The 141,745-nt window shown below is 54.0% G+C and overlaps 1 protein-coding gene across 1 annotated transcript; it reads right to left on the bottom strand.

Moving 5' to 3' along the window:
* Positions 1 to 43,789: 43,789 nt before the first annotated feature.
* On the bottom strand, positions 43,790 to 96,096 carry HS3ST4 (heparan sulfate-glucosamine 3-sulfotransferase 4). Its single transcript, XM_038151701.1, has 2 exons — positions 95,190 to 96,096; positions 43,790 to 44,961 (listed from the first exon to the last, which is right to left on the bottom strand). The coding sequence occupies exons 1-2, from the start codon at positions 95,828 to 95,830 to the stop codon at positions 44,325 to 44,327; spliced, it is 1,278 nt and encodes a 425-aa protein (XP_038007629.1). The 5' UTR covers positions 95,831 to 96,096; the 3' UTR covers positions 43,790 to 44,324.
* Positions 96,097 to 141,745: the final 45,649 nt, after the last annotated feature.

Raw genomic sequence — 141,745 nt, 5'->3', positions numbered from 1 at the left:
CGCAGGGGTCGGTCCCCACCAGCCTGGTGGGTGCTGGAGTCCAGGGCTGTGCCCTGCAGCTGCTCTCACCCCTGCCCCTGGGAACCTTCTGGAACCTGCCTTGTCTGGAGTGCCAAGTCCCACACTTTACATCCAGGCCATTGCTCTCTGTGCCTGCGCCTCCTGAGGTGAAGGGATATTGCTTCCCATAAATTCCAGGGATTCTTTACAGAGTGTCTGGCTGGCCACAGAGGTTCAGACAGAGCTGATCAAATACTTATTTGTCAGATGAATTGTCCGATTAATTTTGCAATTTCAAATTATTTATTTATACGTCATCTGCAATAACTAATATTTATATTGCTTCATGACCAGCAATGGTTTGCCCTTTCTGGTGATAAATCCCCATACACCTGCAGCAGCTGATGCTGATGGCCTAAACTTGGGAACAATAATCCGAGCAAGTAAGGAGTGCTCTGTAATCCCCTTGCAGGCTGCAGAACATGTGTATTATCTTCAGCTCTTTCAAACAATTCTTCCACATACACTTTTTGACAAAAGGAGACTGTACAGACCCCACAAAGGTCAAAGCTATTAAAAATCTTTTCAGTGAGCAGTGCTGCATATCTCCAAACACTCACAGCTCTCCAGGGAAAGTCAGAACTTGCATTTTTCACCTCTAGCTCTTCTAGTCCTGTCCAGCACCCACTGAAAGAAACCTGTGTGGAAAATCACCTCCTGAAGCCCCTGGATTTGTCAAACTAGGCAGATGAAGCAGTCGTTGGCTTGTCCCTGTTGAACCCAGGGAAAAAAACACATCTCTTCAAGTAATTCATGCAACTGGAAAAATACAAGACGTGAGATTGAAGACATTTTAAAATACAAAGGAACATTTGTTCGATAGTTTTTCAGGTATCTGTTGAATCTGTATTGCTCAAGAAAAACATGTGGCTTAAATAGACCTTGCAGTCTCTGCTCCAAGACCACATCTTGGCAGGATTTTGTTGCTCACTGTCTTTACCTGCTTTCACCTCACTGTGAGATGCCTCAGAAGGAACTTGTGGGTTTGAACGATGTACATAGTTGTGTCATCTGTGTTCAAGGCTGAGTTGTCTGCCTGCCATCCCACTTGTATGTTAAATGAAAGCAGTTCCTATTCAGCCCAGGACAGCTCCCTGCTAACCACCTTTGTCCTGCAGACATCCATGATTTAAATCTGCTCCCTGTTCCTGCTCCTCCCGCAGCTGGGAGAGGCTGTAGGCTCTGCACGATTTGCTGTGTGTGGCCAATGATGTCACCCTCACGCTGGTGAGGCTTCTGAGAGATGATGTGAAGATGACATTGCCTGCAGCCTCTCAGTCTGCACCAATTAAACAGAGAAATTAAAAAATGTCTGAGTCAATTAAAAAGAGGAATTAAACAATGTGATAAACAGGAGACAATGGAGACAAAGCTGGCACATCTAAGGAAGGACACCCAGTACAGCAGCCACATGAACAGCTGTCTGTGTCAGTGCAGTGGTGCCTTCCCCAGACCTCTGCAGTCCCCTCACTGCGGCGTGGGACCTGTCTCGTGGGGGCTGGCACCTGAGACTGCTCAGAACCCACTTCTTAAGGGATTTCTCGTCCTTGCTCTGGCCTCTCCTCCTCACACCTCTCCTGTGCCAGCAGCAGAGTCAAACAAGTCTCTTTCCTCTAGGCACCTGGGCAGAAGTTTTCTGGCCTCAGGAGCTGGGTGCTTGGTGAGAAGTGTGGGGACTTTGAAGGATTCACAGAGCCAGCTCTGGAAGGGCAGCATGCCTTGAACTCAGCCTAATGCATCATCTCAGGCTGGAGCTCAGAGATGAGACAGACCAGCCCAGTAGCCAGAGCTGCTCTCTGTGGTCACAAACATGGCATCCAGGTTAACATGTGCCAGAAATGAATTCTTAATTCCTCCAGGGAGCTCGTCTGTTTGGGTGAGCTGAAAGAGAACAATCTGCAGGATTCCTCACTGCTGCCCTCAGTGTGCTGGCAGAGGGGAGAGGCTGTCTACAAGCACGGCAAGTCCCTCCTGGAGGCTAGGAAAGTGCAGCTGGAATGTGCTTTCCAAATAACTTTACAGAAAATTAATTATTTAATAAATCAACACCATAACTACAGCCATGTTTGGCTCAGTCAGTGTGGAGCAGCTGGAGATTGCAGGAGGGAATGGTGCTGTGGGTCAGCCTTTGGGAAATGTCACTGAGACCTTGGGCATTGTCACCAGAGTCACTTCCACAACCTGCCTGCACGGCTCCGCCTCGCAGTGCTGCGGTCCCGCTGGGCAGGTGACGGGCAGCCTCCCCCAGGTCCTCAGCAGAGGATGTGCCAGCAGCTGGGCTCCTGTTCCTGGCTCTCCCGGGCCTGCTGGAAGGGCCTTTGGGTGCCAGCCCCGCAGAGTCAGTGGGACTCCCCAGCTCAGTGCAGCACAGCCCAGGGTGTGGATGGTGTCGAGTGTGACAGGCACGGAGGTGTCTTATACCCTTGGAGAGGAGAACTCAGTGGACAGTCCATCACAGCTCCCCTCTGCCCAGGCTGGAAGCAATCCAGCTTTCATGGGGGTTTTCCTACAGTCAATTGAGTGACTTTTCTTTCCCAGAGCCACTAAGCAGCTAAGCCAGACTCTGTCTTTTCTGTATCTAATTGGCACTTTCAGCTGTAAGTAAGGTGATCTACAAATCATTTTGATCTCTGTTCAGTTCTTTGATCTTACTGTTGTTCTCAGGTGCATATAGTGACAGCACAATTAATTAATTGCAGGCGGATAATTGTGCAGTTGCAGCATGCTCTAGTTCATGCCTAGAGTTTTGCTAGTTGAGTTGCCAGGGTTTGTCATCAATTCTGGCAAACAAGAGTGATCTGAAATAGCGTTCGTTGACCTTTTCAACATCAGTAAGTCCACAGGCAGAGTGCACACGCTTCGGAGGAGCCCCAGCCTCCTGCATGGGAGGCACTTAGCACCCGGAGCTGACAGGCATGAGGTGCCCAGCTGCAGATTGGCAGCTCCTCAGGATGTTGGATTATTTATTAGTGAATGCTCTATGATGCTCACTACATCCAGCCTGCAGAGAGAGGAGAGAGCTGGACGGCACTTCGGGGAATAATCCAGAGACCTTTGCTAGTATTAACTCTTCTGTATCCTTCAGTCTGAAAGGGAATTAATTAAACCTTATGCTGCAGGGTTTTGATCCATCCCTGCTGCAGGACAAGATGAGTCCCAGCAACAGAGTAGGATGTTCTGTACTGGATGTTCTGCTCTGAAATGTCTGGCAGGAAAGTAAAGCAGATGCATCAAATCAAATGTGATTTGTTTGTGCTGGTCCCTTGGTTTGTGCTTTCCACACCAAGGAGGTGACATCACTATCCTAATTGAGTGCCACAGGCTGGTGAGCTGGCACTGTGGGCAGGGATCAGTGCAGTACCTGTGGCTGAGGTGGGCTCCCTTGCGGGAAAAGGCAGGAGAAGCCATTTGCTAATGCTGGTGGCCGAAGGACCCGTGAGGGGAAGCCCCAGTCCTCTGGGCTGGGCACACACCTTTTGGAGCCAGCTTTGCTGCCATCCGTGCTCTGGCAGAACTCATTCAGCTTTGGCAGGCTTGTGCTCCACAGGCTGTCAAACCTCTGCCAGAGGAGCCAGTGGACAAAAGAGCCTCATCTGTGTATTCTGCTCCCTTAAAACAAGGCAAATATTTCAGTATCTGTTGAAGAATATTTGCATTTTTATGGATAAATTCAAGAAAAAAGGCACCACACAATCCCAATTTGCAACCCTTATTTCCATAGAAACTACAGGAGCCTTAATTGCTTTCATGTGCTTTTGATGAAAATTGAGTGGGGTATCTTTATCCTGCCATAAGGTGGGAAGAAAAATTGGCATTCAAAATAATATCTAATGGTTCAAAGGATACTTTTTCAAAACAACTTTCTGTGATTTATTAAACAGCTTGGTGTTTTTCAAATAACTGGAAAAAAAACTTTCTGGAAAACTTGTTGCAAGCCTTCACTAAACTGCTGCAGATTGACATCTGCAGTGTGGAATGAGGGCTGTGTACCAGGCTGTGGCTGGTGAAATCGAGGGCATTCAGCTCCTAATCAAAGTTCAGACCCTAGCAGGGAGCAATAAAGAATTTGGATATTGTAATCTATGCAAGCCTTTTTCACTGTAGGGGGGAGGAAATGTTAGTCAACAGCATGCCAGCAGGAGAGACTGGGGATCAGGACTGGCCCCCAGCTCCTGGCACAGGGCTCTGTGGGCAGGACAGAGCCCTGGCACCTGCCCAGGTGGGAGCAGGGCTGGCAGGAGCAGGGCAGGAGCAGGGTGACGGGAGCAGGGTGACAGGAGCAGGGTGGCAGGAGCAGGCGTGGCAGGGTGGCAGGAGCAGGGGTGGCAGGAGCAGGGTGGCAGGAGCAGGGTGGCAGACAGGAGCAGGCTGGCAGACAGGAGCAGGGTGGCCGGAGCAGGGCTGGCAGGAGCAGGAGTGGCAGGAGCAGGGGTGGCAGGAGCAGGCTGACAGACAGGAGCAGGGTGGCAGACAGGAGCAGGGTGGCAGGAGCAGGCTGACAGACAGGAGCAGGGTGGCAGACAGGAGCAGGGTGGCAGGAGCAGGGGTGGCAGGAGCAGGGTGGCAGACAGGAGCAGGGTGGCAGACAGGAGCAGGCTGGCAGACAGGAGCAGGGTGGCCGGAGCAGGGCCGGTGCGGTGTCCCATCCCGCGGGAGCCCCGGGCGCTGCGGGCGCGGTGCCAGCCCATCACGGGGACCGCTGGCTCCTGCAGCAGCGGGGGTGCTGAGCCTGCACCGCTCAGCCTGACACGAGGCCATTTATATTTGATGGTGTTTGGATGAATTATGCACATAGCCACTAAGAGAAATTTAATGATGGGTTTCGTCTTATTTTTTATAGATTTCAGCCTTTGAATTAAGCACCAGTTCACTCTCAGTGCTACAGGCGATAAAAGGGAATATTCCAGTCCCTGTGTCCATCACAGCTGCTCTGCCAAGCAGAGTTAACAAGTAAACAGTAATCGCCCGCAATTATTGCCCATTACGTGCTCTCTTCACCTGGGATCACACCACAAAGGCCGAGGGTGCTGTCGCGGGAGGAGTCGGGTGGCAAGGAGCTGTCAGGATGAAATAACAGCAGAGACCTGTCAAACGCTGGCTCCGTGAAAGACCTAAATCCTCCCTCGATGGCCCCTCCGTGCAGCGTAGAAGAGCTATGGCTGTGTAATTATAAATTGTCTGTAGGGCTTATCTCAGGTTCAGGGTTGACATTACAATAATAGGGTGGGTGAGCTTTATTTAAGGGATAATGTGTGGTGTACACACGGCAGAAAAGAAGTGTGGTGGGTGATTAACACCGGCACGGAGCCTGTGTGGTCCCTGCTGCGTGGTCAGAGGAAAAGGAGCTTGTGCAGCCACGGGCTCTGCTGGGAGGTGAGCGGGGTCCCACCAGGACAGGTGAGAGGAAGGACTCCTGTTGCCCAGCTCTGGATGTAGCAGTGCCACATCTCCTGGAGTATTCTGTCTGAACACTTCATCACCAGCAGAGAGGGAAGGGCAGGTTTTTGCTGTTTTACCGACCTACTTGAGATGCTTACTTCAGGGATGAATTGAATTATTCTCAGAATTGCCTCGTCTTTCCTTTTGCTATAAAAATAGCAGAAGGTGATAATCTCAGACAAGTCAGGAGGGATAGATCCTGTTGGAAATACCTGTTGGAAATGCCCAATATTTTCCTGTTGGAAATAGCTGTTGGAAATGCCCAATATTTTCCTAGTGTGCTTCTCTGGTTGTAGTTTAAGGATGCATTTTCTAAGGATGGATCTCCTGCAGTGTTTCCATGCAAGTAGATGTTAGAAAGGGAAGATGTAGAGAACAAGCCTTGCACCTTGTTCAAGGCAATGTTTTCTTGAGCCAGGTTTGCCCTGCAGGCAGGTGCTCCTGAGCAGTAATCGCCCCTGCCAGCCTTGCCTGGGTGCCTTCTCCTGTCTCTCTGCTCTCTCCTGCAGTGAAGGGGCAGCACTGCTGGGGATGGAGGGGTTGCTGAGAGCCCGGCCAGATGTGGGGGATCCGTGCAGCAGCTCATGGTGGAGGGCAACAGCAGCACAGTGGGGCTGCCTGGCTGCAGCCCTGCGTGCAGAGCAACCCCCAGACTGGGCTGGCTTTGGAGTCAATGCCCAAGCCTGGCTTTTTGTATTGGAGTAAAAAAAAACAAAAACCCCTATGTGGATCCACAGTCTCTCTTAAGTTCAAATGTGCCTAAAGTTTCCGTGGGAGCTCAGCACCCGAGGCAGCCCTGACCGTGTTTACAGCTGACCCTGCTGGGAGGGCTGCTCATCCCTGGGGCTGCTTTGGGCAGCAGCCCCTTCCATCTGCGTGTGAGCTGTTGGGCTGCAGAAAAATTACAGGGATCCATTGCTATTTAGAGGGGAAAGAAAGCGTCTCTGCTCTCGAGTGCCTTGGCCCTGAGGGTGCAGGCAGGTACTGCAGGGTGAGATGCCTGGGAACTGCCCCAGCAGCTGGGCCAGGGGATGAAGGCACTGTGCCCGTTTCTGCAAGCTCTGACCCCCTCTCAGTCAGTGAGACCAGTGGAGCTGGTGCCACTCAGGGGAGTTAGTAGTGGTATTAACTGGAGGAAATACTATAGAGTAAGTATTAGCCTTGTATTATGTAGAATTTTAAAGCGCTTCATTAATTTACAATTCCACTTTTTATTAAATTAATTTGCATTTTAATGAAAAAAAATAAGTGGAGCCAGCTCTCTTCTTGAAGTGGCAATAACATGCCACCTGTATGTGAATGAGCGCGCCCGGGCGAGCTGAGGTGGCTTGGCAGCCCAGTGGGGGACTGTCCCCAGGCCATGTCCCCTCCCTTCCCCGTGTCCTTGAACAGCCTGCGTGCTCAGGCTGGCTCTGTGTGGGGGGCTGCAAATCAGGCTGGGGCTTCCACTGAGCATGGGGGAAAAGGCTCCAGGAGCAGGCAGGAGCAGGGTGCAGAGATCCCCTGACAGCAAGAATTGCCTCTTGGAATGTTTAAATGTCTGGCAGCAGGAATTGCCTCTTGGAATGTTTAAATGTCTGACAGCAGGAATTGCCTCTTGGAATGTTTAAATGTCTGACAGCAGGAATTGCCTCTTGCTGCTGCCAGCTGCCCCCGTGTCCCTCTCGGCAGGGCCATCGTGTGTCCCTGCTGCCAGGCTCTTTCTTCCCCAGGAAACAAGGGCTGTGGCAGCAAAACACACTGGGACAGAAGAGCCCCAGCACCCTCTCAGCCTGCAGGGCAAATGGAAGAGTTCAGCTAAAGGTTACAAAAAGTAAAAATTCCCATTGCTGGGCACACTTTGGGATGTGCAGCTTGTGCTCCCTGCAATGCCAATGGCCCGGACAGACGCCCGTGATGCTCGGTGTCTGTTCCTGATCTGGGATTGCTGCTCTTCAGGGAGATCAACCTCGTGGCCCTGCTGTGGCGGGCAGGCATCAATTCTGGAGTGAAGCAAGGCACACTTGTGGAAATGGCAGAGATCATCCTGATATCACTGGCGTCAAACAGCTGTATTTAAAGTGGGACGAAGGTGGTATATTTCTCTGCAAGTTTGTTTTGTTAGGGTTTGGAGGGGTTTTTTTGGGGGGGGTTGTTTGTTTGTTTGTGTTTTCGTAGTTGTTATTTGGTTTGTTGAGGGTTTTTTTGGTAGTTTGGGATATTTGTTACTGTTCTTTGCTTAGAAGTTTTTTATGTTTTGAAGGGTTGTATATTTCTTTGGGGGTTTTTGTTTGTTTGTTTCAGTTTGTTTTGTTTCTTTTTTTTTTTTTTTATAGGATTTCAGGTGTGATTACAGCTAGGCAAAGTGAAAAAAAAATTAAAAATCCACCATTCTCTTTGCCTTCTGGCTCTGGGATCAATAAGTAACATCTCTGGTGCATCAACAGCCTCCTAAACTTTCTACTAGGAAACAAGCATTTCTCTTCAGAGTTTCATAATATTATTACTTAATAATTTTCATTGAAATTATTATTACTGTTGTTGTTATTAATAATATTACCATTTCAGTTGACTGCAAATGAGATTCTCTCCACCAAACCATCTTTACTTCCAACCTCTTATCATCAGCTCTGCTGTTGACTTTGTGGCAGCAATCCCACACAGTCCTTTGGCTTTTGAGACAGGTTAATTTAATACGTATTTTAATATTTAATTATTTATTCCCAGTAGCAGCACCTGTCTGCTAAGGGAACTCTGGCTGTGTTCCCTCCCAGCTTAGTGTCACAGTGGTGCCAGCAGCTGTGAACCTCCCGAGTGGCTCTCCCAGCCTGCACAGCCAGAGGTGATGGGATGGGGGTTTCTGGGCTTCAGGAGCACAGCCCTGTAGTTCCTTGCCCCTTAGCAGAGGAGCACCAGGGCATTGTGTGCGTGTAGGCTTTTCTTAGAAAGGAAAATTAAGCAATAAACATCCACAGAAATGAGACATTTAAACATTCCAAGTAATTGATACCAGGAAAAAATATGATAGGATGAAATCTATTCCCGCAATAAACTGTCCATTAGTTGGGCCATCAGCATAAGCCTAATCTAAAGTTATGAGGATCCATTACAGATATAATCAAATACAATTTTCTATATTCCATGAATCAAAAGCACCATATGTATTAAGAGCCTAGTTTGTCTTTTTGTTCCTGCCTTCTCCTAGAACAGTGTATATCTGATTTCTTGTGTTATATTGCTCTGATGTCTGCTAAGGGCACCATGCCCTAGAAATTCACATTAAATAACTGAGAGCGAGTACTAGAAATGAAAAAAGTGAAATACTATCTAGACAGCTGGAAGTAAAAATATGAAAAGTGTTGCACTTACAGAAGGAAAAAAAGCCTATTTTTATGACTTGAATAGACAGCCTGGTATAAAGAGAAATTTCTCACCCAAGATCAGACATGCAGCTGGGTTGCAGCAGGCAGCCTGGGATGCTGGGTGTGGTGCAGATGTTGGCTCCAGAGAGCGTGGGGATGTGGCTACAGGTGCCAGGTGTGTCACGCTTGCTGGGTGGAGGGTCATTTCAGCCCGGGACATGTTCTGGCTTCATAAGGACATTTGCATTGAGCATTTAAAAGAGAACCTGTGGCCAGATAGGTCTGCAGCTGTGCACTCTCCCACTATGAGGGCTGTTCCTTCCATCCTCAGCGGCCTGACTTCCAACTTGTCCTTCTTTCCCTTTGTTTTGTTAATTTTTCCATTTCTCACCGCTGACCAGCATACCCCACTCCAACAGCCCCTACCCAGGTCCCTGCCTGCCTGTGCTTGCTCTGCTCAGCTGGGGATGCCTCAGCAGGTCTGCTTCTGTCCAGCTCATGGACATACCCTAGGTCTGACAGATGTCTCGGGAACCAGTGTCCAGGAGACACTTCATCAGGAGAGCCTGAAGGGAGCTGCCATCGCTATAAGGGTCGCTGCTTCCTGCCAAGAGGTGCCCCCATCTCTGAACACAGTTTTCCAGAAGGGGGCTCTAATGTGGTGGCAGGAGCCTGGAGCCATCTCCTGTCCTTGCTACCTCATCAATTATCCAGCTGTTCTCTAGTCCCATCTGACAAAAACAAACCTCTTCTGTCTCCCCAGACCAGCCCCCTGGTTTATCTGTGTGTTTTTCCATGGCTGACCTGCCCTGTTCGGCTTTGCAGCATCCTGCTGGGAAGACCTTCTCCAGAAGAGCACTTGGACACTGTGGCACTTCTGGTGTTCTGGATCTGCCATGTACCTTGGCTCCATCAGCTGGACAGGCTTCAGGGATACTGGTAGGGGGTCTCTTGGTTCTTGCCCTCTGTAATGTTTCACCTTGTGCCGTGGGGAGCTGTGAACTCCCAAGGGCAAATGTCCCTGCATGGGCTTGCCCTGCTCAGGGAACCTGTCTGAGGCTAGGGAGAGGGTTTGTTCAGCAAAGCTGAAGCCACGGTGGGTCTTCTGTGCCAGCACGGGGGTCAGCTGTCAGGGCATGTTGCAGGCTTGCTGCTAAATTCTAGGACAAGGAGCAAAGAATTATTGTAAAAGAATAATACTCAGTTGGTAATTTGGACAAAATTAGTGGCTGTGTAATCATCCTAAGTTAAGCAGTGGATGTGAGATGAGAGTCCTGCCACAGGGGCTAGGAAGCACCGGCCTGCTGAGAGCACCAAGTGGGAGAGGGGTGACAGCTGAGTGGGATGCTGCCACAGCCAAGACAAGAGGAGTGAAACCTGGTATTGGATTTCTTTGCTAAGAGCTGCGGATCAGCCAGCTAACGAGGCAGTGAGTTCTGGGGGCAGAGGAAGAGCTTGGGACATGGTTAGTGCTCATTAGCAGCCGAGATGTGAGAGCTCTCAGCACCCTGGTTCTTCGGGCTGGCCAAGCCTTTGAGTGTCCCTGGAAGGAGGGCCAGCACGCTGCCTCTGGTGGCACAGCTCCAGCAGCTGCCGACTGCTCCTCAGCCAGAACAGCTGCTCTTGGAGCTGCGAATGCAAAAGGCTTGAGAAATTAATTTTGCCTGTCAAAAATTCAAATGTACACATGTGAACTGTGGTTCAGCAAGGTATGAACCCACCTGGCTGCGCTCCAGCTCCAGGAGCGCCGCTCACCGCAGGGGAGAGGAGGCCAGCCAGTACCTGCCAGTGTAAGCTGCTATTGTCTTCCACATAAAACATGCCCTTAATTAATAGCTAGCATGAACCTAAGCCACTATCTCTGTTATCAATTTGTGGATGTGGTTGGATTGTCTGTCTCCCAGGACAGTAATATCCCTTCATCTTACTGCAAATTGCTCACAGCATCCTTCTATTACACAGGCTTAATGCTTGAAAAATAGAGATTTAATACTCTACCATATCAGACTAAGTGAGGTCAAAGCAATTCATATTCACGATCCCACAAAGCTCCCTGATGGTGTTCCTGTGAGGAATGAGATGTGGAGGATGCAAACCAGGGCGGTCCTGCCCTGGCTCACAGCTGTCCCGCACAACAGGGCCCAGGACAGCCGCCCATGGTGGAAGTGTTGGCTCATCCCTGGGAGGAGAGAGGGTGCACTGCGTGCCCAGGCACGGTGAGTGGGGCTGGAGGGGTCCCCTCTGGGCTGTGCCAGCCTCTGGCCCCGTGCTGTTGCCACCCATTCTTGCGTTTGCAGTTCTGAAGGGTTTTGCTAGAGCAGAATGGCTCTAGCAGCCCGTGTGTTCTGTGTGATAGGATCAGAAACTGCTTCTGGGGTTCCCAGGGCACTGGAGGTTCCCAGACGTGTTTTTAATGAGCTGGCTGAGTGTAACTTGCATGCAAGTTTCCTCTGAACTCCTGGTTGTCACCTTGGCTCTGGGCAGAAAGCCTGGGAGTAGCATGTCCTGTGTTCACATGTTTATTTTTGTCCTGAAAGGTGTATATATATTGATGTTTGTTCATTTCCTCCCCAGCAACAAAATATATATCTCCAGGGATGATGCGTATATTGCCAGGACAGATCCCTCCTGCATTTGCTTTTATGTGTGTGCCAGGACATGGATTTCACCTGCAGCTTGTGAGAAAATATCTAAGCACATAAAAAGAAGGGGCAGTTTAGTTTCAGAGGGATTTTTGCTGAGAAATTAAACATGGGTCAGGAGACATATCCCTTTGCCTTGCACAAAATTGTCATAATGAACATAATTCTCCTGGTGAGCTGAATGTCCAGCTGAATTTGCCACTGAGTGGGGAGCACAGCTATCCCAGCCCCACAGCAACACGTGCAGTTGGGAAGCATCAGTGCTGCCATGCTGGAGCAGGCTGCCTCCTGCACGGAGAGCACCGGGCAGCAGCACTGCCCCCGAAAACACTGCTTCTCACAAGAAAGGATTGTTCCTGAGTCTGAGGAATTTAGAGAATGAAACTGCTGGGCTCAAATTAGGTGGTGCAGCTCCCAGTGATGGCTATACAAATGCACTAATTGCAGAGGAGAGGTGGCTATGGAGCCGCTGTGGTTGCTTGCCAGGACCAGCTCCCGGTGACTGGTGGGTGATGCAGGGCCACTGGAACCTGGAGGAGGATTTGGGGAAGAGAACTACCAGGCCTGCTGTCCTCTGAGGCACGGTGACACGCTGACGAGTGCTGATGGGTGGCTAATTGCTCAGGGCAGGCTGACATAATGGAGCAGTTCTGAGAGCACCTCAGCTGCGGAGGTCAGCAGTGACGCAGAAGGCTTAATTTTTCATAGCGTGCTCCTTGTATCCTACAACTCCTCCTGTAATGGACTAGCAAATTACCACACTATTTAAAAGGCAGCAATTTATAACATTTTGATAACTGCATGCTCCTGAGGGTATGTTATCCGTGCCTGCAGAGAGAATGAGTGGGAATGCTGCTGTCCCTGCAGCGTGGGCACAGGCACGTGGGAGCATGCACACACACACCTCTGCCATCCCAACACCTCCCCTCCAGCTCAGGTCAGAGACTCATCAGGCCTCCTAGAAAAGACCTCTGCCTCTCAGATCTGGACTGTCTCTGTCCCATCCCTGCTTATTTCAACATGTCTCTGGTTTGGGGACCCTGGTGATGTTCCAGTGCCCACCCAGTTTCACTGTTCCCCAGTGTCACTACCTGGGGTCCATGTGTGCCCTGCTCTGGGTGCACCTGGCTGTTTCCATGCTTGCACTGCCTCCTATCACAGGAGAATTACTTCAATCCCCAAGGGATGTCCAAGTGGTTGCTCCCACAGAGGAACTGCAATGAGAAGGGGGTAGGGCTCATGGAACCATACTGACCTGATGTACAAAGCCCCAAGTTCAGCAGACAATTCTTTTAAAGATCTCTTCTTACCTCTTTGTGGGAAGGCATCTTGGGGCTCCATGCCAGGTGCAACTACCCTCGTGTCTGTAAGTTCTCTGCAGACACACTCAGGCCACCACACATTCTGGGTGCCCCATTCACAGTATTTCAGATACAGCCTGCCCTGCTGCTGCTGCTGTGTTGCACAAACATCACTTTTGCTGCATGCGAGGAATCTGCCTTCATTTCTCACTCAGGAGTCTGAAGAATTGGGTGCCCAAAGAATTTGCATGGAAACATACATCCCTCTCAAGTAACTAAACTCTCATCCCTGGGTCCTGGCTAGCTCTCCTGCACAAATTGGGCCCTCTGCAATTTCCTCACAGAGGCTGCTACTTTCCACAGAACCGCCAGGTGCCATGTCCTGGGAGGAAGGGAACACGAGATCCAAGTGCTGGCGTGAAGCCCAGGGACTGGTGCATCCCCTTGTCACGCTGTAGGAGTGAACAGAGCGCAGGACAGCACAGGAGCAGGGAGCCACAGAGCTGTATTTGGGTAGACAGTTTGCAGTGAATGTGCCTGTGGGTTTGGCAGCAGAGTGTTCCCACATTAGCACCACAGCAGCAGGTGTTATTAACTGTCTGCTTTCCCTCTAGAGCAGTGTAACTGCTCCATGCAGCAGAGATGCATCCAATTAATCGGATGGATAAAAGTGGTTAATGCACCTTGGAGAAGCATAATTTAATTGGGAATTATTATTATGTTCTGCTTCTATGTAAAGAGTGTGAGAATCAGGGCTAATGGCTCTGTAGGAACATGACTTTTAATTGCTCTGAGGTTCTGTGATTTAAGCTTCTTTCTGGTTGCAGTTTTGTTTCTCAGAGGTCTTTGGTGGGATGCAATAACACACTGGGGTCCAGTGAGGTACATTGCCATGAGTCAAGGCTGTCACTCCTCTTTGTCCTGATTCTAAGGTGAAGCTTGAGTCCCTGTTTTGCCTTTGAAACCCACAGGGAGGGCTCCTGAGAGCAACATTCCTGGCTGAATGCTGAACTCCTGGCTGAACTCCATCCCACAGCTGCCCTGTGCGGGGAGGCAAAGGCTGTTCCCTGCTGCACTGTGCTGTCCCACTCAGCACTGCCTTCTGCACCTTCTGCCCTCTCCCAGCCCAGCAGGGCCTGCAGGACCCGCTGCCCTGGCAGCAGCTCTGGTGGTTCCTGGCTGCTCCCACACGGACGCGGGTGCTGCAGGGTTCCAGCTGCAAGTTGGCAGCAGGAGTGGGGCTCCAGCAAGTCACCCTGCCCAGGAGGCTCACCCGTGGAGCTGATCAGCAGCGACTGTAGGAGAGATGGAGAATGGAGCCTGTATAGCCTGCAAAGAAGACAGCAAACCCAGGAAGGGAAACTTTCTCCCCCACAAAGCTGTGAACCCCCCCTGGCTCACAGACCACTTGTGGTGTTTTTTACAGCCCCTCCAGAGGTGGGGAAAATGTGGTTTTGCAATGGCATGGCAAATGTCTGTGAGGAAACAAGACATCAAGCTGCCATCAGCACAAATGTATCTGTGCCTTGTTTTCCTGCTTTCCTGGCTTTGGACAAGTGCCACCACAACCAACAATTTTCCTGTTCCTTTTTAGCTTTGCTTTCACAAGTATCTTAAGCCAACTCCCTCCATCCCAGCAGAAGCAGAATACACTGATGGGTATAGAATTAAAAAAAATCATGATTTTTAATCTGTCAAAGAGAAACAGGGAGAGCCGTGGGCTCCTCGACTAGGCTTGTGGCCGCAGACTTGGACACCACTGGCCTGGCTGTGCACGACAGGCCTTGCCCCTGGCCATTCTCCTGGCCCCTCCAGAGGGAGCAGCTGTGGAGACTGCTCTGGCATTGCACTTCCAGCTGTTTCCCACAGCAAATCCAGGTGAGCGAGAGTCTCCTGGCTACAGGTGCATCGAGCCACCGCCCTGGGGAGCGCCTGTGAGCACGGACGGGAGGGCAGGAGGTGGCTGCGAGCTCGTGTCCTGCTGTCCCTGTGGCTGCTGGGGGACACACAGCCTGCCAGGCAGGCAGGCTGGCCAGGTGCAGCCCTGGGCACTCACGGAGGGCATGGCAGGGGATGCCTGCGGGTCTGCCTCTGCCAACACATGCCTGGAGCTTGCCCATCACAATCTCATCAACAGAGTCCTTCTAAAACCCATGACAAGAGCCCAGGCAGTAAAGGGGTAACCCTGGGCACTGCCAGCCCGAGGAATCTGTGTCGCAGCTGGGGTGGCTCAGATGTGGGGTTGGATGGGGGACAGTGGTCCAGGGGGTGCCAGCACACAGGCAGGGCAGCAGTGCTGTGCCTTGGAGTGCACTCATAAGTGGAGCTGATTTTATAAACAGCAGGAGTGTTTTCCCAGGCCACATGCTGAGCTGTATTCAAAATACATTTGTACGAACATCAATTTTTAATGCAATTTATGCCAAATGTTGTTGCAAAAAGCAGCCGTTAACATGACATTAATTCAATCACTGGAAATACAGTACGTGCTGCTAAATGAAAACATGTTATTAGTCAATTAGATTAACTGGATGTAACACTTCCAAACACAACGTAATATGGTTTCTACATGGTTAATTACGTTGTACAAATTACATGGCAATAAGGCTTAGCACTGGACACACACATGCAATTAATACATAAGCAGAAAAACCAGCTTGTGATTCACATTTGAACTATGTAAAAATTATTTAAAAAATAAATATCTTGCAAGCTTGAAATAAAGAGGCAGTATTATGCTGATACTATAATGGGCACAGGGTAATTTCTAAAATAGCCAGGAAGGCCTTTGTGAGGAGATCACAGATGTTCGTGGTTGCTCTCACGAGTTTTAATTTGCTTTGAAAAGACCATTTTAATTTTAAACAGGAACACTCCTGGCCCTGTTGGAGTCCCTCTACGCGCAGGAATCTGCCAGTGCCCACGCAAGCCTCCTTCTTTGTTTGTGTTTTAGGGAGAACTTGCACCCACTGACAGGGAATGGTGCCAGCCCCTGGCAGCAGGAGCAGGCACTGTGCCTGGCGTGCCACAGGTGCCACCAGCCTCCCCACAGCGTGCATCCCATCCCATGCACACCGGGGTGGCCACTGGGGAACCCCGCAGCCCAGAGAGGTCTGGAAAGAGGAGGCTGTTTCTGGGAAGGACCCGGCTCTGTGGGCAGAGGGCAGCTGCAGCCCAAGAGGGACATGCAAGGCAGCAGCCCCACACTGCTCCCGCTCTGCAGCGAAGGAGCTGCACACCCAGCCGTGGCTGTCTACAGGCCCCAGCCCCGAGGGCAGCTCCCTGCTGCTGGTGTAAGGTGGCTGGCTCCTCTGGGAGAGCAGAGCTCCAGGCCCTTGTTCCCGGGGCTCTGGGAACGGGGCAGTGGCTCCTCCTTCCCGGGGACCCTCGGAACTCTGTGCTGCAGAAGCACCAGACAGCTCATCACTCTGCACACGAGGCAGAAACAGGCAGGTCGTAGAGCTCTGGAAATGCAGTTTTATACCTATTGCTGCAATAATTATCACAGTTCATGGAAATGTGACTTTTCCCCTCCGTTACTCCATCAGTAATCCTAACAGCATTCCAGCAGGGCTTGGAGGGTGGGGAGCACGTGGACGCCCCACACTGGTGCCTCCGTGGCACCAAAACAGTTTGGAGGGGGCAGCCAGGGGCGTGAGTGAGGGGGGAAAGGAGATGTGCCAGTGGTTGACACCCTGGGGTGCTGTGGCTCCACTGCTGGGGTTGGGTGCAGCTCAGGCAGCTGCAGCCCCAGCTCCCGGGGCCCACCCCTGCCCAGGGACAGGTGCTGACATTGGCAGTCTGCCCGTGCCGGGTGAGGTTTAATTTGACATACCCAGGGGCATGGTCCAGCAGCCACTGTGCAGTGGAGTATGGCTTATTGGTTTCACAGGGAGAGGGGAGCAGTCTGGGCAGCCTCTGCACGGCTGGCACAGGCACACACCAGCGCACTGCTGCAGCCACTGACAAAGCAGTGAAAAAGCTCCTGGAGATATTCCTGTCTCATCTGCCTTGAGTAAATCACAGCAAAACTGGAAACATCAGAGGAAGCAAAATGCAAAAGCAATATAAAACTCCTGGCTCCCGTTGAAGGCAGAATGTGGTCTGACATGACCACTGGCAGCAGAAGGATTTCACATGATCAGGGGCTGCTTACATGAGGAATTGTTCATTATTTAGTGTCTGCTTAAGGGGCCGGGGAAACAAAAATCAAAGCTCCTGCTGTTCTCTGGTGATGAAAGTGCTGCAGCTGCCCCACTGCAGTCGTGTTTAGCTCCAGCCTCACCTGCACCAGGAGCTGGAGAGGTGTCTGGCTGCTTGCTCAGAAATGAAAGCGCTGAGAATCAATCATTTGTTTACATTGTAGGTCTTGTTGAAAATCAATTGGCTCCACATGCTGTAGATCTGATTGCATTTTGTTAGCGGTCACAGGGAATGGTTTTCCCTTGACAAGTCTGTGTTCGTGGTTTCTCCAATGCATCAGTAGTACCAAGCTTTTAGGATAATTGAGACTGAGCAACAATCCCCTTTATAAATATTAACTCTGATATGCTTGGGAAACTCTGCCTCTCCTGGATGAATTTTTAACTAGCTTTTTAATCTATTGTTCCTTGTTAGAACAGCAGGAGCATTCCTTGATGCCTGTTCCTGCCTCCCCAGCTGCAAGAGAGAGGCATCCCTGCCAAACCTCTCTCCCAGGGCAGGGACCCAAAGCCCCTGGTGCCAGGGCAGGGCCTGCTGCTGCCCTGCCCGTGGCTACAACCCCACAGAGCAGGGACACAGGGCGAGAGCAGCCATGCAGGGGCTGAGGAGAAGTTTTGTTTCTCCCAACAGGACTGGCACACAGGGGTGAGTTTCCATGTGGATCTTTGGAAGTTTCCTTGTCCCGGGTGATGCCTGGGACAAGCAGAGCCTAGCAACAGGGCAATCTCTTGGAGCAGATGCCTGTCCCTGTGCCCACCCATGGCAAACAGCCCAAGGGATGCAGCCTCAGCACCCAGGGACAGGCACCCTCAGAACAGCTGGGGAGACAGCACTGCCAGAGCCATGGGAACTGCAGAGCTGGGGGACCCCCAGCCAGACCCAGACCCTGTACCTGGGGGACCCAGGACACACTGATGGAGGGATGTCCCCTGGGAGGACATGCAGGGCTCCAGGAGCTGGGAAGGCTGCGGAATGGGCTCCTCTCTCTAGCAGGGGCTGCCAGGCCCCTCTGAGCCCTCCTTCCTACGGGTGTCTGGTTCTGCAGAAGAGCCAGTCACAGTCCAACAGCTCTGGCCTGGCTCATCTGAACTGTTTCTTTTCCCCCACAATCAGATGTTGCCCTCTTTAATATTATCTGAACATCTGTCAAACTGTGGCTCTTATTGTGAAACCTCTGTACAGGAAGAGACAAAAGGCAGCAGGGATGCTGTTGAAATGAAAGCCCTACTTTACATTTCAAATGCTTTAACAGATTTTTCTTCTTCTTTTTTTTTTTTTTTTTTTTTTTTGTTGGATTTTTAATAAAAGCTTTAAGCAGACCTTTTTTTTTAAGGTGGTTGCTTGCCAAAGGACATGTCAGTGAGGATGTGAGGAAGGTGTTGCACTCAGAGGTTGCACAAGTCACTGCCCCAACTAGGCTTGGCGTTCCAGGCTGGTGCGTGCCTGTTCCAGTGGAGTGGCTGCTGATCTTCCACAGGGGCAGGATGGATGGATTGCCTGGAGAACCCAGGCATGTGCTGCCAGCATTTGCCTAATAGGCACCTCAGAACTGTGTCCTGGGAGCTGAGCTTGCCTCCTGAACAGCTGCTGTTTCTCTCCAGTAAGTATGTAAAGCTTAGCACATTCCCAAGTGCAGGAGGTTTCTGCTGGGGTCCAGAGGCTGCATGCTGCCACTGTGGCTGGAAGACCCAGGGGGAATTCCAGAGCTTCGTGATACAAACAGCATCAGATGAAATAACAGTTCTTGGGCACTCAGGCAGTACCTTCAGGTTTCTAAGCAGTCTGTCTCATGCTGTGGCTATTATTAAAATGCTCCTGTGGTCAGAAGCACTGCAGCTTGCTCTGAAGAGTGCACAGAGATTTAAGGCCAAGAAATCCATTTAGTGTTCTTGCAGGCCAGGCTGAGGACAGTAGCATTTATCCCACGGGGAGCCAGACCCTGACACAGCTGTGCCCCAGTCTGTGCTGTCTGCCCCCGAGAGGCCACAGGAGATGGCCAGAGCGGCCAGGTGCCAAAGGGCACTGGCACCGTGTCCCATTGCCTGCCTCTGCCCCCAGTGTTGGGGCGCCGTGCCCCGGGGCTGCTGCACAGCCACCCTGGGCCACTGCAGGCTGCAAACAGTCCTGGCTACCTGGGATGCTCCTGGCCCTCACTCTGGCTGGTGGCAATGCAAGGCACCTCCTTTGCGAGGAGGAAAATTAAATTCTGCTAGCAGGATGAGTGCTAGTGGCCCGGCAGCGGGCAGCCCCCGGCTGGCTGTCCTGCTGTACCCATACTGCAGTGCTTGGGGAGGGCGGGTTATTTCCTCACTGCTTGGCACGGTTGCAAATTTTAGTGGAAAAGCTAAACCAAACAGACTGTGGAGTGTCACACTGTGTTAGTTCTGTGCAGAGAAGAGTTGTCAAACCCGCAAACAAGACACGGGAGAAGCCTGGAATTGACACTGGGCTGGTGTGTGTGCGAGCGGCCGCTGAGGCAGGGGCTGGGACACCTTCCTCGCTGCCAAACTCACTGTCAGAGTCTGGGGCTTGAACCAGGGCTGATGGAAGTGGATTTATTTAAATTGCCAGGATAAATTAACTTTTAAAGTCACAGTGAAAAAGTCTGTGCTGCGAATAAGGGCCATGAATATTCAGGCACATGCACTCATTGAATTAGTTTGTTGCAAACATATTTGGAGGCAGCTGTTCATTTAATAATCAGGGATAATCACAAAAATAGGCGACCGGTTACTCCATCTAAATTGCATGGTTAAAATTATAATTTTATAACTCTATCTCAGCAATTAGATTTAATAGCTATGGAAATCCAGCAAAACCCAGTTGAGGGAAAGCTGTTACTCCTTTAGTGCAGAAAAGCCAAGGTCAGGCTAGGGTTCCCCTCTGCCCACACTGCAGAGATGCTGGTGCAGAGGGGAACCCTCTGTTTCCAATGCTGCCCAAAGCACAGGGCCAGGACTTCTGGGCTGAACACTCTAATACCAGCACTGAACCGGGTGGGAGTAGTTTTCTTGGCATTTCCTGTCTTCATTACAATATTTGTCCCAAGAACAGATTAATTCCTCTCATTCTTTCTGCCTTTCCAGCCTTTTGTCACGGGAATGCATTTCACAGGACTGTAATGTGTGATACTTGCTCTGAGTTATGGCTCTGCCATACGCTGTAAAAGTTTGACTCTCTCAGTATTGTACATTTTGATTCTACCCCTGCAGGCTATAAACAACCCAAATTACCTCTTTCTTTAGCTTCCAAGAGGACTAATCCCCTGTCTAGTGCTTTATCAGTCAGTTGAGAAAGAGTGAGACCAACTGCCAATCCAAACAGAATATATTGGAAAAACCATATCTCCACAACACGGCTCCTTGCCATAGCTCACCAACCAGCTCAGCCAGTGGAACCTGGCGCTGCAGGCACCTCTGGCTCTGTAACAGACCAGCAGCAGATGCACCACCCACCCAGCCATCCTCCTTCCTGCCCCATCAGCCCCTCCTGCAGCCCTGCAGGAGCAGGAAGGGCTGGAATGGTGGGGGGAGGTACACTGCTGGCTGGGACCCCCTTACCAGCCTAAACCCAGCGCTGGTGATGAGCTCAGTGGTGCCAGCAGCTCTCGCTGTCCCTCCACCACTGGCAGAGGTCTGGGCTGCTGTGGGCTGGAGGGGCAGGGGGCTGCACTGGGGACATGCCGTTTGTGGGGGGGATCTCCTGAGCTGCTCCCTTTTGCCACTGTCCTGGTGGGCTCTCCTGCCACCCTCCCTTGATGCTTCAGCCACTCTGCTGGGTGCGGCTGCTAGGGAGAGGCAGGACACAGCCTCTGCTTGGGCAGGGGGCTCTCCCAGGGAAAGGAAGCCAGAATTCAGGACAGCCACTGTGGGAAGAGGCATCCTGGCCCCCAAGGGTGCCCTCCTGCCCACAACAGGCAGTTCCTTGGCTTAGCTGGAACTCCTCTCCAGCACCAGGCCAGTGTGGCTGCTCCAAGGTTTAACACTTTATTAGAAAATGAGAGGTTAGAGCATGTTCCAGAGGAGAGGGAAATTTATTGTTGCCCTGGCCCTGCAGCAAAGCAAAACTCAAATAACCCAGGTATGGGGAGAACAATAAATCCCTGCTGGCAATCACACTGCTAAAAGGATGGTGACAGCCACAGCAAAGTTTGGCCAGTTAATATTTCTCATATCTGAGTGAGAAAAATAGCTATATTTAAAATTATATCTCTGCTGAATTACACAAGGAGAAAGTCCACATAACTGTTAGGCCTTCTAAACCCCTTTCTGCAGGAGGTGAGGGTTTGCAGAGGGCTCCTGGGAGCAGCAGAGGGTCCCAGGGGTGTGTTCCCCACTGTCTTTCTCTGCTGAAGGGTCCCTCTGGGTAGGGAGCTCTGCCCAGCCAGCCCCGGTGCCACATCCTGCCCTGAGCCCGGCAAGGGTGCCTCATTTTGTGAAGGGGAGAGCAAGACGAGGAAAGGGACAGGGTAAGGAGCGAGGGCTCCAACAGGCATCAGGTGGTTAGAGCACTCGAGGGGTGTGAGCAGTGTGTCCCAGCAGTGTGACCGGGACAGTGGCTGCTCACTGAGCAGCCGAGCAGGGACAGGCACGGGGCGAGCTGCGCGTCCCTGCCCCTGCTGCTGCAGCACGATGGGCAGGGCACTCACACCCGAACAGCCCCAATGCCTTCTCCCTTTAAAGACTTGATTATGAGAAACTTTCTCTTCTTAATTTTTATTCCCAGGAGTCACTATTGTGAAGCCAGACTTGTCCACTGAGTAAAGGTGCTTGCCTGGGGATCCTGGGAGCAGCAGGGAACACAAAGCAAAGGAAGCGTTTCAGCTCAATGCGTGCTATAAATTTTCAATGTGGTTCTTTTTATGCTCCAGGCAAAGGCTACAGAGGCCATCAATCCTCTTCCTGGCTGATCCTGAGCTGCTGGTGTGCAGGCAGCATGTGTCGGGGACACCCCTGATGGGGTGAAGGCACGAGGTGTCCTGCACCATTTTGGTTTGCCTTTAAAAATTTTCCATTAACAGAAAATACAAGCCACCGAGGGATATTTGGATCTTCTTGATCTGATGCCTGAAATACCTGGCTGTCAGCCTGCAGAGAGCTCTGGCACAGGAGCCAGTGTGATGCCAGCACAGCTGCCCTCTCCTCCTGCTGCCACGTGATTCATGAGCTTTCACGTCTCTGCCATTAGCCTGTTAATCCAACACCTTGCTCCAGCCACACCACGGGGGAGGATTTATGGTTCTTACAGATCAATTTCATTGTCCCAGGAGGAAAATCAGCATCTTGTTATGGGTAAAATGACAATAAATGAAATGACCATTAATTTACGATCTTGCCACACAGTGGCACTCAAACAGATTCCCATTAATGGCTTGTTATTATCACCTCCCACACTGAGCTAATAACAGTTCCTGGGAAAAGCCATACTGAGCACTGGGAAGGGGCTGCTGCTGCTGCTGGATGTGAGGGATCCCAGCCCTGTCCCACAGTGGTGGGGCAGCCCCCAGCCCCGCTGCCCTGTCCTGCCAGGCCAGGGAGGGAGGCAGCAGCCAGCCCTGGCATTCTGGAGGGAGATGCTGCTGCTGCCCCTCCATGGGATCTGGGATTAAGACCTTTTGCAAAGGCACAGAGAAAAGCAAGTCTGGGCTGGTTGCATCCTCAGGGGACACAGGACCAGGGGTACATCTCTACAGGGACATGCTGGGCATTGAGGACCCTCACCCCTGCTCCTCTCCATCCCCTCACACCGAGGATGGTCCCAGGAGCATCACCCACCGACAGTGGAGCTCTGCTAGGCAGCAGTTTAATTTTTGCTGCAGGCTGGTCCCACTGATGGCAAGTGAATTTGTGGACTGTTGCAGACCAAGGCCGGTGTGATCCTTGCCTGGCTGAAGGGCACAGGGTCCCCTCTGTCCCCCAGGGCCAGGGCCCTGTGTCAGGTAGTGGGAGCAAGCTGCAGAGCAACTGAGCTGGGGGATTGCCACATGGGGTAGAGGGAGGGTGCCAGGCAGAGAGGGGAGGAGGAGCTGCCAGGTGGGAAAGAGCTTCCTGGGCAAGTAAAAGCCTGATTGACTTCCTCGGAAGTAAAAACCGTATTTTTCTATTTGCTTGCAGCTCAAAAAGCCCAGAAACATTACCTTGACATTAAATGACTTTTCAAAAACTTCTACAAAGCAGAGAGTACCATAAAACACAGAACAAAGGGCAGCCTTTTTGTATGGGGAAGTGCTTAATTTGGTCCAAAATGAAGAACTTAACATCCTTACTGAATTTGTTCTTTTTAAGAACATTAAAGACATCAGGGGGACAAGCACCAAAACTCCTTAAAAAGCTGTCCTTTTGAAAGACAATTAAATTGACATGCCAAACTCACTGTCAGCAAATTTGCTTCTTTGCCCCAAAATGTTTCATTTTAGTAGCTGCTCCTGGCAGCTCTCCCGTGCCTGCGTGGTGCCTGTCCTGGATGCAGTGCTGTGCTGGCCTGGGCAGGGTGAGCAGCCCCGAGCTGCCCCAGCTCCCAGGGCACAGCAGCTCAGAGCCCAGCCAGGGCAGCACGGAACAGCCACCCCTGCTGGGCAGCACCTGTGTCAGGTGCATTTTGCTAAACACATTTTTCGCACGACAATAAACATGTGAGGAGCTGATCTCCATGAACACAGTTTTACAGTAATGCAACAGCACAAATAAGTACTCCAGCATATCTCCCAGTGTCACTTTTATTTACAGTTAAGTGACCTGTTATTACTGACCCCTGTGCTGCAAAGGCCTCATTGAGAGGAGGCCACGGGGCAAGCAGGGCTGGTGTGAGAGTGCATCATGCTAAATAATTCATAACCAGCACTGTGGTTCTTGCAGTGATATATGTAAATAGGAGCTCCGCAGTTTGTAGCTTACAGTCTGGGTTGTTTTATGAATTTTAAAAGGAGAAAGTCTTCATTCTCTGGTGCGGAACTGAGAGGAGTTTCTGTTCCCTGAAGTCCGTCCCCAGGAGCCAGCTTCACAGGCTGGCTGAGGCAGGAGGAGTCTGCTCATGGTCTCTTCCTGCCTGAGCACTTCTTCAATCTGTTGGCTCCCGTGTTTTACCTGTGGCTTCGGGACAGTCCCTGCAGGACCAGCTGCAGGTCCAGAGGATGGAAGCTGGCACCCCGGGCGGGAGCGCAGCATTGGCAGAGTATCCTTCCCACACATCATCCAGCTGCAGGGACCTCAGCCTGAAAACCCCATCCCTGAGTTTCTCATCAGCTCAGGGAGATGCCTCTGCTGCAGGAGGGAGCCACCCGGACCAAAGCCACCAGCAGATCCCAGGCTCTTTCTCTGCACCCCAGAGCCGAAGCTTGTGAGGCAGAGCTGAGCTCCCTGGCGAGTGCTGGGACCATGCACTTGTTACAGCTGAGCCCCTTACAGTGCTGAGCCCCGTGCACTTGTTACAGCTGAGCCCCTTACAGTGCTGAGCCCCGTGCACTTGTTACAGCTCACAGAGGAAAGTGTTTACCTTTTATTCCACCTTTTAATTCAACATCATATTTCGTCTGTTTTATGAGAGTGGGATAAGAGGAGCTCCCAGACTGTCTCTTGAAGACCATTTATTATTTATTCATTCTGTTTCTACCTTGTTTTTCTGTCTCTCCTTACTTGAGAATTGTTCTAGTCCTTGATATTACTCCTGTCCCTCTCTAGTTCTTACCTATTCCTACAATACTCTCCAGAGATAGGGTAATCACTCCAAGAAAATTGACTTACATTCAATGGCAAAAAGCTTCATTAAAACCCAGGTAAGGCTCCCAAAGGTACCTTCTCTTCCTCAGAAATATTCAGCAAAGCTCATCCTTCCAACAACACATGCTGAGGGCTTTCAGTGCTGCCCAGGCAGGGCTGTGTGTGGGCTCCTCTGTGCTCTCGTGCAGGTGAGGGCAAGCTCAGCCCTCCAGCACTGCTTGGGGAACTCTCCCTCCCTCACACATGTTTTGCTTCCCAGAGTTCAGGGTGCTGCCTGCAAGCCTGGCACCTTTCCTCTGGGTACCCCTGGGAACCCTTGGACCCCCCAGCCGCCTTCCAGACTGTCCAGAGGGGCAATCCCACCTTCTCCAGAATAGCCTTGCTGACTTGGGCACCTCTGAGACACACCTTGAGCGTGGGGCTCACCCTGTCCTGTCCTGTCACCTGTCCCTGTCCAGCAGGACACCCTGCCCTGAGCCAGCCCACCCCCAGGAGCCCAGGCAGCTGCTCCCGAAGATGTGAGGGGTGGTCAGGCCACCCTGCCCTCCATGTGGCTTTGCCTTTGTGGTGCCCACGTGTGTCCTGTTCAGTGGCTGCTGCCCCGTGCTGTTTCCTGAGGTGCTGCTCTGCTCCTGCCCGCCCAAGCTGCTGTCAGCAGCATGTTCTGTAAATCCCTGCTTACCCTCGCTGCCCTTGTGAGAGAGACAGATGGATGCTGGCCCTGCCACAAGAGTGTGCTGCCTTCCCTGGCAGCTTCTGCATGCACAGGGTCTGTCCCAGCCCCAGCCCGGGGGCAATTGCTGCTGGGGCAGGGAGGGAGAACGAAGGGAAAACAGGGGCCAGCAACTTCCCTTCTGCTTTAGCTTTTCTTAATGGCACAGGGAGGTTTTTCTGAACTTCAGGTAATACTCAACCAGGTCTCTGTGCTCTGCAAGCACAGCATGCAGCTGTGGTGATGGTCAGGGCACACATCACCCACAGCAAAAGCCTTAGAACTGTCATTACCAGGAGGCTGAGGCGCAGGGGCTGCCCCAGCCAGGGGACAGCTTGGGCCCTCTGATGGGAGCAGCTGGGGGCTGCGAGGGGCTGCTGGCTCGGCTGAGAAAGGGGGACACCAAGGGGGGCCCCTTTGACGTGCTGCTGGGCTGCTCCTGCCGTGCTGGGCACACTCACCTGGGAGAACAGAGTGCTGCTGCAAGGGTGCTCACAGGAGCAGCATCCTGCCACGGCTGCTGGCTGCTTCTGGGGGCACAAAACCAAACCAGAGCTGGTGGTGTGGGCTTTGCATCTAACACATGCCACATCTTGGCACTCCTCGAAGGGAATCCTTCAGGAGGAGTAAATGATGCTTGTGTAGTATTGTCTGGAACAGTGAGACTGGTAAACTTGCCTAAAAATAACCTAGAAAGTCAATCTCTCCTCCTCCTGCAGCAAAGGAGTAATTACTGCTTTGTAAAGCTTTTAATTTATTTTAACATTGCATATAAATACTGCTGCTTCAGAGTTCAGAGGCATGGATTTTAAATCTAATCCACATTTAACAAGGCTATTAAAGAAAATGTTTAAGCTGCCAGAATTTAACTGATTAAAATATTTAATAAATCTTACCCCCAAAAAAGGGGGGTAGAAAAGGGAAAAAAGGCAGTAAGGAGCCAAGATCACATGGCTTTTATATGTGCACTACTGAGAGTGCTTTAATGGGAAATGGAAACCCAAAAGATTGCAATAATCCTGCCAAAAAGACCCAAATGTATTATAAAAATGTTTAAAGCTCCATTTGAGTTTTTCTAATTAACTTGGCAATGACACTGGCATTCTCACTCGATCAGACTCCTGGAAGATCAGATGCCTCTCAATTGCTGGAGCAGCCTGAGAGTGCTGAGAAAAGCAAGGGGCTTCTCCCCTCCCCAGAGAACCAGGGCATTGCTTTTAAGGCTCCCCTGCCTGGGTGGGGGACTGGGGGTCTGTCTTGTCCCTTCTCCCCCCAGCTGGTGAAAAGGTGTCAGTTTTCTGGCACAGAGGAGCATCCTGTGGGGTGCAGTTTGCTTCCCAGCTGACGGTGCCCTGGGAGCTTTGTGCAGCCCTCCTGAGCCCAGTCCCTGCCCAGGACTCTGGGTTCTCTCTGCCTCCTGCTCTGCAGCACACCACGTTAGGGATTTTTTCAGTTTTGAGATGAATATCTCTTAAATCCTCTGGAAGAAGTTGGGCAAATAGAAGTCCCTGGATCCTTGTAGGTGGTGCCTGTTTCTACAGGCACAGTGGGAGGAAGAGACACATATTTAGCTGGAGGGATACTGGTGTGAACTGGGAGCAAGTGCAGTTGGGATCAGCCTTCACTGGAGCCATCCGGGGCCACGTGCATGGTCAGCATGATGCTGCAGCATTCCCTGAGGTGCTGAGGCAGGAGAGGGCCCTTTCTGGAGCCCTTGCTGCAGCAAGCCAGCTCCTGGCCTTGTGCTGAGGCTGCTCTGGAAACTGGGGAGGCATCCTAGTGAATTAGCAGAGATCCAAATTTTGAGGCTGTAATTTTTGTTGGCTGATGCAGAGAAATGCCCCCAAGCTGCAGAGTGTATTCTGCAGGAGATGGTCACTGTGGAAAATCTAAGGTCAAGGTAGAGCCATATAATTTCATGGTTGAAGGCTCTGGCAGACACCTGGTCTGAGGTGTTCAGCATTGTAGGGGAAACGACGCAGGAGTGTGGAATGCATTTGAGCAGAGGCTCAGCCCCAAACACCAAGGTGTGTCCTGAGCTCTGGCAATGGTGGAGCTGGACCTGCTGCCCCTCCAGCATCCCATCTGGAGAATTCTCAGGTGGCTCGCAGCTCTCTGGGGCCTGGCTGGCACATGTGGGGTGCCCTCCTCTCCTGACACTGACACCCCTGGGTTCTGCTCTTGCTCCCAGCCCGGGTGCAAAGGAACAGACCTGGAGCAGCACTGAGTCTCCCAATGTCCACCAGAACTGACCCGAGATCATGATTTTGTGTGCTGCGGGGAGCTCCTGGCTCAGCACAGCAGCTATTGTGTTCCTCTCATCTGCACAGGCACCTGCATTTCCAGTTGCTTGCTCTGCTTTGCCTGGAGACAGCAGAAGTCTTGCATCCAAAGTTGTGGTTTTCTTCCTTGCCAGCAGTCAGAGCACAGCTGGGGCAGGGCTGTGGAGGGGCAGGAAAGCACACAGGGCACGGAGACCTGGTGTCCTCGCTGTGGAGGTGGCAGCAGCACGTCCCTTGGGTACACAGTGATTTCCTTACGGTGCCTGTGGAAGGTGATGGATGCACCTGGAGCAGATGCAGGGCATGCCCAGTGTGTGGCCACAGCTCCCTGTACAAGTCTGCAGTGACAAGTGTTGAGACACATTCTTGTGCTGTACAAATTGTCTAACACTTGAAGCTGTCAGACATGAATCCTTTAGCCAGGTATATTTTGAAGATATAATCTCCACAACCCAGCAGTGCTGCCTGCAGTCTGACAGTGGTGACAGCAGCTCCTTGTGCCATCACCCTGTACCTGCTGCCCCTCCTCGGGGCTCCCTGCAGCCACAGCCCCCAGCCCGGTGCTGTGCCTAGCCATGGCGTTTGATTTCTCTATGTTCTCCTCCAGCCCAGGGAAATTTCATTTTTTAGCCACATCCCTTGGCAGTGTTAATCAGCATCATTAAAAATGAGATTTACTACTACTTAAAGTTTTCATTCAGAATCTTTTTCTCAGGCTGTAGATGTCCATGGCATGCCCCGCCTCGGCATCACCTCCCGAGAGTTTCACACCTCCCTTGCACGTGTTAAAGAGGTGTCACTATCACACAGGCAAAGATACTCCGAAAAACAAGATACTCGAGCCACTTTATTGGCTTGTTCACGTATTAGCAGCTGTGGTTCCCTTCCTGCTGCTTGTACTCTGAATAGATTTTTATTGCTTAATTCTCTGTAAGTGAAGTGCTAGCAAATTGTAAAATCCTATTGCTTAACATGTAGCATTAAGTATTGAACTAGCAAAAGAATCAATTACAGGTTTGGTCACTGATTAGCTTGACTTTTTATGGAATTTAACGTCAAGTCTCATTATAATTCTGCTCTTTAATTCAGGAAATAAAGCACATGTGGGGAGCTAATAGCTGAGAGCAGCTCCGCTCCGGCTCTCCTGCTGGGGGGATGCTCAGTGCTGTGCTGCAGGGAGGTTTCATCTGCTCCCCACCTCCCCATCAGGGCACAGCCAGTCCTGAGGTTCCATCAGGGCCCCCAAGTCCTGCAGGAGATACAAGTGAACCTGAGTCTGTTTCTCTGCCCTCCTTTCCTCACCCGTGGAGGTTCCAGGGGCTCGCTGGAGGGCAGGGGACAGGTGGCCCTGATGCATCCTCATGTGTCTCTTTCCACTGGCTCCCCTTGTGATTCCTGGCAGGCTGGTGGGCTGCTGAGCCAGCACCGTCCTTGCTGAGGGGCCTCATCACCCACTCCCCCCGTGGCCAGCACCCCAGCACAGCCGGGCTCTGCAATCAGGCTTGGACTCTGTCCTTACTGCCAAGCCCTGCGTGCCAAGTCAAGGACGTTTGGCATCCGAAATCCTGACCAGTTCTCTGAGCCTCCTGCCGGGGCAGGGGCAGGATGGGAGGCTAGGGGCTGCAGGTGGCTTGCAGGAGCCTTTAGCCAAGGGCCACGTGGCCTCATTTGGGTCAGTGGGTCCATCCATGAGCTTTAAAAACTGTCTGGCTTCTGGTAAAATATCAGTGTAATGACCCTGGGCAAGCGAAATGTGAGGAGGAATCTGAGCCCAAGTAAAACTCTAGCAGAAAATGTCAAATCAATTGTAATCCGTGTCTGGTCTCTCCTGAAACACCTCCAAGGCAGGGAGGTGCAGGGGAAGCCGTGCTGTGCCTGGGGACGGGGATGGGATGAGCCATGCTGGGTGTGCTGGGGGGCAGCCGGTGTTTCCCCTGCTCCATCTCCCAGGACAGAGAGGGAAGGTGGGAGAGCTCGGAGCCGCCTCCCTCCTGCCTTTTCCCGCTGCCAGCAGTGTGTGCTGCAGGGCTCCAGAGCCCCTGGGAACGCCCTGGGAAGGGCTCTGGGCTGTGGCAGGCGATGGGGGTCCCCAGGGGCTCCCGGGGGTCCCCAGGGGCTCCTGGGGTCCTGTGGGGCTGAGCCCTCCCTGCTCTGCTGCCGGGGGCTCTGGTCCTCCACAGCCTCCTGCCTCCCCTCACCAGCAGCTGCCTTTGCTGATGGACAACTGCAATTGGATTTCCAAATTACACCGTCTCAGATTAGATTCAATATCCCTTTTCTCAGACCAGACAACCCCTTAATTCCTTTTCTTTCGATTGTGTGGGGACCCTCTGTGCAGCTCAGACCCTTCAGCAGAAAATCCTTGCTGCACCGAGGCTGTCGTGTGCTATTGCAATAAACTGGAGACACAGAGCTCCAGCACAAACAGCAGGGGAGCAGCAAGTTTTCCCTTCCAGCACTGAGATTTCTGGAGGCTCCTTCTTGTCTGGCTGAGCTTATCCTCCTTCCAGCAGCAGCTCTGCTGGCATACTAATTTATGGCGTGCTTGAGCAGTCCCCCTGCATCCTGAGCGAGGAGGGTTTGGGAAATTAAAGTTTGTAGAAAATGCATCAAAAATCTGATGTCCTCAAGCAAGACAGCTTTTTTTCCAGACACCAAAAGGGAGGCTGTGCCTTCCTGCAGCATCTGGAGGCCAGTGTGGGGGAGAGGAGGACAGGCTGGGGCAAGGGACATGGCACTGGTGCCCTGGCGAGGAGCAGGAGGCTGGGTGGGTGCCCGGGGTCTGTGGGCACTGGGAGCACAGTGCTGCCCAGCAGCCCTGTTCCATCTGGCCTGTGCTGGGCTGGGCACGTTCCTGGTGCTGGCAAATAATAAATAACAATAATGATTATGGAAGCGCTATGCATGTGCCCCATGGGCTCTGCAAAAAAACCTTCTACATCAAAATCCAACTGCAACGTTTTCCCCCTTGTCTAATTCACAATATATGCCCATAAAAACAATAATTTATTTGTACATGGGCAATTCCCGAGGTATTTAGTGAAGATTGGTAGCTGCTGACTGTATCCTATCCTAGCAGAGCAGACCCAGTGGGATTTCTGGGACTTTGTGCAAGTGCAGAAGTGTCTTGGGGGTGTATATTAAAATGTTATTAAATGACATTATATTGTCTGCTTGGAATTAAGCTCTGAGCGAGGTCTGGTCCTACCCCCAGTCATGTCTCCTAACTTGCTCTCAATGTCCCCGGGCTCTGAGCCTGGCTCATCTCCTGTTGTTCAGGACAGACGCTGAAAGCAAATGCTGCTCCCCATTTCCAGTTTTGACTTTCATATCATGGCTCTTCAATGTACTGAAATCTGTGTGGTGTTTAAAATTCAGCTATGTTTGTCAGAATTCAATTACCCCTGAAGATTACACAAAGATTATCAAAGTTGTAAACAGCAGAATATGCTCAGAGATCAATGAAGCGCAACAAAGACCATATTTAACAGGAGAAATAAAAGTAGGAGCATGCTGGCAAACCCTGGCAGTAGAGCATAATGTCGCATCATCACACTGAAGGTTGGGAAGTAATTGAAATCTATGTTAAAGCACAATATATCCCTGTGCAGATTTGCAGGCACAGAACCCAGTTCCACTCCTAATATCTGAGCAATTCATTTGGTTTAAGCAGACCCAGGCTCGGGGTGCTCAGTAGCTGCCAGCAGAGAGCACTCAGCAGGTCTGCGCTGCTGCCCCTGCTCTGCCCCCCTCCTGGCAGCCTGCAGGCAGCAGAAGCCGCGCAGGGAGGGAATGGGAGGATTGGGGCTCAGGACGATTGTCCTTAACACAAATGAGCCGCCTTGTTCGTCCTTGTTGGGGTGGGTGCGGTGCGAAGCTGTTCTCAGCTCAGTAGCTGTGCCCCCGGGCAGCGCTGGGGCAGGTGCTGCGGTCAGTGGCCAGTGGTCAGTGGCCAGTGGTCAGTGACGGCCTCTGCTTGTGGGCATGGCTGATCCTGGTGCCAGGGGAGTGCCCTGCTCTGGGCAGTGCCCTGCCCGGGGAGGGTGCTCTGCCCTGGCAGAGGAGCTGCTGCCTGGAGAGCCTGAGATGGCTGAGAAGCAGCAGGAGAGGGGTGCGGGGTGCCTGCCTGCCCTGTCCTGGCCATGCCTGCTGCGCAGGAGGTGTCTGTGCCATGGGACGCTGTGCCCATGGGGCTGGGAGGGACTTCTTGCCCACAAGCACCCTTCCTGGTGCCCCAGTGCCCGCAGAGCCCCGGCAGATCCCCTCCGGGCAGCTGCAGCTCCAGCGTGTTTGTGGTTTCCATTGTCATTCTGGAGGCAGCAGCCAGCTGATTTTTCTTCTCTGTAATATATTGCCACTATAATACCAAGTCTAGCAGAACAATGAACTCTAGAGGATGGAGGTACCTTCCTCCTGTTTTGCAAACTAAACATAATTTTTATTTGTGCTCAGGTTTCTGGAAGGTGCAGGGAGAGTGAGGAGGGGGGGACAGTGCTGGGTGGGAGGAACTCCACCCCCAGTCCTGCCCTGGCACTCAGTGCTCCCACGCTCCCTGTGGCCCCCGCAGCATAGGGATGCAAGGAAGGAAATCTCCTTTTGTCAAGTACTGTGAGGTTTCAGGAGAAACCCTAAAACCCAGATTAATTACTGCTATCTGGTCCCACTGGGGCTGGTCTACCTGCTGCAGTCAAAATGGGCTGAAATTCTCAATCCTTTCTGCCTTCCTTTCTCTCTCTCTCTTTTTTTTTTTTTTTTTTTTCCTATTTACTTCTGGTTTAATCTGCATATTATCATCAGTGCAAAGACCTCTGAAATAACATCTGACAAATGACGCCTATTAAAAAAACCCTCTGCACTGTCCTCTTTCACCGCCTTCCAATTTGGACTAGCACTATAACTATGCATCAATAGACAAGCAATATTATGTTAAGAACATGATAAAATACCAGCAGCTTCATAATGGCAGCAGCCAAATGGTAATTTCTGCTTCAGAAATTGGTCATTTATTTTGCTGGTCTGTTCTTACGTTCAAATTAGATGAAGTTTAATATACTGTAAAATTGAATGTATTCTATCCTTTTCAACAAATATGGCATGTATGAAATGATTTATGAGTCTTACAAACCTTAAAATGTTAAATAATCTCCTTTTTCCTGTGCCTTAACTCAGTGATGCCAAATAGTTTTAAGTACAGAGAAGCAAAACTTTATTAGCTCCTATCCTGATCATCACTTTATTTCACTGCATTTACAGAGGTAGGAACAGTATTTAACATATTAGACCAAGTTTAGAAGCAGCCATATTAATTGGTACATTAATTTCACCCTATTAACTGTAATTGGTAGGAAAGCGATTCTTCCCAATAAATGTTGTACTTTGTGTTTTAAATGTTTAATAAAGTCATGGTGCCTAAATGAGGCAGCTCCTCCCGGCCTGAGCCTCCGGCCCTGCTGGGCTCCCCCTGCCCGGTGCCTTGTGGGGCCACCCCACGGCACCCAGCCCACGGCAGCCCCTTCGCCAGCCCCCTCCCTGCCCCTGGCTCTGCCCGGTGCCCCTGGCTCTGCCCGGTGCCCCTGGCGTGCCCTTGCTGTCACTCAGCCTGCCCGAACCCAGGCGTGCCCCTCGGGCTGGGTGGGAGCAACGATCTCTCAGGTGTGCATCCCTTGGCATCCGAGGTGCACACCTGGGACGTTGAGGGTCCAGGCAAAGCCAGCTGGAAGGGCTGGTGTCTGTTCGGTGTCTGCTCCGTGTCAGAGCTGGCAGCACAGTGTCCCCCCATCCCCATGGGGCCAAAACACCCCGGGCTGTGACCCTTACACCAGCGCGTGAGCTGCTCTTCTTGGGAGGTGTAGAGTCAGGATCAGCATGCTGAATGGTTGTGCTGAAGACTACTGGCAACGTGCAAGCCCCACCTCGATTTGAAAATGGGTATTTGAATCTGTACATTCAAGGGGGTTTTGTGTCTGGTAGCAGTAGCTTGGGGTGTATTCAGGTCCCCACAAGGCTGGTGGTAGCAGCTCCTCTAAGCAGGGGGAGGCGGGTTCACTGGGGGCTGCCCTCCCTTCCCCGGGCTGATCACACATCATCCCCTCTCCTCTGGCCCCACATCCCTGGGGGGACTGCCTTGGCTGTGGGGCGAGCTGATGGGTGACAGAGAATCAGCCAAGAAGCAGAACGGGGGTGACTTCCTCCTGGCTTGCAGTTTTTTAAAACAAATTGACTCCTTGCCCTTGGCCTTTCCTCTGTCTCCCGATCAGCAGCTTGTCCCTGAGGATGAGCCTCAGAGCAGCACAATCTCCTGCAGTCCCCTGGAGCTGCAGCCCTCTGCACCAGGATAAGTGAGAAGCCTTTTATTCTGTTTATTTGCTCTATATAATTTTTCCTGCTCTTGCTGACCCTTCTGGGAAGCGTTCCGCCCTTCAGGCTCTCTGCTGGGTGCCAGAATTACTGAGCTTAGGCTATATTTGCATTTCATATCCTAGTTAAACCAACATCATCAAGGTCAGGACACTCTGCTGAGTTGGAGGAGGCTACCAGACAGCAGCCCCTACTCAGCAGAGGGGCAGTGGGGACCCAGCCCCTGCTCTGGGAGAGCCCGGGCTCCCCCAGCTCCCTCCTGGCCAAGGGAAGGGGCTTCTGCCACGGCTCTGCCTGCACAGGAGGGGCCGAGCAGGGGCTGCTTCCCTGGGGAGATTATTCTGTCTCTGTGTCCTCATGGTGAAACATTTTCTTCTTGCATCGAGATTGACTCACCCTGGGAGGAACTGGAACCTTTTCCCCTCGGCTTTTCCATGTGACTCCGTGTAGAAAGGTGTTCTTTTGGTTATGCCCCCTTTGAGGGGCACAGCCTTGCTACCCCCAGTGCAGGGATACTGATGTGCATCTCCATGCGTGCCTGTGTTCTGCAAACAGGCTGTAACAGGCAGCAGCTGCAGAGAGCACATAGCTGTGCTATAATGATTTTTACATCCGTGAACACTGTCTGTTTTTCCTTTCATTAAGGAACATTTCTTATGAAAAAGTAGCTGGATTTCTGATGTGAAAAAACAATTCTGCTCAAGACTGAGAGCTGTTTAGAATAAACGCCAGACAGTGTGTGATGGAGACGTTGCATGGAGACTTAATGCTGGTCACATCCCTTCTCTGCCAGTAAGTCAAGGATGTGTCTTTGCTATTGTATTTGGTGACTCATCTTTCAAATAATCATCTCTGGAAGAATTCTGTGCCAAGATGAAAAAATGCCTGGGTCCCAGAAGCATGTGTGTGTCTTTCTGTGAGCACAGCCCAGGAGGGAGCTGTGGGGCAGCTCTGCTCACCCTCCTCTCAGGGGCCAGGGTGGTGAGACCAGGCTGGCACGGTCCCCTTGATGGGCAGCATGTGCCCTGGGCAGAGGACAGGCGGTGAAGGCGAGAGTTCTGGCAGGAGGCAGCAGTGCCTCATGCAGGTCCCATTACTGTGGTTTGGCTGGGGAACACGGTCAGTCAGGGACCCACAGCATGGGGCAGCCATAGCACTCTGCCCCACACCTGCCCTTGCCCACCTGCCCCGGGCACCTGAGCTTCTTACCAGCACCTGGAGGTTTCCTCACCCTTGGAGAAAAATATGTAGATTAGGTGAGTAAGTGAAGTGCTGTATGCTAATGAATTCAACAGAGCCACTGTTCCATAACATCCAACCTACACACAGAGGATGTGCTGGAAGTGGCTTCCCTGGAAAACATTTCCTCGCTGCTTAACAAAAAGTTACATGAACTCATTAAACATAAAACAAGATGGTGAATAGCAGAGAAACTGCAGGTGCTGTGTGGACTGAGTCCCAGCAGCTGTGGCCATGGAGAGACCCTGATTCCTTGGTGGCATGGGGAAGGCTCCAGCAGCTGGTGCGTGCCTGGGGATGGTGAAAGGTGGCAACAGCACTTTCTTTGCAGCCCGTGGTGTAAATGGCCCCCCAACCAGGCTATCAGGCTGTAGCACCATCTCCAATCAGGCAGCCACACGGCCAGCGCCACGACCTGTCTCCACAGGTGACCTCCCACAGGCAGGTGCAGCTCAGCTGGCTCACTCCCCGGGGCAGGAGGCAGAGCGTCCTGTGCCGCAGGGCTCGGGGCACCGTGGTTGCCTGTCTGCTGCAGAGTGCAGCCCCTCAGGAGTGCCTCACTGTGCATGGTCAGGGCTGCAGCTCACACTGCTGTGAGCTCTTCTTTTCTGTGTTTAAAATAATAACTGGATGCTGCAGTTTTGACAGGACCAAGAGCTGACTGGCTGGTCTGAGAGTTCTGCTGCTGCAAAGAGAGCAAAATAGACAGACAAGCCAGTGGCACAAGCCATTCCCTCTGAGTTACATGGAAAGACATTTTCCATATTAGAATGGGGTTAAAACCCACAGTTCTCAGGGGCATTAGAAGATTTCTAGCATATGTCTCTGGGAGTACTGCCTTGGGTTTGTTTGGTTTTTTCCTTTCTGAGAATAATTCTTATACCAGAAATCTTACAAATCAACTTTTCCATGTAAGTTGTCGTATCTGGAAGGAAAACACCAGACTTATGACTTTATTATCAAATCTTGCTAGAAAAAAATGTTAGTTAAACTGTTTTTCTATATTACAGAGATGCAGAGATGGCCCTGGACCCCAAATGGATGAGCCAAGTGCTTGCTTCTGTGCCTGCTCTCCAGCTTGGGAGCTGCAGTTCTCCAGGAGCTGTGAAGCCCCTCTCAGCAGGACTCTCCTCTGCTGTGAACTCTGGCAGGATGTGTGAACTGGAAAATGCTCCAATTGCAGCCTCCTTGCACAGTCACTAATGGAGTGTCTGGACAGCCTGGTCTCATGTCAGGCAGGGCCGTGCTGGTGCCACTGCTTGGGACTAAGGAACGGCACGATTGTCTCAGGGGATGCAGCGGTGTTTTAAGACAAAGCAAACTTCCGAGCAGTAAACCTTTGCTAGGCAGTAAATACCTGCTGGACAAGCAGGCCAACCCACAGGGCGGTCAAAACCATCAGCACTCGGGCAAAGCCCCGTAAATCACTTGCCCTTCTCCAAGGAGATCATCTGCTGTGAGCAGCTCATGTCATCCACCGGGTCTGGAGTCGTGTTGCTCCAGCAGCGCCCACCATGCCTCCGAAACGTGGGACGGGGGAGCAGACAGCCACAGTGCTGAGAAATTAGATTAAATTAGCATGAATCAACTGTGAGGAGACACTTCTTCACAGGTGAATTTGGAACATCGAGGAAATGCAGCACTTCTCCATCCTCCACCACAGCACTGGACAGGGAGAGGTTTCTGATACAGGCACAACATCCAGCCCTTCAGCTTCACACATCATGTGAATGCAAACATTCCCTGGGAGAAGCTGAATTTGACAAAGGACTTGCTCTCAGCTGCTTATTCTCTCAGAAAAAAATCCTTCAAGAGGTGAGTGGGGTCACCCCCATGACCTGCCCATTCCTCACTCTTTTCATTAACTGCAATTTATCCTGCTGTAGCTTTCTTAGATCAAGGCAGAACCCTGCCATTAGCTTTCCCTTGTTGAACTAGGGCTGAAACCCAGCCAGGTCTACCTGCTCGTCACTGCTGGATGCTACAGAGGGTCCCTGGGAGAGGGATCCATGTCAGCCCCTGGGGTGGGACACTTGAGCACCTGTTGACCTGCCAGGGCTGAGCTGGTAGTGACCACAGTGGCTGGGAGAGCATGGCTCAGCTGACATCCAACAAGATGCTGCTGCTGCCCCGGCAGTGCTGTGAGGTGCACTCATGGCTTCCCAGGTTCTTCTGTTCCTGGCAAGCGTCTCCCTTTGCCACTGCCAGCCTTCTTTTTGCCTCTGCCAGTGAGGGGCTTCAGGCCTGGTGGCTCTGCCATCCCTGGTGGCTCTGCTGGCCCTGGTGACTCTGCTGGCCCTGGTGGCTGTGCCATCCCTGGTGGCTGTGCCATCCCTGCTGCTCATGTCCCTAGCTGCAGCACCAGCCCTTGCCACACGCTGGCCCCACAGCCTCTCCACAAAAGCTTTGAAGGTTGCTTACGCTATTAATGGGGTATATTTATACCTGTTTATCTCTGTCAGTTGGGTGGAAAATTGCCAGATGTACCGTTTGCCTTCCTAACACAGACATCTCCTGCATCCTCTGGATGAGCGCGCTACGCAGCGTCACTGCCAGGGAAAAGCTCACCCTCCTCGTGTCTGTGGGATGTGCCTTGGCGAGCACGGAGAGCAGCACCCCGGAGGCAGATCCCCAGTGAGCCAGACGTCTGTCCCACACTGCTCTGGATTTCGCCTGTGGGAGGTGGAAAGGGCAGTGGAGCCGGGAGCTCCTCATGAGGCCCGAGCAGCCAGGGCTACCTTGGCCAGGCACCGCAGCCCCGGAGACCAGCGCCTGCTTTGGAGGCACCAGGAAAACCCCCGGGCCCTGTGCCGGCTGTGAGGAGTGCTCAGGAGCAGCCAGGGCATCCCTGCTGGGGATGAGCAGAGGCGGCTCAGAGCCAGCAAATATCCTTTCCAACACAGAACAAGGCAGAAAGATAAGAATGGCTTAAAAAGAAAGAAATTGCCTCCAAATAAAATGTTTTTCCTCATTTCCCATGATACAGTGAAATTTCTTCATGGGCAGATAGTCAGAGTAGAGTCCATTACACTCCACACTTTTTGCCTTGAAACATAAATAGCTGCATCTCATATAAGTGTTTGTTATGAGGAAAAGCATGTGCCTAGAAAAGTTAGACATTAAACCATTATTTCATGCAGAAAGATATGCTAAAGAGAGAGGATTACTTACTATATTAATTCTGTCTTTCAGCTACCCGTACGTCTCTCTGCACATAATGACTTCAGTCACAAATGAGGTGCTGCAAAAAACCAGTTCCCTCAATTCCCATTTCCTTGAAGACTGTGCACACAGTGACCCTCCCTCTGGGCCCTGTGGGGGCAATGGGACAGCAGAGGTGAGAGCAGAAATCTGTTAATCTGTGGGTACATCTGTCAGCCTCTGTCCTTGCATAAAGTACTTATGGGCAAGTGCTGAGATTTGGTAGTAGTCCTTATATTGCAGCTAAATACTTCAAAACATCCCTGTTAGTGGCATAAAGTAACTGTGATGTGACCCTCAAGTATTTCTTCCTGTACCAGAAGTTAGAAGAGCATCTTAAAAGGCATCAAAAATTTTCTAATCATAAAGTTTTCCCAGTAAGTGACTCATAGAGGGAGAGCTTCTGAGGTTAGCAAAACCAAAAAAACCCAGCACAGGGTCCCAGGAAATCTGGGATGTGAAAGATTGTTTAGCTGTTTCTGCCTCGGATGTCACGGTCTGTGGGCACAGGGTGCCAGAGCCACGGCGCTGCAGGGTGCAGGGTCAGAGCAGTGGCACGGTGCCAAGGAGGCAGTGGCCAAGGGCAGGGTGATTCCTGCTGACCAGGCTGAAACAGGTCACTGCAGGGTCACAACTGCCCAGCTAAATAACCCTGCCATCCCCCTGGGCTCGGGTGTAAAGTCAAAGCCGAGGTCCCACGTCTGAAAGCTGGTGGAGCATCTCTCACCTGACATTCTGGGCCCTGCGTTTGCTGGCACTGGTGCAGAGAATGCTCTGAGCTGCATGCAGGAATGGGAGCAGCTGTGAGTAGCAGGGTCTGATATCACCATCTGCTCAGAGCCCATCTTGGGCACAGAGAACCCAAAATGATAGTATTGGGGTTCTTGGAGGAGTAAGGAGGGGCCAGCAGAACTGCCTCCTCGCAGTTCTCCTCTCAGCCCGAGGGCAGGCTGAGCTGTTGAGGAGCCTGGCTGAGAGATTTCCCTGGAGGGCACAGAATTCCTGCAGGGAACTACAGGCCTGTCAGTCTGACCTTGGTGTTGAGGAAGCGTAAGGACCAGATCGCCTGGAGCACCATCACACAGCACGTACAAGACAACCAAGGAACCAGGCTCAGTTTGGATTGGATATCAGGAAAAAAATTCTCCATGGAAAGGGCTGTGCAGCCCTGGCACAGGCTGCCCAGCAAAGTGATTTCATCACTGTCCCTGGAGGGATTTAAAAGCCATGTAGATGTGGCACTTGGGGATATTGCTTAGTGGTGGCCTTGCAGTGCCGGGGGAGTGGTCAGACTAAATGGTCTTGGAGACCTTTTCCAACCTAAACAATTCCATGATTCTATGATGCTATGTAGTAAGTCATCCTTATTCAAAGGGCTCTGTTTGAAACCTGGCATCAGCAATACAGGACATGTTGCATCTTGGCTGGTACCTCTTCAATCTGGTTTGCAAGACATCCTGGAGGACGTGACCTTGGAGGCAGGCAGCGCATCGAACCTGCACAATCTGAGCATCTCTGCATCACTGGCAGCCTGTTGGGTACCGGGCAGTTAATAAATAATGACGATGTCAAAGATGACAGCAGGAAAGCGGGAGCAGGGAGCAGCTTTGCAGCCAGCTCTCTGACAGCCGCTGGCAACCTCCCATGACGAGGCGAGGGCCGGCGTTCATCCCGGCACAGCGTCCGGCACCGGCAGCGCCAAGGGCTCCGCGCTGGCCAGGCAGTGCTGCGAGCACGGCTGCGGGCACGGCTGCGGGCACGGCTGCGGGCACGGCTGCAGGCACGGCTGCGGGCACGGCTGCGGGCATGGGCACTGCAGGGAGCACGGGCTGCGGGCACGGCTGCGGGCACGGCTGCGGGCACTGCGGGGAGCAGGACGGGTCTGCGGGGGCAGAACAGCGACACAGGGCCCACCGGTCTGGGACCGGGGTGCTGAGGGGACTAACCCTGCTCGGAGCAGGGATGGAGGCCTTGCAGGAGACGGCTGGACCAGCTGAAGAGGGGAGTCGCTGCCCCGGGGGACAGAAGGACACCGGCCCGGTGCTGTACCGCCACACCAGGGCTGCCGGGGCAGCTCCCCAGGACATCAGCTCCTGTTCACAGGTGTTTCCTTCAAGGGTTGAATTACATCACACCAACACTCAAAAATTAGGAACCTGAGGTGTAATTGATCTTCTGATGGCTTTTTAAATATCTGGTGAGAGGGGGCTGCTTTCCAAACAGCAGAATCTGCACCAAAATGATCTTGATTTGAATAAGTATTCCATCCTTGTTTGGTAAATATACCCAGTGTTAATGGTGCTTAATGGTGCCTGTAATTGGTGTCTAAAGTTATTTAAAAGTAAATTTACTAGAAAATAATTAGCAATTTTATAGTTCACTACTTCCTAATTTTGTCGATAAAAGTTTTTCTGTGGTTTTTATCAGATGACACAATAGAACCATGCTGTGCAATAACCTTTTTTCAAACAAGCAGGAAATTGTGCACACAAAATGAGATTAAAAAATTTTCCTCCAAATTTCTTACCCTGGCAGCCAGCCCTCCCTCATCCCTCTCTTTTTATTAGCCACTGATTTATCCTTAATCAGCAGCAAGTGAAATCTCCCAGGTATTGCTCGGGGGTTTGTTCTTTGTGACCTTGGGAGGTGCACCCCAAACTGAGAGGTCGGTGAGGAACGCTCTCCCCCACCCCAGGGCTCGCAGGCTGGCGCAGGTGGTTGTGGTGCTGGTCCCGTTCTGGCCCTGGCAGCAGCAGTGCCTCGCCCAGCCCTTGTGGCCTGTGGGGCGCGTCCCAGCAGCCGCTGGGCTGGCGGGACACGGCAGCGCTGTCCTGGAGCGGCTCCCCTGGGCTCCGGGGGTGTCGGTGCTGCTGGGGGGCCAAGAGAAACGGAGCCAAGAAATGCAGCTGCTACAATGATTTATTGTTTAGTGCTGGGGGTTCCGGGGTTCAGTTCAGGACAGTCACATCGCTCAGGTACAGAGACACTGACGGACAGAGACGCACTGGGGAGGCAGTGACAGCACAGCAAGTAAGATTCAGAACAGACCCACTCTCCATTTCCAGTCTCTGAACCAGAAAGTACCAGCTTTTCCAGAACAATGAATCACTCAGTCTGTGTATAAAATTAAATATAATTTATGCTTTGCTAATTGAAACCAAATACAAAATTCAATTTCCTGTGTATTCTAATGCTGACATTTGAATAGATTTTTTTTAAAAAAAAACTGTTATTAACCTGACTCTCATTTGGCAGGCCTCTTTCTGGCCAGATAGAAAATAATCCCCCCATCCAGCCCCAGCTGCAGTGGGACATACATGGGGTGCACTTCCAAAGAGCAAAACAAAATAAGACCACCCCCCACCCCACCCCAGTGCCCACGCCCCCAGCCCGGGTGACTGGCTCACCCCTGCTCCCTCCCAGCACCGCGGCACTGGGAGCACCACAGCTGCACCTGGGGACAGGGCTGTGGGGCTGCAGTGTGCTGTCCCCCTGGGAGCACCACAGCTGCACCTGGGGACAGGGTTGTGGGGCTGCAGTGTGCTGTCCCCCCGTGCTGAGCGGCCGGTGTCCATGGAGCAGGCACTCAGGGCTGAGGAGCAGGGTCTCCTCTCCTGGTGGGCACCCATCAGCTCCTGCCGAGCTGGAGGTGGCGTCTGGTATAAAAAATAAACCTCTGAATATATGGCAGAAATTATGGGAGTGAGTGTGGGGGCAGGTGAGGGGCACGGCGTGTCCCCACCCACGCAGGAGCCACCGTCCCCCGGAGCTGAGCCCCTGTGCCAGGCAGAGCCAGCCCAGCCCCGCACCACGCTGCGCACACAGGCAGAGGCCCAGACATCCCTCTGCTGAGGGACACCCGCCCTGGAGCCCCTGGTGCTCCATTCCGCATCTTGCACCAAGTCATGCAACAGCAGGTTTCAGGTAGGACCTGTTCTGATATTTTAATAATGCATGAAACATCATAAGATTATTCTTATTACATACTTCCAATTTTCCTGTAGTAATTGGGGAGTTTGTGGGTTTGTGAAAACTGTGCTATGTCAGGAGCTGTTTTTACATCTGACCAGGCTGATGGGAGCTGACATGATGTCAGCAGGGACCTTGCAGTGTCCCTCCAGCACGGGCCACGCAGTAAATGGTCCAAATGGCTTCAGCTCTTCTCATCCAATCCAAGGCACCGGCACCATTTCATGGCCTGTGAGCCACACGACAGGCCCTGGAACCCTGAGCAGGGTCAGCTTGTCACCCAATGAATGCAACAGTGATTTCATCTGCTTAGCTGGAGCTGTAGGGAGTTCTTTCACCTCAACCAGAACTGAGTCCTGTTCCTCTCATGCCTTCCTGCACCTCTGCTGGGGACCTGCCCAGTGCAAGGGGGCTCTCATGTGGCTACACCCCTAGCTGGAGGTAGCCTTAGCCCTCATCAGAGCAAAGAGAGCTGCCAGCAGTATCTGAGTGCCCTGAGAAATCACCGAGTGAGGGACTGTTTCAGCAGCTCTGCATTTCACCTTTGCTCCCCTCTGCCTGGTTTCCCGCAGCAGTGGAGGAGGAACCATGCAGCTGTGTGAAAGCTCTGCTCTCGTGTGCTGGGCCCAGCGAACAGCTCTCATGGCACTGGGGGATCGAGGGGGGATGTAGGTTTATTCTACAGTTTCTACCAGGATTTGCAAATTTGGGTGACTTGGTCATTTCCACTAGAGAGCACAGGTTTTGTGCGCTGAGCAGTGCTTGCCCTGGGGATTGGTTGCTCTTTTGTAATTCTGAAGTAAGATGAAGGCTGCTTCCCTGTTCTGCGACCCCAGCTGTCCACAGCAAGCAGCAGGGATTGCATTTTCAAGGTGCAAACAAGTGGCAGTGCCAGGGGTCCTGGCTGTCAGAGCCCGTGCCGGGGCTGTCCCAGGCCTCCACCCTGCAGCCGCCCCCTCGGTCCCCACTGGCAGCGCTGGCTCCAAACCAGGGAGCAGGGCATGGCACAGCCTGGCCAGGAGGAGCTGCGGGGGCACGTGTGGCACCACACTGTGCCTGGGCAGCCTGGCTGGGCAGTGGGAGCCTGGCTCACTCCTGGGCAGCCTGGAGTGTTCTTTCAGCTTCCAGGAGGGTGGAGACCTGGGGGGACCCCAGTTCTGATCTCACTGAGCATCTCAGCAAAGAAGGAACAACTCTCTTCCAACAGTGGAGGTGCACCCATCAGTCAGAGGAGAATTGAGACCAGGTGTCTGTGGCACTTGGTAAATTCTAGTTTTAGTGCAAGAAGTAATTGAAACGTTTGGTGCAAATGAAGTTCCTGTACATAGTTCCTTTGCAGCATAACTGGCTTTATTCCTTCCACACACAAAGACCAGTGTGCATGTGAGTGCACAGGCCTGAATTTACCAGATCTGATGCTGCTGTTTGGGCAAAACTAAAGTGCAGGGCAGGAGAAATCAAATCTATGGGTTTGTCCCAGTGCTGGGTTTTGGGAGCCACCCTCTTGCCAGCTTGCTGTGGCAGGAGGTCTGGACCTGCCTGCCTGGCTGCAAGGGGGACACCAGCAGCAAAACGTCGACACAAAGTGCCCCACCGACCTGAGGAGCCGTGCTCCCCCTGCCTCCTCCTCCTCCTCCCACCTGCCCCTGACCCCCAGTGCTGCAGTGGGGAGAGCCCGAGTGCAGCCCGAGGTGACAGGCCACTACAGTTCCAGAGCTGCATACGTGGGACTTCTGCTGCAGCCCTGGCAACACAAGAGCCTGTTACACATGGGGCTGAGCCTCTGGCCCCAAGAGAGTTTTGGGTCTCAAATGATGATTCACATCCCAAAAACAAAAAATATTTTTTCCTGATTTTGTGGTTCTACTTATCACTTTCTTCCTGCTCCCACTGGAAATCTTGGCCTGTCATTTGGTAAAACATGACATTGAAGGGTTTGTAAAACTTCCGCAGTCTGTGGATGACGTCCGGGTCTATTTTGGGGTGAGTTCGACCCTTGGACTTGCCCAAGCACCGGGGAGCGCTGCTGTCCTCTGGCTTCTTTAGACAGGGAAACCCCTTCGTTTTATTAAAATAAAAATGCTTCTCTGTCACAATCCTCTTGAGGCCTAAGAAGTCCTGGACCTTGGCCATTTCCCCAGCTGGGTCAGTGATGAGCCTCTCACCACTGACAAACAGGATCTGGGAGAGGGGAAAATACTGGAGCCAGTTTTCCAAGTGCAGGGCATAAATCCCAATGCGGATAGCACTCCAGGAGGCATCAATCAGCCCCAGGGTCCGGTTCTTGAAGGCCAGCACCTCGAAGGTGGGGATCTCTGGCTTTTTGGAGAGGGTCTGCGTGTAGTCCGAGATGGCGCGGGTGACGGGGTTGCGCACCACCACGATCAGCTTCGTGTCCTTGGCCATGGAGTGGATGCGCCGCGGGGCCTCGTTGGTCACAAAGTAGCTGGGGGTCTTCTCCATGGTGATCTGGCCCTCCAGCGTCTTGGGCATCACGTTCCTGTGCAAAAGCAGAGGAGGTGGTGAGCGAGGGGCCAGGCAGGGGTGGGCACTTTGTGCAGGTGTTGATGGGACATGCAGGAGGAGAGATGCTGCCACTCCAGACCCAAATCCTCCTGGCTTTGTTTCTCCTCAGCCCCGGCCATGGTGGGCACCCAAAATGTAAAGTCAGCCTTGGTGACACATTATGCAGACAATTTGCCATAGGCGTGTGTAGACCAAAGCTAATTGACACTAAACCTGCACAATACCTGCCTGCTCAGAAGCCATCTGCTCCCATTTGCTCAATTAAGCCTATTCACTCCAGAGCCGTGTACGGAGCGCCGCAGTTCGGATTACACAGGACCTTTTTGTTATGATGACATGCTTTTAAATGTCTCAGCTAATAAAACTTAATACAGAATAAGATCCCTTGCTTCTAGTACAATAATTAAATTTATTTACTATCTTGTGTGTGAGAAAGAATGACTTTTCTTTTATCTCTAATTCACATGCTCTGTCAATAATTAATTGCTGCTGGGTTTTGAGCTTCCTGTGCAAGCACTTTTATTAGCCAAAAGGAATTTGCCTACTGGATAAATTAGCATGTAGCAAGATTTTCCTGGATAGCATATTACCATATTGTAAAATGAAACTGCAGTGAGATAGCAGTTATGTCTAAGAAAATGAAGAGGTAAATTCTTGTCCCAGTGCCACCAGTTAAGGATTATCATAGCCAGCCAGAGGGTTTTAAGCGATCACAGAATCACAGAATAAGCTGAATTGGAAGGGACCCACAAGATGTCCCCTGCAGGAGTGTCACAGCCTCGTTCACACCTGTTGTGCTGCCAGATGGCAGGGGGGCTGGAGGCCGTGCCACAGCCAGGGACCTGCGTGCTGCCCACCCCCAGCCACACCGCGGGCAGCCCCAGCCCTGCCTCAGTGCCAAGGACAGGAACGGGGTCGCTGCCCTCGGGAAGCACCCACGGCCCTGGGCAGATCTCCCGTGTCAGAATGGAGGATGGCGATGCCCACGGCCCTGCAGGATTATCCCTTTGTACTGCAACTATTTTTAGTACAAACATATGGCGAGGAAATAATGCGAATAGGCTTGAAATGGCTCTGTGAGAGCACCTTGGGCAGCGACAGCCGCGGGAATGCTGACGTCAAACTGCTGGGCCCCAGGAAGACCCATTTCAGGAATAACACAGCTGAAGCCTGGAGCAGGAGCAGATGATAGGCACAGCCTGCTAGATGTGCCTGTCAGTGTCGCCTCGTATTTGACTGCTAAAGGCATCAACTGGCTGTAACGCCTCTCTAATTTGTGAATTCACCGCTGGTGCCATCCAGCCCACCAGGCTTGTTCTGCTCAGAACAGGGCTGATGAGGGGTCTCCGGCCAAGGCAAGAGTGAGGGTGGGTTTGCTGCTGCCACAGGGGTGCCAATGTCTTCAGCATTTTGGGTGAAGAGGCTGGCGTTCCTTGGCTGCCCTGTCCTGTTGCAGAACCTTTCCTGTTGAACAGTGTCTCTCTGAGCAGCAGCAATGGCTGCAGGACTCCCTGTCTCAGGGCCAGCACGCTGGGGCCAGGCTCTATAGGGAAACCCATCCCCGTGGCATCAGGTCCCACTGGAGCCGCCTTCCCCATGGCAAGGCACCTGCAAGCCTGTCTTCTGTCCAGAGCACTCTGGTGCTTCATGCATGCCTTGCATCAGCCACTTGAGTAGCAGTGACACGAAGGGAGCAAGGATTAGTCAGAATAATGTATCTTGAGGTATTTATTCCTTTAAGAAAAAAAATTAAGAAAAAATTAAGAGGGATAGGAGCACTTGGGGACTGCAGATGCTGCAGAATTACAGACCAGCTTCCCTGGGGAGTCCAGTACCTGGATTTAACAGCCCTGTGGGAAGGAAGCAGCTTTTGTGGCTATGCACATCACAGCAAGACCCACAGATGATCAGAGATGAGCCCTTGGGTGCCCACTGCTGTCCTGTGGAGGGTGGGGGAGTGGGAGGTGCTGCCACCAGCAGCGCTGCTCCGTGCCCACCCTCACAGCCCACAGCTATCAGCTGGAAGGGGAGGACGGGCAGCGACCCACCTGGGCAAGGACAACAGCCACCACGGTGTCTGCTGCCCAAGCAGCACCAGATGCCCCAGGCCTTTTGGTTTGGTTTGATTAAAACAAACATACTGAGGGTTTATAAAAGAAGCTTGAACAAACATGTTAATTACAACTGCCCCTTCAGATGATGTTACCATAACAAATGGGAGCCAAGAAATTGCAGAGCTAATAATCTGGAAGTGTTGCCACATTTAAGGACTGTGTTTAACTTCGTGCACAATAAAGACAAATAGATGGATGGGCTGGCCCTGAGGAGAGAAAACAGGGAAGCAGGGATCAAGGAAAAGAGGAGCAGAAGCAGATTCAGCATTTGCTGTACAGTTTTAAGCATAAAGCTGGAAGTCACAGTTTATCCTCAGGACACCCTGGCCCTGCAGAGCCCGGAACGACTGTGGCTCTGGGACATACATACAGAAAGGCTTTACCCCAGACTCTGCTGTGTTTCAGAATCCCCGCCATGTGCTGCCCTGCTGGGGCAGGAGCTGCACTGTGCAGGTGAAGGAGGCTCGAGCCTGCAGCCCTAGGGTCGGGTGCCCTGTGTGCAGCCGGCGGCACGCGATAACTGCTGCCAAACAGAGAGCAGCGCACTGCCCGGCCGGCTCCTGCTGCTGGGAATAACAAGGGTGTTAAAGCTGGAGCAACCGAGCCTCTGGCACGGCAGGAATGCTCCTCAGAGCAGTTAACCTTCACAGAGCTGCTGCCATGTGCTCTGCCCTAATTGCGTGTGTGCCGGCGGAATTCTAACCAGCTCTGTGTGCGCAGGCAGAGCAGCGCTGTGCATCGCTCCCCTGCAGCGGCTGGTGCAGAGCAGCCTGCAGCATGGGGCTGGGCCTTTGCTCCCTCTGGAACACATTTTGGCTTTCCCTGCAGTGTTTGGGTCCCTTTCGAGGCCAGCCTGAAGATGCACGGCCAGGGAGGGACCGCAGCTGAGGTGCCTCCACAGGGCAGTGCAGGAGGTGAGGCGCTGGAACCGGACGTGTCTACTCGTGGCTCTGCCACTGGTGTCTCCCCACCTGCACCTCTTCTCTCTTCATCACTGCTCACCTGAAAAAGGGGAGCAGGGACAAGAATCCACCGGCAGGAGCTCTGCTGACACAGGCGTGAGCAAACCCTCTGCTCCCTTACGGGACGGGCGCCATCCCCTTGTGCTTGCAGTACACTGTGCAATGCCAAAGCTGAGCTGTCACGCTGGCCTTGGACCCAGGAATTACCTCGTCCTCCAAGCAGATGATCCAGTACATATTGCACTTGCTTGGGCTTTTGAGATTTCTCTCCTTTCCTGTTCATTCCCCAGTGCTCCTCAGAGGCTGAGGAGGGGCACACTGCTCTGGGCACCCCCAGCACCCCCGAGCTGCACAGGGGCTTGCTGCTCTCCCTCCTTCAGGTTTCTGCTCTGTGCACAGGGGCCCCCAGCCACTGCGGGCGGCAGGCAGGGCAGCTGGCTCCCGCCCGCCCCGGCTTGGAGCAGAGGCCCTCATTGGGAAAATGTGCTGTAGTAATTGCTCTTAACTGCTGGCTTCAAACAAGCTCTTTATTTTCAAAGGATACATTTTATAAATTTGCGAATTTGCATGTTGCCAAAATCCCCTTGTGGTTTATTTAAATCCAGATTATCTTGTTTATTCCTTCAGTCACAGCTGTCATTTATCTCTGTGTAGGCAGCTTGTTCACTATGTTGCAGGTTTCCTGCAATCCCACTCAAAAGGAGTCTTTGTTAACTGTATTTTCATGTTCTCAACAAGAGAAAAAACTTCATAGCAACTCCCAGGGCTTGGGGAATCGCAGGGGAGGACAAGGATTTGCACAGCTGCCATGGAAAGAGAAAATGGCCAGGTGCTGCAAGTGTCACCTGCCCACAGAGCTCCTCTCTGCTGCTCCTTGGGGTGGAGCAAACAGCTGCTTTTGTCTTCTGAAAAGACAAACATGAATCCTTTTTCTTTTTATTATTAACACATTCCGGTATAATTGCTTGAGCTGTCAGCTGTGACCTGCCAGTAATTCAGCAGGCGTGGGACTTTCACGGGGAGAGCGGCATTGCAACTGAGCCCGAGTACGCATTAAAAGCAGAACCCATTTGCTATAAGCCCCCGAGTCAAATCTCTTGTTGAATTTGTTCAAACATAAATTTACAGCTGAATTTACATAGGTTTAATGTTTTATAATCTTTTCAGTCTGTGAATCTATATTCAAGAGTGAGTGCATTAGCTCAGAAATATTGTGCTTAACGCTGAAAATAATTTTAATCTCTCCAAAGTCCAATCCTTTGCACATCACTAAACCTCAGAAGCCAATCCCTTCTAATAAGAGACACAAAACTTGCATCTGTCGCTGCCTAATAGATTCACATTGCTCTAATTCAAACAGCTCACATATGTCTGTTAAAAAACACTAAACACAAATTATAAAGCCCTTTCAGAAAAGTGGGTGCCAGCTCAGACTGGGGGCCAAAGGAACACAGACTATCCCCAGGAGACTCACTGGAAGAGTGTAATGGTTAGGAATTTGGTGGCTGGGAGAAGGGGGTGAACCACCCCTCTCTGTGACTGGCATTCTGCTTCTGCAGGGCAGATTGGTAACCCCAAATTAGGGGCTGCCGGTACCGCTGGTTTCCCTCTCCAGAACAAGGAGCTTTCCCTCTTCCCAGAGTTTCCGAAGCCGTTCACTGTCCATGCAGAACACTCTTGAGAGGAGCAGTTTGGGACTCAAGGACACGTCCTTGCTCTGTGCCAGCCATGTCCCTGCTGAGTTTCTCGCACGGTCCCCGGGCCGTGCAGGATGTGGGAGCCCCGGGCGCCACAGCCGGGCTGGGGGCAGCCCCGGACCCCAGCGCAGCCGGGGAACAAGAAGCAGCTGGGGCTTGGGAGTGTCCCAGTGTCCCTCAGCAGGGCCAGCCCTTCCCCCAGCGCGTCCAGGGCTGCCTGGAGCCGTCCGTCCGTCCGTCCGTCCGTCCGTCCGTCCGTCGGCAGCACGGCCGGCCGGACGCGGTCCCGTTGCCATACCAACGCAGGTGCTAACGCGCGTTGACTCGCGGCGAGCGGAGCCGATCAGAGCACGGCAGCTCGGAGCTGCCATGGCGACCGAGAAGCCGAACGGGAATCCGTGTCAATAGCAAAGGCACCCGAGAGGCGCAAGCGGCCGCGGGGCTGCGGGCCCGGGGGCACCCACCGGCACGGTGCCGCTCGGGGACCCACCGGCCTGCCGCTCCCGGGCCGCTCGGGGACCGCAGGGCAGCTCGGCCGCCACCCCCAGCCCCTGCACTCCACGGGGCGCAGCTGCCCCGCTCCCTCCCTCCTGCCCCCTGCCCGCTGCCCTGCCGCAGGGCCGGCGCCGCTCCGCGCAGCGCCCGCGGGGAGCCCCGCCGTGCCGGCCGGGGGTGCCGCTCCGAGCACCGCTGCAGCCGCACCCCCGGACGTGAGGAAAGCGCCTTCGGAGCACAGCCTGTTCCTAATGCGATTTCTCACAATATCGCCTGGTCTAGAGTCCAGCGATCCCCATGAAAGGGCTTCTGTATCTCCACAAAATGCAAAATCTTTAACGGCTCATTGGCATGTGCTTAAGTTGGCCTGGATAAGGAGTTACTCCTGAGAACCTGCTATTGATTCTGTCAAGGATTCAAAGGTTTTATAGGCATCGCTCAAGATCTCTTTAGTACTTGTACCTTCTTAATGGCTCTCATCACCACTGGAGCTGGAAACGTCCCCCAGCACCCGGGGAAGCAGCTGACTGTGCCAGGAACCGGGCCACGCTGCTGTCCGGGAGTGTGGCTGCCCTCCAGACGGCCGGGCAAGCCTCCTTGGCAGCCTGAGAGGAGAGGAGAGGAGAGGAGAGCCCGCGGCTCCTCCGGGGTCTTTCAGAAGGTGGGGCAGATAGCGGGGCTAGTGAAAGGGGCGGGGGGCAAACTGCACCCAGGAAGTCTCCTCTCCTCCTACCACTCTGCAACAAAATCAGTGGGCAGGTGGCTGAATAGCAGACAAAAATATAAATATGCTCTGATTTCACAGGGACCATCTGGCTCAGGCATGATAGGTGGGTAGGAATGCTATAATCATGGAGCAGAGTACTAAGCTGATCCATTAAAGTCTTTTAGCAGAAGCAACTACGGAACCTATATTAATCTGGCAATGCTTTGTGAGCAGACATCACAAGGTTAGATCCATTCAGCTGCAATTAAAACCAACCCTCGCTGATCAGGCTAGCTGGGAGAGCTGCTGCAGCCTTGTGTTCCCCAAGGCTCTCATGACTATAGACTGTTGATACTTGCACAATGTAATCTGAAATTATGATCCTAATGCTAAACCTTGCTTTCTTCTGTTCTTTCCTCAAGTGGAACTCCTCTGGGATGTGGCTGCTGCCTTGTGCCCAAATCCCTTGCCTGCACGGCTCTCACACAAATTGGATAGGCTCAGGTTAGTGCTGTGGGGTTCCTCATGGGGAAGTGCCTGACATTGTTTGACCAGGGATAAATTTGGCCCAATCTCCCAATCTCTCCAATTTTAGTGCAAGATTTATTGTTGGTCAGCAGTCAGCCATGGAACGGGTTGTGAAAAAGGGTGGAAATGTGTATTTCTAGCCCCTTTGCTGTCAAAATTGTTTTGACGAAGTCTCACTACCATTCCCTACTGGAGCCCACGATCCTGTTCCTGGGAATCTCTTCGTGTCATCAACTGGATTTAGTTACTATACTAGTCACAGTTATAGCAAAGTGCTGGCATGAGAGCTCACGGGCAGGCAGGGGTGAGGCCTGCCCCCTCTCACTGAGGACGTTCAAGTCAAACTAGTCTGCTCCCAGTGCAGATTTCCCTTCAACACAGGAGCTCAAGCCCTCTCGGTGCCAGTTCACTCACTTTACACTGGCTTTTCTTGCCCCACGGCAGTGCTCAGCTACGGGGCAGAGCTCCATGAAATGCTGATGCACATGCAGTCTCTGCAGGACAGAAACCCCTCTGAAACATGCAACGCAGTGCACCTTGCTGGCAGCAGCCATCACACACGCTCCCTTCCCACGCCCTCGGCATTCCCGCTCTGGGAGATCAGCACCAACATGCAGCAGGACCCCCAGCACCAGCCGTGTTCTTCCTGCCCCAGGCGGAGCCTCAGGAGCCCGCACGGACGCCCGTGCAGGAGTGTTCCACCCAGGAGTGCTCCCACCCGGCCCAGCCCCGACGGCTGCTGAGCGATGCCTGGGGAAGTTTCAAGACGGTCAAAGTCAGATGCTGCTGGTATTGCAGGACCTGGAACAGCCAGCTGGATGTGGGAAAGCCGCAGCTCATGGGGAGAGCTCTGTGCACACCGTGCCGCTGACACCTAACACTGGTCAGACTCGGCTGGGTGGTCAAATCACTCCAGTTTCCCAAAGATAGGATGAGCCCTCCCCAAAGAAGGCCAGGGAAATAAAATAATAAAATATAGTGGTTTGGAGCTGCATATCCTGAGAAGTCCTTTTTCATCTTCTGGAAAATTTAATTCTACCAGGAAAAACACCCTGGCAATAATGGCTGCCTAAGTGAAAGCACCACAGCTGTATCATACTAAAAGCTTTTCAGGGAAAAGAGTAAATAAATTCTATTCTTCAGATGTATCTGGATGTTATCCTAACGCAGTGCCAGAGTAATAGGTAAGCCATCAACAGCTAAAAGGCTGGGAATTGTTATGGAGGAGCGATACTGCCGAAGAGGCTGAAAACAGCAGTAATGGTTCACATCCTGTGCTGAGCAGCCGGGGAGGGAGAGGGGCTCCTGCCCTCCTGGCAGAGGGACCAGCTTAGAAAGGCTGGACACAAAACCCCCATCAGGGCTGCCACAGGAGCCCCAGGCAGGTCAGAGGTGGTGGCCAGAGCATGACCCTCTGCACCCTCACACCTGCAGTTTCCCGTTCCTTTTCTAGCTGTCAGTGAGATGGATCCATGCGAGCCATCGGTGCTGCGGGCAGAGCAGCTGCAGGGCAGCCGGGGAGGTCACGGGCTCTCAGCAGCTGCTGGAGCTAGCAAAGCCAGCTCCAAATCCCTCCACAGAGACACTGAGTGGCGAGATCTTCCCAACCGCATTAGCCTCTCAACTGTACACAGCACGATACCCCACTGTTTAATCTGCAGAGGACCAGTGTTTGCATCCAGCCCCTGGAGCCCAGCAGAGGCCCTGGGCAGAGCCCAGTGCTCCCCTTGCTGCTGCAGGCAGCAGTGCACACCGGTGCCCCAGCCCTCCTCTGCCTCCTCCCCATGCCAGTGGGAACCAGGTCAGTTCCAGCATCAGGCAAGTCCTGCAGTGGCCAAGGCACCTCCCAAAACAACTGCCAAGGACTGCACAGATCCAAGACTTGTCCATTCCCACTCCAGAGCTGCTCCTCTGCCCCTGGAGGGAGTGATGCCAGCCAGGCTGCTGCCGAGGGCACAGCTATTTATTATTTGCTTCTGTTGATTATTTTTGGGTTTAAGTTCATTTATTATGTATGCAAGAATGGTAATACACTGGCATCTGAATGTCTTTTAGGCATACAATATCCTTATTATTCAAAGTGGTTTTTCCTCCATAATTGAATGGTTTACCTTATTATTACACTATGTTAATGACCCAGCATTTCCATTTTTCTATAGGATGCTTAATTGTAAGCAAAGTGCAATCAGAATCAGAGATGCCATCTGTAATTGACAGCATCATAATAACAGCCAGAATTGCAGGAATGAAGTACCAAAATAAGTAAGAGTGGGGAGAAAGCCGCCCTGAAACCCCTCAGGAAGCTGATCTGGGCTGGGACAGAGCCCGCCCACACAGGATCCTCTCCCCAAACTCTGACAGTTTGGGCATTAACAGAGATAGAGTGCTATTGATATCAGTTTGTACATTTAATCAGTTTTTTTGCAGTTTTCAGCGAGATGTGAACTATATCCCTGTCCAAGGCATTTGGTTCAAATCAGCTGAGACAGAGAATAATCAAGATTTATGATTCTCATTCTGACTCGGATCACACAGTCAGTGCAAACGGTACCGCAGAGCTTCCTCCCTGGGCCCCAGTGACATCCCTCTGCTTGCCCTCACACCGTGATTTAATGTCCATCCCAGGGACTGTCACGATGCTGCTGCAGCTCCAGATAATGTGGCTCCAGGCTCTCTCCACTGTCCCCAGGGGTGGCACTTGAGGGGCACCCCAACCCAGTTTGGGGCTGGTTGGCAGAAATCAGTAAAACAGCACTTTGCAAAATAAAAGGCAATTCATCTTGCTGTGCCTCCCAGCACAGCCTAGAGCAGCCTGGAGCAGGAGCAGCCTGTGGCATGTCTGCCCTCTCTTGCCCAGAGCATCCCTGCTGGGGAAGCACGTCCTGGGTTCTCAGAGGGGAATCATACCTACCCCTGAAGAGTCAGGGGCCCAGGAGCAAAGCGAGCGCTGCAGCTGGGCAGGGAAGGGCCAGGGATAGCTCCGGAGGCAGCTCCCAGCAGCAGCAAGGGCTGTCAGCACATCCCACAGGCAGCTCCATTTCCAGGGGCTCAGCAGCAGCCAGGGAGCCAGAGCTCTCCAAGAGCTCAGCTGGGAAGTGAATGTTTAGATAAAAACTAAATGATCCAAAACCAACTCTAATAAAACCAGCCAGGTGATGGGAACAGAGCAATGGTGAGGCCGTTTCCAAGCCACTTTGGAGGCAGCCATGCTGTGTGCTGCTGGCTGGCCAGAGTGTGCTGACGCTGGCTCCAGGGATGCTCTGGTGAGCTCCTGCCCAGACATCTGCTGCCGCCAGTACAGGATGGGGAGCCCAGGCCGGGCAGTCCAGCCACAGCTGCGGAGGAGGGTCCTGGCTCATCCACCCTGCCCGGCAGAGCTGGGAGTTCCCCTCTCTGGGCAGCACAGCGCCAGCAGCTCAGCCCAGAACCCCGTGCCACAGCTCTCCAGCGTGTGGCCGTGGGAGGAGAGTGTTGTGATCCTGCTGCCCCGAGGCTCCACGCAGGAATGGGGTGATGGGAGCTCATCTGACAGAGGGCTGGGCAGGGCTCCTCTGCCTCCCGCCCTGCTCGCAGTGCGGGCAGCAGCACCAGGCAGCAGGGCTGTCCTGCTGGTCCTGCTCCCTGCTCGGGGGCCCTGCTGCCTTCTGTCTCAGCAGGGCTTGCTCAGCCACCTTTCCCCACACGCTGTGTGCAGCACCACTCAGGGTTAGCCAGGGCTCTCTGTTAATTCACACATGTAGTGTAACATCCAAGTGAGTGAAAAAACAGCCTGGTGCCACTCCAGTCAATAGAGTAAACAATTCCTGGTTTGGATAAACAGAATTACTAGTGTTGAAGAGCTCTGGGCAGCACTGCACAGTCTGATTAGTGTAAATGCTAAACACAAACCAATTAACACTCTCTAAGTCTGCTTATCTCATGTCACTTAGTGCTAAAATAAAGGCTAACACTAAATACACACATTGATTTAGCCATTAAATCTAGCATCACTCAAAACATCTCATTATATCACCGAGAAACAAATATAGTCACCTGAATTTTCAGAAGCTGCTGTATTATGAACAATGACTCAATTGCTCCATCCTGCACTAGGGAGTCCCTGCTCATTCTGAGAACAGACTGATACAGCTTCACCCAAAAATCAAACCTGGGCCACAGGCAGGGGTGACAGGGGACATCCCTGCAACCCCCCAGGCAGGGCTGCTGTGGAAGCACCCGGGGCTGGTGCTGTGCCACCAGCTGCAGTGCCCAGTGCAAACACCACCACCACTACCACAACTGCCTGGCCAGTGCCAGCCATGGATCCCAGGCACCCATCAGCCCTGCTAAGGAAGAGGAAAGACTCTGCACAGCCCCAGCAAACCCCACCAGATGCCAGTGCACTTTTTGAGAGCAGAACCAGCACTGACAGAACATCCACCTCAGTCCCTGAAGAACCAAAGCTACTTTGGGTTTGATTTGGGCTTTATTTGGGCTTTTCTTCAACTAGAAATTATTGAAAGCTGGTATGAGGGAAGCTGATGATAGGAATAGCCTGTCTGGGGGTATCCTGCCCTAAGAAGCACTGGTAGCAGGCAGGGAAGGATGTGTGGATGTTAGCAGGCAGTGTGAGATGTTTACATTCCTAATTACAAGGGCTAAGTCTTCGCTTTGGCCAGGTATCCCTTCTGCAGACAAGGTTAATGGGATGTGAGAGACCACAGCTGCCACAGCACCAAGTGAGGAGGACAGGCAAGAGACAGCAGCATTAATCAGCAAGGAGCCATGCAAAAATGGTTATCTCAAGCTGTTTGGAGGCACAGAGTAAAAATAAATCTCCCTGAGTTTAATATTCTGCCAGTCAGCTCCTTTTTGTAGGTGGAATCTATTAAAAATTATCTTTCTGCTAAAATGCTAAAGTGTTTCTGACATTTAACAGCTTGCTTCGAGCAAAAAGGTGCAATAAATACATAGGAGAGCTAATTGGCACCAGAACATCCAACATCCACCCAGCACGAGCAAGCACTGCTGTGTCAGCTCCCAATGCCTGTGGCAGAGCCCAGCGCCTGCCCTGAGAGTGGTGCCCCTGCTGCCATGTGCCCTGCTCACCTGGGGGAGCTGGAAGGTTCCCACCAGCACCCAGCATCTGCAGATGGAGTGGCTGGAGCCGAGGGTCTGGGGGACACGTGCTGCAATCTGGTCCTACCCAAGTCTCCACTGCGAGGTACTTGGTTGCTGCAAGATGCAGAAGGAGCTGCTTGGCAATGTGGTCTCAATAAAAATTAATGCTTTAACAAGAAGCCAAATAGCTACGGCTAATGTTCTTCTGAATGAGATCTAAATTTTATTCATAAGCATCAGTGTCAGGACTAAAATAACAGTTTTATGGACACCATGAGCATAAACAGCTCTGCTGATTCAAAAACAGAAACTGCACTTCTGAATGAATCAACGTGTTCATTTGGAACAAAAGCACTGTTCCAAACACATGCCTCAAATAAAAGAGAAAGCCAGAGAGTGCTCTCCTGGTGAGTCTGCTTCCAAGGAATGCACTGCAGAGGGGAAGGGAGATCAGGGAACAGTGATTGGGAATGTGCTAGGGAGAAGGAGCAGGGCACACTCAAGGACTGACTGGGACAAGGCTGGAGGTGGGGTGGGATGGTGTTTCCACCTCATCTGCATGTGGAAAAGAATCACAGGTGAAAAAGAAGAGTGCTACACTCCTGCAGAAATCCCTGCCGAGCTCCAGCATTCAGGACTGGATGTCTCTGGCAAATGGTTGAAATGGCCTTTGTTTATTTGAGGTCAATGCCTTGGAAAAGGGCAACAGCCATATGGCTAACAAGTAATTGATAAGAGATTTTTAGAAAAATACCTGTTGGAGAGTGGGCTCAGACAGACAGAAGTCAGGTAGCCCACAGTGTGGCATGCATGTGTGGGCAGTGGCATGGCCACGCTGGCCAGAGGCTCCAGAGCATGGCTGAAATGGGGGTGGAAAACACATTGTATATTCAGTGAGGAGTTTGCTGTCAGGCTGCTAGTGGAGCCTCTGGACAATTTGTTTACTTCACAAAGCCAATTAAGGGTCACGCGAGAGGGAAGCACCAGCTCCAGCATCCCCATTCCCACACCCCTTCTGCAAATGGGAACAGGACCAACAGGACTGAGCACTTCCAGTCAGCACTGAAACATCCCAGATATCATGATCCTTGTCCAGCCCTGAGAGCCCAGGCTCCTGAGATGAGCCAACCCCTGCACTGGGCAGCTCCCAGTCTCCCAACAGTCCTGTGAGCTCGGGTTCTGCAGGGAGTCTCTCTCTGGGAGAGCCTGGCTTTGCTGCTGCAGTGCTTCCCATAACTGGGGCAATATATCTGTGGCCACAAATGAAAGATCAATATTTATTTAACAGACACACTACCCTTTAGAGGCCCTTAATTGTAAATTAATCATCATTAACTGGCAGTAATTGAACACGCTGAAAGCTGTGATCGCAGCTATCCCCCACAGCAGGGTTTGGCGCCAGCAGAGGGGAGTGGGATGGAGCTCAGAGCTGGCAGAGGGACCCACAGGGGCCCCGCAGGGATGCACAGGCACTGCTGCAGCCAGAGGTTTGCTCAGCCATAGAGCCCAGCAGTGGTGGGCACAGCTGCGTGGGCTGCGGACCCCCAGAGAACGAGGGGTGAGCCCTGGAGCAGGCAAGTGCCTCTCTGCTGCAGCAGCCCCACAGCCCCCAGCAGGGCACACTCTGGACCTCTGGCCCCAGTCTCAGCTCCAGCTGGGAAGGCAGTGTGCCTCAGGCCAGACCAGCCCCCGGCCTGTGTGTCCAGCACAGAGGCTGAGAAGGGAAAGGAGAGGGGTGACAGGGACATCAAAGGGAAGGAAGACACGGCTCTGCCCTGCCTGCCGGGAAGCACCTGTCCAGCGCCCATCAGCACCCGCACACAATTCTGATGCTGCTCGTCTGCTCAGTGCATGCTGCCTGCTGGAGGCACAGCTGGTGGCAGACTCCAGGCCCAGGGGATCCCTTCCCTTTGGGAGGGAGAAACTGCGGTTTGTTTCCTTCCAGATTTCACAGGAATACAGACCAGCAGTGCAAGCACCAGCTCTTGCTCCCTGGCTCAGAGCCATGGGGCATGAGCCTGCCCACAGGCTGCTGCCAGGGGGATCCAGCGGGACACAAGCAGATGCACAGCCACCAGCACAAGTGTTTTGGAGAGCGCTGCTTTTCAGACACCCTTGAACACTGGAGGGCTTTGGAGGTACCAGTGTGCTCTCTAGTCTGGGGCTTTGGGAGGCTCTACCCTGTTTCTGGTGTCACTGTGATTAAGAAACAAAATCTAACATCGTCCTTGGTGTGAACACAGGCGAGTGCACTGGCCCCAGTGCCAGCGGGCTGTGTGGGGCGAGCTGGCAGAAGGAAACGCAAATTCTCTTTCTGTAAGGATGACAGTGGCACGAATGCTGACTTTATTAAAATGCAGAATTATTTCAGGGCCCTTTGTTTAGCTCAGAGCCTGGAGGTAATTTATGCACAGGGATGGAGCAGCAAGGGCTGTGCTCGGCTGCCTGGCACTGCCAGCAGTTCTTGGCTGTGCTCCTGGTGTGAAGGCTTTCCAGCTCTGGAGGGAAGGTCTGGGAAGCCACAGTCTCGCTGCTTGCTCTTGCTGAAGAATTCTTCCTGTCCTCACAGCTCCTGTGTACAGCTGCTGTGGATGGAGGCTTTAACACAGAGTCTAATTAAGTGCTCGCTAATCAAGTCAGCTGGTCTTGTGTCCAGAGACATTCCCTCTCTGCCTGCCCTCCTCCTGCTGCTCAGAAACAGCCTGACTGCGCCCACGTGCCATCCCCGAGAGCTGGTGAGGGCATCCTCCCGTGCTTCCCCACGGCTCCCCTGGCAACAAAGCAGGACCACTGCCACACCGAAGCCTGGCCAAGGAACCTTTCGAGCCATGGGCAGCGAGGAGGGGCCCTACCCTCTGCCCCACCATGGCTGTGATCTGCTCCTGTGAGCTGCGGCCACCAAACACTTCTGCCCTGCCCCAAGTACCCTCAGGTGGGGCAGTTCATTGATTTTGCAGCCCATGAATTCTCTTTGGACTTGGAAACTCTCAAGGCAATCTCAGCTTCTGCAAATTCTCATCAAAACTTGGGACTTAGCTGGCACTTCCACTGCTTTGGCTTCTGTATCAAAGGGACGTATGCAGGATTTGGCAGAAGAAATTCCTGAACCTGGCACAGAGATGACAATTAGTTTCTTATGAATAAATACTACAGCTTGGAAGGATGAGGTTCAGAACGCCAGCATGGCTGGAGCTGTCCTGGTCCCATAAACAGCTGCGGGGCTCCTGCAAAGGTACAGGGAGAGCATGAGGCAGGGCTTTCCCACAAGCAACAGAAGGCAAACAGAAGAGAGGTCTCAAGGTGCCTGAACAGCAGCAGTAAGCTCACTTGCTCATCACCACAGTCCTGGGAGAGGGTTGTGGTGGCTCAGTTGGAGCTGGCTGAAGGCTCAGACCACTGCATTTCAGATGAACAGGTTCAGCCAGGTGCTGGAGTGAAGCAGCACAGCCCAGGGGCACAGAGGGATGCCAGGATCTGTCCTGGCAGCAGCTGGGGACTGCTGCAGCAGCACGGGGCGCAGGGACTAACGCCAGGCCCTTCACCTCTGCCAACCATCACTGCAAAGGCAAACAGAGGCTGCTGGAGCTTGCTGACAGGGAGGTTTATTGAAATGAAACCTTTGCAGCAGGTTATGTGCTCTTGTTTTGAAGAGTTTAAACCATGTCCAAGATCAGGCTAGATTAAATCCTTGACTTCCACTACTGCCCAGGAAGCCTCATCTAGGCTGATTCACGTTTTCATCTGCATGCTAATGCTGGGCTTTAATCAGCAAGGAAACCTTCCAGCACACTGCTTCAAAGGTAAATGTCTGCAGTGGAAGACACACAGGGAGGAAGCCCCTGCCAGCTTCTCTCCCCCTCCCATGCCACATACACCAGATTTGCTATATCTCAGCTGACAGGACGTGGGGGCTCTGCTGCCTAACCCCATGAGCTGCACGGCTGGCATGAGGCTGCGCGCCGCTGGGGCTGTGCTTGGGGAATGTTACCATGTTTGACACAAAGTCTGGCTTCACTGAGCCAGGACTATCACCTGGTAAAGCTGCTGTGCCCAGACAGCACAGGCAGAGCAGAGGGCCTGCTATTAGCAGGGGAAGGAGCTGGGGAATAAATCCATGACTTCTGCTTTTGTGCAGGCGGAGTGCAGATTTACGTGTCAGAAGATCCATGCAGCGTGTGTGACTCCTAGATCCCACCCCGCCCCTCACACATCGATCCCGGCAGCTGGTCACAGCCCGCAGGCTGACAGGAGGAGGGATGGAGCGCCGGGAGCGCGGAGACGGGAGCCTGAGCCAGCCACCCTTCTGGAGGGAGATACTATTCTTAGGCGGGTATTTGGAGGCAGTTCAGAGGAACCTGCCTTGTCACACTTTTAAATTCCTCTCTCTGCAGTGGCACGGTGACAGAAGCCTTCCCGTATGGTGCCGTGGGAGGGAAAGCTTCCGCCCGCCATCGCCGGCGGCGGATGCCAGCAGCGCTGGGCACCTGCCACCACGGGGCTGGCACCCCGAGCTGCGCCGGCTGCTCAGGGCAGCCTCAGCCCCAGCAGGGCAGCGCTGGAAGCAGGCTCCCCGCACCGGGCGTCTTCCTGGCCACAGAGCACCGATTCACAGCACTCAAACACCCCGTCTCAACCCCCAAGTATCCCGCTTCCCTAAACCTCTTCACTTCTCATTCCTCACATGCCGACCTCCTTGCTACACATGCCACCAATTATTATGCAAAATAATCGTGTTAATGGCACTGGGACCACAAGCAGGATCTGCAGAGACACTGGGCCAGCAGCACTGCGACAGCATGGCAGGGAAGGAGCTGAAGAAGCCCCAGATTACATGAAAGGAAAACGGGCACAGCCTCAGCAGGAGACAGTTCTGTAAGGAAAGTGGCTCCGTTCCAGCTGACAGTGGTGCCATGTGCCACCAGCCTGCCGGCCTGTGCCCTGTCCTGCCGCAGGCAGCCACTGTGGCACACACATCCCGGTGCCACTCTCGCACTGTCACCGCAGGGCAGCACCATGTCACACCTGCCCCGGCCCGAGCTCCTGCCTGCCCTGGCTCCTGGCTGCCCGGGACAACATCGGCAGCTCCGGTTCCAACAGCAAGCACTGCATTTCCACAGACTTTCCTAGAGGAAATGTTTCTCCTCTGTACTTGAAAGTTTCTTGAAAGTTTCCAGCAAACAGGTGTGCAGGTAAGCAGGGCTGGGGTCAGCCATTCTGCCCCAGAGGCAGCCGTGCAGCCCCACTGCAGCACACAGAGCTGGGAGAACATTAATCACCGCTGCTGAGCTCCTTTCCTGCCATTGTGTCACAGCCTTAATTGCGCTTGTTAAGTGGAATGTCTTCCTGGCACTTGCTCGGGGCCACGGCCCGTTCAGGTAAGACAGACCCGGATCAATGCTGCTTGACAGGCGATACACTCCGACGCACTCCCAGCAAATGCTGCACGGCCTGTGCCCCTCAGAGTGCTCCCACCCGACGAGGAGGGCAGCCTCCCGGAGCCCAGCGGCCCCAGTGTCGCCGGTGCACTGTGAGCAGGGATGTCACCGGCATGGTGTGTGCTGCCGTGCCAACACCGCGTGTCCGCGCCGCTCTCCCCGCACAGCCTCTGCCGGGAGGGCACCAGCCGCCCAGGGAAACCTGCTCTCACTGCCGGGAACAAGAACCCCAGCCTGGTCTCAGCTGCTGCTCCGGTGTGACCCCCATGCCCTCGAGGGGCTCTGCCACACAGGACGCTTGGCAGCTCTGCCTTTCATGGTTGTGCTGAGCACAGGACAAAGCTGAAGCAGACCCGACACTCTCAGCATCACAAGTAACCCCATGAGATGTTTCTGTGATATCTGACTGGTCATGAACGCCTTGCTTTAAGGCAGACCCAGCTCCTCTGACTCCAGCTGGCGATGCTCAGTCTGAATCCATCACGGCTGCCCACAGGCAGGTGCTCACACTGCATCCCAGCTGCATGGGCTCGAGAGCAGACGGAGGGCCGGGAGCTGCAGCCAGTCTGGGCACATGCTGGCTGGGGCCAAGCCTTTTCCCACTGTCACCTGGGACTTTTCCAGATTCTCCACATTGGCTGTGCCTTTTGCAGCTCGAAGGGCCAGACCATGCTTCTTCGGAGGCAGCAGGACAAGTTTCCTGCCTGAGACAAAGCTCAGGGCAGCATGGTCTCCATCAGCTCTGATCACCTTAAAAGCCTCAGCCCACGTGGATGCATTTCCCACCAAATGCATCTCTGGCTGAGGAGTGCTTGGGGACCAGCAGTGACAGATGAAGGTTGTGGCTGCCCTGAGCAACCTCAGGCTTGTATGGAGAGACATCTCCTTCCTGTCAGGGGAGAAAAAAGCTATAATCTGCTCTAACTGACGCTGTGATTTTCTTATCCATCACAGTGGCAGCTTGTTTATACCTACCCAGGGCCCAGGGCTGCACAGGCAGCAGAGAAGTGGGGCAGCTGCAGCGCAGCAGTGCGAGTGCCTGATGGGCTGGAGCCGCAGGACCAGCAGGATGGGTCTTGCTGACCAAAGCCAAAGGCAGGTGGCCAGGGAGAGGGTGTGCAGCACTAGCCCTGTGCACTCCCAGGGCAGCTGGAGACCCAGGTGGGTTTTGAGAGCAGAAGAGAAGATTTGGGGAGTTGCCACGGCAACAGAATCACTTATGTCAGGGTATGCCAGAGCGGCATTGTCTCTGAATCCAAAACCTTCCTTCAAATTAGCTCCAGAGCATACCATACTGCCTTTGGAAACATGTAATGTGCTCCTGTCAATCTACAAAGCCTTGTTTGTCAAATGCTTGGTGCCTCTCCCCTGCCCGAACAGCATCCTTCAGAGCAGCCCAGGCCCTGTGTGGCACAGAGCCTGCTGCCCGCGGAGCCCCTGGGCTGGCAGCAGCATCCAGCCCTGCAGGGCAGCTGCGAGGAGCGACCCCCCTGCCTGCCCTGCACGGCCCCGCCACTCAGCACGCCCCCCACGCATCCCCTCAATATTTACAGACATAAATCCTCAGCACATGACAAGGAAAGGTTCAGCTTTGCCAGTCAGACTTGTAAACAGCCTCGCAGTAGCCCACAACTCTGACACAGACATTTTAACGTGGCACCGTCACGCGCCCAGCTATGTCTGAGTCAGCAGCTGCCAGGTGAACCTGCTGTTCAAGGGTTGAGGCACGGCCGCCAGCCCTGCGGGGTGGGTGCAGTTCCTGACTCCTCATCCCACTGGACAGACCCCCGAGGCGCTGCGAGGTTTCAAGTGCCCGGGCTTGGGACCCCCAGCCAAGCCACAGCTCAGGCAATGCCAGCAGGAGGAGGAGAGAGCAGTTCATGGGGCTCTCTCCAGCCCAGACAGAACAAACAGCAACTTTTAAAATGTCAATTAGCTTCCTGTCAATCAGCTTATGCTGAAGTAAGGTAATTACCTTGTCGCTTACAGAACTCCCACTCTCCTGGAGAAGGCAGACCTTCCTCCTGCCTGCTGGGCACCAGCAATCCCCAGACTGGTCACCTGGAGCCTGTGGGACGGTGGCCAGTGCTGCCCCTGGCTGCCTGGGCACAGCACCAGCACTGGGCCAGGCTGGTGCTGAGCCCCTGGCTTCCACACCAGCCCCATGCTGAGTCTGGGCTCCCTTTTCCTCCGCTTCTCTGCAGATGCCTCTCCAGGCCCTCCCAAGGGCTGCTGGAGAAGGAGAAGGAGGGATGTCCTGGGTGCTGTCAGGTGCCAGCAGGATGCAGCAGCTTTTGCCAGTCAGCAGTACCTGGTGAGCTCTCCTCTGGTGTTTGGTGAATGCTGCTGTTTCCAGGCTGCTCCCACAGAGCCACCACAGTAACAGTCCCACGTTCAGGAGCTACATCTCCAGAGACAAACGCTCCCCTCATGGTATGCTGCCCTGCCTTGCCTTTGGCTTGCCATGTCTGCGGCCAAGCAGCATCTCACAGGTGTGTCAGAAGAGGAAATCTCCATTAAAAATAAAGCAAAATAAAAGGGTTCCATTGTAATCCTATTAATGCATCTCCACACAGGTCGGTATCTCCTGAAGAACACTTCCCATTAGAGAAATCAATTTAGTATTCGGCTTTCTTCCTGTGGTGCATATTGAAGTGGGATTTGACAATGATGGAAAACAGATTTGTGTTAAATACTGCCAATAATGTCTCATAGCTCAAGGTTACAGCTTCTGGTGAGCGACAGACGCTCGTAATCCAACGCATGGAAAATACTGCACTCCACTATCAATTATCTGGAGTTATTAGGTTTTAAAATAAACTGCACATCCGGACTTCAGGCCACATGTTTATTTTACATTTCCCTTGCAGCTGCTTCAGCCTGTTGGGGCTTTCTGGTCTGTCTGAGGGCTCTGTGCACAGCTGGCTCCGGCTCTAACTCCAGCCTGGAGTCCCAAATCCCCTCGGGGTGCAATGCCAGCATCCTTTTTGCCCAGGATTTCAGACCTGGATAGAACTCCAGACTCCAGAGAGGCTTACAGCAGACAGGGAATTTCTTGATCCTCTTCTTTTAACAAATTGGGGGTTTCAGATTCACCAGTTTAGTGGGGAATTTTGAGCAAGTGTTTTCCTTCCTCAGGTTCCTCAGGAGCCCACAGCAAAGCAGTTGCTTTGTGTCCTGAATTGCCACTTTGATGCTTGCAAAAGCTTTTTTCTCTTTGATAAAAAGAAATGAAGCCAAACATTAATGGATCCTTTCCTTCCACTCAAGAAGGCTGGGGAGCCTTGCAGGGAGTCAGAAGACCTTTTGGAGCCTCTTTTTACTTTGAGGCTGCCAAAGTCTCAGGCGAGGAGGGGAACTGAGCTCCTGCAAGCGGCTCCACGGAGGAGATGCCTGGGCAGCAGCAGGGAGCCACACTGATCTCCAGGCTCAGGTGCCAGCATTGCCCAGCTGGCACCCTGGGCTGCACAGGGAGTTCGGCCTCAGCAGCGCTGCAGGAAAACTGGGATAACTGGGAAATGCACACTGGGCTGGAGTTCAGCTCCTGCTCGGGGATGCACAGCGTTAACGTGTCTGTGGAGGAGGAACTGCCATGTGCTGGGGAGCAAAACAACACCCGAGCTGGGGAGACAGAGAGAACTGACATATTCAATGGCAGGTAGGGAGTGCCACATGCTCACGCACCTGGACGGTGGGGCCAAGGAACCTGGACCCCCAGGCACGCACTGTTAGGCATCTTGCCTCTGGGTTTTACCCTAATTTGCAAGTCAGTAAGAACCCATACAGAAGCCCTGTCCCGTTTTTGGACTGCATTGTGGAAGCAGCATTCCCTGGGACAAGGAGCCTGCAGAAGGGGAAACAAGGGTGAGCAGAAAGCTGTAGCCAGCCCAGGGGATCATCAGCTGTGACACAGTCAGACCGCAGAAACATCTGCTGGTCCTAGAGAACCCCGGGGAACAGAGAACGTTCCTCATCCCTTCATTAAGCAATTAGACCTGCCGACATCTCTCTTCTATTAAGTGTCCCCACATCAATGGCAATGGCCTGCAAATATTCTAGTGGCATAAACAGAGTTATTAATCAGGTGCTGTAAAGGCAAGAAATTAACATAAGGAAAACGCAGACTGAATACTGGAGAAAGTTTTCTGGAAGCAAACCATGTTAGTCAGGGAATTACCATCCCAGGGAAAGAGGGAAAACTCCACAGCATGAGATGGATCAGAGATCCTTGGCAAATATCCCAGAGGGAATGCACAAATGCTGGCTAGTGAGATGAGCAGGATGACCCAATATGTGACTTGCTCTTCCTGACATAAATCATTGAGCGATTTCTAATGACAATTCACTGGATAAAGGTGCCTTCATTCACGCAGCCTGCTGCCCTGCCACAGGCTGGGCTTTGCACCAGGACAGTTATTTCTTTGCAGCAGGTTATCCTCTTGCAGCAGAACAACCATGGAGACCCCACTGTCCTGCACCGTGGTGCCTGCACCCCTGGGGAGCCAGAGTCCCCTGCTCCCAGGTGTGCTCTGCCATCGTGGCCACAAAAAAAGCTCTCTTTAGCTGTGGCAAAGAAGTTAATCCAAAGGATTGGGATGTATTCAGCTGCTGCCAGCTGCTCCCTCCCTCCAAGCTTCTGGAAGGCCATGCCCTACCTGGCTTTACACTGGAGGCTGAGCGCAGTGAAAACACTGGCTGGCTTCACAGCACGTGCCAGAAACTTGGTGCAGTAACAAGTGTGACAAGTGCAAGTTGTGCAGCTGCACGGATGGCAAGGTTACCTGTACCTCCATCAAGGGGAGCAGCTGCTGGCAGGACGCGCCCCCGAACGCTGACAGATCATTTGCTCTGCGCGTCCTGCTGCAAACAGATGTCTCCGTGCAGCAAAGCAGCCACCCGAATGCTAAAGCAGCTTGTTCTGGCTCTCCATAAAGATGTCATATTTGTTCCCAGAAGTTAATCTTTAAAGATTTTTAGAGCGATCAATAACCAGAGGAAGTGTGCAGAGCAGGCTGGAGCAGCGGCTGGGGACAGCACCAGTGCAACAAGCAGCCCTGCTGAGCCCCATGCCCAGCGGGGGGACTGAACCCCACAGCTGAGCCCCGTGCCCAGCGGGGGTGACTGAACCCCACAGCTGAGCCCCGTGCCCGGGGGGGTGACTGAACCCCACAGCTGAGCCCCGTGCCCAGAGGGGGGGACTGAACCCCACAGCTGAGCCCCGTGCCCAGCAGGGGTGACTGTCCCCCACAGCTGAGCCCCGTTCCCAGCAGGGTGACTGAACCCCACAGCTTGGGATGGGGGCACCCAGCGCTGGAGGGCTCTGGGGACTGGGATGCTGAGCCCCATGACACTGGGGGCTCTTCACACTGAGCCCTGGAGCCATCTGAGGACCTGGGCAGAGCTAAACCAGGCCAGCATTGGTGGGGGTTCCCAGGCCACACCAAATCATGCTGCCACAGACTGTGGCTGGGGGCACACAGAGCCCCACCAGCAGCAGGGCTCCTGCCTGTCTGTTCTGAGCCATAGGCTCTGGCTGCATGCAGATGGCTGCAGGGAGCAAGGGGAAGTTTAGCCCCAAGCTGGCAGGCAGATTAGCAAGGAGAGGAGTGCTCAAAGCCAAGAAACTGGAAAGCCATTTGCAGCAGGCAAAGAGCATGCTGCTGGGCTGTGCTGCCGCTGGGGACCGTGCGTGCTGGGCTGAGCCAGCCTGTTTCTGCAGAGCACGGCGTGCATCCCAGCCCCACAGTGCCTGCTGGAAAACTGGGTGCCTATACACAGGCACAGGTCATGTCTTGTTTTCATTACATGGCTTGCTATCCCCTGGTCCAGCACTGTGCTGGCTCCAAGAGCCAGGGTGGATGTGAGCGCTGGGGGCTGCTTCAGACATCACTTCCACGTGCTCCAAGAAAGGCAGGATAGGAGCGCTTCAGGAAAGCACCCCAGGTCCCAGCAAACCCCCTTCCCCCATCTGAGAAAAATTTCCATATTCATGAGCCTTATCACTCCCCTCAAGCTGCTGTGTGAATGCAGCAATTCAAAAAGCAGCACCACACAAAGACATATTTTGAGGCCGTTGGGGAATCAGCAGTAGTTTCTCAGACTCCCTTGCTCTGTCCCGTTGCATTGAGCTGTGTTCCAGCCCCGCTGGTGCCCAGGCAGTGACTTGGTCCCAGCAAGGCTGGCACAGGCCAGAAGTCCCTCTCAGCCCTGTCCATGCCATGGCAGCAGCAGGGTCAGTCCTGGCGCTGCCCGTGGAGTGGGCTGCTGCTCCCAGGATGGAAGTGGGCCACTGCTGGAGGGTGGGAGTGGGCCCTGGTGAGGTGCTGGAGCCGGTGAGTGCTGCTGCCCGAGGTGGAGCTGGGCAGGCCTCCGGGCTGCCCGATCAGGGTTATGCCCAGCTCCAAGCCCCTGCCACCAGTCAGCCTGTGGCTGGCCCCAGGCTGCGGTGGCCGTGCTCAGGATGGCCACGAAGCCTCTGCTGCCTGCTTTCAGCCCACCCTTGTGACTGGCATTTTATTAAGGAGAGCCATTATCATTTGCAAAAACATTCCAGACTTTGTCGGTGCTTATCCTTGTCTGACTCCAAAAAGCTCGTTGAGCTTTTATCTCCTGCAGACTAGATTACAGTAATGCCTCCACGCTTGCCAGGAGGGCTGATTACCAGCCCTCAGCCCCTCAGGCAGCACAGATCGTGCCCACTGTGCCCACCACCAGCCCAGCACCTGCCTGGGGCTGCTCGGGTGGGTCTCCCTCCTGGACAGGCTGGGAAGCAGAGTGCTCTGGTTGCCAGCACGACCGAGTGCTCAGCCCAGGGTGCTCCCCGTGCCCCTCTGCCCCGGCTGCGAGGGGCTCCAGCAGCAATGTCACCCAGGCTTGCCCCTGGCAGCGGAGCCCCGGGTGTCCCCTGCTGCCTTCCCAACAGCCCCAGCAGGGCAGCTTCAGCAGCGTGCTGCCCCTGCTCGCTCTCTGCAGGCTGCCATCACCCCGCTTCGGCACTCCTGGGGCCCAACACGCCCTGCCTGGGGTACAGCTGCCAGGAGCCGCCTTCTGCCTCCTCCCAGGAAAGGTCCAAAATGCCACTTGCATGTTCAGGCAGGCACCCCAGCCTGGAGCAATGCTCCCAGACCATCCTGTGGGACTGAGCCATGGGGGGCAGCAGCAGGGGAGAGAGGAGCAGGGAGCAGGGCTGCCAGTGAGACTGGCACTCCTGGCTCCTCAGCACGAGTGCCACCATCTCCCCTTCCCACCACATGCCCCCTCCTGCTGCTCTACCTGTGCCATTCTGCTGCAGGCTAAATAATTTATTTCTAATAAACCCATGTTTACATTACCAACCCAGGCAGGGGGCAGCTGATTTGAGAGCTCCTCACTCTGTTAGCCTCACTGCATTCAGCACTGGGGCAGGCAAGGGCCCCACCTGCATCCCCAGGATCAGCTGGGATGGGGCCCTGCAGCCCCCCTTCCTCTGCTGGGTGAGACCTCAGCTGTGTCCCCTGCACAGCCAGAGACTCGCCACACGCCCAGCCACATGCCTCAGGCTGGGAGAGAAGGAACAAACACCTTGTCTAATCTGTGCCAGTGATGGAGAAGATGTCACAGGCAACAGGGACATGGGGACAAGCCCGCTCAGGGCATGCAGCTTCTGTTTTGGGGAAAGAGCAGTGATAATGCACAGCAAGGCCAGCAAGTGCATTTATAGCCAGAGCTGCTTCATGAGCAGGTGTCTGCAACAGGCAGCTGCAGCTAGCAGGCCCTGCAGAGGCAGCTGTGGGGAAGAGGCTGAAGCACCCAGGTAGGATTTAGCCCTGGGTGTGGCAGCTGTGTCGTCCTGAGCCCGGGGAGGTGAAGCACAAGCCCTCGCAGGCAGCACGCTCATTCCAGCACGCTGCAGTCAGTGTCTGAGCACCGAGCTCGCCTGGCTCCCCCCACAACTTATCTCAACTCTTCCCAGATGGCTTTTATCTTTAAACTACTGTACAGCAATACAAAAAGACAACAATAATTTAAGATCCTCTTTGACTGCAGGCTAATACCAATTCACTCCGCTTGCCGAGGGATGGCACTTTCCCTTTTTTATATAGCCTCTGTGATTTTTCTAGCGTATGCAGATAATCTCAAGCTCCTCATAAATGCAGCCATAAACTTTCCTCCCTCTGCCCCCTCGGAAGTGCATAAAACCAGCGGGATAACCAGCATCATCCTGGGAGGCCTCTGAGGAGGCAACAGCTCCAACAGGGCTCGGAAGCTGGGCAGATCTCACGGGGAGCTCCCGGAGCCGGCACGATCCCTCACCCCGTGCCAGCCTGGGCAGAGAGGAAAGGGCAACACAGAGCAAGGGAGCGGGATCTCTGCACATCAAGGGTCTCTGCACAGCCACAGTGCCTGCCTGGGAAGGTGTCCCTGGGCAAGGCTCCTGGCCAGGGTGTGCTGGGGAGTGGGACCTCTGGGCACAGAGGGCTGCCAGCCTGAAATCAGCTCCTGGTCCCTCTCAGAGCCCGCCCGGCTCACATGAACACCTCTTGGGGCCTGTCTGGAAGGAATTCCTGCCTACAGACAAGCCAGGAATGGTTCTCTTCTCCTGAAGAGATTTTAAAATATAAAATGCTCTTCCTGTGTGGATGAAAGACCAACATCTTATCATCTCTCAGTAAATTACTTGGCATCTATGGAAATGTAGCCTTCCAAGAAGTCAGCCCTATTAGTTTTGGGGTTTTTTACATGCTAGGCCTGAAGTAATTAAGCCTTCACATTCTGACTCATTTTCCAGCCTGTTCACCAGCGCAGCTGAGAGAAGGTGTTCTGTCAACAATGGAACTTTTCCCCCAAACACTTTAAAATCCGAGGGTTCATCAAAATCAACTTTAGTTTGCAAACTGTTTAGGTTTTGACTTAGCAGCTTTTTTTTTTTTTTGCTTTTTTTTTTTTTTTTTCCGTGGCAAAAAGAACGGTTAAGAAAAGCTCCCAGGCATCTCTGCTGCAGATTCTGGGAGAGCAAAGGGGGCTGGCACAGAGCTCTGATTCTCAGCCAATTTCTCCAGCACCAGATTATAAGCATCCTTCTTCCTCTTGCTGGAGTGCAGACAAAAACTGCATGTTCTCATGAAAGCCTCCAGCCATAAAGGCAACAAAATGGTGTTTTGTTTAGCAGAGCACGGCTGTGGCTCTGTGTCCCTGGGGTTTGCACGGGCAGCTCGGGGCCCCGCTGGCCCCCATCACACTCAGATACCCCCGGGGTGGGGCACATCCCTGGCTGAGCAGCGGGAAGGTGCCCCCATGGACATCAGGGTGCCTCACCCCCAGACAGGAGTAAACCTTTCCAGAGCTCACTTGCAAAGAGGGCAGTTACTGGAAGCCCCTTTCCTGGCAGCAGAAACCTCCTGCCTCTGCTGGCTGCTCTTTCTCAGCTCCTCACCAAGAGTGAGAATGAGCACCTGCATTTCCCCTCGGCCTCTGACAGTGAAACCACCTGGAGGAACATCTCACACTGCTGGAAAGGTGCTGCCACACCTGGCTCCAAGGTGCCCAGTCAGGTCTGACAAAGAGGATTCAGGCTCTGTAGGTTCTCTCTCTAAGGCCACACCTGCCCACCCCCGTCCTGGGGCGGCCCGGGCTGCTGGTGCAGTGCTGAGGGTGCAGAGCTGAGTGTGCAGCTCCATCAGCAAACCTTTCCAGCCTGCTCCCCACCAAGAAGCAGCATCGAGTTTCTCCAGGAGTCATCTCGTTCCAGGTGCCTCCATCCTGCAGATGACAAATCACTGCCTGAACGGACAGGCTGCACAGCGTGTCTCCAGTTGAGTTGAGATTTCACCCAGAACCACATCCCCAAGAGTTATTACCAGTTTCATTAGATTAATGATTGCAGAACCACCAGCAGCATCGCAGATGAGGCGTTAACGTCTGCATTCCCATACAGTAACACCAGTTGCATGGTTTTGCTTAAATCAGGACAAGAGACCAACTGGAGACTGACACAGTGAGGTGTGATTTCTTGCTAGCTCCAGCAGCAAGAAGACAGATTTATGATGCTTAAAAAGCACCAACTGGACTTGGAGACAGAAATCTTGGTCTGTGCATAATGACACAAGACTTTAACCCCAATGACACACAGGACTTTAACCCCCTGTGTGCTATAAACCTCCTCATCTACTCTCACATTAGCCTGGTAGTAGAACCCCCACTAGTACAGTGGTGTAAGGAAAAGAAACTAGAAAACATCCATTCACTGCCTAAACTGTCATCTGTGCTGCTAATAGTCATGAGCAAAGCACATGGTGGGCCTGCTGAGATAAAAGGAAGCTAAGAGATTGTTTGTACCATTAATACATCTCGTGATAAATGATGTGTGAAGTTTTACTGCAAGGTCTTGAGGAGGCTGTGAGCCTGGAACGCCAGCTGAGGGAGTGCTGTCTTGGGGGAAGGACTGAGAGGCAAATCTGGGGAGGCTGGGGAAGGGTCAGGAGCAGCCTGAGCCCTCTCTTCCAGCCCCATGTGATACCCCAAAGGCAGATGCAGGGCACTGAGATTCCAGATCTGATGAAGGCTGGATGAGGGAGTCTGGGGCATCACATCCACACCAAGAAGCTAGAATTGAAGATGCCTGTGACAGGGGAAACATTGAGGCAGCCATGTCCAATCCTGGTGGCTAAATATGCTCCTGGGGGGATTTCTTGCTTTCCCTCTTTTAATATTTTCCTATGCTGTGACCCAGTGCTACATGCAATCAAACAATTTTTCAACCTGAAAATGATGCTTTGTCCTCAGCCCGAGGCTGCTGGGGACTGTGCCCTGGTGCCCAGTGAGCTGCAGTGAGCCAGGCTCTGTGCCTCTGGCCACAGTCCACGGTTGAGCCTCTCAGCACCACTCCAGGAGCAAATCCCCAGTCCCTGCGAGGCTGTCACCCACCCACATCTGCTCTCCCCGCCCCGTCCATCAGTACCAAGCCCTGCTACGTGGATCCTGATGCCAGGGGCAGATCTGTGACTGGGGGCACCCCGAGCCCGCCAGGGCTGTGAGATTCCCGAAGCAGAGGATTGATGCCATGCCTATCTCAGAAATGCCACACAAACATGAAAATTGAGCAAATGATAAAATGTAGATGAATTTTCAGGAGCAGAGTAACTGAATAAGAAAAACCATGGCATCAAACTACACAGTTTATGCACAGGAAAGATGTATCTTGACAAGAACTAATATTTTATGTGGCGCAAATAATTCAGTAGTAACAGATTTGTACAGTTAAAAATATGGGATTAGGAGCAAAGTCCTGATTTCCCCTACTTCTCATCCGAGTCCCTGACATACACAATCTCCTCACCCTGCCCTCAGTGCTGCCTCGTATTCCAACCCCCTCCTCTTCCCTGACCTGCTCCTTCCTCCCCACAGGAGCTGCCATGCTGGAGTGGGCCTGGGGCTCCAGCTCTCCAATGTGGAGAGGGAGCACCTTCTCCCAAGGTCTGATGGGCAATGCCCTGGGTGGGCTTTGGATGCAGAAGAGCCCGCCCCGCACACCCCAATGCCCCATCACACCAGGGGCTGCCCGAGCCCCGCTCCCTGTGCCAGGGCTGTTCCCTCCCACGGGATCCTCCTCAGCCTCAGCCATTGACACTTCTGAGGTTACTGTTTGTGAGACAGCTTGAGAGCACCCCAGGGGAAGATGACATGCTGAGGGAGTGTGAAAACAGTGGCCGTGATGTGGGTCCAGCCCCAGAGGGATGGGGAGCTGGGATCCCCAGGTCACCCCGGACTCTGCCACAAGGCCACCAGGATGTCTCTTGGCCAGGGCGCCTTAGCAGCTCCCTGTGCTGCCTGTGCCAGGCCATCTGTCAGCACTCCCCATCTCTCCCTGCCTCAGCCAGAGATTTGCACAATCAAGCCCATTTAACTGATGCTGGAATCTTCCTACCTGGTGTGAGGCTCTAAGCCTTATCTGCATTTAGGAATTGTGCTAAGCCAGCAGATCTCCTGCGTGTTTGCTCTTTGAAAGCCCACTCTGAGGAGTTCTGGCAGGAGGGCCACATAAAGGGAAAGCCCCACAGCTCCAGCCCACAGATAAAGCTCTGTACCATACAAGACATTTTGATATTTTATGCCAGCATTTGGCACTGCTCCAGAAGAGCTCTGAGTTATCTTAAGCTTCATAAATGCAGAGCTAAAGCATTAGCAAGGGAATTGCTCCTAAGTCAAGGGTTAGAGGGTTAGGTTAGCAAAATGGGTTCTGAGGGGGTGCTCTCCCCCTGGCTTTGGGGGATAAGTCTGTATTTATACCCCCCCTCCAAAACCCTGGGCAAACTGTGATGCTCCCCAATGCTAAGCTGAAGGGTTTTACTGAAACACTCCAGCAAAACAATTCCTCCTGGCTCCTAAGTACATAAAAGCATCAAAAAGTAAAAATGTACTCTACACTATGGAGATTAATTAGGATGATGGACGAGGACAAAAATCTGGTTCCATTGCCTCCTTTGCCCAGAAGCAGGACTGGTCTGAGCGGAGGAACCCAGGGAGGCCAGAACACAGGGGTCCCACTCGTGCACTGCAAAGAATGGCAGGGCATGACCGTGGCCACCAAAAAGGTGCCAGAGGCTCCTGGCCCACACTGGCATGGGCAAGGCAAGCGCATCCCCATCCCTGCCCACCCCGGGCTGCCCATTTTGCAGGAGCGGGTGTGGGAGCTGAGGAGCTAAAATAGATGGTCTTGAAATAATCTTGAAGGAGAGAATCAAGGCAGCTGCTCAAAGGCTTGTGCCAGCCTGGAGCTGAATCTCGCTCCAGGAAAGGTGCCGCAGCAAAGGGGACCCTGCGTCTGATCAGGGAGCTCAGTCAAGAGCTGGAGCATTGAAACAGACGCAGCAAAGAACTGGGAAACAGAAAACAGGAAAGAGGAAATGGCTTCTGAACAGTGGAAATGTTCCGCTATGGAGGAGGATGGGGCCTGGAGAGGGAGGATTAGCCAGCTATAAATACAAGCAGTGCTGAGTTAAAAGGCTAATTAGAATAGCAAAAAGAAATACAGCAGTACATTTCAGAGATGATTCTGACTAACAAAGAGTTTTTCAAATCTGTTTGCAGAAGTGAATATGAAAGAGAAAATTGGATTCCTATGAAATGATTTCAAAAATTGGAGGAGGAAAAAGGTAATGGCAGATCTCTTCAACAGCCAGTCAGGCTCCTGACATCTTCATCTGCTGCAAAGGCAAAGAGAAAGGCGACAGGTCTCAGTTTTCATGTCTCGGGAGGAAAAAAGAGCTGGTGACAAAGAATGGTTTGTGCAGAGATGGGGCACAAAAGTCGATGCCAGACATTCTCCCTGAGGCAGCCTGGAAAGCAGTGACCAGTCTAACTGCTTCAGGCTAACTCAGAGGCTGCAGCGCTCCCCTCCCTGAGGGCTGGGAGCTGGGTGGCCCTGTGAGGGAACACATGCAGGGGACATTGCCACCCGCCAGAGCCCTCTCTGCCCATGGCCAGGGAGGGTGATGGGGCCCAAGGTCACCCTGGCGTCGGGTCATGGGGTGGTGGAGCCAGTCTCTGGGGTTTGCAGAGCAAACCCCACTGTGGCAGCAAGCCACTGAGCCCTCGGTGATTAATCACCCACAGCCTCAGCATATGCCAGAAATGGCTTTAGCTTCCCCCAAAAGCTGGAACAGATGGTCCTCAAGTTCTTAACCCAATAAATGTATACAGACACACAGAGACACACGTACGTTCACTTAGATATATAAAAATACACCCTCTACCCCACCTCATCCTGCAGACATGCAAGGCTGGGCTGAGCCATGCGAGCCTCCTCCCGTGACAGAAGGATTTAATGCTCTGTTTTTTCCAAGTCTCTGGGACACAGCAACATTCCAACACTAAAAGAGCTTGGACCCAGCCTGAGAGCTTGTCCCACTCATCTGCTGGCCAGAAGCAGCACGAAAAAAGGAGACTGACACCAGAGCAAAGGCTAGTTTGGATTCACATCCTTCATCTGGACTCCCGGCAGTTTGGGCTGTAGTGTGGGGGTGTCACCAGAGACCTTCGTGGCTGGAGGAGAGGGACTGACATCACCAGAGCCCACGGTGAGGTAAACAGCCAAGGATAAATGGGATGACTTTTATTCTTCATCTGTTCACGACAGCACTGGTGGCTGCTGTGACCAGAGCCACAGGTCACAATGACATCAGGCCATTATCAGGACAAAGAGTGACAACTGGGATCATGCAAGAAGCAGGGATGGGGCAGGGGGGAAGAGGTGCTCAGAAGGAGCAGACAGAGAGTGCTGCTGTCTCCTCCCTGGCAGACAGCACGACCTGGCTCTCTGTGAACCTGTCTGTGGCAGTGGGCAAACAGGGACAGCACTGTGGCTGTGGAAAGGGCTGGCTGGCTGATAACTCTCTGAAATTAAACTAATTGCATTGCCTAGTAAATCCCAACAGCAGCTACAATACCTTTGCTCTTCTCCAAAGATGCTGAGTGGCTTTATGAGCGTTAATTAACTCCGACTCACACAACAAGCCTGTGAGGCAGGTACAATTAGACCCATGGAGAGGGAGGCCCATAGCCCCAGGTCCCACAGCCTGGCAGTGTGTGGGGTCCCTACAGGACTGGCTCCCTCCCCAGGGTGCAATTACAGCCCAGGAGATCCCACTCCCAGGACTCCCCTCTAATTAACCATCCCATCCCCTGCGCACTGACATCCGTATTTATCATGATTTTCCGTAACAGACAAAAGGCAAAACCATGAGAAGCTTTGCTAATGAACAGCCACCAGCAGCAGCCCTTCATCCTGGCCAGACCCAGAAGAGTCCATCTGTCCTCACCCCAGACCCTCCATTTCTGTGCCCCCACCCAGCAGCCCCCGGGCTCTGCTGCTCCCACACCTGGGACGCTGGGCAGGAGGCAGCCCTGGAGGCACGGGACATGGCGTGTGGCTTCCAGACACTCCATGGGCTTGCCTCTGTGCCCCTGCCCTCTGCTCCCTGAGATCTGCGAGACCCCGATCAGCACAGTGCCTGCACTCCAGAGAGTGCTCCCTGGGGTGTGGAGCAAGGAGAGGAGAAGCAGAAAAATCCACTGACACACACCTAAATAAAATATTTTAAAGTGAATTTCCCATGAGGTGTCAGCAGCTCTTTAATATTGTGCTGCTTTTCCTGGCCAATCAAGTTGTCACTCCAGCTGGTGGGAGAGTGATTGCCAGCTGCCTATGGGAAAAGGATGACAGGAATGTCTCCTCTTGCCTGGGAGACCTGCACTGGCTCATCCTCCTGCACCACTCTGGAGTCCACAAACAAATGGCTTCTTGCAGCAGGAGCAGAGAGGCAGCACGAGGGTCAGCAGACACGTGTGCCACCACGGCTCCCTGCCCTGTCCCCAGAGGGGAATGGAGTGGCAGGCCCCAGCACGAGGCATGCAGCATTCTCCTCAGGAATGAGGAGCTGGTCTCACAGGTGTGGAACAGAATGGAGCCTTCTGCATCCACTCAGCCCTGACCCACTGGCCAGCTGGGCCCCTGCCCTAGCCCTGGAGATCTTGCTGTCCCTCCAGCAGCCAGAGGGATGCAAAGCCATACAGCTTTATCCTTTGCCATTCCCCACTGGGTGCCTGGCTGGCCTCTGCCCCGGTCCTCAGGCTGAGGGCATTTGAGATTGGAGAAATGCTGTAGGAATTAGGGAGCAATGCTGTCCTGTGTCCCTGACCCGTGGTGCCGTGGGATGGCATGACCCTGGACTAGGTGCCCTGCCTTCTCCACTGCTCGTCACCGCTGCCCCCCCAGGGCAGAGGCTGTGGTGTGGAGTGGGGACAGCTGCTGAGAATGTCCCCGTGACAGCAGGGTCACAGGACACAAGAGCTCTGTGCCCCGTGGCAAAGCCAATGCAGCTGAGCTGCACAAACACACCAGGTCAAAGCTGGCCAGCTGCAGCTTACAACTTCTGTGAATGGGAAAGAAATAGTTATTTCCCCTAATTACAACTTAACTGCCTGTCCTATGGTAATTGCAATGTCACTGGGTGATTAGTGCCTGCTCTGCTCTCCCAGAGCCTGCAGCACATCTGCAAACCACAATAGCCTGCTCCCTGAGTGCCCCAGCTCCAGGCAGCCCTTCTGTCCCTGGGCCGTGGGGCCAGAGCACGGCTGCAGTGGGCCCTGGCTGGCAGAGCTGCTCTGCACTTGCCAGGAGCCGTGGCTGTGCCCAGCTCCCAGCCCAGCCCCAGAGGCAGCTCTGTGTGCCCAGGTGTGCAGGGCCGGACCTGGCCCGTCCCAGAGGCTCCCTGGAGCTGCTCCCAGCCCAGCCAGGCGCTGCTCAGAGCCAGGCTGAACATCAACACCCATCTCCAGCTGCTCTCAGGTGCCAGGGCCAGCACCAGGCTCCTCCCGGGGCTTCCCTGGACCTGCCATTGTGACCTGTACCCACGAAACAGCGTGGGAGGGGGCCCTGGCCCCATGCCACCCACCAGGCAGCCACAGGGCCAGCTGCAGGCAGCCAGGGCTGAGCTGCACATCCCTGGCTGCTGCCACTCCAGAGGGGCAGCCACCGGGGAGAGGGACAGGCTTTTAGGTTTAGCTTTATACCTACAGGAGAGTCTCAAGCAGTGACACTTTCTAACTACAGTTTAGAAAACAACAAAAGGAAGTTCTACAAAAACCCACAGCATTTAGTCCCACCCCCATTTTTTTCCTTATTCAAAAGAAATAATCTTTTAAGCATTAAAAAACTCCCCAGTGCTGCTGATACAAAATGCATTGTAACCTTGAATTATATGTAGCAGGGCTGGCTTTCATTATTTATTAGCAAGATCAATTAGAATATTCTGTTTGCAGAAGAATATAATCCAATATGTACTTCAAGCACTAACAGCTAAATATATGCTTATTTAAAAATCAATCTAAAAGTCAAGGTTTCCTTTGTAAATCCTTACTACAGATTAAAAAAAAAGCTTTGAGTGTTACCACCTGCTGAATGCTGGAGTCTCAAGGAGACAGTTATACATTTTAAAACATCTCAAATGGGAATTGATTGTGCCAGGCAAACAATTGCTGAACCCCCAGCATGCAGGGCTCATGGCCTGCGTGACGGCTGAGTAGCTCCCACGGGCAAGCACACAGGGACCACAGCCCAGCCACTCCACAGGGAAGTGGGAACCAGCCCCCGGCGCGGGCAGCGAGAGCCAGCGCGCCCCTGCCAGCCGGGCAGGGCACCGAGAGCGTGCCAGCCGTGCCAAGTGACTCACACCGGCTCCCAGCATCCCAGCACAGACTTGTTTTTCACTGACTTCCCCGGGCTGACATGGAGCCAAGGCATCCGCCTGCCAGCCCAGCTCAGGATCCGCAGTGTCCTCGCCTTTCTCCCCCGAATCACAGGTTTCTAAGATTAATTGTCATGTATAATTTATTGACCTCAGCCACGACCTTGGCCCAGCGCGGTTTCCTTTCTCTGCGCTGTGGCAATGGCAGCAGCAGGCTCTGGCAGGGCAGGGAGCACCAGCAGCACAGGGTGGGCAGTTCTCCTGGTGCCAGACGTGCCGAGGGGCTGCCCCACAGCCCCGGAGATGCCCCAGCCCCTCTGCTTGCACTCCATCCCCACCCTGCAGAGCCCTTTTCCCGGCTGTGCCAGCGCCCGCTCTAATCTCCCCCCTGCTGCCAGCCAGGCGCGGGCTGCTCAGCCAGCTTCCCGCTTCTCCCTCTTCCTTAAGCCCTTTCTCTTTCGTCTTCCATTTTTAAATCTTATCTCCAGGTAAAGAGGGTATTTGATGGGATCAAAAAGTGACCTTTAACAAGGGTAGCAGAGCTTCAAACAATATCCCTGCAAGTTCATGCACACTCAAGTGTTAAAGGGAACAGTTCTCTGATCTCCTGTTCCTCAGTGGAAAAGTCGTTTCACAAAGATTTCTGCCAAAAGCTGGTGCAGCAGACTGAGGAAACTTTCTTAAAACCCAGCACCTAGAATTTGGCACAGGCTCTCCTCAGCTTCTGATAAACCAATCCTTCAAAATCTTTTGGTCTCAGTCTTCACCAGCAAGTGCTCCAGCCACACCACCCTGCCCCTGGGTGGAAGGAGGGTTGGAAAGGGATGATCTCTAATGTCCTTTCCAACCCAAATCGTTCTGTGAATCTCCAGAGTGTTTGTTTCTCTGCTAAAGTTCCCTATCTCTTGCCAGTTTCCTGGGTCTGACAGATTCCCAACTATCCCCCATCTTTCACTCAGCTGAATAAAATCCCTGAAATGCCTCTTAGGTAAAGCATTCCAGCCATGGAGGGAGGTCACACAGAAGCAATCAGAGGGATTAGACAGTGATTAGTGGGCTGAAAATACAGCCAGAGCACAGTGGACAGACACCCTGAGGCTTCCCAAGGCCTCCTCAGCAGCACCATGTCCTGCTCTAGCCTGAGGTGCTCCCAGCCCTGCTGGCAGAGATGCAGGGAGGGACCAGCAGCATGAGCTGGTGGCTGGCATACCCCTTCCTGAGAAAATCAGTCTGTTTGATCTACGATCCAGGGGTCACTCCAGTCTTGACTGAGACCAAGACCTACAGACCTCCCCACAGCACCTTCCAGATAAATTCCAAATGGGAAAAGAACAGCCAGAGCTAAAGGATGATGCGGGCACGTCACAGTATGACTCCTGAGCTTCCACTGTGCCATCAGGCCGATGGCTTGCAGTGTCATGTTCCCCTGGGACCTTGGCAGACCAGAAGGGAGCAGTGGGGGCCAGAGGCCATGTTATGCCTGATCAGGACAGTACTCTCCAGCAGCAGTGTTGGCAGTGACGTGATTCCCCTATGCCACCAGGAGGACAAGGGGACACATGTGGGGTCCCCCATCTGCAGCAGAGCTTGCTGGTGCCTCCACAAGTGGCAGGGTGCCCGGAGTGGACAGACGGGAGTGGTGGGTGGGTGGCAATGACAGCAGCATTAATCATTTCCGTGGCACCACGCACGAAGGCGGCAGGCACAGCCTGCAGCAGGCACAGCCTGCGCTGCCCGCTGCCAGGGGCTGCACGGGGAACGGGGCACGGGTGACCCTCTCCTGCCTGCTCACCTGGGAATGGGGCACGGGTGACCCTCTCCTGCCTGCTCAGCTGGGAACGGGGCACGGGTGACCCTCTCCTGCCTGCTCACCTGGGAATGGGGCACAGGTGACCCTCTCCTGCCTGCTCACCTGGGAAGGGGGGACTGGTGACCCTCTCCTGCCTGCTCAGCTGGGAACGGGGCACAGGTGACCCTCTCCTGCCTGCTCACCTGGGAACAGGGATACAGGTGACCCTCTCCTGCCTGCTCACCTGGGAACAGGGATACAGGTGACCCTCTCCTGCCTGCTCACCTGGGAACAGGGATACAGGTGACCCTCTCCTGCCTGCTCACCTGGGAACAGGGATACAGGTGACCCTCTCCTGCCTGCTCACCTGGGAACGGGGCACGGGTGACCCTCTCCTGCCTGCTCACCTGGGAACGGGGCATGGGTGACCCTCTCCTGCCTGCTCACCTGGGAACGGGGCACGGGTGACCCTCTTCTGCCTGCTCAGCTGGGAACGGGGCACTGGTGACCCTCTTCTGCCTGCTCAGCACAGCCAACACCGCGGCTCTGCTGGCTAAGAGCAGGTCCCCTCCCTGTCCCCTGCTTCCCACCGTGCCTTCTGGGGAGAGGGCGAGAGGCACCAGCTCTGGGTGCTCCTGGATGGGATATCCAGACAGAGCTGCGCTCCCACCTCCAGCTGCCCACACACACATCCCTACAGCACCTCGCCAGGGGCACAGCGACCCACCCCCGCAGGCCAGCAGCCAAGGGGTTAAAGTGCCTTGTTACTGCTTCTGTAGCCGGGCTTCACTTATTTGCAGCCGGAATTCCCCAGGAGCCAGGGCTTTTACTAGTGGCTCTGCTGTAGAACCATGTCATTATAGATTGCAAGTTCCTTAAAGGTCAGATAACACAACACAATTGAATCATATTAGTGAGCATAGCGAGCTGATATTTTCCTAGGAAAACCCATAAAGCAGATTGTTTGCTGCAGAGAAACACACTGTTGTGTAGCAAAGCCGGTGTAATCGTCTGCACAAACAAACAAGTGGTTTATTAGAAAACCCTCCCGTGCTGCAGATCCCTGGGGCGGGAGCCAGCAGGACCAAGCGCTGGGCACCTCGGGCAGGCTGGATTTCAGCTGGGGTCATAGGACTGAAATACATCGCGAAAGACAAGTAAGGAAATAAACAATTTCCAAGTGTATTGTTGAGAGACAAATACTCGATATTCCATTTAATGTCTGGATGCAGGTAGCGGTTAATCCAAGGCAGTGCTATTAAAGAAATGCAGAATTGATTGTGAGGATGATTGAAGATTTCTGAAGAGCACAATTTCCATGGCCATGATGACCCCACCTTTTTTTTTTTTCCTAATTTGCCTGTAATCTATTCGGACAAATCCTTTTATCACATTTATTTCCTTTCCAAGTTCCAACAGTGTGATTAATTACGGAACTTTGCAGTGCTACGTATACCCTTCTGCATGCTCCAATTTTGCTTCCTTTGAAAATGGTTTTCCACCGCAATAGACACCTTTCCTTGTTCAGCTCCTTTACTTTGTCCCTCCGAAATCTGCTGTCACTAACCCGTCGCACTGGCAGCCACCCATCCTGCCTGAATCCACAGCTGCATCTGGAGGCAGCCAGCACCAGTGGCCGTTCGCTTTCCAGAAGGGTGTGGGCCTTTCTGTGGGGAGAGGAAAGGCACAAACCTCTCTTTCCAAAAATTTGGGTGCTTGTCAGACCCTAGGGTCTGCAGCCCCTCCGCCAGCCTGGAAATTCTCATTTGGTTCTAGATTTAACTTCAGAATGAAAAAGCAACTGGAATCAGCACAACTGATTTAACCTTCCCCAGTCACAGAAAGAGGAGAAAAAGTAATTAAAAAATAATTTTGAATACACAAAGCCAGATCTCTTCTCGTTGACCTTCAACACCTGAGTCAGCTGTCCGGGGCAGCAGAGCAGGAACGCCACTGGCTCCCACTGCCACCTGTGTGGCTCTCCTCTGCTGCGTTTCATCATGTCCCAGCAAAACAGTGGTGAAACACCAGCAGAAAAACAATTAGATTTAAATCTCGTTTCCTCTTGCTATCTTGCCTTTTTCTTTTCTCTACTCAGATGCTCCTCAGTGCACTAATGGGATTTGTGTTTAGCACAGTGCGAAACAAATGATTTATGGGTCTGTCCACAGTACACACTCCCAGTGCCATTGCAGGCCCTGAAAGGGCACTCCAGGAGTAGCCTGACGAGAGTGTTGTGGCACTGTGTGTAACTCTTTGTACACACTGCCCACATGACCTCTGCCATCCTGGCTCTCACAGTGCCCCTGTGCTCCCCTCACACTGCGCTTGGCTCTGCTTAGGGAGGAAATGGGACCAGGACCCTTGCCCAGCCTCAGCCCCTCCTGCTGCACCAGCCACACTGCTTCCACAAACCCCTGTGCTGGTTTAACTGGTGTTTCAGCTCAGACTGGCAGGTGCCTCATCTAAGCCAAACAGGGGCTCAAGCCCCTGCATTTCATTACCAGCAGGTAATGCAAAGGCCATGTGAGAACTGCCAGACCCAGCAGCTCAGGCACGGTCAGGAGCACGGCACACTGCACGCTGCCGAGACTCAGGCACCAAAGTCCTCCTGCAAGCCTCTGGGACTGGTCAGATTTTCCTGGTGGCTCTGAATGTGGCTCTGTCAGTGCAGCTCCTGCGGCTCTGCACCAGCAATGCCCTTCATTAATTCCTAATGCTGCCCCAAGTACATCTCATGTCCTCCAGGGTTTGGCAGCCCCTGTGAGCTGGGGCACAGAGCACAGCTCCCTACCTTCCTTCCACATATAACAAGAAGCCAAATGAAATAATGAAAGAAACTCATTTTAATGCCACAGAGGGAATTGTTTTATTGCTAAAGCAGCAAATAGAACTAATTGAATCCACTGGAAAAAAAAAAAAGGCGCAAAGGAATGGAAAGGGTAGGTGTGGAACACAGACAAAAAGGGCGAGCTGGAGCCTGAATATTCATGGACCTAAAAACTGCAAACCCTTGAATGCAAAATATCTTCATAACTGATCATATGCCAATGGCAATGCATGCACAGCTCGGAGACAGGCTTGGAATGTTTGCATTTACAAGATTTTTTAGAGTAATATTATGGAACAAATTCTCTGGTTCATTAAGCTGGTTTGCACCTCCCTGGCAAAAGAGAACATCCCGGGAGTGAGCACCAGGACTGGCACAGGTTCCCACCAACGCTGAGCACGGGGCAGGTGGCAGCACAGCCCTGGCACAGTTGAGGTGTCCCCAGTGCCAGGCGGTGGGGCAGGCAGCTGCCTGCCTGCTCTGGGGCTATCGAGGCAGCTCTGACCTCAGCCCCTGCCATGGGCTGGGCTGCCGAGCTGGGGCACCCCAAATCACCTCCCCTTTCACATGCCGCCAGCTACACCTGCCAATAGCTTTTAAACTCAGTTTTCAGGGAATTTCAATTTTCAGTGGCAACATATATATTAATAAGGGGGTTACATTTTAATTAAGGCAGCACTCATGTTCTTCATTACAATACTAAGTCATCCAGCAAGGAACACCAAGGATATAAATCCCATTAATGAAGAAGGAGATATGTAACCTGCACTGCATGCTCCAGCACAGAGGCACCGGTACAAGATGACTCTCATACAAAGTGCAAGGTGAGAAAGCTGGGTTAGAAATGCAGTTTATACTCCCAAGAGCCATGCAGTGTTCGTCTGGCACCACAGGCCCTGAAGCTGCACCCCGAAGGCACCCAAACCACCAGTCCTACCTCAGTCTGTTTTCCCACCCCAAGAGAGAGCCCAAGGCACAACACAGCTGCTGGGTGTGCTGTGGGGATACAGTGCCTGGGTCCCTCCTGGACGCTGACAGCCACATGTGGCAGGGAAAGGGCTGCAGCTGAGACCCTCCCAAAAGCAGCAGCAGCGCTGCAGGACGAGGGTGTGTCCCCAGCCTTGGGGTAACTGGGGGCTCAGCTCTCCCCAGGCTCACTGGAAGAGAGAGGCGCCAGTGAAATCCACCTTTCTGCAAAGCCCTCCCTTCCTCCCTACACCAGCATCCCAAATCCTTACCCTCTGGGCACAGCAAAGAGCGTCAGGCTCACCTCTGCCTGCAACACACTCCGAGCATTAGAAAAAGTTAATAGGGGTCACGGGGGGAGCTGCACTGGGCAAAGCCATGCCAGAGCACCCGGGGAAGGACCCTGAACCGGGCAGCAGAGACAGACCCGCCACAGTGCCACGGGGCCCTCGCCAGCCAGAGCCCCCAGACCCATCACCCCGCTGACAGCCAGGAGCTCTGAACTTACCCACTAATGAACAAGCTCCTTACACGGCCTGGCCTTGGGAAAGCACTTCTTCACCACTGCCTACTGCAAAAAAATGGCTGAGGAGTTCCTGATAAGGTTTTCCAAAGGAACCCATCTGCAGCAGAGACGTGGATCACCTCCCACTGAGACAAGCGTATCCCAAGACGAGAGTGCTTCAGAGTATTATGTGGGAACAGAGTAATAATAAAACACCTTGCTGTAACTTTAGCAGCAGTGGCTCTAGCAGAAAAGCCTGTAATGATCTAATAACACATTTCCCTTGCTGCCACTCCAGCCTTGTGAAGTCCAGGGTAGTTTAAGCCATAAATCCATCCCAGCTCTTCCTTTGTCATTAATTGTTAGGCTATTTGTATCACATATTTCACATACCAAATAGACTCCAATTTCATGGTGGGCTAGACTGCAGAAATGTTTCTTTTAATCTTTTCTAATTTAAAGTGGTACCAAACTTAAATATTTTCTAATGGAGTGTATGTTTTACTCACATCTAATAGTATCACTACAATTTAGGAGCAATAAAAGTCAAGCTCCCGACTGTACAATAAGCTTGCAGCTCTATTTCCAAAGTTCAATCAGTTAACCTAGGAGAGCAATAACTTCCCTACAATGAGTAACAGTGCGGAATAATATTTAGATAGAGATAAACCCGTTTTGCATAGGAAATTGCATTATGATTTGCTGGGTCTATGAAATTCTCAGCAAGATGCTTTAGTTTACCAATCAAGTTGTTGCCTCAGGCATTTTCCCAGTCTTTCGATTTTTTGGGGAGGGTCTAGATGATTTTGAGCTGAGTAAGGAGCCCTTATCGTTCCAGCTCCCAGCGTGTGCAGCAGACCCAGCAACAGAGCTGCTGCAGCCTCTTCCCCAGGCTGGCAGCTCCGGAGGAGCCGCCCAAGCAGCAGCTGCCCCACCTCAGGGGCTGTGCAGCCCGGGAGCCCCTGGCCCCCCGCCCTGCACCAGCCCCAGCTTTGCCCTGCCAGACCCAGCTGCTGGGGGTGGCACACACGGCTTCCTCAGCGATGGCAGCAGGGGCCTGGCTGCCCTGCGTGGCGCTCGTTTGGCCAGGCACCCATTTTTCTGGGGGGCCATTAGCAAAGACCAAGAGCAGGAGCGCTGCTGAGCGCCAGCCCTCTGCGGCCGGGCCCTGGCAGATGTGACGTCCTCTTTTCTCAGCTCAGCACCACCCATGGCAGCAACACCCTCCCTCATGCTGGAAAATCACCATCCCCACCACACGGCCTGGCGCCCCGGAGCCCCTCCAGATCACACCTGACTGGATTTGCCTTTCTGGGCCCTTTCTAGGGCACCCAGAGCCCTCTCCCGATGTACCAGTGCTCCTCAGCGCACCCTCTGGCTCTGCAAGCTCCAGTGCCACAGAGCATGAAGCAGAGGTGGCGACTGGTAATTCAGGAATTAAAAGGGTACAAATAAAGAGCCCTAAAACGAGCCTGAAGGCTGTGAGTGCTGACAGTGCAGGGGAGGGGCACTGCGGGATCGATGCTGGCACTCCCTGGGGAACAGACCGAGGAGGGATGAACCAACAGCCAGTTAAAGACCTCCAGCAGCAACGACTTTAGGATCCATAGGTCTGCCACCAGCATTTCTTGAGTCAGCACTTCGGATGGAAAACGGTCAGTTTGTTGTTGAACAAGCAGGACCAGGGCCGAGTGACTGACAGTTTGTCACCTGCACAGGTGATGCAGCACCCTCCACCCAGGGCTGGGCTGGGACGTGACCCCTTCCCACATCTCTGGGGCTCAGGGCTGGGCAGCAGCTGAGCCGCCCGGGGCACAGAAGCACCTGGAGGAGCCTCAAAGCCTCTGGGGCTGGTGCACGGCCCCATGTTGGCCTCACACAGGCTGGGGGGTTGCTCACCCTGGCTGGATGGTGGCAGCTGGGGCTGTGCAATCCAGCCATGCTTTAACACCCAGGCCTGATGCTGACGTTGGCTCCCCACGAGCGTGCTCATGGCTCAGCTTAATTATGTGAGTGTCCATCAAGAGCAAATACAGAGAGGGCAGAGCTGGGGGCTGAAATAAAGTTATTCGCAGATGTGGATGGACACTAATACTAAATATATTACTGTACCCATCTCAATGCAAGATGAAAGGAAATACACTCTGAAACAAAGGAGAGCCACAGATCTGGGCTACCACAGCAGTGCTGCTCTGCTCGGATCCAAAATAATTACTGCTAATAAAGGAGGGGGCCAAGTCCAGTCCAGCCTGGCTCTGAAGGGAATGGAAATCAGATTTTGGCTTGAAATGTGTTATAGCAATCTCTGTAATACAAAATAAAGTCTGGCAGATGGAGTTATTTTTATCCAGAGCTAGTTCTGTTTAGTAGGTCGGTGGCTACAACTGATGTCCCTTTGCTATTTCCTCTTCCCCCAGGTCCCCCTGCCTCAGTTTCTCCAGGCACTGACAAGATTGGAGCAGACAACTGCAGTATATTTTGGGAGGATCCTACTTAGCTGTAAAAATCAATTGTGAATTTTGCATCCACCCCCAGCATTTGGCCTGTTTATATTGCCAAATATATTCTGTAAAGAAGTACCGTACTTCACAGGAGAGCTTGTCAAGGTAAATACCTTAATTTACATAAAATGTGACTAGCAATTGAAATGTTAAAGCCATAAAGAGCAAGTTTATGATCCATCCTTGATGCCTGGATGTATAATATGACAAGGGGGAAAATACTGTGCCTTGCAACATTTACTAAATTGGTGTGTTGACACTGGGGAGGGAATTGGGAGACTTTGAAAAAAAAAAGGTTGGAGGATTTTTCTGAGGTCTGTTTTTTGGCTTTTTTCTTCGCCCTTTTCATAAGTATGAATTTTTCCCCAGCCTTCTACAGTCAACTTTCAACACTCTCCTTCAGCTTGGAAAGTGCAGCTACCCAAATCACAAATGGGGGAGCAGTTCCATGTGCCATCATGGAGCAGAGTCTGGGCAGCAGCCCGGCCATGCCCAGGGACAGGAGCTGCTCTTGGCAGGGCCAGGGCCCAACCCTGCCCAGCCACTGCCCCATGCCCCTGACAGATACCTTTGATCTAAACAGGAATTTCTCACTGTGATTGAACAGACTCTGGTAATTTTGGGGTTTCCTTTAAACTTTTTCAAATATAGGGGAAACCAATTTTAACCTCATACCACCCTAAACAATACTTATTTAAAAGTGGATTAAAAGCCTAAAATTAACTCCTGCTCACATGCACACAGCAGTGGAATTACAATATCCACACTGGATGCTCTGGAAAGTTTGATCATGCAGGTTCCTCACCTGAACTCCATACAAATGTTTCAGCCATTCATTCATGCTCATACCCTCATGCTCTTTGCAATTCATTGAAACCACTTCAAGCAAAAATCATTTGAAAGAAATTACCTCTGTGTATCACACTCTGAGCAGTGAGAAATGTCCCACATGCACCAGTCCAGCCCCCAAAGCAATAAAATTTCTGCTGAAGTGCATGAAATAATGACTCAGAGAAAAGGAGTCCCCATGAAAAGAAGAGGTAAAAGAAACCCATGAAAAGAAAAAAAGACTCTGACCTTTGTCGATACAAGGTGTCACAAATTTGTGTTGGAATTTGGACTTTGAAAATCGAAAGCCTTTGCCCATAACTTTCTTTGAGAAGCTGTTGCTCCTTCTCTGCAGTCTGGGCTTGGCGCAGAGCAGAGTGAGCCTTGCTGGCCGGGAGCAGGCAGGGGTCAGGTGCATCGTTTAAACCAGAGAACACCCAACACTTCCCCTTTTGCTTCTCCAAGGGGCTGTTTTTCCCCAGGCCTGTTTTTGAGTTTGCTGTAACTCTACATGCACGAGCACTCACAAAGAGAGCGAAGCTCACAAACTTTGACATCCCAGACAACACTTAAACCACCAGCAGCAAAGCACCAGAGTGTTTACAAAGTGGGTTATTGAGCAAAATCCTAGAGAAAGCATGTTCTTGAGACTGCAGTGCAACAGTTCAGTGATTTCAGGGCTGGTGGTGATATGTGCCAGTTTCCTACGTGCTCCGAGGGATGTTCCAACAGTCACTGGGAGAGGCATCCCCAACGTGTGTGGCTGGTGTGCTGAGCCCCGTGTCCATAACCCTCCCAGGAGAGCTGTGTGGCTGCTGCTGTCCCCAGGCTCCTCACACACACCGGGATCAGAGAGGGAGCAGGGCAGAACCCCAGCTGGGCTCGGTGGTGGGACGTCACCCTGGTCACTCCCCCGCCCCCGTCTGAGGGAGGGGGGCCGGACACCTCCTGCCAAGGCAGAGCAGGGCCGGTGCCCGGGGGCTGCCGAGGGGCACAGAGAGCACCCTGCCGCCTGCCCCTCTTGCTTCCACCTTTCTCCCAGCACTTTGTGCTCACAGTCAACCACAAATACGTTCCACGTGGAGGCAGAAGCAGTGACAAGCCCTGCGGGCGCTCCAGAGCCCTCCTGCCAGCGTGCTGGCCCTGGCACTTCTCTCACTCTCTTTTCAGGAAGAGCCAGAGCAGCACACAGGGGCTGCAGGTGCTGAGAGCAGCTGCCATTCCCATGGCTACAACTGAGCAGCATGTGGATAACCACCATCAGGTGATAAAACACTGCAAATAGACACAATTCATTCCTTCATCCCATTCCCAAGCAGAGCAGAAAGGAGGGAGACAACTGCTGCCCAGGAATGGCGCGGGGTGGGTTCCCCTGGCACAGCACACAAGGCAGGGGCAGAGCCAGGAGACCCTGAGCTCTGGCACACAGCAGATTCTCTGCAGCAGCTGCAGGATGCAGAAGAAAATCCATGACTGCTGCTGGAATGGCCTCTCATCAGTCCCCAGGATGGGGGAAACATGGGAGCAAACCAGCACAAAGCCTGACCCCTGCTCGCAGTCCCCAGCCCAGAGCTGACCCAGGTGTCAGCAAAGTCCAATACACTGGATCCACAAAGGAGAGAGGCAGCTGAGTCACTCCATTTCAGCTAAAGCCAACTCACAGCAGGGCCCAGAAACAAAATCAATACATTTTCCCTAAGTTACCAGAAGTGCAGTGGGTACAACACTCTGGGAAGGCCTTTTGCAGAGAAACACAGCAGTTCCCAGGCTCTGCAGCTGTGCCTGTGGGCAAGAGCAGACCCCAATCCATCCTTCCATTGTAGGTGTTCCCACAGTGCCGTCAGCTCAGGCTCACAGCGCTGATGGAAAGGGTTTGATTTCCTGAATGCCCTGAGCTGATCAGAACAGCACAGGCATTAGCCAGCAACACAATTACAGCTCACAGCAAGGTACAGCTCACAGCGAGGTGACACTGTGTGGGATGAGGCTGAAATGGCCCCAGGCTATTGCTGCCCAACAGCTGTCAGGGGATGCTGAAGAAGGGTCCCCGCACACATCCCTGGACACAATTCCTGCCAGCAGCCATGGCAGCTAAACCCGGGTGCTCCAAGGTTGGATCGTCCCCGGGCACGCAGGGCTGGCCCCACTGCCCAGCCACCAGGTCAGCACAGGGAGGAAGGTGAGACAGCCCCACGGGGAGCAGAGCCCGTGGCAGAAATAACAGCACACAACGGCCACCTCCCCCCTACAGATGAACTCAGCGTCCACAGGGATGAGACTGGGAGTGCCAGCCCTGGAGCCACAGCCCGCGGCTCCACGGAGCTGCTCACTCGTGAGCACGTGCTTATTACTGAGAGAAGAGCTCCCTGTCATGGCATTACTCATTATTTGTATGAGGCCAGCAGCTCACCAAATAACACGCAGGCCTGACTGCTCGGGAGAACACTCCAAAAAACCCAGACAAGCAGTGCAAATAGCATTAGACATGCAAGCCACTCCAGTGCCTGTCATGGTGACTGCTCCTGCAGCGGGGCCACTCCATGCACACAGCTACACCCCGTCCAAGCACCCAGCACTGCAGGCCCAGGGCAGAGAGGGAATGCCATCTAATCGCAGATACTGCTGCAGCCTCTCCATCAGGGTTCCACTGAGGAGGAAGCAAGGAGTAAAGCCATGTGCAGGTACACACAGAATTTAACTCTTCCACTCAGCAAACCTTAAAACTCAGTTTCAACTCATCACTATCAGGTGTTCTTTCTGTGTTATGGAAATCATATTTGTGTTAAAACCGCAGGTTTGTTTTCAAACTATTGTTACAAATCCCCAGTTTTTCTGCTAAAGGTAGGATGTCAAGATAGCCTGGAAAACATAACACGACAGAACTTAACCCCCTCGCCGTGCTGAGCCTGCAGGCAGCTGGGGATGGTGGCTGGTGGCACTGGGCTGTTCCACTCAGCTCAGAAAACCTCAAGGGTGCCCAAGTGATGAGGTCTCCTATGCTGGTCATTGGCATCAGCAAAAAGACACAACTAAAGCCCCCGCCATGTCAGAGCTTGGAGCTCCCACCTCCTTCACACAGCCCCCTGCAGCACTTCTCTTCTGGAATCCCCAGAGCAGTGACCACAGCATCTGAGCATCCCGATGTGCTGACATGTGCACGGGTGAGCCTGTGCAGCACCCACAGCGCTGGTGCAGGGCAGCGTGGCCACTGCAGTGCCAGACAGGGTCACCTGCCCCTCCCTCTCCAGCCACACAAAGCCACTGGGACCACACCGACTGCACGGCTGCCCTGCAGACCCCTGCCCACCTCCCCAGGCTCTCTCCTCTGTGAGACCAAACCAAGGCCCCTAGCACCACAAGGAGACAAACCTGTCCAGGTTTGGACACTGCAGGCAGTCTGCAGTTCCCATTATCCACAAATCCCTACACAATTGTGTGCCCTTGATCCACGCCCAGGCTGGGAACTCAGACATGTCCCAAATGCTGTGCCTGTGCTTGTAATGAGCATTTATGGATGTAATCTCCATTTCCTGGTCTCAGAGGCCTCTCTGTCACTCCGCCATCCTTTCTGTGCTCTGAGAAAGGCTCCCAGTGCTTTTCCAAACGCAGGATAGCTCAGGGCAGAGCTCCTGGCACAGGACATGCCCACTGAGGCATGAGCATCACACTGGAGAGAGCAAATGCCTGCAGTCCAGCCTGGCCATGGGGGACATGCAGAGACCACTGTGCCTGAGCACGTGAGAGAGCAGGGGGACACTTGGACACTGGCTAAAAATCAGCAGCAGCTCCCACAGGAAAGCTGGCATATCCTGGGGAAGGAAGGAGCAAGTCGAAGACAACACAAAGGAACAGAGAGGAAGACTGAATCTCGTTTAAGGAAAGCTGTACCATGGAACTTGTCCTTCAGACAGCCCAGCATTAGGACGGACAGAATCATGAACTGCAACCGCACAAACAATCCTGGCAGCGAAATAGAAACTGACCAAAACTAATCTTGGCCCAGCTTGCACCAGTTAGTGTGTGGAAAGACCTCTGTTTGCAACTGCCACAGGTTCCCAGGAAAAAACAGAGCAGGCAGTCCTGACATGCCATCCTGACATGCCACCCTGTCCCCAGCAGCACAGAGCTGGCACCCCTTGGGCCAGTGCTTGCAGCAACTCCAGCCACTGAGAGGGATCCTGGACCCAGCATCCAGAGTGTTTAGGGCTTTTCAATCTCAAGGCAGCAAAGACACAGGTAATGCAGCATGGAGTGCACACAAAGAAATGGCAATGCCCTGGTGCTGTCTCCATGTTACAGGAGAAACCAAGATTTCCCTTTCCTCCAGCTCCTCGAGGCTGGGAGATAATCTGATGACTGAACAACTAAGCAAGGAACCCTCTGCCAGGGAAGATCTGCCATTCCCTTTTTTCACTACATAAGAAAAAATCTGACCGTGTTAAAAGCTCACATGTGTAAAGTGTGTAATGCAGACGTCACCATAAGGAGATTACTTCAATAGTTGCTTCTGTGCTAAAAAAAATTGACATTTCTGTGGACAGGAAAAAAAATCTCTAATTAGTCTACCTGGGACACAGCTATGAGCTGTCTGCCTCCCCAGTGCACTCAATCAGGTAATCTCAGAGGTCAGGAAGAAGCAGCTGCTGGCATGGACGGTGAGCTCTCCCCGTTCTGTTTTTGGTTTGTGTTTGTATGGCACTGAAAGCCAGTCCATGACAGCAGCCTGGCACCAGCACAGCACCAGGGAAGTTGTGGCTGCTGCTGAGGCACAGACCACCAGCAGTGTCCTGCGCCTGCAAGGCTGAACACCCTTGAAGGAGGGGGGAGAGGGAGTGTTTGGGTTGGCAGGTGTGAAGCTGACTGCAGGTCAGGCAGCCGGGGCTGCAACAGCACAGAGCAGCAGGCTCTGCTCTGTCCCACAGCCTGCTCTGCCCAGAGCCTCACACACTGAGGGTGCTCCAACCTGTTCTCCCACCTCTCCCGCCCGAGCAGCAGAGCTCCGGGGCTTGAAACGAGCAGCACACAGCAGAGAGCTGCTGCAGGGATAGAAAATACCAAACTGCACTCTGCAAATGAAAACCTGTGTGTGCCTCTTACTCCACGAGAGGAGTTACACCCACTCACTAGCCCTTTTCTAGTAGCATAACTTTAAAGATGAAAAAGCAGCTACTCATCATATTCAGTGCTTGATCTTCTTCTGCCTGTTTTCAATGAAACAAAACTTTGTTTATGTTACAATTTCTATCCTCTTCTAGCCAGTTTTCTAAACTTATTTTTCAAGGTTAAGCCTTTCCTCCAAGAAAATTCAGTAGAATAAAATGCTGTGTCTGAAATTATATCTGTAAACACAATAGCCATAGCCAGTCCTTTAGTTCTTCCCCCCATCGGAGCAGCAAACCAAAAGCACTCTCAGGGACACCCTCACTTTCTCAGGGCTGATGTCCACTTCCAAGAAATCCCTCCAGAAAATCCCACTGCATTTCACCAGAGCCAAGCGGATGCCACACCAAGTGTTAGGAAGACTTTCCTTCCACAATCCCCACAGAAGACTGCCTGGAGTTCCTCACCTCTAAATACCACTGATATGCAGACCATGTACTTTATTTTAATAATGAGGGACCAGTTAATCCAGGCAGTAACTTGCCTGCTGCCTCTCATTTTCAGCTTCACTTGCAGAGCAACTCAGCAGCTGCCATTCTAACCACAACAAGAACTTCACCAGCTCAGCCACAGACCACTTTTTATCAAGAACCAGTATGGTTTGCTTTGAACCATGAGCTACCAGAGCTACTGGGAGTTTTTAAGTTCTATGATGTGCTGCATTCTCCTCAGAAATTTTTAAAGAGGGAAAAACACTGAGCCATCACAATCCATTGATTTCCTAAAGCTGTCAATACATTTAACACTTCCTTACTGCAGTCCAGTGTTTTCTAATAACCAGGACCTTTGGCATTAAATTCCTTTAAAATGTTACCCAGTGCCACTCAACAGTATTTAGAGACTTCTTCACAAACAGAATTAGATCTTGTCAATGGAAAAAAACTTCCTAACGTGGAACTTGTTGAATAAAGAGTAAACCTTATTTGTGAAGCAAAGCCAGTGCTCGCATGAAGGCAGCATCCTTCAGCCCTAGCAGCACCTGGAATGACTTGTGACCTTGTTTATTTCAGTAATTATTAATTACCGACCTATTTAGGCATATTTTACACCAACTGCAGCTGAACTGCTACGGTATGCTCCCACACTCCGAGCAGCCGAGAGGGATGTTATCAGAGATTTCCTGCTTTCCCACCAGAGCAGCGCGTTTTCCACCGCCGCCGCTGCCAGGCGCGGCCCCGGCGCCCCGCCAGCCCCGGCCCCGCGGCTCGGCCCGCGGCGCTCCCGGAGCCGGCGCCCGCGCCCCGGCTCCCCCCGGGGGCATCAGGGGACCCCCGGGACCCCGCAGCAGCTTCCCCCGCCGCGCACGGACGCGCATTCCTCCCCCTGCAGCGCCGCGGATCGCGCCCGCAGCCCTCCGCCCTCACCTGTACCACTCCAGCCCCTTCTCGTAGTTCCTGTCGAAGAAGTGGGGCTCGGTGCCCACGGCCCGCACGTCGGGGTGCGCCCGGATGGCCTCCAGCAGCGCCCGCGTCCCCCCCTTCTTCACCCCGATGATGAGGGCTTGCGGCAGCCGCTTCTCCCCGTAGTCCGGCGTGGTGCTGCTGCTGCCGCCGCGGCTGCCCGGGCTGCCGGCCCGGCTCAGCTCCTCGTCCGTGGTGCTCGACTCCTGCGGGTCCCTCTCGAAGGCTCCGCTCTGCGCCGCGATCACCTCCCCGGGGGCCAGCTGCGTCCGCAGCCAGGTGTCCGCCGCTCCTTCCCGGCTGCCGTTGGAGGCCCGCGGCGGAGCGGCGGAGGGGCCCGGGGCGCCGGGGCTGCCCGGGGGGCTGCCGGCGGAGCGCGGGGCCGCCGTGACGGGGAAGGCGGTGGGGGAGCGCGGGGCCCCGGGGGCCGCCGAGCCGGGGAGCGCGGCGGGGGAGCGCAGGGCGGCCGGGCCGGTGCCCCCCATCAGGCTGTAGCACAGGTAGGTGAGGCACAGGGAGAGGCTGCACATGCACAGGAGCTTCCGCGCCGGGGGCCCCTTAGAGCCGCGCCCGCCCGGCACCCCCGGCTGGGCGGGGGGGGACATGGCTGCTCCCCGCTCCTCGCCCCGGGCACCGGGCGCACATGGTGTCAGCCGCCGCCCGGCCGCCCCAGCCGCATGGGGCGCCGCTGCCCGCCCGCCCCGCCGCCGCCGGTGGGGGGGGGCCCCGCATGGCACGGTCGCCGCCGGCCCCCGCCGGGCACCGGGGCGCTGGGGCTCCGCGCGGCCGCGCTCCGGCGCCACCGGCTCCGCACTGTTGCCGCCCGAGTTCCTGCCGCGAAACTTTGTGCCGGGTGGGAGGCGGGAGCGCGTTCCCGGCGCGGGGAGGGCCCGGCCCGCCCCCGCCGCCGCCGCCGCCGAGAGCGCGGGGAGCGCGGGGAGCGCGGGGAGCGCGCCGGGCCGGGCCGGGCGGCGGCGCGGAGCAGGGGCGGGCAGCACCGCGGACAGCGGCCGGGCAGCACCGCGGACAGCGGCGGCCAGCACCGCGGACAGCGGCGGCAGCACCGCGGACAGCGGCGGGCAGCACCGCGGACAGCGGCGGCAGCACCGCGGACAGCGGCGGACAGCACCGCGGACAGCGGCGGCAGCACCGCGGACAGCGGCGGCCAGCACCGCGGACAGCGGCGGCCAGCACCGCGGACAGCGGCCGGCAGCCCGGAGACCCCCGGGCCGGGCAGACCCAGCTGCCGCGGTCCCGCTGGCCCGCCCGGCCCGCCCTTGGCTGCCCCACAGCCCGCCTGCCCCCTCTGCTGCCCAGACCCACCCATCTGCACTCGGTGCAGGGCCCCAGAAACAGGGCCAGTGTCAGCTGTACCCTACAAATCCTCCTCATTTCCCTGCAAAAATCACCGTGTCTCAGCTCCTTGGCCCCATGTTCTGGCCTGCCCCACTCCACCTCCCCCGACGTCTGTTCTGCCCCCAGCCCATGGCTCCTGCACAGAGCCTGCAGCTGCCAGGAGACAGATCCTCTGGGACAGCCCCACGCAGAAGGGCCCAGGTCCCTGGGTTCTGGCCTTATGGGGATCTGGGACAGTTTCTTAGGGCAGTCTGCTTTCTCCTGGGATCCTGAGAAGTGGCAGACCGTGGGCAGGGGCAGGCAGGAACTCAATTTGGAGCATGGAGGGTTCATAGTTTGGGTGCCAGGAGCTGCACTAGTAGACGAGGCCAATTATACCCTTGCACAATGCTCTTCCAGGAACTCTGTCCCCATCCTTGGTGGAGCAGGCTGGGGCTGACAGCCTCCCTCCTCACAGTTTTCTGGAGCAGCCATCACCCCTTTCCAGCTCCACGTTTTGTCACTTCCCACCTCCAGTTCTCAGGTTTGGCATTAGGATGTATTTTGTGAGGAGAAGGAATGCATTATTGTCTCTCAGCTTTCTCCAATACCTCGTCTGGGGTCTCCTGGAGTCTCTCCATCATGAGTGTTGCCCTGGGATACTGGGGCATGTCACAGCCCTTGGCATCTGGCCCCACGGCAGAACAACGCTGGCGGTGCCATGTACAGAGATGAATTGAGGAACACGGCCATGTGCTAAAACCCTCACAGGTGAATGAGCAGCAATCTAACCTTGTGCACCTGCCAGCACTACCTGAGGGCAGCAGATCCCAGAAAGAGCCAGCGCCTGACCCCAGTGGCAAAAGCAGCGGAGCAGCTCTATGTTCACACCCACGAGGGCCACAGCTGCACTTCTGAGCCAGCACCGGCAGAATGCAGATGGTGTCTCCAGCCCTGTGCATCTGTGAATGCTGTGTAACTCATCCTGCCTGTGAGCAGGACGGGAATTCGGAGGCTGTGACACTTCTCCACTCACCAGTCTGGGGAGCTACTGGATTGTACAGAGATGTTCTGGGTGAGGCTGGATGGGAGAGAGCTGGCAGAGCTTCCTCTTGCTCCCCTAGCTGATGAGCCATGGCCTAGGTTTTGCAGGAGAAGCCCAGGAATTGCCCAGGTTTTGCAGGGGAAGCCCATCTCCAAACCTTACTGTTGCATAGGGAACATAGAATCATGGAATGTGTTGAATTGTGGGATTCTTCAAGGTCATAGAGTCCAACCCTTGCTGTGGCCAGGGACATCTTCCACGATCCCAGGCTGCTCCAAGCCCCATCCTACCTGGTCTGGAACACGTACAGGGATCCAGGGGCAGCTACAGCTGTTTTGGGCTCCTGTGCCACGGCCTGCCACCCTCACAGGGAGGAATTTCTTCCATATATCCAATCTAACCTTGTCGTCTGTGAGTGTGAAGCCATTTCCCCTTGTCCTGTCTCTGCTTTCTTTGACCGCCCTTTTCAGCTCTGTCGAGGCCCTTCTTGTTATTCTGTGTGTCCCTTGCCAAGCTCAGCTCCAGCCTTGGCCTTCCTGCTTCCATCCTACACAACTGGGCAGTTTCCCTATACTTTTTCCATGATATCTCTTCCTGTTTCCACTGCCTGTGCATTTCCTTCCTCCCCTCGAGTTTGACCAGCAGGTCCCACCTCAGCCATGTCAGACTTGTGCCTTCGTTGCCCGATCTCTTGTGCCTGGGGATCATGAGCTCTTGTGCTCTATGGAAAGTGCCCTTAAACGCCTCCCAGCTCTGCTCTGCTCCTTGTCCCTGAGGGCAGTTTCCCAGCGGTCTCATTGACCAAGTCCTTGAAGAGCTGGCAGTTTGCTTTCCTAAAATTCAGAGCCCTGACTTTACTGTTTGCCTGACCTAAATCCCTCAGGACTGCCAGCTCCACAGAGCAACGCGCCTTTGGAGTCCCAGCTACGCTTGATCTCATTGCAAAAGCAACATTTGGAAACAAAAGTTAAGTGCCAATGCTAGGTAGCTACCCAGAGCTGAGAAATGTACTCATAAAAAAAGAGGAAAAGCACCAGTGTTTCCCATAATGAACAAAAGCTCAATGCTGCTCTCAGCTGGACATGCGTTCTCCCTGTGTAGCTCCAGTTCCAATGGAGATAATTCCTTCATAATATATTTTTTATGGCACACATGAGACCTCTGAAATGCAGTGTCTTGTGTGCTGTAAATCATTTTCTGTAACTTGTGGATTCCTTTTCAGCTGCATTACAGTAATGTGAATGTTTGGGGACTCACTGGAGCTGGCAGAGGCGCAGCCTCGCGCTCCCGCTCGCTGTGCTCCCCGTCCCAGCCCCCAGGAGCGGCACGGCTGCGCTGCCCCGTCCCAGCCCCCAGGAGCGGCACGGCTGCGCTGGCCCGTGCCAGCCCCCAGGAATGGCACGGCTGCGCTGCTCCCTGTCCCAGCCCCCGGGAGCGGCACGGCTGCGCTGGCCCGTGCCAGCCCTGCAGGAGCGGCACGGCTGCGCTGGCCTGTCCCAGCCCCCGGGAGCGGCACGGCTGTACTGGCCTGTCCCAGCCCCCAGGAATGGCACGGCTGCGCTGGCCTGTCCCAGCCTCCAGGAGCGGCACGGCTGCGCTGGCCTGTCCCAGCCCCCGGGAGCGGCACGGCTGCGCTGGCCCGTCCCAGCCCCCGGGAGCGGCACGGCTGCGCTGGCCCGTGCCAGCCCCCAGGAGCGGCACGGCTGCGCTGGCCCGTGCCAGCCCCCAGGAGCGGCACGGCTGCGCTGGCCCGTGCCAGCCCCCGGGAGCGGCACGGCTGTCCCGGGCAGCAGCGCCCGCCCTCGGGCATCCCCCAGGCGCTGAGCCGGAGGAACACGGCGCCTGCCCCGGCCTGCCCGAGCCCACAGCAAGGCTGCTGCAAATTCGGAAATCAGGCTTGAACCTTAAATGAGGATCCCAGTGGGTGCAGTGTGGGTCACGCTGGGGACAGACGGACGCTCCCAGGAGGCCCTGGCACAGCAGGTTCGCTTGGCTGCTCTGCTTAGCACATACACATGGCCCCTCGTGTAATTGTCCTGGTATGAATGGATTTACCTTGAGAGAGATGAATCCTTCTCACACATGGAGATATGTTTGTTCCAAACTGGAGAACCCACAGAGAGCCTGCTGGCAGCCACAAGCCTGCTCTTGAGTTTCCCAGTATCAAAAAACCCTAACCCAACCTAAGCCAAAACCCAAACAGTTTTCAGTTTCAAAAATAAGATAAAAATCAAACTAGACTCTGTTTAATGAAGTCACAGTGCTTTGGTCTTTCTGACACTGAGAACACACCCAAACTGCAGTGCTTAGCAGAATGCCCCAGCTTGACATTCCTGAGGCTCCAGCTCCTGTGACGTGCTGCACAGGAGACCAACAGGATTTACAGCAAACCACACAGAACAGAGAGACAATTTCTTCTTGGGCGCCAGCTTCCAGCCCAGAGGAAATTTTATAACCGGAATGTGAAGCCCTCTAAAACAAATGGTTCATCCTTAAATACCTGCTGCTGGGCTCCAGCTCCTGATTCATCACAGAGTGTGTATTTCTCCTGCGTGGATGTCAAACGCATCCATGAGCAGATCTGAGTGTTATCCAATGCTGGCCTGTGCTGTTCAGCCATGGATGCAATAGGAGCTGATGGAGTGTAACACTTTATTTGACAGTTCTGCTCTTAAAGGCTTCTGTATTTACCCTGCATACCTGCCTCTCCCAGGCACATCAATTAGCAGCGGGAGCACTTCAGGCAGGCAGCAGTGGCCAATCTAGCAAGGCCAACTGAGAATTCCCTGCGTGGGGTGGTTGGGTAGTTCATGCCCCACATTTTGGCAGGGATCAAGATCAGTTGGTTTTGACGAAGGGAAAGGAATCTGGGCAGCCATGGAGCAGCCACCCCTTGCATGCAGTTTTTTCTAAGCTCCCATCACTTGGAGTGCCCCCCTGGGCAATATGCCCGTGGTGCTCTCATCTCCACAGGGACAGCAGTGCTGAGATTTGTCCCAGAACCTTGGTATGGGGACATGTGACAGTAAGTGATGGTCAGCAGCTGAGAGCCCTTCCCTGTCCCAGCTGCCAGGGCCTGACTGCATATGCTGATGACCAGGCTCCAGTCAGAGCCGTGTTTGGCACACAACAGGCTGGGAAGCCCTTTCAGAGGTGGTGCTGCCCTAGCTGGAGCTGTGCAAAGGCTGGTGGCCTGGCTCGTGGGGGGAAGCAGAACTCCAAGGCTGAAATGACTGAGGGCTGGCAGGCTCGCTGCTTAGACACAGGATTTTCTGCTCCAATGTTCTCACACCTTTGCTCCAGGAACAGAAACTGGGAGAGGAGCAGAGCAGAGTCAGACTCCGAGGACATCTGCAGACTGCAGAGCCCGTCTGAGGGGGGCCTGGGTATATTTGGCCAAGTGAGAAGGGAGCTGGAGAGCATGTCCCTGCTCTCCAAACACACAAGCAGATGAGCACCAAGAAAGGAGGAAAATGGCCTCAGATAATAGTCTGTACTGGCACAAAACCAAAGAGGTATGAGTTGGCACAAATAACTTTTGGCTGGAAATCAGATGGTTTCTAACAGTGGGAGAAATGTTGTTCTGGAACAGATTCCTGAGAGGAGCGTTGGGGGCAAGGTATGCAATTAGTTTTAAGATTGAGTTTGAAATGGACTTTACAACATCATTGCCAGCAATTGCAGGGAAATGGGATTTGATGGCCCAAGCTGTCCCTTCCAGTTCCATGCTCCTGTTGTCATTCACAAGCACCGATCAGAGCAGGAGCCCTCTAACAGGAAAGGGCTCTCTAATCTATCAAAGGCTTAACAAGATCCATTGAAGAGAATCTGGAATTACACTCATTTGAGTGCAATGAAAAGGGTGTGTTTTAACAGGGACAGTAATTCCCTTCTGTAATAATTTGTGAAGGAATATCACAGGACACTTCTCTTGGAAGGCTTTACACTGCAACTGGAATTCTTTGTAAAGAACTGGGCCCAGCGGGGAGCCAGGATGTGCTCCCTGCAGGAGAGTCTCTGGCCTGAGAATCTCTACATGCCCATACCCCGATTATTGCTTCTTCTAAGGACTAAATTCCAGAGATTATCACCTCTATTTCCTGACTTTTACAAACACTAGGAATATATTTTTCAGGAAACTTCAGAGACTAACCTCCCATAATTCCTCCTCATTATTTACTTGTCAACAGAAGCAATGAAACACCTTGAAAAGAAGTGGATTAATGCACACAGTGCTCTACATCCTTCAGGGAATGAATAAAGTTTGTAAATATATACTGAATAGCAAAAAAAAACAGCAAAACTGCAATGACATTTAAACTCCAGTCAAAGGAGGCACTCAAGATGTTTTGCAGTGGCATTCCACTCTGTCAAACCATTTTCCCATTCATAGAAACAGCTTCAGATTTAGAATAATTGGTAATTCTGATGGTTGTTAGCAGCAGCTCTAGTGATCTAAATGGCCCAGTCTGGGAGCCATATTAATTTCCTTGACCTAAAATCACAAAGGTGGAAGAAGACATCACTGGGCAAGCTGCTCAGGCACCAAACCCGCTGTTTCACTGATGCGCTGTTCACAGTTGCTATAAAAAAAAGGAACAGCTCTTGGACTTTGAAAAACGCATGTACCACAAATCTGCTGGGGAACGTGGTCAATCCAGGGTGTAGTCCTGAAAGTGGAGCCAGAGGGAAAGCCAGTCAGCCTGAGAGGTGTGTGCCGGCAGAGGTGAGAGGAGGGGAGAAAAGGGGCTCTCACAGGTGACACAGAATGTCCCTCAAGGTCCCACCAGCTCCTGCAGTCTGCCTTTGCACACTCAAAGGTGCCAAACGCCCCTGGCTCCCACTGCTCCAGCAGTCAGAGCAGCAATGGCAAACACAGGGAACGCAGGAGCTTCAGGAGCTTTGGCTTCTTCTGTCACCGTTGGGACAAACAAGCCCTTAGGAACGTCAAGAAGATACTGAAACCAGGAAATTTTCTGTCCACTGTTGAACAAGTGAATTACAGATCTGTTCCCTCTAAACCTCCCCTTGCAGTTCTGGGGCTCCCCTCCTCCCCCAGCTTTTCCTTCCATCAGCCCGCTGCCTGCCCGACCCCCGTGGTGCTGCAGAGAGCCAGCCTCGTGTTTCCTAGGGGAGATGTGGATGGAGGCAGCCGAGGCTGTGCGCCCTGCTCACCCTGAGCCCAGCCTGGCACAGCCAGCACCCCGGGACACGGCCCTGCCCGCGGGGCTCAGCCCGACCGGGCTCCTGCTCCGGGGCTGCAGCTCCAGGTCGGAGCTCCCGAGCAGCCTGCTCCCTCCCTGCAGGCTCGGACCAAGCCCTGGTGCCCTCCAGGTGCCCCATCCCTCCCGGCACGGGGCTCTGCTCTCCCGTGGGAAGGGCACTGCAGCCCGGCCCAGTCACGGACGCCGCCTGTAAATGCGAGTGGCTCTATCTGCACAGCATCAGGAGACAATCTCCCACTCCAATCTCACAGGATCAGGGCTTGCACAGGCAGCCCTTTGCTGATTGCACGACAGGATGACATGCCAAGTCCGTGCTGAACACGGTGTTAGCTGCCTGTCTCCATCCTGGGCTAAACAGGGGTGATAGTCAGAAAGGGGAAGACACACACACAGAGAAACTGTCTCAGTTGTGCAAAGTATCTGAGTGGTTCATGGCTTGGCTACAGGGAGGGAAACTGAGGCAGGGAGGGAGACAGAGGCCACCTGTGGTCACAGAGTGACTTTGATCCCAGATTCAGAAGTCCCACTGTCCGATCCCCGCCCTGATGAGGGCACGACACCCAGGGCTGGAGGCTGGTGGAGGCTGCAGAGGCTGGCAGAGGTAGGGAGGCTGCCAAAGACTGGCCCAGGGGAGCAGAGGCTGCCAAAGGCTGACAAGGGCTGGTAGAGGGTGGCAGAGGCTGCAGAAGCTGCACCAGACAGAGGTGGCTTCAGCTTCACAGCCAGGGCTGCCTCCAGGGCTGCTGTGACTCAAGCGTGGCCCTGTCCTGCTGCTGCCATGGACTGCACAGTGTGGCTGCAGGGAGCTCGTCCTGAGCCATCAGGACACATGCAGCCAGTCAGCCAGGGACAAACAGATAACAGGAGACCACCTGGCCTGCCTGGTCCCTGCCACCTGACCTCTGTGGCTCCCACTGCTGGTGCCCTGCTCACTCGGTGCAGGAAGAGTCCCTGAAGCACTGGGGGAAATCCTGAAATGGGAAGAAGTGGCACATACCTACCAAACAGTGCAGAGCTGAGGACCTTGGACACAGCTCATCTGCTGCATGGCCTGCTGCCACTTTAGTATCAGGAGGCTGGATTAGAAATGTTTCATCAACATATTCTGTGCCTTCTAAAATGCCCTTCACCAGCTGCATGGGCCACTCCAGTACTCCCTGGCTGGGTGGCTTGGCTGCCCAAGGAGGTGGGCCACATGCTGCACAGTCCATCCCCTGCTGCAGGACACTCCTGCGCTTCCTCAGGGGCCAGCGAGGACTGTCTGTGACCAGATGCCCCTGCAGGCGTGCAGCCTCCCAGCCCCAGCTCGGGCAGCTGGCTCTCACCTTGCTCTGAGCTGCTCATCGTGCACTGCCGTAGCCTTCAGAGGGGGAACGGCCAGTCCAGTCTCTGCAGCCATGTGCCAAGGGGATTCAGCTCCCCCTGAGCACCAGCCAAGGTGCTTCTCTTGTCCCTGCCCTTCTCCCTCACATGGCCTTCTTGGGCCATGGAGCAAAGACAGTCACCACTGCCCTTTGCTGGGAACAGCAATGCCCAGTGTGAGTCCCTGTAAATCATCTCTGCTCTCTCATCCTCCCCTTCCCTGCGTGGTTCCTTCTCCCTCATCACCTGCCATTCAGCCAAGCCCTGCTGATTTCAGTAATGTAATCCCTGCTTATTAGATAGATCCTCCACCTACCTCATAATTTCTGTAGCTCTTCTGTGAGCTGCCTAATTTATCACTCTGCCTGGTAACAAGGTACCCAGTGTGTTACCACTAAGATTTATTCTTCAGAAACACCCATGCCACCTCCTTGGCAGGGCTCTGCTCTCTTGGCTCCTGAGGGACTCTTTCTTTCAGGATTTTGAATTATTTCACTTGGGATTGAGTCTGAAAGCATTCCTTGGAGATGATATTTCCCATCCCATATCAGCCAGAGATGGAGCAGTCCTGCTCTGGAGGACAGAGCATTGAGGGATGATGAGAAGGACCAGGAAACAAAATGGGTGTTTGCCACATGTAGTTCTCTCTGATGAATCCTGCAACCTGAGCTCATCCCCTGCTGAGAACACAGCAAATGTATTCAGTTTGTGATCCAGTCCAGCTGCAGGAGTGAGTTCCGGGTAGAACCAACTCATGTAAAAAACATTTGGCTTCATTTGGGAGCAGAAATCTCTTGCTGTGTGCCAAGGGACACACTGGGCAAGCTGGTGTCAGTGCGTGTCAGGCCAGGGTGTTACTTGCAGTTCCAGCCCACAGATCTCAGGGAACAGCCCCCGTGTCCTCACACCACCTCCTCTCAGGGCTGTCAGGGCCACAGCCAGGCTGCACTTGCCCCCTGCCCGGCTGTGCTTCCCTGCACCTTCCTCTGTTCCCACTGGCTGGGAACAGCGGGGCTTGGCCTCGCTGGCAGCTGGCCACCACCGGGCTGTGGCAGCAGGACAGAGAGCAGCCCCCCAGCCCTCAACACCCCTCCGTGCCTCTGGTCCCTCTTCCAACAGCTCCAGCAGGTTGGCCAGCATGGGCCAGGTTTGTCCTTGCTGTGGCACTCAGCTCCCAGGACCCCTCAATCCCCAGCATGCATTCTGGGGAGCTCCTGGACTGGCTCCAAATGGAGCAGCGACCCAGAAGGAAAGGCAGATGCGTCTGCCCAGAGCTCAGGACAGGGCAGGGAAAGGACACCGTGATGGAGGTGGAAATACCTGTGCAAGGATCACTGGGCCCTTTCCCACCTGCTGTCCCTGTCCATGACTGGCCAGCGCTGTGCTGGGAACATCCCCTGCCCCTTCCTTGTTCCCCCTTTCCAGCTGTGCCTCTTTCTGCCGCAGCTGAGCGATCCAACCACTCTTGCCAGGTGCGGGTTTTCTTCCATGATGTGAGAAGTGATAACCCATAAACTTGAGAGAGTCTTGGGAATTTTTAGGGAAAGGAAAAGCTAAAAGCCCTCATGATGCCAAAGCAAGGGGCTCAGGGCTTGCAGTCTGTGTGACTCAGAACCCACGGTGCAGGGGGCTGGAAGCAGAGGGGATGCCTGATGCTCCTGAAACAAACTTCAGCTTCACCTGAGCAGAGCTTCTAAAAACTCTGCCATAAAGGTCAAACAGTCCTTCCCAGACCATAAGCCTTTCTTAGAGAAGAATCAACTACAGCTCTCATTATGGAAAACAGTCAAAATAATACAGCGATGCTCCCTCTGAGGGAAAATAGATAGTGCGAGTTATTCCATCTTCCCATTCAGCGATATCAGTTTAGAAAAGCGAGGCTATTTACAGAGAGCATTTTGCTTCCAGTACTTCTGAAGTAAGTGAATTCTGAATTAGTTTAAGTGCAGGATAAATCAGCGAAATAGGAACATCTTTACACTCCAATAAGATGCTATTACTCATAAGCATATTGCACTCCAGCTTGTGGGCTAAAACTACCAGTGCATGACAGGACACCAAGGGCATGAAATGCAGGGGATCCATGAAAATTAGCACAGCACCTTTGGTGTGAAGAGGTAATTTGGGATATTGATTGGTGATGATGGCAGCCCAGTGCTGAGATGCTCTGACCTGATCCTGTAATCCCAGATGCTCCAGACAGCCATGAAAACCCCAAAACCCCTTCCAAAAGCAGTCTGTATTTCTTCAGATTTCAGATCTGAGGCTGAAGCAGGAACATGGAATTAAATGTTATGCATCTGTTCAGGACACTGAGGCCCCATGACTCGTGTGCCACATCCATCACCCTGGCAAGGAGGGGGCCCAGGCAGGGGCAGAGCCCCAGCCAGGCACACATGGCAGGTGCCAGGGCGTCTGCAGAGAGCGTGACCCAGGCTGGAGCATGGTGCACAGGGTGGCAACTGCACCGAGGTGAAAACAAAGTGAGGAGCTGAGGCTGCTGAAGAGGAAGATGGAGCATCACCACAGGATGTTTGAAGACTTTTTTTTTTTTCTTTTTTACCTCTGTGACCTCCCTGGCTGGGGGACAGGGCACAAGGAAATGGCACAAGTAGCCCCGTGCCCTGCTCCCCGCTGCACAGGTTGTTTGGCCTGTGGCAGGACACTGGGCAGGCTCGCTCCTGGCAGCACAGCATGGAGCTCCAGTGTTTCCAGGGTCATTGTGTAGGATACAACCAGGATATGCACTCAGAAAGACAAACCTGGCAGGCTCCAGGGGTGACTGGACATGATGGATTGTGCTTCATGGATGCGATCGGCTATTGAGCAAGACCTTCAGCACAGGCAGTCACTTCCAACCTTGGGATGTCTCTCCAGGGAAAGAACCTCCTTGGGCTGCAAGTTCAGGCAGAAGATGGTCAGAGGAACGGTGCTGAGTCCTCATCATCCATCGTCCCAGCTGGCTCCAAGCATGACAAATAAAGGATGAAGAGCAGAAAGGGCTTTGCAATTTTCACCATTTCTCTCCCTCCTCCCCTTGCAGTGGGGAAGGAGACTGAAGTTCCTGAGGCAGTTCCAACCACTGGGTCAGTGACCCAGCCAGGCCATCGCACCTCACGTGCTGAGGTACATTGTGCTGAGATTTCCCATGGGATCCCAGCTGCTTTCCCACTGCCAGGTGATCTTCCCATGGGCTGGTGTCTGGGTCCTGTACTTCCAGCTCTGCAGCAGAGGTGTCAGAATGCTTTCTGGGAAATGGAACGCAGCCACACGCTGGATGCAGAGAGGCACTGAGAGTCTCTCCCTGATCCCTTGACATCTTTCACCCTACTTCTCACAAGCTGCTTGGATTCTGTGTCAAGAGGGTGATTCTGCAAATTACATCGGTTCTTGTCGCCTCTTCGTTGGCATGGCAACCCGGGAGGATGGATGGCACAGCCTTGCCGCAGCTCTCAGGGATGCAGACACATCCCGGCTCCTCCGGCGGCGCTCCCGCTGATCGAGGCAGACGGTGCCACAGCCCCAGACAGAGCAGCTCTGTGGAAACGCGGGCCCGGCTCCCAGGGTGCTCCTGGGCTCTGCCTCCCGCTGGTGGAAGGGCTGAGACTGGCTCAGGTGAGGCAGGAACAAACTCAAGTGCAGGACGTGGCTGCCCAGGCCAGCAGCGCTCCAGACCCAGCTGCCAGCACGGCCACATCCCAGCTCTTGGACCTCATAGTCCTGGGCAGGGATCCCTATTCCTGCTGTCTCAATAAATAAATACAAGCATTTTCCAGCTCAGCAACCAGAGCCATTGCTGGGCTTGCATTTGTGTCTGATTAATGAGACAGTTGGTCATTTACACATCTCTTGGGGTCTCTTGTCTCTCCTGGGTAATTCTGAAGTTATGGCTGTTTACACAGAAGAGAATCACATCACCTTGCCAAGAGCACAGCTGGAGTGATCCACGTGGAAATTGATCTTCAAGGACCTGAGGCAATGGCACTCCCATGGAGTTTCAGTGAGTGCTCACCATTTCCTGGAAAACAGCTTCTGCAGGCTGAAAGTTGCCCGCCTAAATCTTGGGGAGAATGGGGCCATTCCTGCCCCAAGGATCTGAAGTGCCTGAGAGAGGCACCAAGAGAGAGCCAAGGGGACTGGGACTGGCCGTCACGAGAGCCCTGTATTGTATTGTGGATTCCTCCCAGCTGGGGATGGGAGGGTTGATTTCCAGGAGCAGACTGGCTGTCAGACCATTTGTGATAAATCTGTTTGCAAAATTATTATGTTAAAATGTTTTAATTATTAGGGACATGTGAGGAAGACAGCTGGGTAATACAAATACAGCCTTCTGTTGTTCCCATCAGGCCTGATCAGTCCTTGGTTTTCTCACATCCCAGCATAAATCTGGAATAATCCTCCAGGTCAGAGGAATCAGGCTGCTGTCATGGCAAAACCCAGCCTGGGAAGAGTGTGCTGACATGGATGATTTGGGGGATGTTTTTACAAACCAGGACTTGTTCTTGAGTCTCAGACCTGGGATTAGTGCTGGCTCTAAGTCCTGAAGATTCCTCTGTGTGTGACCTTGGAGCTGCTCTGCCTTTGAGAAGCAAATGTTGCAGCCCAGCATCGCTGGCAGCACCCCACTCCAGCTGGGGCTCCCGGAGGAGCTTGGAGCCGTTCAGATCCTCGGTCCTGGCAGTCAAGAGCTGCTGTCCCACCTTGCTGCCATCGATCCGGGCCTCTCCCAGGGCTGCAGAGCTGCGCTGGGTGACCCTGAGCAGTGATGGCTGAGGCAGCCCCCTGTGCCCGGGCAGCTCGCCGTGCCACGGGGAGCCTGGCGCCAGGGGAGCGCAGCAGCGCAGGGTGTGACAGCACAGCGCAGGGTGTGACAGCACAGCACAGGGTGTGACAGCACAGCGCAGGGTGTGACAGCACAGCGCCCAGTGGCACAGCACAGCACAGGGTGTGACAGCACAGCGCAGGGTGTGACAGCACAGCGCAGGGTGTGACAGCACAGCACAGGGTGTGACAGCACAGCACAGGGTGTGACAGCACAGCGCCCAGCGGCACAGCACTCCTGTGTGAAGAGGTGGCCAGGAGGAGCCCCGCGGGTAATTTACCACAAGATTCTGCTGGAGTACCCCACTCCAACACTGCTGTTATCCCCCCACAGCCCCCAGGGAAGTGGCTGAGCAAAGGCTGGGCAGACTTCTCTCTTGCTTTCCCTGCTTGGGTGGACCTGACACCAGACTTTGCCAGCAATGCGGGTTTGACACCTCCCTGCTCTCTAGCCCAGCTCTCATGTAGCCCTCTGAGAAATAATTTGGATTTAATAAGTTCAGTTAACTGACAATTAATCAAAAACAGTTTTGTACAGGCTCCTTTTTCATTATAAAAATGTTCTGATTTGTCTTTTCATTTCTCAAAATTGTCTTTCTGTGGTCATTTTCCTTTTCTCCTCTCTCCTCTCCTGCTGCTGATAAAATCACCTTTCCTTACCTGGGCTGTCTGGGAGAGCAAAAGCCTCAGAAACTCCTTAACCCCTTCACCTTCCCACGGGAGAGGCGCAGGGAAGTCCTCCCTGTGCACATGGCACACGGTGTGTCCTCAGGAGAGACACTGAAAATTCCTGCCAAGGCACCAAGGTGGTGCTTGCCGCAGAGCAGCGTCTCCCTGGCACGGAGAGCCCAGTGTGGGGCCACAGCTGGCAGCAGCTGGCCGTGCCCTGGGCTCACCCCGGCTGCCCCAGACCCTTCGGCTGTGCCCTCCCGTGCCAGCAGGCTCTGAGCTGTGTGGCTGGGTTCCTGCCCCGACAGGCACCTGCAGGGCCTCAGCCTGTTCCGAGGCTGCTGCTGAGCTCCAGGGGAGCTGTGCCTGGGCAGCCCCACCTCGGCACCGTGGCCAGCGGGGCAGCCTCTGTGGCACTGCCGTGTCCCCCCAGGCCAGCACAGACCCTGTACCCCAGTGCTCCTGAGTGCCAGGGCTCTGTGGCACTGCCGTGTCCCCCCAGGCCAGCACAGACCCTGTGCCCCAGTGCTCCTGAGTGCCAGGGCTCAAGTAGCACTGCTGTGACCCCCAGGGCCAGCACAGACCCTGTGCCCCAGTGCTCCTGAGTGCCAGGGCTCTGTGGCACTGCCGTGTCCCCCCAGGGCCAGCACAGACCCTGTGTCCCAGTGCTCCTGAGTGCCAGGGCTCTGTGGCACTGCCGTGACCCCCAGGGCCAGCACAGACCCTGTACCCCAGTGCTCCTGAGTGCCAGGGCTCTGTGGCACTGCCGTGTCCCCCCAGGGCCAGCACAGACCCTGTGCCCCAGTGCTCCTGAGTGCCAGGGCTCTGTGGCACTGCCGTGTCCCCCCAGGGCCAGCACAGACCCTGTGTCCCAGTGCTCCTGAGTGCCAGGGCTCTGTGGCACTGCCGTGACCCCCAGGGCCAGCACAGACCCTGTACCCCAGTGCTCCTGAGTGCCAGGGCTCTGTGGCACTGCCGTGTCCCCCCAGGGCCAGCACAGACCCTGTGCCCCAGTGCTCCTGAGTGCCAGGGCTCTGTGGCACTGCTGTGACCCCCAGGGCCAGCACAGACCCTGTGCCCCAGTGCTCCTGAGTGCCAGGGCTGCCCCCTCGGCCTGCCCAGCAGGAGAAAATCCATCTCGCTGCTTATCGCTGTGCTGCTCAGGCTGATTTACTGTCATTGGCAGGCAGCAACCTTTGCCATTTATATTCGGTGCCAAGCCTCAATTTACAGTATACTTTCTGCTTCAGCTCACCCCAGCCTCTATCTCCACCTTCCACATTAATGCAGGATATGTGTGGAATTCATCTTGGAATTTATTTAAAAACCATCAGCCATCCTGGCTTTAATACATTCCCTCATCAAGGCAGCACAAAGCTCGATTTAAATGAAAATTGGGGAATTATGGATTGTCACCCAAGCCAGCACCTTCTGCTGTACTGGCAGGGTCCCCTTTGGCACAACCACAGCCAGGCACACAGGGAGCCACAGCCACTGACTGGGATAAAAGTGACAAGCCTGGGAAAGTAAAATCTGTAACACGAGCTGCCCCAAGTTTCATCAGGACTTCAGGAAGAGTCTCCACTGTCACAGTCAGCAAAGCCAGCACCTCCTGGTGCCAGACCCTGCACAGTTCCTTCCCTGGAGCTGGGAAGACACTGCCCTGCCTTTGGCCTCGATCCAGCAGCAGCAATTGGTGCTGGCTGCTGCTTTCCTTGAAAGAGGGTGGAAAATGGGTTTACAGCTAAAAATGGAATTAAAATACTGAAGCAATAGGCCAGCAGTGAGTAGCACATAATCCCTGCAGAATAAGCAGAGCTAAAGAGCTGAAAGCAAAAAAGAGCATAAATAGAAAATCTGCAATTGTTGTGCAGCTTTGCTTGCTGGGAGCTGTTCCAGCACCTGCACAGAGACCCTGGCTGGAGGCCAGATCCTGCACCCAGAACCCGGGGCACAGGGGCCAGGGGCTCTGCCCATGCCTGCAGGGATGCTCTGGGTGAGGAGGAGCTCTGGGTGGCCTCAGAAGGGCCACGAGGGGGTTGTGTGTGCAGAGGAACGATCCCCGTGGCCAGGAGGGCACAGGGCAGAAGGGGGTCCTGCAGAGGCCTCCAGGAGAGCCAGAGACCCCCCTGCAGCCCCACAGGCAGAGCAGGGCCGGGCAGGGCACGGTGTGGTGGGCAGCACAGCGGCTCTTGCCCCAGCTGACAGACCTGTGCTCCTGCAGTTAAACCAACAGGCTTCATGGCACACCGTGTGCCCAGTGCTGGAGCCAGCAGGGTGGCTGCGGGTGCTGTGGCACTGTGACATCCCCTGCTCCTCTGGGCTCTGTGCATGAGAACCCCAGTGGCTGGGCCAGCGAGTGTGAGCTCTGGGCCTGGGGGCAGCTCAGTGAGGGGCTCTGGCTGGAAACTCATCTTGATGGGGATGTGAAGGCTCCAGAAGGCAGCTCCAGACACTGCCCCCCAGCCAGGGGAAGGCTGGGGCCACACTGCTGCAGGGAGGGGGCTTCTGCACAAAGTCAGGAACGAATGACAGATATTGCAGAAAAACCCATTTCCCACATTTGGAATAAATTTATATTCTTTTGGAGAACCAACTATTGCTCCTTTGAGGAAGGGACAAAAGAAATATCATTGACAAGTTTTTCAGCTTCATTACAAATGTGCCAGTGTATCAGAAAATACAGATGTTGCAGCTGTCATTTGGGATAACCTGATTATCCTTTTATTTCTAGCTTTGTTCCAAATAAATTAGCTGTGGTAGTCTGTTCAGAGAGATAATGAGGGTCAGGCTAAACACCGGAATGTGGGGAGCATTCCCCAGGTCAGAGCCACAGCAGGCTGCAGAGCCAGCCTTGTGCTGGAGCCTGCTCATCACACTGTGCCCAGGCCCGGCTGCTCCCCCTGAGAATGGTGAGGAAATGCGGGTGCAGGCTGCTCCAGCAGTGCGGGAGGGCTGCCAGAACGGGCTCCTGCCTGCGGGCAGGGGGCACATCCCAAGGCCTTTGTGGGATGCTCCTGGCCAGCCTTGCTGCGGCAGACGAGGGAGGGCTCCCAGGGAAGGTTTCCCAGCGCTGGGCCGGCTCTGGCTGCTGAGCTGCAGGTGCTGCCCCGCAGGTGAGCCAGGGCAGGCCAGGGCTCCCCACAGGGCTCCGACCTGCATCCCACCCCGGCTGAACATTCACACTGAGAACTGCTTTGCTCCTGGGCTCTGACCTCAGCCTAATTCACAGCTGGATCCAGCACAGCCTGTGCGCAGATGCAGTGCCCCCATCCCCGTTATTAACTCCACTCACTTTTTAACAATAGAAAGTGAAGACATTTTCTTTGCAAGTCTGATGTTATTTTGGCAGCTGTTGAACATGTCAATCTTTGCAGAAGCTAATTCTTCTGAATCAGGCCTAGTCAAATCTCTTTTTTCTAGCTGTAGATATTTAAAGCCCAAATGATTAGATAATCCTGAATACAAATTAATAAAGCCCAAGGAAAAGGGAAAAGGAGCCGCTTTAGTGAGGTCCCATCCCATATGTTCTGACAAAAATAATGCCGATGGAGGCAGGGTAGGTGCGGCTCCGCAGGCTCGGTTCAGGGCTTGGTTCGATGTTTTCGGAGGGGTTCCTCGCCTCCACAGCGGCTTCCGCGCTGCGGCAGAGCCCCGGCGGCTCCAGCGGGTGGGGATGGAGCGGGGCGTGAGGAGCCGCTCTCGGAGCCATCCTCTCGCCCGTCCGAGCCCCAGGGCCACTGAAGGGCCGGTGGCTGCCGGGGATGCCACAGCTCCCGCCCGGCTGGCAGGGACGGTCTCCGGCCACCCTGCAGCCACCCGCGCTGCTGATGGAATTACGAGTTCGCCGTGTCAGCAATCAGGAGTAAACACAGTCCGGGAGTGCGGCTGAGCGCCGGGCGAGCTCTGCCACCCGCACACGGACGCGCTGGGGCTCAGCCCGCAGCCCCTGGGGGTGCCCAGCTGGCCCCGGACCTCCCTCCCTCCTGTGGGGCTCCGCAGGGACGCTCCCGGCCAGGAAAGGGGAAGCACCGGCTCTGAACCTGCGCCTGAAGGGAGCCCAGGTGTCCCGGGGGTCGCTGGCACCGCGGGCAGTCAGAGCAGCGCACCACGCCGCAGAGCAGTGCTGAGCAATGCCGGGGCTGGACACCGAGCAGGGCTGGCTGCCCACACACTCATAAATATTCTCGATGCAGGCAAGACTGGCTGGGTTTTGATGGTGGTTTTGCTAGAGAGCTTTTGCAGGGATCTTTATCATTCAGTGTCTGTGTAAAACACTTTCCAGAGTCTAAATTCTGCTATAGAAAAACTATATATCAAATGCCCCCCTCTGCTGATACACTGGGCAGGAGTTGCCAGCCCGCGCTGACAGCCAGCTCCAGGCAATATGATAGATATGTGGCTAATAATCAATCGATACTTTTGTTTAGGCCTCTGTCTATCAGCCTGGCATTGTGTGAACTAATTAGATGATAAAATGTGATGAATGTGTATTAAAGTCAGCTTCCTCCTGTTAGTACTCCAGGGACCCTTTCCATTTTCTAGCTGACCTTTTAGATCTCAGCTTTATTGTACGTGAACGCAATTAAATCAATTTGTCAGATATTTGCATTGCTCCTGCTAGTTCAGAATTCAATTAGTCAGTGTCACTTTACCGTCCTTGTCAGCCTCTGCACCAGCCCGGGGAAAAAAAGCAACAAAAAACCCACCCTAAAAAGCCTGTTCAAACCAAACCAAATCGTACCAAAACTCATCTCCTCTCTCTGTGGCTCATTTCTCCATGGCTCACGCTGTTTCCTGCGGCTGCCCCGTGCCAGGGCTGCATCCCAGCTGTGCATGGGGCAGTGACCCCCGAGGCCCCCTGGCGCCAGGGTGGAGGGGACCTGACTGGAGCAGGCAGACCACTTGGGGCTGCTGGGGCAATTAGCAGGCACCCCTTGTTACCACTGCTCTGTGCCGAGTGAAATCTTGTCTGGAAAAATTATTCCCAGAAGCAGAATGAACCTGCAGCAGCCATCGCCACGCTACAAGGGTTTTAACAATATTCAAATGAGAGCCAACCTTGGCAATTATTTTTCTTCCTGCTGCTCTGAAGTGATGGCTCCTTTATCCATATTTTATCAGCCAGCAAGGAGCTCTGATAGTTAAGATTCTGCTGCTTGCTTAGATCCATGAGACCACATCCTGCAAGTCTGTTTGAAATTAGCACAGAGGAATGGGGCTGTGAGCCAGGGCTCAGTCTTTGCCCTCCCCACTGGAATGTGGAGTTACTCTTAACGGCAGAGCTGGCAGGGGTGGGAGCTGGCCCAGTGGCCCCCAGGCAGCATCCCTTGGCTCCTTGGCACTGTGTCCAGCCCCTTCCCCCAGGGCTGCCTCCACCCTCACCCACAGTTGGTGTGTGGCAGGACGGCCACATGCACCCTCCACCTCCTTGGGGCTGAAAGCTCACAGGGGAGTGCAGCTCCAGGCACTGCCAGAGCACTGTGTACTGCTCCTGCTCTGCCTGAGCCGGGCTCAGCCCCATCAGCCCCCAAGGTCTGACAGACCTTGCACTGCAGTTCAGGATCCACCCTGTTCAAAGACACCCAGGATGGGCTTTGAGCAAAGTTGTCTCTGGAAAACGCTTGCGCAGGGCTCTGCAGGTACTTCCAGTGAGAAGCTATTGCTGGGGCCTCACAAAGAGGAGAAATGCCACCAGGGAGAGCCCAGTGAGGGGCTGGAGCAGGGGACAGGAGCTGCTGCCCTCCTGCTCTGAGCAAAACCCAAGAGAGGCTCAAAGGATCTCAATGTTTGGAGGAGAGGAGCTTTGCTTGCACAAGCTCACCTTCCTCCTCTGAGTTCTGGCTGGGATATGAATATCTGCACCATGGCAGGTATAATTAACAGATGGAACTGGCTAATTATGTCCTTCGCATGTGCGCAGAAGACGCAACTGTTAATTGCTGTTTGCACATTTATTATTCTGAGCACCAAGGCCGCTGGCATTTACTGTGACATGTGCTCTGTTCAAAAACAAACACACTGTGCTCCTGTCTGCGCTCTGGAAGGATTTAAGGCCGAATGAATCTCAGCTGCCCTGTGCTTTGTCAGGGTGCTCGGAGGGAGGGGGCCAGCGGCAGCCCCCAGACCCCACGGCAGCAGTGACAGAGCTGGGGCCTGGGGACAGCACTTCAGGCTGTGCGGGGGAATAGGGTCACAGGGAGCCAGCCACGGCCCCACTGCCAGCACCACTGAGCTCCAGAGGCCATGGAATATCACACAGTTCTGCAGTGGATGGCTCAGAAGCCAACACAGAAACCCTGGACACTTATGAGACAATCCTCAGGTGCCACTCAGAGTCTGCCAGCTGGGAGAGCTGAGACCAACTGCAGGTCACAAGTTGCTTCCAAAATCCCCATCATGAGTTGGAGCATCCACCATGCTGAATCCTTTTCACTTCTGAGCAGCTCCCAGCCTCCCCCTCATCCCCAGCTCTGCTCCAAAATCAGCAGCAGGAGCAAAACTTCTCATCTGGACCCTCTCTCAGCTTCAGGCAAGGGCTGGCCTGCCCCGTGAGGAGTGGCCCCACATGCTGGTGGCGGATCAGGAGGCCACAGGGGCTGGGGAGGGGTCTGTCAGCACAGCCCTGCTCCGGGCTGGGCATGGGATGAGCCCTGCTGGAGCACAGCCCAGCGTGAAGCTAGGCATGGGCCAGAAAAGCCACCCTGTCTCTCTCGGCCTCTCCAAAGTATAACAAGGAAAATAACAAATATGCTTTCAAAAGTAATGGTAAAATCTTGAGTATTGAATAAGTATTTATTTGAGATCAGCACTTGGAGCTCAGCAGTTTGTTATATAAACATTGGAGATGACTAGCAGAGGAATTTCTACCTTTTCTGTTAAAGAGCTGAGATGTGTTTCAACAAGCACACTTTCACCAAAGGGGTCTGAGCTAACAATCTCCAGGTGAATGCGTTCCTTTATGACTACAGAAAGTTGTCTCTGTCATTCCCAGAGAAGCAGGACATGCTGCATAAACCTCTGCTCCTCGACTTGCCAGAGGAGAGAGACCAGCCATCTCTTCAACATGACCTCGCCAGTGAAACTATGGACTGGAAATTTCAAAATCTTGGAAATGCAGAAGTCAAGTTTCTAATGCTGATGTTAACTCAGGCCCAATTGAATTTAACTTGTCCATTTTGCGTAATATGTCTTGATACACACTTTGTCATGGAACTCAAAATAGAAAGTATTTACTTGTTACAAAGATGATGAATTTGTGTTCCTGTTACAAATACATATTTTACACGCCTTTGACTGATGACTTTCAGAGCCCAGTGTAGTGTTGTGATGCGGGTTTATATTTTCAGAGCACAGAAAGGGAGGGGCAACACGGGCAAGAAGGAATAAAACCCAGAAATGAGCTTGGCATTAAACTGCCTCAGAGCCTGCATTCCTGCCCGTCTGGGGCATGTCCCTGTGCGTGCCTTGGCAGCTCACCAAAGCCCCTGGCCCAGGGCAGGGAAGCTGCTGGGGCTGGTTGGACCCACTGCAGTGATTTCAGGGGCACTGGAGGGACATTCCTGGCTTGGGGCTGATCAGACCCAAAGTTGGGCTCCTACAGAAAGGGAGAGGCTGTGCAGCAGGGACCAATGAGTGCCCAGGCCACATGCTGAGATATTCAGGCAGGAAATGTTTAGGCTCTTCTCAAGGAATTTAATTAAAATATGAAGGAAGCGGCAAATGCTGTAACTGTTTCTTAACTTTTTTTTTTTAAATTTATTTCTTCATTTAAACACCCCAAAGTTGGTCCTGGATACTTATAAGCTGCTTCAGTATAAACCTGGTGATTTGGATAAAATAATCACAGACCAAAGTGGGATGGTGTGCCCTCAGGAGGCCCCAGAGGCGCAGGATCTGTGGGGAGGATCTGGGAGGTTGATGGGAGGTGGCTAAAGGAGAATGAGGGAGCTCCTGCATGGAGATGCCCTCCCTCCCTCCAGCACTGCTCTCCATCCCAGGGGGTCACGAGAGCTGCCCGTGGGCTCCAGCAGCACCTCCAGGTACTGTGCAGGGACTGCCCACAGCTTTCATTTCCTGCCTGTCCCGTACATGCACAGGGAGCTATTCATTGTTCCTGCTGGTCCCCCCGTGATAAATGTTTTCCAGAGATCAGTTCTAAATGTCCTTTGGAGAGCCTGCTCCCATCCGTCCCTCCTGCACCGCTGGGCAGAGCTCTTCGCTGTGCCAGAAGAATTACAATTCTGCACCACAGAAGAGGAAACAGAGCTATTCATTTCCTAGCAGGTCTGCAGGGCACTCCCAGGACGGATGCTGCCTTCAGTGGGTGCTGCTCATTTCTGGATGGAAGGGGAGTGCTTCACCAGTCAGGTCCCCAGCACCACCCTGCACCACACCCATGAGGGACCTCATGGGGGGCCACACACAGTATGCCCAGGCAGGTGAGGGGGCAAGAGGGAAAGCTGAATCCCAGGGGAGACCCTCCCCTGGCCGGGGGGCTGGAGCAGGGTGGGTTACACACCTGGCAGCCAGGAACACCAGGCAGGGGAAGGGCAGAAGGCTGGGTGGGTAGAATTGTCTAAACACCCCAATTCTTAAAACTGAAGCAAGTGTGAATCATTTGAAATGCCAAAATCTTGACAGGGTAATGAGTTAAACCCAAGTGTGAATTCAATTATGTCTTGGGGTGCCACTCAGTGGGAGCTGCCACAGCACACGCCTGCAGCACCAGAGGAGCAGGGGCAGCCACCTGCAGCCCAGCAGCTGCCCATGCCCTCAGGGGGCTGTCCCCATCCGAGCAGGCTGCTACTCCAGGTGTTGGCATGAGGCTGGTCCCCTCTGGCTGTGGACAGGGCAAGGCAGAGCTGCAGCTCAGCATGGCCCTGTGCAGCCAGGTGTGGTGGGCAGGGTCCCCTGAACCCACTCAGCCCCTCGCCCTCTCTCACGGGCTCTTGACTGGCCCTTGCTGGGAAGGAGGTGGTGATGGGCTGCTGGAGCAGCACCCCGTGCCCCCAGCTGCCAGCTGAGGAGGCATTTCCCCCACTGGCTGCTGCTGTGGCAGCTGGGCTGGCTGCTCCCACAGCTGCTGCCCTCCGGCCCGGCCGACAGTGATCCCAGTTCTGCATCCATCTCACTACTGCTGCGTGGTGGGAGCAGAGGTGTGCAGGGCATTAGTCCTGCCATCAGTCATGCTGGCAAGAAACATGTTCACAGCTTTCCTTCCAGCACTGCCCCTTTAGCCCACACACTGGCAGCAGCTCTGAGATTGCCTTGGATGGCTGGAATGAAGAGGGCAGGCCACCATCTGGTGCGGGTTAGCTGCAGTAGGCACATGCACCTGCCTTGGGGCTCACGGGGCACCAGGCAGGGCCCACACATGGAGCTGGCAACGAGCAGCTGCTGGTGCCACCAGGACAGGCCACACTGCTGCTGCTTGGAGCCAGCAGCCAAACGCCAGGGGCAGGGATGTGCCCCAGCACATTGCAGCTGCACTTCCAGGACAGGTCAGTGGGGCTGGCTCTGGGGTGCCCGGCAGGTACCCAGTGAGTCCCTGTCCCTTATCCAGTGGTCCTCTTCCCAAACCTTTGCTCCCACACAACCACATGAGGCTGTCTGCCAAGCAAGTCAATACAAATCAATCAATGTTTGCACCCTCTCAATAACTCTATTACACCCTCAAGGACAGATCTAAACCACCCGAACGGGCCCGAAGCAGCTGCTGTGCTGCCAGCAGAGCAAGCGCGCCAGAGACTGTAAATCACGCAACATTAATATTGTCACTGACAATGAAAATCTCTGTATTGCAACGTCTGCCCGCCAGCGGTGGCCTTCAGATGTGCTTCATAAGCACCCACGCTCCTGCATCCACAGCGGAGGGTGGGTGAGGGACACGGAGCAGGCCACAGCGCCTTTGCCAGCGGCCGACCCCGGGCAGCATGCCAGGGCTACGCAGGGTGCCCGTGGGCAGGGTTCAGGGAGCTCACCCAGCAGTGCCCACCCCGCACTATCACAGACCTGGAGCATGAGCAGTGATGCCTCCCACGGCATTATGCAAACACAGCCTTCTCTGACAGACCTGGAAGGGCAGAAGCCTTTATTCCCATCACACGTCCTCCAGCCCCAGCTCTGCTCTGGGCTCCCAGCCCTGCCCACAACACAGGGAGGGTTTTGCTCAGCCAAAATTCAGAACAGGGCAGTGCGTCCTCAAGACATCCAGAATCTGCAGAGCAGCAGAGGCAGGAGGAGCAGGAGAGGGCACAATGGCTGCAGAGAACTGACAGGGACTTGCACCCCGGCTCCAGTGAGGAGAACTGGGCTGATGGCCGCAGCGCTGAGGCGCTGTCAGCTGGAGCAGAGAGTGCAGGAGAGGCCCCAGAGCAGCAGGGCCCTGCTTTCCCTCAGATGTTATGCAAAGTGTCGAGCTGGGAGATTGATGGGACATGCAGGGACCTGCTGATGGAGGCTGGGTTTGGAGGATGCAGAGGGAGATAAAGCACTTTGGAGCATGGCAGAGTGGAGGAACTGACCATCAGGGAGGCTGCCTGGCCTGGAGCCCTCCCTGCGCACTGGTACAGAGCCAGCTGCCTGAGCCCACCACGCCAGCACTGCTGCCTCTGACTGCTCCTCTCAGCCGGAGCAAACACGGCCTCCCGTGGCCACTCCAGCCTCATGATGCCAGGACTCAGGCCAGGAGAGCATCGCTTTTGGCATTCTTCAGATGTACAAGACACTGTTAGAGCCAGAGCTTCAGAGTCAGCCCAGCAGGACAGAAAGGTCAGAAGACATTCTGTCACTTGTAAATAAATAATAATAAATTACCATGTTTGAGCACACTCAGGAATGCCTCTGCGTGCAGAAACATCAGGCTGGATTAGTGCACAGCAGTGACATGGGGACAGGAGGGTGCTGCCAGCGCTGCCTCTCTGCCTGCGGCGAAGGGCACGTCCTGCCACTCCGGCAGCTCTGCTGCAGCTGAGGTGTCACTGTCACCTGACGGGCAGCACCATGGAGCCCCGCTCCTCCCTAACGTGTCCAAGGCACCGCCTCAGTTCAGGAACATCCCGGCCCAAGGGAGCAGAGACGGCTGCAGCAGGACCTGCTCACAGGGACAAGGCTGAAGGCAGCGCTCCCAAAAGGCCCCAGAGGAGATGAGGAGCTCCTCCAGCTGCATCTCCCAGGAGATGAGCCCTCCACTCCTGCAAGTTTCAGAGCAAACTAAAGCTCATTCTCCCCACCAGCCCACAGCCCCTCAGCCCCAGCAGCTGCTCCATCCATCGAGTGCCTGCTTGAGGTCTATATGAGCATTCATATGGAAAAGATCTACTCCTTTGAGTCATTTTTCATTAGTTGCAATACTACTGAGCAAAGCAGGGCTGGTTTTGTAAATTAAAATGGGTTGCAGTTCAATACAGAATACTTCATTTGCAGCCAAGTTAAATAAGAGAATCGACATAAATATAATGCAATTACTTTTGCTACTTTCATAATGCCTTTATGAGGCAGATAACCATCCCCATGAATACATTATCCCTCAGTATCTCTGCATCATTTCTGGACTTAAATCTTTTGAGTAGTATCAGAAGAATGGATACATTTAATTAAGTATCTTATTTTAGAAGTCAATTTTACAATGATCAGGACACAATATCTTTAATTTTCAGTCATAGAAGAGGCTTTCTTTCTGCCTCCAGACTGTTGTAATTTTAAGAATGTAGACTTGAACAGAGCCACTACATGTGTGTGTCTTGCAGGAGAAGCTGCAGAGCCTGGGTGTCCCTCTGTCAGCCCCAGGCAGGGGAGGGCTCCTGGGGTCCCCACGGTGCTGGCTGTGGCCCTGGGTGGCAGAGGCCACTCTGCCCAGGCTGAGGTGACCCCATCCAACGGCCAGCGATGGAGCAGCGTGTCCCCGTGGGTGGGGACACTGCCCGGAGCCGCCCGGCAGCAGAGCCCTTTGCTGAGCGGGGTGTCACGGCCTCCCTTGTCTGGGGTGCTCAGTGCCCAGCGGTGAGGCCTCACAGACTGAGGGGGCTGGCACGCACAGCAAGGCTGGAGGGCAGCACAGGAGCTGGCACTCTGCTTTGATGATGCATTACACTTACCACACGTTTTTTCATCTCTGCTGCATTTACAATTAATTTTCATTGCTCCAACATGACTATTACCTGCTGTGCCCCAGCCCACCTTCAGCAGCTCCCTTCATTAGCAGGGTCTTCTAATCACCACAGAGCTAATTGCAGGTTTCCTGGGAGAAAGGCAAGCTTGATAAGGGGATCACTGTATTCATGTTCCTCTCAGCAGACGTTTCATGTAGGGACCAGGAGAGATGTCACAGGGCAGGGAGGTGGGACAGCAACATGGGGAGACAGGACAGGGAGCAGAAGGACCCCTCAAGCTGTGCCTCAGTGTAGGCCAGGAGGGGACAGGTGGGGGCTGGCCCCAGCCCCTACCCCAGCTGCTCTGAGCCCTCCCAGCTCCTCCACGTCCCCTTCTGCACACAGACAGCACCAAGGGGTGACAGCCTGGGCACTGTCTCACGAGCCTGGCTCCATCACAAGGGAAACCATGGAGCTGCTCTGGCTGGGAACAGCATTCCAGGGGCAGGTGTTCAGTGGTGAAAAGAAGTATTTCATTTTTTAAAAATCGTTGAAAAACATAAATCTTCATTGAATTAGGAACATATGGGTCTTACTTAAGAGTCCTAAAGGCAGAAAGCCCCAAGAAGGTCCCTGACCACCCATAAGAACCCACTGCAGACACAGCTGGGGCTGCTCTGGGCTGCCCTGTGACAGGCTCTGAGAGGGGGAGGATGCTGTGTGCATGCTAAAACCTGCTCACGTCACCCTGTTTCACTTCAGTCTTAAAATACAGAGTGCAGAGAGAGAACCAAATTCCTGAAACTGGACTAAAACTCCTTTGAAATGTGCTTGGTACCAGAGCAGATGGAATCTGTCTCCGCCGGGAGGGGCCTCTACAGGCACATTCCCTATATTTGCTTTTACATCACTAGCTATTTTAGACTTGCAGTGCCACTTCTCCATGAGCAGCCTGTAAAAATATCCTGTGGAAAGCACTGGTGTTCCTACCTCTGCACTTGGAGCAAAGCTGCTCATCTGGAGTGCAAATCACCAGCTTCTTCGCGGCAAGCAGCATCTCCGACAGCCACGGGACGAGCCCCTGGTGCTGAGGACACGCGTGGCACCCCCGCAGACGCTGTCCAGCCCCTGGGGACACCGCCAGCCCCGGGGCGCGGGGCTCGGCCGAGCGCACGAAGCGGGAGAGCCCCGCGGGCGGGCACGCGTGTCCTGCGGGAGGGGCGGCTCCGGGACACGGAGCCCGGCTGGCTCCGGCCGCTGGGACACACGGGCCGGCACGGGCGGCAGAGAACCGCGCCGGAGGGGCTGGCTCGGGCTGCGAGGGGGGCTGCGCTGGGCTGGGCACGGCTGGGCTGGGCTGGGCTGGGCACGGCTGGGCACGGCTGGGCTGGGCTGGGCAGGGATGGGCTGGGCAGGGATGGGTTGGGCTGGGCTGGGCACGGCTGGGCTGGGCTTGGCTGGACTGGGCACGGCTGGGCACGGCTGAGCTGGGCTGGGCACGGCTGGGCAGGGCAGGGATGGGTTGGGCTGGCTCAGCCAGCAGCAGCAGCCAGCCACGTGCCCATCTTCTGCAGTGGGAAGCGGGAGGCTCTCACCACCTGCAGCTGCCCTCCGTGGCATTTGAATGACACAGCTTTTTATCTCCAGGCTGAGTAGCTACATTTTTAAATATGGAATATTAGGGGTTTATGACAAAATCAAACAACACTTGCTGGAGAATTGATTCTGCCTGTTGTTTCCCTCCTAGCTGCTGCCACGGTACTGCTCCTCGGCGAGCGATATATAAGCCCTGCGGCAGCACAGGGCTGGTTTTCGGGACACTCTTATGGCTGGCTTTTCAGCATGAGGAATAGCAGCCCAGCTGCAGACGGGAGGATAAAAAGTCCCTCTAAAATTCCTCCAGCAGATCCATACTCCATTTCTGGTGGTGCAAAAACAACTGCAATTGATTGGCTCTTAAGCCCAAATTTGTGAGTTGCAGAAAGTTGCTGGCTCCAAAGTCACTTAAATTCCCAGCATGTCCCAGAGGAGCTGTTAGCTCTCGAGTAGCTGAAATCATTGAGCTGACCCCCTCTCCTGCACCCCTGCCAGCCTGGAAATCACCTGACCCTCACAGACTCACACAATCCAGCTGCTAGGAATGGGTCTTGCTCCACATGTGACAGCTCCTGTTTCGTTATGCAGGATGAGATGAAGAATCCCAATCTTCCCCTTAGTTATTCCTTCCCTACTTTCTTCCTGATTGCTCAATACAAAAGCTTCGAGCCATCTTTAAACCAAATTGCTTCACAAATGACAAATAACAAGAAAATAGGCTTCATAACCAGGAATAATGAAAGAAATCATTCACTTTGATATCAGGAGCTGGTCGGTGCTAAAGGAGCCCTTCAGCCTGAATAGCAGAAAAGCACATTGCAATTTTCATGTACTTACTGGGATAAAACATGTGACTCCATGGATGCTGCAGCTGTCATCTCGCACTGGTCTTTACACTTTGATGCTGAATTGCACAGGTTATCTTGACACTTGCTGATAAATTTTAAATCACCTCTTTTGCTGTATGCAAGATAGGGGCAGGGAGAGCACATCTGAATACAAATGTTAATGATATTTTTAAGACCTTGCCAGAGAGCAGGAATAGTGGTGGGGATGGTGTTCATCCCAGCTCTGGCCCTCCTGCCACAGCAGAGCTGCAGAGCACAGCACCAGCCCCAGCTCTGCCCGGGAGGGGGCCCTGCTGCCCTTCCCACCCCCCAGCTCCTCACCTACACACTGCTCACCAACACAATACTCTTGGTGCAATTAAGCAAATTCCTGAGCAAAACTGACTAATTTTCCAAAGCTTTTCTCTTGGCAGCTACAATAATGGCTACAAATACGTGTGCCCACACCAACTGGCAATTAGAAAATCGTAATTTTGATCCCATCCTGGTTTTGTCCACAGAGAGCTCTGCTGAGAGATTAGCTTGATATGGAAAACTTTCTATTCAAAATATGTATAAAAAGTGAAGACACTCAGAAAAATGCCAGAAGCAACCCCTGCCAAGCTACCTGGTCAGATGTGCCACAGTGGAAGGAGGCTGGTGCTGCTGGTGTTCAGCGTGGGGTTTGGGAATGTGGGGCACAGAGCTGGCATCCAGCAGCAGGGCTCACAGCTCCCTGGGGAGCACCCAGCTTTCCAAAACCCCTTCCACATTCTGATCTGACTGAAGCAGCCACAGCATCAGGGCCTTTTTTCCACCTCAACAATGCCTTTGCCTTTCTCGCCTTTCTTCCCCAACTAAGACAGAACACTCAGGGTTCAGAGAGGAGTTTGCCCCAAGGATGTTCAAGCATTAGGAAAATCTCCAGTGCAAACAGATTAATTAATCTAATCAGACGCATCTCTCTAGAGGAATTGGATTAGTCTTTTTGGATAAGGATGGCATTAAGCTGATAAGTAACACACGCAATGAGATGTTGATTTATTGCAAAGGGAGGATTTGAAAATTCTCACAGGTTCCTGATCTCATCCTGGAGCTCCAGGTTGCTCCTGAGCAAATACAACAGCCACATGCTCCAAAGTTCCCTTTGACCCTGCAGAAGCCACTGAGCCCTGCATGGCCCGGGAGTCACTTCTGCCCTGGCACCTGCTGGCCACCACTGGCACACAGCCACTGGCCTGGTCACCTCCATCCCCCATGCTGCTGGGAAACGGCCCTTTGGGACACACAGCCAGCACGTTCAGCTCGGGGTGAGCAGGGGCTGAGTGAGCACTGGGCACACTCCTACCCTGCGGGCTCTGCTGGGGTGGGGATACCCTTGGGGAGGCCCAGGAGGTGCCTGGAGGGGGCTGTGAAACATTTAAATACTCCATGACATCAAATGCTTTTTCTTCCCAGTTGCAGCTCTGTTCCATGGGGGCAAGGGCTGATGAAGCAAGGAAGGACAGCCAAGGTTTGATTTTTTAAAGTTTTTTACCAGAACATGAGCATATTCAGGGGAAGATTTTATCGGAAGATAGAGAATTCTGCTCTTCGCCTAGCTCACACTTGAAGTGCCAGAACAGACTTCTCTGCTCTCGTCTTGTGTGAATACAAAGCACCATCTGTTTCCTCTTGTCCCACAAGTCTTGGCATGCAAAGAGTTAGCAGGTGCTGCTCTGTCTGTCTTCACTGAGATGGAAAAGTCCCCAAGACAGTCAGGGCAGCACATCCTTTACAGTCTGTCCATTTAATGACTGTCCACAAGACACCAGACATCCATCCCATTTAATCAGGTGTCAGTGGTAGTTCTACCCACATCCGGCACGCTTAAAAGCACAAGTGCAGCTCTGAGTCCCAGGGATCCAGTGCCATTCCAGCGGCTCCCCTCTATGCCAGCTGATGGCACCAGGACTTGCTCTGGCAGTTTGGGGATGGATGGGAATGTTTCCCAGGTCCTTGTTCTGCAGGCAGGGGACAGCACGGCTGCACTGTGGCAGAAGGAGCTGGCTCCACAGCATACCTGGGCACAGCATGGTCCTGGCTGTTACAGGGAGGAGCAGCGCATCCACGGAGATGCAGCTGGTGACTGGTGTGGGGAAGGCACCAGGCCAGAAGGTCAGCCTGGCAAGTGGGGCATGAAGCAGGCAAGAGCCCATGAGCAGGGCCAGGTGCCCAAGCATAGTGCCAGCTTTCATTAGGTGCTCAGAAAGCTGTGCCACAATGGCTTTGTCACAGCTGTTTTCCCCGCCTACGGATTTCCCTACAAAGCTGTTGTTTTCCTTGCTGCAGTTTCCTGAACATCACCTCAGGAACCTGAGTGTCTCTACGCAGCTACGCTCGTCCTTTGCTTGGCTCTGTGCTGCCAGCACAGCAGAAATACAGGGGAACTGCAGAGAGCAGCAGCTGCCTGGGGCCATGCTGTCGGTCACGGTTACAGGTGCTTAACAGAGTGGAATGAAGTGGCAGGCGCTGCTCTCGGAGTCCCATCTCTAGCGAGGAGGGCAGGCGAGTGCTGATCCTCCTGCCCTGCTCCCTGCTGTGCTGTGCCTGCAGCTCCCCGCGTCAGAGCACAGGCCTGGCTCCCCACGGGCTCGTGCAGGTGCTCCAACCTGCTGAGCAGCCCCTTGGCACCCACTCCCCTCCTGTCTTCTCCAGACACCTGAACAAAACCAGGCACTGGAGAGGGCTGGATGGACACATCTCCTCCTCCTGATCCTGGTCTGGCTTTGTTTGTGCCCACACAAGGATCTTCCACACAGAGGCAGCCAGCCCGGCTATCCCACAGGGAATGCAGCAAATCCTCCTCTTCCAAGCCCCCAGGCTCCCTCCACTGCCATTCCCAGGGTGACTGGGCAGTCTGATACAAGTCTGAGGAGCCTCCAGCACCATCAAGAGCAGAGTGGATCCCCAAAATCACTGCACTGCTGCTCTTGTGTGACAGATGTGGGCTGCCTGCACGCCACTGGAGTTTGCAGGGTAATTCAGCTGGGAAAGCTCTTCATGAGCTGGCAGCAAACACAGCTGCTCACCATCACCCACAGTGGCCTCTCCTGCCTCAGGAAAACAGGATAAAAAGTTCACAGAGTGAATTTCTCAGCTGGAAGAAATGCAGAAACAAACACAACTTACTTGAACTCTCACAGCAGGTGCAGTGTTGCCTGCTGCTTGGGAATCAAGCAGGCAAGTGGCTGATCCTTGGCTGTTCCCTAACAGCCAACTGGGCATCCCGGAGAGGGGGAGATGCCTCTGGCCCAGGACCAGCCTTTTCTTCTCCCCCCTGAACACCAGACAGGACAGGAGCCTCCCACAGCCCCAGCTGACATAAAGTTCAGTCAGCCCGGAGGCAGAAGGGCCCTTGGACAGAAGCACTGCCCAGGCAAAGCCTCCTGAGCAAGCAGAGCCAGCTGCAGTGCTCCTGCTGCTGCTCAGAACAGCCGTGGTGGGAACTGGAACCCAGCTGAGCTGGGCTGTTCAGCTGTGCAGCAGCTCCCGCCCGTCGTTCAACACTGCTGCCACCCTGCCCAGGGCTTCTACAGCACCTTCCCCTTGGCAGTAAAGTGCCACACAAAATTAAAGAGCCCAGAACAGAGAGTTGCCTTTCTTTGTGCCCCTTTGGGTGGAAGATGTAAAAGGAGAAGTTGTTGCAGCCCAGCCTGGCTCCACAGGAGCACACTGTGCCCATGTACCAGGCAGTGAAGGCAGCTGGCCTGCACCGTGCTCAATCGCACCAGCAGCACAGCCAGCCGAGGCAATGGCTGCAGTTCCCACCCAGCAGGTGTGTCACGGTACTTTCTGCTCGCATGGGACTAGGCAGCATGTCGCTTTCCTCGGGGACAGACAGCTGGGGAGAGGCTGTGACGCTGCCGCGGCTGGACCGGGCTCCCCCCTGCCAGCCAGCCTGCAGCCACAGGCCATGTGGCAGCACAGCACAGGGGCCAGCCAGGACCACAGGGCACAGAGCCACAACACCGGGCAGCACCTCCAGGGTCTGTGGGGCCCGCCTGGGCCCGGCATGGCTCAGCAGGCTGCAGAGCCCCGTGACGAGGGCAGGACGCGTGCGGCCCTCAGCGGCACACGGGGGCACCAGGCAGCACCCGCTCTCACCTGGCCTCAGCCGGTGCCAGCACGTGTTTGCCCGCTCGGGCCCGTCAGCCTCCTCTCAGAGGCAACACGCAATAGGGCCCGAAGCAGCAGCCGCAGGTGTCGCCGGGCTGGGATTTAGATGGGATATTTTGGGAAATTCCCGCCAGGGCCGGTCAGGCCCGGTCCCGCCTGAGGCAGGATCGGCTCAGCCCGGGCACACAGCGCCCTCTGCTGAGGCACCGCGGGGCGGCACCCGCGAGGGGCCGGGCCGCGACCACGCAACCCGCCCCGCGGCCATCCCGGCTGTCATCCTCGTTATCCCCGCCGCTATCCTCGTTATCCGCGTCGCTGTCCCCGTCCCGGCTGTTGTTCTGGTTATCCTCGTCGCTGTCCCCGTCGCTGTCCCCGTTATCCCCGTCGCTATCCCCGTCGCTATCCCCGCCGCTGTCTCCGCCGCTGTCCCCGTTATCCCCGTCCCCGTCCCAGTTGTTCTCCCCATTATCCCCGTCGCTGTCACCGTCGCTGTCCCCGTCATCCCTGCCGCTGTCCCCGCCGCTGTCCCCATTATCCCCGTCGCTGTCCCCGTTATCCCCGCCGCTGTCCCCATTTATGCCCGTCGCTGTCCCCGTCGCTGTCCCCATTATCCCCGTTGCTGTCCCCGTTATCCCCGTCTCCGTCCCAGTTGTTCTCCCCATTATCCCCGCCGCTGTCCCCGCCGCTGTCCCCGTCGCGGTCCCCGTGCCCGCCGCCCCTGCGCGCCGCGCCCGCCAGGGGTCGCTGCCGGCCGCGGGCCGTGAGGCGCGGGCAGCGCCGCCTCCCCGCACAAAATGGCGGCCTGAGGGGCGGAGCGGGCGGGCGGGCTGCTGGGGACGCCTCGAATTTCAGTTCGGTTCGTGCATCACTCTGTTAGTTTGTGTGCAATAAACAGGGGTAAGAGCAGAGGTTGGAGGAGATGCATGGGCTTGTCGCTGGTGTTTAACGGAGAGGCAGGATGGTCGGACGCGTCCCCAGACAGGACTGATCCCGAGGAGCGGTGGCAGCTGCTGCCAGCCTGCAGCTGACTGTGGCCTCAGCTTCCCTAGCGCTGCCACACGGCCGGGGGGATCTTAAAACACATCCCTGAAGGTTCGGACACAGACACGCCAGTGCGATCCGAGTCTCAGAATCCGAGAATCATTTCGTTTGGAAAAGGCCTCCACGACTATTGAGTCCAGCCTTTGGCTGACCATCCCTTTGTCAGCCAAACCAGAGCGCTGAGGCCCACATCCAGTCGTTTCCTGGACACCTCCAGGGATGGAAACGCCATCCCCTCCCTGGCAGTTCCTTCAGTGCCTGACACCCCTTCCATGAAGTTCTCCCCGATGTCCTGCCAGAGCCTCCCTGGCACAGCCAGAGGCCGTTTCCACTCATCCTGTCCCTGGTTTCCTGGGAGCAGAGCCTGACCTGCTGCAGGTTGCTGCAGCCTCCTGTCAGGAGCTGTCGAGAGCTCCCACCTCGTCCCTGTGCTGCGTGCTGGGGCTGCCATCCTTCCCAGCACTGACCTGAGCCCTGGCAGGTGCCCGGCAGCGGGCTTGCCTCCCTGCAGGGACCAGGTGGCCCTGGCCCCACTGGCCACGCTCTCCCGCGGCTTAGCCCCAAGCTGCCACTGAGGAGAGTGGTGAAACTACAAAAACAAATGGTTTTCCTCCTGCCTTTCTCTCTTTGGCTAAAGGCCCCAGCACAGTGATCTCGGTGGCATTGTTTAGCCAATTACTAATTTACTAGGAATTTAGTTTAATGCATTAATAAATGTTGTCATTTTCATGACAAATTATCATAATAACACATTTTAATGGGCTGCAAGAGTTGGGAGAGTAGTGGGAAATAAATATATTTTAGTATTATTCACTACATTTGTACCTAATTATATTTGCGGAATAATTACAGTGGCACTGCTTCCCCACACATGAGTTTGTGTTGGCAGCACGGGGGTGATAAATGGCTGGCAGCCCCCTGCCGTGGCCATCACAGCCCTCCATCATGGCAGGGCAGCCCCCAGGTGACACTGTCCAGCCGGGCCCACTGCCGCTGCTCTGATTTACCTGCCTCTGCTCAGGGGAACTTGTCTGGGAGATGGATTGCTGCAAGGACCCTCTGTGCCGGGCGTGAATCACGCTTTAATCACAGCCTCCCTGGGCTAAAGAGCGCAGAGCCAAGGCTGCGCCAGGCGAGGAGCCTGGGTGATTTCGGTGCTGCAGCGGTGAGCTGGAGGCACCCCTGCATCCCGCCACGGTCCCTTGGCAGCCCCCGAGCATCCCCCTGGACGCCAGGGTTCCGCACGGAGGAGGGGATGGTGGGACACGGTGACAGGGCCAGGTGTGCGGCTGCTCTGGCAGTACCTGGCACACGGGACGCGCTGCCGGCCGAGGGATGGGCGATGGGCTCCCTCCTGAAGGGTGTAGGGCAGAGACCGCCAAACGCTGGGCCTGGCCACTCGGAGCTGCTGCTGCTGAGGGTTGTGTCACCCTGTGGTGTCACACAGTCTGTGGGTGCTGTGTCACCCCACAGGGCAGGGACAGGGTGGAACAGACCAGCAGGGCTGTGTGTAGGGCACTGGCAGGGAGAACCCGGGAGCACCGGTACAGTGACAGAGCTTCCAAAGATGCAGGAGGACAGGAGAACAGCAGGACAGACGGCAGGACATGAGGGCAGCCCTGCACATACTCTCATAAAGGTCAGCACTTGGGCTGGTGGTGGCACCGCTCCATCCTGCCACTTTGTGTGGGCTCTGAAGGGTCCTGGGCAGCAGCAATGAGCCACAATTATGCAAGACCTTTTGATCATAACAGATTTATTCAAAACTCATGCATAAATATTAATGTCCCTGAAGATTTTGAACAACTATTTGGCATAAGCAGAGCAAATATTTAAATCAAACCTGACTGCTGTGCATTGCAAACAGACAGGGCAGCTCTGCACACGATGGCACCTCTGGCAAAGCCTGTCTGTGCACTGGCATTTCTGGGAGCCCCACGGGCTGCTGAGGTGCGCATGGCACGTGAGCCTGCCCCCACAGCTGCCCTCCTGTGCCCTGCTGTCCAGGGCAGCCGTGTGGGTGCCACCTGGGTGGTGGGGAGTCCCTCTGCTCATCCTGGACCTGGGGCAGCCCCCACGCTGTGATCACCCTCCCACAGCTGGCAGCACTGTCCAGCAGCCACTGGTGCTCAGGGGGTCAGCAGGGACTGGCACGAGCTGGACCCCTTTGCCCCATTTTGCCCCACTCTCTGAGGGCAGCACACTGGGCTCGCGTGCCTGGTGGTCCCGCAGTAATGAACACAGCTGTGTGTGCTGTCATCGAGCAGCCTGAAAGGCTATGATTGGACTCAGCTCCTCTTACTGATGAAGCGTGTCCACTTTGGGCAAATGGCCATTTTCTCATTTAACAGGATTTCAGCTGCTCTCCAGGGAGCTGCCCAGGGGCCCGTGTGGGGCTGTCCCCACACCACTGGCAGCTGGAGCTCCTGCCCCACGGGAGTTGGTACAACCTGCAGGCTGATCTAAGCCATCCCTGCTCCTGCTTCGATTCCTGCTGGGGCTCGCAGGGCAGGTCTACAGACTCTGGTGCAAGGACAGTGCTCATCACCCGTGCTCTGCCTCGTGGAGGGGGGAAGCTCCAGGCTGTGGGAAATGCAGGGCTGTGGCCGGTGCAGCTCACTCCCTGATCAGGCTGTTCCCTAGTGACCTGGTCCATGGGCATTGACTGTTCAAGGCCATAATTCCAGGACACTGCTGGCGAAGGGTCAGTGTCAGAGACCCATGGTCTCTGGCAGCCGCGGTGTGAAGCAGAGATAACAGAAGTCACCTGTTCAGCCCTGATGAAGGGGCCTTTTGGGCTTTGCCACGCAGTGCTGTCCCCCATGGCTTCTGGCTGAGTGGGGCCACGCTCCCTCCTGGCCAGGGGTATGCAGAGGAGCAGGAGTCATTTGGGACATCACTCAGAAAGGAACATCATCTGCTTTGGAGTACATAGGGATTCTCCACTTTGACACCTCAGGGTTTGTCTCCCCGCCTCAGCTACTCGAGGCAGGTCAGGCTCTAGTGCAGACCCCCGGGATGGCTTTGGGCAGCTGGCAGCCCCAGGGCTGCTCCCGAGGGGGGCTCGAGGGGCAGCTGAGCCCAGCGCTGTGCACACACACAGGGGCAGGACCTGGCACTGCCTCTGCCCCCTCCCCGGGCACCAGCCCTGCTCCCTCATGCCCTCCTGGTTCTCTGCTGGAGAATGCAGGAGCAGCAAATACCTTGGGCATGCTTGGAGCTTATGCTGAACTGGAACAAGATAAAAATGCCCCAAGAGAGTCTTGAAGTGTGTGATTTCACAGAATTCCTTGTGAGGTTTAGAGAACAGCCCTAATTCTGTCCCTTTGAACAACAAACACCCTCTTATATGGGGGAAACTAGCAAGTTGCAGCAATTTTCTGTGAAATGGGCTGTTTTGAGGCTACAGATATTGGCACCAGTCTGTCTAAAATAAAAATAATTGCAGACCATTACAATAAAGTAATCTTTTCAGATGAGAAACAATTATGTTTTTCAAAGCAAGCACACATCTTTACACCTCGTAATTATCAATTACAGAGATACCTGCTCTGTTATCTCAACAGCATCTCCAGTTGGCTTCTCAGGGCTAATTGCAGGGGATTTAATTCAGAACTCAAACACTAATGATTTTGACCTTTATGCCTATTCCTGAGGTGTGATAACACTTTAAAGGCTGCGCAAAACTGATCTGCCTGTGGTTTGCATTGCACTTGCCCACCTTTTAGCAAGAGGTGGGCAAGTGCAATGAGAGAGAACCTCTCATTTGGTGGAGACCCTCTCTTTGCCTTGTCTGGCCTTCCTGATGTCCCTGGCCTCTGTGGGGGCTGGACAGGAGGGGACAGGCCCTAGCCACAGTCACAGCTCCAGACCCAGACCCCCAGGAATGCTCCTGCCAGGGCTCCAGAGCAGTATCAGGCAGGCAGAGCCCAGCAAGGAGCAAATTCAGGCGCAGAGTAACTGCAAAGCAGCCAAATGTCAGGGATAAGTGTGCCAGAAGTCCCAGCAGTGGACGGGCTTCCATCACACTCCTAACGGTGTCATCAGCATTGCATGTTTTCTGTAGAAATGAACTTGGAAAGTCTACTCTCCAATGCAAATTGTCCTTTTTGCTGCAGAAGGTGGGAGGCTGATCTCACAGGGCCTTTGGGGCTGGCACAGGCCCCTCCCCTCTCCTGCTCTGTGTTACATTTGTGAGTTTTAATATTTAATTGGTGTGTTTTCTGCTATTTTGGTCTCCTGGCACTTTGCCGCAGTTGAGAGCTGGAGGTCAGCAGTGGGGGGAGGCTGTGTATTAGTTCATCAGGTTTTTATGATTTATTTGTTATGGATGCATCACCAGGCCTTTCCCAGAACTCTTGGCTTCTTCCCTTACCTGTTATTTATAGGCTTGTCTTTCCCTCCCCAGTACCCTGGGCTTTGGCAGGCTCACTGATGGAACCCACCTCAGGGGGCTGGGACCCCACAAATCTCCCAAACAGATGCTGAGGTGAGGAGAGGGGAGAGCCAGGGGCAGGTGGAGGCTAGGGAATGTGGGGGAAGACCTGGGAGCAAGAGTGATGCAGCACTTAAGAACCCCCCCAGTGACAACTTAGTGCCCAGGGGGATGCATCCCTGCAGTTGGAGGCACCCTGCTCTCAGCCAGCAGCCCTGGGTGGTGGGATCATGGTGTGGCTGGGGCAGAGTGGGGATCCTGGTGTGTCCAGGGGCAGAGTGGGGATCCTGGTGTGGCTGGGGCAGAGTGGGGATCCTGGTGTGTCCAGGGGCAGAGTGGGGATCCTGGTGTGGCCGGGGGCAGAGTGGGGATCATGGTGTGGCCAGGGGCAGAGTGGGGATCCTGCTGTGGCCAGGGGCAGAGTGGGGATCGTGCTGTGGCCAGGGGCAGAGTGGGGATCCTGCTGTGGCCAGGGGCATAGCAGGGCACTGAGAGCAAGGAGGGGGCCACAGGCTGTGACTCACCTCACTCTTTCCTCAGCTCGAGTCCGCTCCGGGGCTGAGTTCCTTGCGCCAGCTGGCATTGTGCCTCTGTTGTCTAGGCAAAGGTTTCCATGACACTAAATAAAGTGAAATATGGTTTTGCACAGCTGGATTCTGTCTTAGATGCAGGTTAGGGACAAGAAATGCACATCCAGCAGAGAGCTGTGGGTAGCAAATTATAAGGGCTGTGATCCATGATGGCAACAAGCAGAAAAATACCAATTTTTAGGAGTTATTCAGCTGACTCCCAACCAGATGTTTACTTCCAAAGCTGTGTCTTGTTTGTTGGTCTTGCATAACCAGCTCATGGCATGAGGACGGAAAGTGTTCAAGCCGTGCCATAGAATAAATGAGTAGCTGTAGGGGATGTTTATCTGGGCCTGGGCTCCCACACAGGGAGCTCACATCGTGCCTGGGATCAGCTGGCAACCTTGGCCATGTGCTGAGCCACTGGCCCAGTTCGGTACCAGTGGCACCTGCAGATACTGCTGCTGGGCAGGTGCATCTCCCACAGAGGGCTTCGACTCTGCAGCTGGTGCTGGGGTTTATTTAAATACCTTTGAGGTGCAGCATTTGACGGGATCATCTCTGTGAAGAGAGAAGCTTTACATGTCTTATTTTAGGAAATTTAATGGAATGTTATGGGATGTCAAGTATACGATGTTAATTGGTGTTAATTGGGAAGTTGTCTGAGTTCTGGAGACTCAATTAGAAGGAATTAAAATCCATTCTCATTTATTCCTGCCTACAAAATACATACTGCCTTTCCAGTCCTCTCTTCCCCTGAATAGCCAACAGTGTGTCCAGGCCCAAGGTGCACTGTCTGGGGAGAAATAGGTGAGCAATGCCATACTGGGAAGGGAAATCAGAATAAAGATGCATTACAGCCTTAGGGAGGTAGCTGGAAAAGAGCCTTCTGTGGTCACAACTCAACTGATTTGCAGCAGATCAGGAATTAAGAGCAGCTCCAGGTGCCTGCCTGGCAGGGATGGGCTCAGCCAGAGCTGAGGAGAGGAAGAGAATGGCAGGAGGATACCTGGCAGGGAACAGGTAGGGCGGTGACCATAGGGCGAGAGGAACAGGAGGCTTGGCTGTCTGGGAGCAGGTGGATTGCAGGTGAGCAGGGCCCTTAACCCCCCTTCCCACATATCGTGTACACAAACACCCAGAGCTTGCAGAATGATCATGTAAAAGTAAATAAATATATATATACTGGGAGGAGGCAAGGAGTGGGAATGCCTGGCCAAGACACTGCTGCCCCTGCCCGCCCAGCACTCACAGTGGCTCTACAAATTAGCCAGGAAATCGAGACATGATGGGAGCTTTGAAATAGGGAGTTTAGGGAGAGTTTGTAAAGTGTTTAAAAGGCAGAAGCAACACAAAGCCTCGATTTTAATTATTGCCGTTTTAATCAGTGGAATAGTTTATTATGCCCTGAATAGTGAAGTAATTGGAAATGAGAACAGAGTTTGCTTGTGGTGTAAATTACAAAGTCGGGAGAGGAGCAGCCCAGCTCCAAGAGGCTCTGGGCTCTGGGGAGGGAAGGGGATGCGGGAGAGGGGAGAAGGCTGGGGGTGCAATGGGGACAGTGCACTGGTGCTGGCCAGTTGTTGGGGTGGCTGGTGGGCATTGGGCCCCCACCTCCTCTTCAGGGAGGTCTGCCAGCTCGGCCCCTTGGCATGGGCAGCTCTGCCTGCTGCTGTCCCTGCAGGCTGGTGGCATGTGCACCTCTCCCGTGGGTGGTGGTGCTGGCAGGGCTGCAGGACCTGTGCAATGGGCTCGAGGCACTGCAGGCCCCGTTATCCCCGAGCTGCCACGCGGGTGCCCTGGGTGGACACCGGCTGCACAAGGGTGGGTCACATTCCCCCAGGAATGACGGATGGCGTGCCCCTGGGGCAGGCAGATCACATCCCCTCTGGGACAGGTGGATCACCCTCTGGGGTAGAACCGCTGCCTTTCCCAGGCAGTGCTGAGCCGTGCCACAGGGTCCCAGCTGGGAGGGGGCAGCCAGGGGCTGGGAGTGTCTGTGCCCAGAGCCAGCGTGCAGGCAGAGGGCTGACAGGGTGAGCTCCGGCGGCCGCAGGGGAGAGCAGCCTGCTGCGATGAGTAATATGGAAGTCATTTGATAGCAAGGAAGGGATATTCCTGCTCTCAGTCATGTTTGGGTAATTGGAAGTAAATAACTCCTTTCATCCTAAAACCGGATGACTTCATACACGAGGTAAATGGAAGAAACAAAATCCCGATTTTCGTTCGTGTTCCACGCACGTAGTAAAAATGAACCTTCGTCTGCAGCAATTCTGAGCTAATGAAAAACGAATGAGGTTTTAAATCAAGCCCAAACGCAGAGCTCTGCTGCCAGAGCCACGCGGGGCTGCTGTAGGACAGCCTCCATTTCCAAGGCTTCTCACAGAATCCTGAATAATTTTATTAGATTTTGAGCAAGGCTATTGCCAAAACATTCATTATTACACCCAACAAACAGCAGGAGACCAGGAGACACAGGGGTGTCTGTAGGGTTGATGCCATAGGCAAATCCTGGCTTTCTCTTCCCTCCCTGAAGTTCCAGAGGGCTGAGGTTTATTTAGTGGTGTCTGTACATCACTCAGATGATGCAGAGTGACCAGCCCTGCCTGATCACTTCTTCTGGAAGGGTCCCTCCTGCACAGCCTTAAATCATGTCTGAACACGTTATAATTCTCCCATGTGCCTGGTGACTTCTGTGTATTTGATCAGTTCAGATTCCATAAAAATGTAAATAATCAAAGCCCTTCTGCTGTTATTTATAATGCCTCACTCTGGGCTGTAATTTATGAATTAATTTCAGCTGCAAGTTTCTGGAGGGAGGGGAAAAAAAGATGAATAATCGGATGTGTGGCTGCCAGTAAAAGCCATGGCTGCCGGTGTCTCCTCCACCGTACATCCCCCAAACCCTGCAGACCTGACTGAGCCCCTGGGAAAGCAGGGGCCGGTCCCTGCTCTGGCATCTGCCATCGGGGTGGCCACAGTGGGTCCCACGGGTGCTGGGAGGGTCCAGGGCAAGCTGCTGCCAGCTGGGACACCGTGCTCAGCCCTGGCTGTCACCAGGCGCTGTCCCAGCCGTGGGTGCTCCTGTGCTGGCAGCCCGAGGGGCCAGCAGGACCCTCCAGGCATCAGCACAGCACAGAACAGCGTGGGTTTGTGGCACAGAACCCGCTCCTTGGCACTTACCCCTGGTGTGTCGTACAAGCTGCCAGCTCATCGCTCGACACTTGTGATGGTCTTTAGAGCCAATGGTCTGCCCGGCAGAGGTTGGCAGAGGCAGCGGCGGTGGGACCTGGTCCCCTGTGGCCAAGGCAGGGCCAGCACCCCCGGAGCCAGCGCAGGCTCTGCCCAGCTACAGCCAGCAGGGAGCTGCAGGCGGGCCTGGCCATGCCGGCCGTGCCCCATAACCCACTGTTACCTCTCTGTTAAGCGTCGTATCTGATCCAGACACAGCATTATATGCATTTCTCTGTGAATAAGCTCTGCTTGACACAGTCTGTGATTGCTTTTTTAAAACCATGTGGGGAGGATCAGTTCTTTCATCCACTGATAAGGTATCAGGTGACAGAGGGATCAGCATCCACCACATAAATCTGCAACTAATCCTTCGGAATCAATATTTTTCATTAAGAACCTGTGAGAGTTGGGCCATTATAGGGAAAAATCTGTTTAGGTTGACACCTTGATGAAGTTATTCAGTTCAGGGGCTTAAGTCATTGGAAGGTAATAAAGAGCAAAGAGCACAGAGAGATCGAGGTGCCGGTTATGAGAGTTCACGACGAGAATAGGGGCTTTATTGCAGAGAGAAATTATCATACTGATTTATTGTGGAATTATGGGAACTTTAAAAGGCTGGCAGCACTGCCCCGATGTCACTGCCGGCTGGGGACACTGCGCAGGCGTTCCTTCTTATGCCGGGGACTTGCCCTCCCGTGCCGTGCCGTGGGATCACTTTGCCCTCCCACAGCACTGTGTGCCAGCCCAGAGACCATCTGTGCTGCCCAAGCTGCTGCTGCCAGAGTGGGCATAGCTGGGGCTGGAGGAGCTGCAAACCCAGCTTTAATAACCAAAGAAGCCAAACTTATCCGGAAGTTTCCTTTGTAGGTTAACCGAGGTTAATTGTGCGAGCTGCAAATGAAAATATCTTGCTCATAAATCCCCAAACCTCATTAAAGAGGATTAAAAGATATGACTACTTTGTAAATCCTAAAATTTCACACAAACCTCTCATAAACAAACAGGAGGCCCCTGACATGCTCAGTCTCTGCTGGTGCAGGTGCTTTTTCCAGGAGCAAGGAGAAACAAGCAGCCACCTTTGTGCAGCCACGAGGGTGGGCGCTGCTGGCAGTGGCAGGGGGCCCGTGGCTGCGTGCCCAGCGCTGCGTGGCCTGAGTGCACACCCTGCACCAGCCAGCGCCTGCAGCACGGGCAGGGCAGGTGTGAGAGCACAGCCAGACAGCCCCGCCGGGCCCAGAGCCGTGCCAGCTCCCGGCACCGGGCATCCTGCTCCACCTGAGCCAGCCAACAGAGGCACATCATAATCCCTTGGATCTGGGTACTGCCAGGGAAATTCTGCAATAACCACCTTGGCTCTGAGCCATCGCTGATGTTTTTTTCTTCCAGAAAATTTTGTTGTGCAGCTCCTACAGCAATAAGTTGTTTCTATCCTCAGTGACTATCCCCAGCCAGCACTAAGTGCAGCGGGGAGGGTGAGGTGCAGAGCACAGCCCCAGAACCAGAGAGCAGCACCCAAACGGGAGGCAGCACCCGAGGCAGGCTCATGGGCAGGCACTGCCAGCAGCAGCAGTGCTGCTCTCAGGAGGAACGGGGCCCACTGAAGTGGAGTTCTGGCCAGCATCATTGCGGCCCTGCAGGGATGCTGCTCCTCTGCCACGCAGAAAAGGCATAAACCACCCAAATCTTAATGAGCAATTAAAAGCTAATCAAAGGCAAGTCTGTCACATAAGGGTTGCTGTGTGTGTTTTTACTTGGCTTTGCATCTATTTGTGGAACAAAACATATTGTCAGTGAGATTTGTAGCACTGGGATTTTCATTGTGGTTCCTGGATCTAATTCAGCTCTGTATCGATGGGTTGGGAAGGATGAGATTCTTCTGTTAACAGCAGCCTTTAGTTTAGATTTAAGCTAACTTCTATGTGCTCTGTAAATTCCTGCATGTGCCAGGCACATTTCCTTAATTTATGATGATGCTGTGAACTGCTGTCACTCCCTCTGCTCTCTCCCAAAATTACCTGACCTGGAGCAGGGATGTCAGTGAGCCCAAGCACAGCTCAGCCCTGGCTGTGGAACTGGATGGGGCACTGTCCCCCCTCCCTACTGCCACGGTTCACAGGGACCTGCGCTGCCCCGCACACTGGGGCTCAGTTCAGTGTCTGCTGGGGTTTTAGTTTTGATTGGCTAAAAAACCCTCTAAACATTTTTAAAGAAGAAGACCAAAAGGGCTGCCTCCAGTGTGATGCAGTGGTGGCCCCTTGCCAGGCGTACTGTATTATGTGCAGTGAGAGGCTTGGCGGTTCTGTCCACTCCCTTGAGCTCCAGTCACCACCAGTGAAGGATCCAACATTCCCAGTTCAGAAGATGTGTATCCACAGTGTTTTGATGAGGGAATGCTGCTCTCTGAGATCTGAATAGGAACAGATTGTTCAGAGTATCTTCCACATTCCTGATCTATTGATTAACCCAGGAGTGGGAATCTATCTAGAAACACTCTCCTAATTCGCTCAGTCGACAACACTTCAGCTTCTTAACTAAATCCCTTCCAAATTTTTGCAAAAATCTAACGGAGAGCTGGTGCCTCTGGGTGGAGGAGCTGCAGCCTTACTCAGCCAGTAAATGGCGTGTGAATGTGAGAGAGCCTATTGTTGCCCAACACAGTCCCATCAATAATAGATTCACAAACCTCCGAGGGAGCTAAAAATTTCTCCTTTAGGTATGAATTATGGATGCAGTTTAGTGTAATGTAGACATATCTCAGAGGTTTTTCCCAGTTTATATGCTAGTAAAAGCCAGCAATTTGCTTGTGTTCCATCTATAGGTTTTGTAAAATAAAGAAATCCTCTCTTCTCCAATAAATTGTGGTATTAATGAAGGTGAAGACAAATCTTTAACATGCATTTTATGCACAGGATGCGTGTGTCAGGATGTGCAGGGCTGCCAGGGGGGGTCTGGTGGCAGCAGCACTGTGGCAGCACCCAGCCATGTGCCACAGGCAGTGGGAGCCAGGTGTGCCCAGGGCCAGAGCAGCCCCAGCCCCACAGGGCACTCGCCTCCTCCCTGGGGCACGTGGGCTGAGAGGGTCTCTGCCCCAGGTAGCTTTTGGATGTGGTGGGGCAGGGGAAGGGTGCTGAGCACAGCTGCAAGGGGCTGCCAGGAGCAGGGTGTCCTGCTCTCCACAGAGGGCAGGGGCTGCCAGGAGCGGGGTGTCCTGCTCTCCACAGAGGGCAGGGGCTGCCGGGAGCAGGGTGTCCTGCTCTCCACAGAGGGCAGGGGCTGCCAGGAGCAGGGTGTCCTGCTCTCCACAGAGGGCAGGGGCTGCCAGGAGCAGGGTGTCCTGCTCTCCACAGAGGGCAGGGGCTGCCAGCAGGAATGGCCTCAGCACAGACCGTCAGCCAGCGGTGCCAGTGCCTACTGCCAGAGGCTCCCACTGCCCAGCACCTGCCCCTGATGCCTGAAGGCATCCCCCCCGTGCTGCTGAGCAGCCCCTGGCCCCATAGATCTGTGGGAGACACTTGACAAGCCCGGAGCATCTCCAGGGGTCAGAGGGCTAATGCTTTTTTTAATACCCTCTAATAATTAATACTCTATCTCTACAATGAAAAATCATTATAAAAAGATTGGTTATAACTAAGTAGCTCCTTCTCAAGCACAGAATGAGCAGCAATCCCGAGGGCTCAGCTTCTGTCAGAAAAAATCCATAGCTGCAGATTCATGTCAGCATTTCCTACAGCTCCAACAACCACGAAGCGACCAGTGGGAATGAACCAGCACTGGCAGCTGTTGGCCCTGGCAGGAGCAGCACAGCAGGATCCCCTCCAGGCCTCCTTGGGCAGCAGTCGGGTGCTGTGGGGTGCTGTGGGGTCCTGCTGGGTGCTGCAGGGTGCTGTGGGGTGCTGTGGGGTGCTGCGGGGTGCTGCGGGGTGCTGCTGGGTGCTGCAGGGTGCTGCTGGGTGCTGTGGGGTGCTGCGGGGTGCTGCAGGGTGCTGTGGGGTGCTATGGGGTGCTATGGGGTGCTGCTGGGTGCTGTGGGGTGCTGTGGGGTGCTGTGGGGTGCTGCTGGGTGCTGCAGGGTGCTGTGGGGTGCTGTGGGGTGCTGTGGGGTGCTGCTGGG

Source organism: Motacilla alba, chromosome 14 (genome assembly GCF_015832195.1).
Source record: "Motacilla alba alba isolate MOTALB_02 chromosome 14, Motacilla_alba_V1.0_pri, whole genome shotgun sequence".
NCBI lineage: Eukaryota > Metazoa > Chordata > Aves > Passeriformes > Motacillidae > Motacilla > Motacilla alba.
This window is presented reverse-complemented; position numbering and strand designations above follow the sequence as displayed.

Coding starts and splice junctions, on each gene's coding strand:
- HS3ST4 (XM_038151701.1), bottom strand. CDS start 95,830: ATGTCCCCCCCCGCCCAGCCGGGGGTGCCGGGCGGGCGCGGCTCTAAG. Junction 44,962..95,189: donor AAGGGGCTGGAGTGGTACAG/GTGAGGGCGGAG, acceptor GCTTTTGCACAG/GAACGTGATGCCCAAGACGC.